Here is a 144,179-nt window from a genome sequence, read left to right on the forward strand (position 1 = left end):
GCCGCTTGCGGCGGGGGCTAGCCTGCCTCTGAATTTTAGAGCGCAGCTCTTTGGCGTCCGTTCCTGGGTTTCGCGTCGGCGTCGGCCTCGTAACCAGCTCCGCCCCCTTTCATCCCCCCAGCGCTAGCAGCGACCGACTGATACCGCTGGATGCCGCTGACGCCGCTAGAGAGTCAAGATAACGTGACTGCATAGAACACCGTCGCCGCCATGCAGAAAGAGGAGGGGAGGGTCCCCCCCCCCCCCACCCCTGTTCCTGTGTGGCGGATAGGGTGCTCTTCAGTTGCCGACGCGCCGGTTATTTCACGTAGGCCCCGGCACGTCGACGAATACGTGACCACATTCCCACGGCTAGACCTGGTTCTTGGCGCTGCGGACGCGAGGGTATCATATTGTTTGCGTCGGCATCGGCGGCGTTGTCCCTGAAACCAACTCCGCAGCTGGGGTTGACTCACTATCGGCGTCAGCAGCATCAGTCAGTCGCTGCTATCTCTTCCCTCCTCCCTTTATCGCGTTGTCCGCTTGCTGCGCGCGCTTCTGCCCCCATCGTTTGCCGCTGGGTGTACACGCCGCCCCCCTTCCCCCTCTTCCTGCGAGTCTCCGGTTGTCAAAGCGCCGGCTCGAACTTAATTCCTTTCTTCGCTCCTCCTCCAATGCAACCCCTGTGCGGTGGCAATCAGAGAGCCAGATCGGTGGCGGCGGATCTGTATATGTGCACCGCCCGAGCCGAAATTGCCGCTGCCGTTCGCCACTGCGAAATTATCTGCCAGTTCTTTCTGAGCCATGAGCGAGACGACCGGTGGAAGTCCTCCGTCTGCTGCTGCTGCTGCTGCTGCTAAACGAGCTGCCAGAGCAGAGGCCCAGCGCCGTCGCCGCCAGAATCCAGAGCAGTAAGCGAGGCTGAAGCAGAAGCTCATCGCCGCCGTCGAGAAGACCCTGCCGTTCGCACCGCCGAAGCGGAGGCTCAGCGCCACCGTCGAGAGCAACCAGGTGTTAGCGAGGCTGAAGCAGAAGCTCATCGCCGCCGCCGAGGAGGGAGTCTTTGTTAAAGGAATACGTGTGAAAAATAAAAAAAAAATTCTGTGATAGCGCATACATATGTTGCTCAATTTCTTTGCCTCAATCTATCGAAAAGGTGAAACAGCTTATTTGCTGCGCTCAAATTTCGCATTAGGAATTAACGTAATCGTCGGTAATTTTTTTTTATCTGTTGTAGGCCGTCATTGCACCCGCAACCGTTTCAGTGGTGGACGACAGCTGTTGTTGCGGCGCGCGTCTTTCTCTCCCTCTTCCTTTTCTTTCTTCGCTATTTGCTATTTTCTCTTCTGTCTGCCCCGCCGGGGTGGTGCAGTGGTAAGACGCCCGACTACTGTGCCGGAGTACCCGGGTTCGAACCCGACCTCGGCGGCTGCGTTTCGATAGAGGCGAAACGAAGAGGCGTCGTGTGCTGTGCGATGTCAGCGCACGTTAAAGATCCACAGGTGGTCGAAATTACTCCGTAGCCCTCCACTACGGCTCCTCTTTCTCTCTTTCCACTTTCACTCCCACCTTCCTCCCTTCCCTTACAGCGCACTTGCGGCGTCCACAGAAAACAAGTGAGACAGTTACTGCGCCTTTCCCTTCCTACAAATAAATCAGTTTTTTTTCTCTTCTGTCTGCGTGGCGCAGCTACAGAGCCAGTAGTAGGTCCGTGCATTTTCTTTTCTTTCTTCCTACAGCCACAACAACAATGTTGTTGTTGTAGCTGTAGAAATAAGGAACAAGAAAAAGAAAATGCACGGGCCTGCTACTGGCTCTGTAGCTGAGCCACCTCCGCTGCCTCGTGCAGACAGAAGAGAAAATAGGGAAGAAAGAAAAGGAAGAGGGAAAGAAAGACGCGCGCCGCAACAACAGCCTTCGTCCTCCACCGAAGCGGTGGCGGGTGCAATGACGGCCTGCAACAGATAAAAAATTCGGTGGCAGGCTAGACCCCGCCGCAAGCGGTGGTGACCTATCTGCCCCAGCCCCATCAGGGGACACAACAAGAACGATATAATAGTTATATTATTCCACCCCTTATCTACGCTGCGAACACGTGTGCTGTGCGCGCGTCATCGCCGCCCCGCTTTCATGTGGTGCTGCAGTGCCGTTGTCTGTATTGATATCTGTGCAATTAGCGCAGCTGTGTGTCATGCAGTTTTCTGTGTAATAAATACTTGTACTTCCAATAACCTGCGCCAAATTCCTTCCGTCGGAATGCGGGCGCAGGCGCGTAAAGTAAACTGGCTACTCTGGCCCGAACCCGCGGTATCCGGGTGTGGTGCCGTCACATTTTAACCGCGCGCTATTCAAAGAACATCTCCACAGAGTTTACTATTACATTGGGTTTTGGGAGGTTGACCAGCTGGTTACACAAGTGACATGCATCTATCTGGAGGTTCGCTTTTGCCAAACACAGTTAAGGCGCTAAGCTTAGTATAGCAAAAATCTAACGGCTTGGCAGAGTCAGTAGTAAATATGCTAGTAAGTGGCCCACAGCTAGCCTTTTTGAGTTACCACAACATGCCCTTTCAAGGAATTCAAGGAAGAGGAGCAAGTCCAGCACAATACTCACTAGCCTGAACAACACCAGCATTCATACTAACAACTGTCTTGCTCCAGCCAAGAGTTGGGTCTTGGGTTTTACGACGTTCAAGTAGATGGAAACAAATTGAAACGAAACGGGATGTGACTGAAGTATATTCCACCAAGAAAATTATTGGCATCCAGCACAGCATAGAACCAACTGTCGAGGTATCCAACAACAAGCAATGACAGGCAACCCTGAAATGTGTTCGCATCTCTCGACAGATAGGCAATCTGGAGACAACTAATTCAGACGTACACTTTCCCAAACTCAGCTCTGGTAAACCCTTGTTATCCAGGAATAAGATTGGGTCAATGTTATCATTGCGGGTCAAAAACGGCCCTCGTCCTCATACCCTGGAAACGCTCCTTGTCCGCAGGCAGGGTAAATATTGTTACCTAGAAACGCGGTACCAAAGTGATGTGCTCACTGACGAAGACGACGACCGAGGAACACGGGCTCGACAAAAGCGTTGAGAAAGAGGACGACGCTGACTGAGTGGACACTGCACGGCTACTGAAGTCTCAGCGTCGAGTTCAGCCCATCGCAGTGCTGTTACACTAAGTACATCCCCGTAACATTTGGTTGGAGGTGCTGGGTACGGCATCCCCATCCTCGCCTTGGAGCATCGACGCCATCTTCAAGCCGGGACCATCACCGAGGGTCCAGGGACATCGCCGAGCAGCTTGGCCCCAGCCCTTCAAGCCCAGACCTGAACAACTACCACCGCCCAGCCCCCAGCCCGGACCTGAAGACAAGGAGAACAGACATACGAATCAGAACCGAGACGAAGGACCCGAAAGACCCGTATGACCCGAATTAACCGATGGACACGAACACGCAACCCCCGCCCAAGCTGCCCGACGTGACCTCGAGCCATCGGTCCCATGGACTCTGGTGACGGATGGTTGACAGCTCCAAGGGAGGCGGATCACCCACGCATCAGACATTGTACCGGCAAGCCGTTCTATTCTTCCTTCTTCTTCTTCAAGCATCCAGACACGCCCATCATCATGCCATAAAATCATTAACATCGCTAAACTCCCTCGTCCACGATCGGGACGATCGCTCGGTGGCCCCGGGTCATGTTACGGACGACAAGGAAGAAGAAGCGGGCAGTGGCGCGGGCAGGAGCGCTCGCGCTAGGCCCGCGAACATTAATTAAACGTCATCTACCATCGCCATCGGTCATGTTCTGTCTCCTGTCTTCATCGGCTTGCCGCTTCGTAACAACATATATATATATATATATATATATATATATATATATATATATATATATATATATATATATATATATATATATATATATATATATATATATATATATATATATATATATATATATATATATATATATATATATATATATATATATATATATATATATATATATATATATATATATATTTCTGCGACCGGTCAAGTCTTCCACCTGACTGCGTGCTGTGTCCCTGGTGCAAATAGGAATAAAATTTAATTGTCCAACAGATAAAGGTGCGTATAGCTCCTACAGCTTCAGCTCTAGGCCTGTGATGTGTTCACGGGTGTAGCTCCGCCTCGGATACTAGCCGGGATGCCTTGTTTCTCGGCGGCCTCCTCAGCCAGTCGCACTATACGTCTCTGCAGTGTCTCGATCGGGGTCCGAGCTGCGCAGCAGTCTCCTAGGTTTTTTCGTTATTGATATTCTTTGAGTTCAGTTGAAGTCCGGCACGGCGGAAAAGTGCCAAGATGGAAGAAAGGCGACGAAGATGGCTTTCGAACGAGGGCGAGAAGACAATCACGTCATCCAAGTAACATAGACAAGTCGTCCATTTGAAGCCGCGGAGTAAGGAGTCCATCATACGTTCAAACGTAGCAGGGCCGTTGCAAAGTCCAAAAGGCATAACCTTAAATTGGTAAAGTCCATCGGGTGTGACAAAAGCTGTCTTCTCGCGGTCTTGTTCGTCAACAGAATATATATATATATATATATGTGCGGCTACTGGCAGATCTCTGTTGACGAACAAGACCGCGAGAAGACAGCTTTTGTCACACCCGATGGACTTTACCAATTTAAGGTTATGCCTTTTGGACTTTGCAACGGCCCTGCTACGTTTGAACGTATGATGGACTCCTTACTCCGCGGCTTCAAATGGACGACTTGTCTATGTTACTTGGATGACGTGATTGTCTTCTCGCCCTCGTTCGAAAGCCATCTTCGTCGCCTTTCTTCCATCTTGGCACTTTTCCGCCGTGCCGGACTTCAACTGAACTCAAAGAATATCAATAACGAAAAAACCTAGGAGACTGCTGCGCAGCTCGGACCCCGTTCGAGACACTGCAGAGACGTATAGTGCGACTGGCTGAGGAGGCCGCCGAGAAACAAGGCATCCCGGCTAGTATCCGAGGCGGAGCTACACCCGTGAACACATCACAGGCCTAGAGCTGAAGCTGTAGGAGCTATACGCACCTTTATCTGTTGGACAATTAAATTTTCGAAGTGTCTAAAGGTACGTCCGACGTATCCATTCGATTCTTGTAAAGATACGGCGGACGTCGATATACAGGCTCATGGCTATATGCACGTCGAACGCGGCCACATTCCGCTTGCTACGCGTGAATGATCTTATCCTCTATGATATCAGCTAGCCGGACTCTCGATGAGGTGCTACGAAGAGTGCATCCGTTCTAACATAGAATACGGTCTTCACTTAGGGTTGTGTACGGCAAGCATCGCTGTCACGCACATAGCTGCAGGCGATGCTACGTACTGCACCAGCTCCACCAGCTGGCATCGAGATACGCACATTCACGAGCAGCTTTCGCTTCGCACTAAACTATCACCTCGATCTGCCCGTAATGCGAGCGAGCTATTCCTAGCATTTACGCTGTCTTAGGTCGTGCATCGACCTCCGAAGATCTAGCGCTGGCACAACACACACGCACCTCGCCGTGCAGAACATTCAGCAGTCCAAAGTATGTATGTGAAATGGCATTATGCTTGTTCCTCACATGCAGACCGAGGAAACAGGATGTTTCTAGCTAAATTCTTCGTTTAAATTCTACCTCAGAGTCGTGGCAGAAGACATGCCGAATCTACTAGAGGCCTGCGCTGCTACTGCGGCGAGCTGCACATCGACTCGTCGAGGCGAAGACCTACTGCACCGCACCGCAAGAGTGCACAACCGGAAAGACGGAAGCGCGAATGACCCGATTTCCATGTGAACAGCAATGTTCTTTGTGCTTAGCCTGCATCTTTTTCTTGTCGTTGAATTTTGCGTACATGTAGTTTAAACCCCCGCATGCTCGAGGTTAGCATGACCCGACTGAACGGCCGCGCAGCTTTGAAACGATCGGGATCGATATGCATGCATCGGCGGACTTGGGTACGCGTTAGAAAATGTGCGCTGCACATTTCGTTGCAGAAGCTGACTCTTGGAATTTTGCAGAGTGCGCCACGCAAGTGATCGTTGCTACAACCACGCATCCATATTCCAACGGCTGGCCTACCCCGAGGCGCATAAATGTTCAACCGTGGACGTATCAATGATCGAAGAGAGGACAGATTTTCACAATATTGGGCGTGAAATCGATAGCTACCAGTGCTAGAGAAATTCTGCCTTGATCATGCGCAATTCAGTGTTTCAGGTGTGGTCAGTAGCTGTAAGTTTGAACAGTTCGCCTGTCAAGTCAGCTGCGCCAGCGATGGACCGGCGGAGCGATTTTCCACGCTACACCGCTGTCTTGCTAGAAAGCCTACCTAGGCGGCGTTTGACATTCAGCTGCTTTTTGTGGGCCCCGTAATTGAAAGCAACGCCTTCAGAAACGCGTTAAATGTTAAAAAATGTATTCTCTTCAACAGTTTCACTCCAGGCTGTCAAAGCAGGCGGACGTTGATAAAACAGTTGAGCACTCCAGTCTTTAGAAATCTGTAGAATCGTCTTCAGTTTGTAGAATTATTGGAATAGGTCACTTTCCGATCGCTGGGACATAGACCCTCATGACAGCGCTGTCACGTGAATAAGGACCACACCAGACCGAAAGCTTGTCTCATATAACATAGCTAATCAAGGTATACCTTACAGCATTGTATTGATTTTTATGGTGCATAAGCAACTAATGCTGCCATGCACCAAGAACAAGGTGTAATGTATTTATTTTGTGTGTAATGACTAAAATGTTCTTTAGGATGTAGCTTGTTTAGGAACATTTTAGGAAACCAAAAATGCAGGAAATTTTCACGTCTCTCCTAGAATCATGCTGGTATGGAAAAGGATCTGTTGCAAAATTGTACAAAATGTTTCCTCTTATTTTCTCGACTCTGGCGCACGTGTAAGATATGGTTTATTGTTAGTTCATCTTCACACTCCTTGCATATTGGTTTGTCCTCTTTCATAAGTATGAAGCTGTGTGTGTGAGTGTGGATATGCGTTTTGTGAAGATGACCTAAAATGGCCTCTATGTTGTGTTTTTGATTACTGCATGATTTCCATTCCTTAATGACAGGTTTGACAAGTATAGTTTGTAGTTTATTTCATTGTTTCAAAAATCCTGCCATTTCACTCTCACTTTTCTTTGTACAAGCTTCTTGGTATCTTCATGCAGCATAGTCACCCTCTGTAATTTAGCATTGCGTCAAGGTAACCTAGTTATTTCTTTTCATCACCTTTCAAGACAACTGTCCCGATTTCATAAAGTGTAGAGTTTCTGACGACAGGAACTCCTTGGAAGTCGTAGAAATAAATGAGATCCACAATCATGAGCTATCTAGGGTGTGCATATACATGTCCATCGCTCAGTGGAATGGTGTCAGTACGCTGCTAGAATAGGTCTTGTGGTAACAACAACCATTGTCTGAGGTGGTCCTTTAATGGGCATTGAAATGCTATGTAACTACAGGTACTGATAGAACTCTTGATCATGTTATGTGATGGTGCGATCCTTGCATGCATATTAGGTATACATTTCAGAATCTGCAGTGCACCACTTGACCATTTGCCACCAGTTTGTGTGAAAATGTATTTGTCATGCATGTTAACCAGTATTTAACAGATGACCCCTGTGCACAAGCCAAAAGTGCCACGAGCCAAATGTCACGAGGCCACACGACATGGCAGGAGCTGTAAAGTCAAGCTTACAAAGTTATATTTGAAATATGTTCTGCGACGTTTCAGCTCCAATTAAGAAAGGTTGAGGCTTACAGAGGTCTATGCCAGGTTGTCTATCACCTAACAGGGCAGCCTACGACCGTATGCTAATGAGTATATCTGAGATAACAGAGACATGAATTAAGGAATTAGTAATTATGTTTGTAGCAAAGGGCATGTAAATTAACGGGAATCCACAGTGGGATCTGCAGACAAGAACCATTAATGCTGGCACACCATACCTTTAAAGGTGGAGATTAGGAGTCTCCCTAATTTTTTTTCTGCTCAACGCTTGTCATTTCCTTCGTTCTTCCAGATGAGGAAGATGTGAAAATGATAGCATCGAAAATTCCAGAGACCATCGTTAACAAGGATGCTGATCCCAACAGCGTAAAAAAGGAATTTCAGAAAAGATGGGTAACTAGTAATGCTGGCAACAGTTGAAGCTAAGTGGAAAGGCATGAAATTGAAATGTAACATATGCAGAGATATGTTGCGAGACGACCAGTCTGTGGTGTGCGACATCTGTCTCCGTTAGTTTCATCAAGTGATTGGCCAAAGCAGATGGGGCTTGTGGTTTTGTGATAAGTGCAGTGTAGTAGCATAGATGCAACCTTGCCCATTAATAATTGGAGTGGAGTAAGTGCATTGTTTTGTTTTTGTAAGATGTTCATGGTTTCCATGCAAACATTATGAGAAATTTTTTCCTAGAGAATGTTTGCTGAAATGTGAATATAATGTGCAATAAAACTAATGTTTTATTGCTATTTACTTTTTCTTGTATACATTAGTTCTGTGAAGAAAACCACAGGCTAGAAGGAAATGTAATGGCATGCATTTTGATACTTGGCCCCCGTTGTGCTGGCTCAGTAGTTAGAGTGCTTGGCTGCTGAACCCAAAGATGCAGATTTGGTTCCAGCCACAGCAGAGGCATTTCAATAGAGGCGAAACAATAGGCTGTCATGCACCGTGCGGTGTCAGTGCATGTAAAAGAACCCCAGGTGGTCGAAATTATACCGGAGCCCTCAACTATTGTGTTCCTCATAGCCGTAGTTATTTTGGGATGCTAAACCAGATATATATCACATCATACTCTGAGTAAGATGCTATTCATGGTCAGTTAATCATACACTAAATGATCAATTTTTTTCTGCATGGTACAGCAGCTGTTGTACAATTTTACTTTAGCCTTCATGAAGAATATCACACTGGCTCCACATGGCTTTCTGTTGACCCTTGATATGCGTCACAATCACACACCCGAGTATGTATTTGTCTAAAGGCACCTATGCATGCAAGGAGGGGACCATTACTTTCCACTTGTCAGAACTGAAATGCATGATCCACATCATTTCTGTAATTCAACTGCTTGCTATTTGAACTGTCCAGCATTGATGCAAGTTTCAAAGAACTGCAATTAGAAAATTAATCTAAGCAGCAAACCATGCCAAGAACTGCTTCAGTTTCATCTTTAGCAACTGTTTGGGAACTAAAATTAGCCAAATGTTGCAAAACATAGATGAGAGGTTACAAAATCTAAAAAACAATGCAGCCTACCTGTGGCATGTAGGGTTTCACATCCTGAAGTGACATATGTAGCTATGAAGAATACCGTAGTGGAGAGCTCCAGACTAATTTGACTGCCCAGGCTTTGTACTTTGCATTGACATCTTGCAGAAAACAGAAGCATTTGCATTTCACCTGCACCAAAGTGCGACTGCCATCACTGGTATTAAACATCACGACCTTGGGGCAAGTAGCCGAACGTGCCACTAAGATGTCGCAGCGTGTACGTACATGCTATACATGTCAACCTTTCTAGCATTAAAGCTGTCACATGCATGGCAGATATTCATGTTCAGCTTTGGACTGACAAGTTTAAAAGTGTACTATTTGTGTTTTTCTAGCATGAAAAACAAAGGAAATTAAGGAAAAGCGAAAAAAAATGAACATAATATGTTGAAAAAACACTAGTCATTAACACATAAAGCATATTCGTTCCTTTATTAATGATAAAGTGGCCTTCAACAATAGTACAAAGCCTGAAAATTTCGAAAGGTGCTGTGCCAGGCAGCTATTTTACAGAAACCTGAACCATTTCACCTGTAGGAATGCGCATTCCGGCGGTGTGGGCTGGGCACTTATTTTTCGGTCCACTCCAACATGCGAAAACTGCATCATGTGCATTCCCATTTTCCGAGTTTTGAGCTCTGTAGTACAGGCTAACAAATTGTCGATGACTTATTTTCGTCTGACTGTTGCAGAGCGCGTGTAAATAAATTACTACTGCACCTAATAAACACTGACATGCATGTGCAACATCGCCGATCATAAACGGACACACTGATGTCCGTCCGGGCATCGGCGCACTCATCACAGCACTCTTCGTAGTCTCACACAGCACTCTAGTAGGACGTAATCCGTAATCACAGCATCTCACGGTAAGCACAAACCACACCTCCAGTTGTACAACAAACACGAATGACGCGATGCTTGGGCTAGAGACACGCCGGCGGTGCCCAGCTTTTTCAGCGCCGCTTGTACTACGTAGAACTTGCAGCACCAAACCTCAATGCGAGCAGAAAGCGATGCGTTACGTGACGCATCTCATCACATATGGAAGTGAGGAAACTTTGAAGAATCAAAACTACATAATTACATAACGACCGTCGTAGACGTTAATACACATGATAACGAGGACCAAATGAGCGGGCGTGCGGGCCGCGGGCTGGCCGTCAACACCGCGATTACATGCGCTTGCGCTCTGGTCGTGCTTGCCACCCTGCCGCGGTCCAACTCACTTAAACCTATCATCATGCCATCACGTAGTATATCACCCATTCTAGGCACTATTCTTGCCACTGTACTATTCTTTGTAATTTCACATTTCACGCATGCAGTATGTATACATACTTCTTGCACCTCGTACGTATGTACACCATGCGTACACCTCATACCAACTTCGATTTGGCTACATATGGCTACCATGTTGTTGCTACAACCACATCTGGGGATCTCGGATCCGTCCGGCTTTCCCGACGGATCCCAAGGCCCATATCGGAGAAAAATGCGTTGGGTCCGTCGGAAGAACCCTACCGATCGGGTCCGTCCGCCGTACCTCTGAAAAATATTTCCCGGATCCGTCCGACGGATCCCGAAGAAAAACGCACCGGGTCCGTCGGACGTACCTTTAAGACCACTGATCGGGTCCGTCGGACGTACCTTTAGCCACAGCCTTAAATTTTATTCCTATTTGCACCAGGGACACAGCACGCAGTCAGGTGGAAGACTTGACCGGTCGCAGAAATATTTGGCCACACTGCATCAAGCTAAAGAAGAGAGTACAGTATGAGAGGCACGTTGCTATCGAGGCCTTTTAAACTTCGTGCCTTATTTGTGCACATTGCATGGACCAGAGTGAGATCGGCATGGACGCGAGGACACTGGAAACATTGTCCACAAAGACTGCTGAAAATATAGCCGTTAGATGTATTCCTGTATTAAAACGCGTCAACAGCCCCGTTAAACTGATTTCGAGTTCTTGAGTTCCCGCTTCGTAGTTTGGATGTCGTTGAGTTGTTTCGGTATCAAGAACGTTTATAAAAGGTTATTTCCGACCCACTGATGGGTCAAACTATCTGATGCACTGTATAATTTTGAGTACCTGCATTAGTGCTGAGCACTGTGGATTGGAGTAATCTTTACAAACCCTAAAAGTTATAGAAATATAGGCCCCTTACCAACGTTTTTAGATTACTTGCTCCTTACACGTGCAACTTGTAAAGCTGGCTTTCCCCCCATGCGTAAGTTGTCCTAACCATGGCGTCGCTGGTAGTTGGCCACCAGTAAAGCAAGCACAAAGTGCTAAATTGAATGTTACTGATACTATAGTGCTTCATAGGTGTGTGTAATTCTGTGAAGGAAAACCTGTGAACATATTTCGCTGCATATAAACACAGCATCCAGCACTAAGGTGAGGTCAACGTACGACAAAAATGGACCACTCTTCAAAAACATAACCAAAAAATACTAAGTCAAAATTGCTTTTGTAACAAAATATAATACCATATTTTACACTTAGTAAAGCACAATTTGAAAGTACTTTGATTTAAAAAGAGTGTTTAATATTTGTTTTCTAACTAGTGGCGCCCTCAAATGAACTGCCATTTTTTTTTTTCTAAAACGGCGTCTGTAATGGGAATGTGGACTTTGCCTTGCAGATGATTGAACACGCCAGAAAAGTTTGTTGGTGTTCGGAGGTTTGCGTCATTGTAAAGAAGTTTCTTCGCTGAAATCTTGTGTGAGAACAAAGGTGCTTTAAACACTTGTGCAGCAGAATGCGTGTGCGTGAGCAGTGGACTGTGCTGTAGAAAAGTGCAGCCATGTCTCGCAGAAAGTTTGGGCTGTTTCAAGCAGCCCTTACTTACCGCTGGTGAAGCAGAAGACCGTCCTATTGAAGTAAGTAAATCCCATTTTTATTAATTTAACATAGTCTATTTGTAGGCACCTCTGGTGAAGAGGGGTTGTGTGCCTCAGATTTTCCTGTCCTTATCTTGTTTTTTGAAGTAGGCGTGTAATATGCGTGGGGTGCAATTTTGCTTTCACGTGCTGCTAACCGGCTGACGCAAATATACATAACCGCTGCGTTGCCCTTCGCATTCGCATATGGAAGTTATGTTTAAAGGTGCACGACAAATGCTAGTTGCGATGCAGCATTTACCTCACTGAGGTTATTTGAAGAGAAATTAAGGTCGTTGACAAAATGGATGCAGTTTCGCTTTGAGAGTTGCGTGTAAACATTGAGCGGTTTCCATGTTTATCGCATCACGGATGCTTGGCTTAGGCAAAAGAGAGCGTTTATTTTTAGGCGCCGCAAGTGTCGGCAGGGGAGGGGAGGGCGTGCTGTGCAGTGCGTGCATCAGTCACAGTCTGCGCACTCATCCGCCCTGTCCAGCCGAAACGAACGAGTGCGATGCGCTCGGGGAATAAAAAAAGCGAAGCGAACCGTAAAGGAAGTTCTCAAATATTAGAACTGGTTTTTGGAGCGACTCGCGCGGGTCATCTGGCCTAGCACGTTAACGCTTTTGTTGCTCTTGTCGTGGTCGCGGATCATCGTGTTTTTCTCGTTTCGCTGGGCCATAACGTGCAGTCGCGAGCATCTCGTGCCCATAACTCACTACCGCGGCGATGTGGCAGGAACTCACTGATAACCCAATGGGAGCTTGCGTTGCTGCTAATCATTCCGAGTACCTCGGCAGCATTTGTGCCACCGGAACACGGGACGACTAGCGACCCACATAGCTAAGTTGTGACGTGATCACACGATCTCGCGAGCAGAAATTCATGCCCTTAATAAAACACGACTTGGTTGCGGCCATTCGGGAACTCCCCCCCTTTCCGTCTCTGTGCGAATGCATTATTTGGTAACGTGACAACGTGACCTGTGCTTGTACTAGTTCTTGCACAGGCTATGCAACCACATTCAGGAGTTCATCGTATCACCTCCCTATTTTGCCTGCACAGTTGCATCTGAACCCGTAGCTTTCAGCCTGTGGTGCATTAATTTAAAACCTCACACTAGCTCTTTTATTTTGTTGCCAGGAGATAAAATGCTTCCGATATGCTACGCTAACTAGCCTAGCATTTGCGCCAGCCATGGTAGTGTATTTCTTTTTTTTTTTTTGAAGTGGTTATTCTCTGTCCAGATATTCAACATTTACATTGTGCCATATTCATTACTTAGTGTACAGAGTAGTTCATTAAGGCGCTGTAATAATGGGTATACCTTGGTATCACTAGATGTAGCCGTTTACTTTAGCATTGCTTTAATCAGACTTCACTTTGTCGGCAGATTTGAAATGCTTTGAAAAAATACTTCTGTTTATAGAGGCTTGTTTGCAATGTCTGTCTGATGTCAGTAGAGTTATTGCGTCGTAATTGACTGATGTATAGCCTAATAGTATGTAAAGCATTACATTACTGACTAAGTCAAATCTCCCGGTTTCATGCAGCGTGAATGGACCATGGGTGAACGACAAGACAGCCTTGAAGGTTGGGTTGCCATCCGAGAGAACCTGTTTGATCCTGTCGATGTGCCTGCGCACAGCACTTCGCGCTTCAATGTTGCCTTCAACCGTGTCGAGTGCCAGTTTGCAATCAGTTACTCGGAGGGTGAGCGCCGTGCCTGTGACAAGGACAACTATGGGGCTCGGGCTGCACTACTTTCTCCTGAGGCCCTGCGTGATGTGCATCGACAGCTCCTGCTCATGTGCCCAGCACTGGAGGACTCTTTTCCACTGAGTGGGTCACAGAACAACAAAGCATCACGAGGCTTCTTTGGGCTGCTTTCGGGAAGGAATTACAAGGCTGAAGAACTGGAACCATCTGTAGAGGAGAAGGTGTGCAGGCAACTAGAGGGCTATTTTAAGCAGGCGCTCGATGCAACGGGGAAGAGACTGCTCTTTTCGGTGCTCTTTGGTGAGGAAGATTACTTGACTGACTATGAAGAGGATGTTCAGGTAAGAGCATGATGTGACCTGATTCTTCTGTTTCAGGCTAGAAAAGACCTGCCTGTGGTTTTGCTGGAATTGTTCAAAATTTTCCACCCTGACTTATGAAAGTGTGTGGTGGTTCTCCAGTATTTTTCCAAGTCGTAAAACAAACAAGCAAACAAAAAAACAAACAAACATTTGCACACTTGCACAGTGAACATACACTAAAATTCAACAGCTTTCAAACACATCGTTTGTGAAGTATTGATGTAAGTTCACCGTGGATGTTCAGTGTTCTTGGCCTTCTCACTTTTCCACTCGAGCTGCATTTCAACATGCGTCTAGTTTGTGACCCTTGGTTCTTGAGTGGTTCTGGGCTGTTCTCTGTGTCAATTTTGACCGCTAGGATGCTTGCTGGAGGGAATATTACGTTTGTGCATTTGTTGCAGAGGTTGTTGTGCATACTTGCGTACATTTCTCTCAATGAGTTTATATAAACTTCTAGAGTGGCGATCCCCTACAGACACCAGTGTGAGAGAGTGTGGCTGGTGCAGGGTCATCTCACTTGTTTCATTTGTGCTTGCATGCGGTTACGTTTGAAAATACCACAATTAAATTATCTTGTGGCCAAAGAGCTTTGATGAGAGCCCATATTTTATGCCTTGTGCGGCATATTTATGATGAACTTTGATGAAATGGTATTATGCGTTTATTAATTTTATGAATGCTTCTTGGGGTAAAAAATATATTTCTGCGGTGTCAAAGGGATCTTGCATAGTGCACATATAATACAGTGGTAAACTGGCCCTGAAGTTACTGAACACACGGATCGGTGCGCGCTATTTTGAGATGCATATAGGCTCACATTGCGTTCTATGATTCACTAACAGCATGCAAGTTTAAGTTGGAAACGAGTGACATTTTTCATCTGCCTTATCGTCGATTATAGGCATACTGCTACTATTTAATTTACAATTTGCACAACAGCGGGGTAAAGAGAATGTAATTGATCGAATTGCATCTTCTGGAAACTTTTTAATGCACTAGTACATTTATACTGTTGTATTTATCATGTATGAATACAGCTTCTCAGAGTACAACTCATATCGAAGTTTTGGTCTCATTGCCTTGTATAATTTAATAAGTCTTCTATATAACCGTGTAGTTATGCATAGCTGATTGCATGCTTAGTTCAGTTTGTGATTGGCTTTAAATTTGTCACGGGATTGAATGGAATGATTCTGGCGACATTTGGGACTAATTTTTGAGATTCTCTGTTCAGCAAAGTGTTTCTTGCTCATATTGTTTCTTTTGGTGGTAAATAATCGTGTGGCTTCCTTTCGATAAATTCCTCTTTCAACTAAAGTAATTTGGCAACTAATAAAGAAAGGCAAGATACGTCATTGTATTCTATTGATAACCGATTTCTCTTTACAATTTCTAGGACGAAATTCAGTTTAATGTGATTCTATTCAAATTTTCAGGGATTTTTGTTTGACCACATAGGATTTCAGTTAAAAATTTGTTAGCATATCAGTGCACTTAATTATAATACACTTGGCCAAAATGATCATGAAATACAGATGAATGTACTGTGAGCAATCGAAATTTTAATAATTAAGATAACATATATGCGTTTTTAGTTTATTACTGTAAGGAACTAGAAAATATTTTTTATTTTGAACAGTAAGGCTTTTATAAAGGCAGATATTTCCATTTTAAAAATCATGAATAAGCAAGAACTTCATAGTTTTTCAATTAAATTTAAGTACGAATACAAAAAGCAAAACACCTGAATTTGAATTATGTATTTTGTTTCCTAAAGCCTTAATTGCTTATTAGCCAGCCACAATCATTAAACAGCGCTAAAGTGACAAAAAATTTCACTTTGAAGAAAATTTTGCGGCAAACTTTTTTTTTTTATGAGACAAGAGCGTGAAAATCTTAGACAAAAACAAAACTTCTTTTTTTTTTTTGCTCCACATATGCGACTTTTGATATAGAGCAAACGTTCGGCACTGCGTTTCTGCCCCTCTCAAGGTGGCGGATGCTGGCTTCACTTTTTGGGCGTCACTTCCACTTCAGAAGTTCTATATATAACCTCCTTGGTTTCACTTAAGGTAGCCATTAACAGTGCCGTCCATTGTATTCACAAGATAGTGTCAGAAAACAGTGTTCTGTGTTGTTGCTGTCTCAAGTCCTCCTCAGTCTGTGGTATATATAGTTCCTCCACCTATATGTGCAATCAAGTGATCCAAGAATCAGCTCTGTTGTACACTGCAGCCAAATAGTATAGAATCTTAATACATAGCTGCTGCTGTGAAAATGTAAAGTTGCATACTTAAGCCTTGCTATGTCAGTTAAAACATGTCAGATGGTGAACAGGGTGGGAAATGACAGTAATGACAGGTGGGTGGGAAATGATACTATGGCTTTACTATGTTCCTGAGAGATGGAGCAATATTTTTCTTGTTGCATTGCACCTTACAGCTTAATTGTTCATTTATCTTTCTTTTGTAGCCTTGCCCAATTTTGCTTCCTTTACTTAGCAAAGTACTATGACATGACTACTTCTTTCAGTTTACTTAAAAATATGTCTATCATTTTGACCTTGCCCCTGTAGAACATAGGCATTGGCAGGACCAGGCTAACTAAAATGAATAAACAAAGCTATTATCTGCACATTTTGAGGTAAGGTTAGACAAAAAAATGACACTTGTGAACATTAGTTGAGTTGAATTGTTGTATGCTACAGGTGGGATTAGCTTTGCTTATTCTACCGGAAATTGCTCCACCATAGCATCACTTATGTGTTAAAAAATAATCCTAATATCTGTGAAATCTACCCCACTATGTGCACAGTAACTTATGAAAGTACATATTCCACTCCAGCAGTCACCATCTATGCACACATTCACTCACAGTATAACATAGTCCACTCCAGAAGTCACCATCTACGCACACATTTGCTCACATTAGAACGTAGTCCATTCCAGCTGTCACCATCTAGAGTCAAGATTAGTGTCCTGCAGAAACTGTAAGAGAATGCGTGAAGCCTCCCTTCTGCATGTCTGGTATCCACTTGGGTAGACAATGTCCTGAAGTGCATCATGAAGGACTCCTGTCTTCTTGAAGGAAGCGAGCATCACATGCCTTTTCGCGTTGTACTCTGGACAGCACATAATATAATGTTCTATATCCCCGCACGCACCACATATAGAACGTAGTGGAGATGATGCCATGCCCGTCTTATGCATCCAGACAGGAGTACGAGCAGAGGCCGTGCGAATTTGATGTAGTAGAGTGGCCTGATGTCTTCTCAGTCTCTTGGTCACACATGGCTTGTGGGGCACACTCCACAGAGTACTAAAACGGTTGAGTACCGTCTCTCTGAAGAGTCTTTTTTTTTTTTTTATCTTGAGGGACTTTTTTTGAGGAAGTACTTGACAGTGCTTTATGGGCGAGACTGTCTGCCACCTCGTTGCCTCCGACACCTATGTGTGAGGGCACCCATAGGAAATTTAAAGTAAAGCCTCTGCTGTGCAGATTCTGCACCAAGTGTAGAGAGGTTATAGACAAGGCATCAGTAGGGAAACTGCGCTCTGACCTTTGAAAGGCAGATTTTGAATCTATTAGGATGACAACAGGTTGAGCCGAACAAGAACTTAGCTTCCGTAAAGCCACCTCAATAGCAACACTTTCAGCCGTTGTGGAGGATACGACTTCAGTAAAGCGTGCAGGCCACGTTATAGTCCATAGAAGGAATGTAAAAAGCCGCTGAGCTAGATTTCTGACTTTGTCTACAGAACCATAAGTGAAAATGTGAGCGAATGCATTGCCGCTGAAGGAGAACTGTCCTTTGCATTCACATGGGGAATCGTGACCTTACAGTCTAGGGTCGGAAATGACCAGAGTGGTTTCAACCGTTTCCTTTGCCTTCGAACATTACTGCCTAGGGAAGTAAGAGTATTAAGTGCCAAGTAGGCTCTCGACTCAGATCTCTTGTGGATCCGCCGAAGAAGGGATTGCCTAGCTACCATCTCTCCGAGGCGGCCAAGTTGCATTAGTAATCTCTGTGAAGCGACAATGCTAAGAGGTTTTGATAGTGACTCATGAAGCACTGCATTGTTGGCTGCCGCCTGAGGAACTCCAGTGGTTCTGCTTAGGCCCTTTCTACGGAAAACTTCGAGACGTTCAAGCTGTGATGCCGAGGGGGAAATTAAGTGTAATTGGTACATTATGCGACTGATGAAGTTTGACCATTGAAGAAGGATGGTTTCCCCATTGCTCACTTGCAAATCTACGGATCACATTGAGACGTGAAGATAGAGATGAGACAACGCGTCGACAGCTTTTCGCCACTGTAGACGAGAGTCAATAATGACACCCAGAAAACGTGTGTGATTGAATTGGTGAAAGTAAGAGGGACCAAGGTCTATCTTTAAATGCACATAACATCTTCCTACACCTGAAACAGAAAAAAGCCGGATTTTTCCGCTGATAGAGACAATCCCACACCTTGAAGGTAAGCTTGTACCGAAGGTAGAGCCTGTTGAGTCATCAGGGCTAACTGCTTGTGTTGGTAGCCAGTAATCCAAATATAAATGTTGTCAGCATATATTGACATATGCACTTGCCTGCAATTTTTTCGCAATGAATTGGGAAGGCTAGTTCTCATGATGTTAAAGAGTGTTGGGGAAAGAACACTTCCTTGAGGCACACCTTGTGATACAGCCCTTTCGGTGCTTATAGTACTCCCTAACCATACTAAAATCATACGACCACTAACAAAGGAGTAAATGAACCTTAGCATATGGCCCTGTATAGCTATGCCTTGCAATCTGTTCAAAATGAAGCTCTGAAACACTCTGTCATAAGCTTTTGCAATGTCAAGAAAAATGGCTTAGGTGGTAAGGCCGAAAGCTCTCTGGTGTTCAGTATAGCTCACCAAATCTAAGACACTATCTTGGCTTGGGCACTTAGTCCCCAGCGGAATCCTGTCATACATGTTGGCAGTGCCTTGGTGTCCTCAAGCCACCCCGATAAGCGTTCATTTGCCAGCTTCTCCATCAGCTTAGCCACATAGGAGGTCAGTGACACAGGGCGATACGAGGCAATGTCGGTCATGTCTTTGCCAGACTTCAGCACTGGAACGACATATGCCACCTTCCATGACAGAACAATGCTGCCAGTCTCCCAAACTCAATTGATGGAGTTTAGGAGCTCCTTCCTGAGTTTCAGGGGCAGGCTCTGCAGCATTTGGTTGGTGATACCATCTGGACTTGGTGCGCACAGGTGCCGCAGGCCATTGAGCGCAGTCTGAAGCTCCCTAAGCGTGAATGGGGCATCCATGATAGACGTAGAGGAAGTAGGTGGTGTGTGTAGGCCATTTCCAGTATTTGCAGATACAATCACATCTGCAAACTCCTCTGCCAAGCATGCAATGGGTTATTCCTTGCGCATTGCAAGAGCTTCAAAAGTCTTCAAAGGGCGAGGTTCTCCAGCAAAACTGCCAATGACTCGCCATATTCTCGTCATCGGTGAGAATACAGTCAAACTAGCACAGAATGAGGCCCATTGCAACCTGTAGAGCTTGTTCGTGTATCGCCGAATGGCAGAATTCAGCCTATTTATTGTAGGCAGTCTTCAAGTATCTGTCGCCCTTCTTCCGCATGAGATGTTGCTCTGTCATTCTCGCTGCGCAAAGGTTCCCGAGTTTTAAATCCAGGGCAGGAAAATGACCGGCTAACTTGATCACCATAGTTGCTGCCATCTTACTAGAAATCATTTTGTTAGTAATATCACCAGAATACGTTCTAGGTGCTCTCTGTGCTTGTCCCAGTTGACAACATGGCAGATTTTAGTACCGCCCATACGAAAGTCGGCAGCAAATACAAAAATCGGAAAATGATCACTTCCCATGTGGTCAGGTGCTGTTGACCACTTCGTGCGGACATCAGGTGAATGCAAAGTTAGGTCTATAGTTGTTGCTGAGGTTGGAGGCAGGAAGAAGGTGGGGCTTCCGTCATTGGCAACACACAGGTCCAAACTGTCAATAACGTCTAAGAGTTTGCACCCACGGGAATCCGGGTTCCTGTCACCCCACATGGAATGATGGGTGTTGAAATCACCGCAGATGATTCGAGAAGCTGGGCAGCAGTCGCAGAGCTGCTGCAGAAACAAATCAATTGCTACTCTCTTCCGTGGGGACACATACACGGATGCAATAGAAAGAGTTCGAAAGCCGAGCTGTATTTTCCTAGCCGCTACCTCAATGTCATCCGTGAAAAGATTGGTAACGTTTAAAGAAACGTGGAACTTCCCTTCATACGTAAAGCGCGGCGCTGCCTGCTGGAAACGACTTTATGCTGCAGTTTTTATGGGCGACATATCCAGTCAAATATCTCCTGCTTGGCAGGCCAGCTTCGAACAGGGCGAATACTGGAACACAAGTCTCTTTCAAGAATAGTTTCAATTCAGCTAACCAGCTTAAAATCCCAGCGCAGTTCCATTGTAATATAAATGGCACTTTTCGGTGGATTTTAGATTCATGAGGATGAACACCAGCCATATTAGGTCGAAAGGAAGTTGGCTGCGAAGGTGGTAATCATGGACTCGAATGAAAGCACCAGCTGTAGCAAGTTCTTCAGGTTGCCAGGCGGCATCGCTGGAACATGTGAACGCAGGGCCCCAAACAAAACATGGAGAAGGTCGGACACACCTTGATTTGAGCTCCTTATTTTGCGCAAGGCACTCACTCACAACGTCACAAAAGATGCCGACAGGGACACACTCTCGGCCACAGTAGCTGGTTTTCTTGTCACTTGTAAGGCATAGGAAAGTCCTCCCTGCCATCGAGCCTGGCTATGATCCGGTCGCTCAGAAACGTGGCAACTTTTTACTGGAGGTCGAATAAACGGCTGGCACGCAGTGGACCTTGGCATCTTGCTGGACTCGGGTCTTTTAGGGACACTGCTGGTTGACACGACAACATCCGCCTCCACCGCTGGGAACTCTTCAATGCCTGGCACAGGCTTCTCAGTCGGTTGGGTTTTGGGACCAGCAATGAAAGATTCGACAATGTAGAGCGCTCACACGGAAGGGGCAGCCACCAAAACTCGCTGGATGATCACCACCGCAGTTGGTGCAAGTGATATCTGCCTTGCAGGCTTTAAAATCATGGTCGCCATCACACCGCTTACTGCGTCAATCCTTTGTGCAAACTTGGGTCACATGCCCAAACCGTTGGCATCTAAAACACCGTGGAGGAGCTTCAGTGAAATCGACGAGTGCGTGTTTTGTGAATCCCAGGTCAATTTTTTTGGGGCGCTTTGAGTTGGGAGCAAAAGTCAACATGACAGAGTTGGTATGTTTCGCAGCCCATTCCTTTTCTTGAGACTCCACACGATGCTCGAGTCGCCTCACGTGCAGAACACCTTGTGGTTTCAAGTAATCAAGTATGTCGCTTTCTGAGTACCACTTTGGTACACCCTTAATAACACAGGTGTTCTTCATGTAGGAATGGGGCAACCGCACTTTAGCTTTGATGTCACCAATCTGAAAGCACTGCAGGAGCTTGTCAACCTGCTCTTCCGTTGAGAAATCCAGTTTAAGAGCCCCTTGCATACTGAACTGGCTACGAATCGGAGCTGATCTGAGCAGTGATTGAATGGCTGCAAAAAGCAAGATGGGGTTCCTCTCTCTTAAATCAATCCCTTTTTCTGTGGGTAAAAGTACTATTGGGATCCCAACCATTCTTTGCTTTTGGTGACTCACCAACTTGAAGCCCTCGTTGTCCACGTCAGCCATATCGGCCACTGACCTGTCACCGTTCACGATCGTTGACTCATCCCCACTCAGCGATGAAGTCTCGCTGGACGGGTGGTTGTCTCCATGTACTGCTTGCTCCATGGTCTGGGAAGCCATGGCCGCCTCTTCCATGCTAGCTTCCTTAGGTTGGTGCGGTCCTTTTAGAAATGCCGGCGCTGGAGAAGCCGTACTCTTCCCATAGGGACAGTACCGCTTTGAAGATTTGGCAGTTTTCGTGACATAATACATACTTTGCAGCTTAGTATCAGCTGCTTAATCTGACGCTGCAAAAGTTGACAGATTGTCGATGCCTTTTGCAGCAGAAACTGGCCTAGCTTGTTTAAGATGAATGCCTTTGATGTTCTTGCTTGCTTATTCTTATCTTTCACTAAAACAAATTAACAAGGAATGTATGTGTATGCATCTAAACATTAAAACCTTGCTTGAAGCACCACCTTGCCTCAGTGACTCGGTAGTTAGGGCACTTGACTACTGAACCAGGCATCACGAGCTTTATCCTAGTGGCAGTGGCTATGTTTCATGAGATAGCAGAAAAATTCAAGGCGTGCATGTACTGTGAAACGTCGGCGCACATTAAAGAGCCTCAGGTGGTTAAAATTATTCCAGGCCTGCTGCTACAGCGTCCCTCATAGCCTCAGCCACTTTGGGGAGTTAACTCATCAGCCAAGTATAAACCAACAATCTTCAATGACTGTATTGTAACGCACTGAGTTATAGCAAGCATCACATTGCTTCAATTAGTTAGCATTGAAGGAGTTACCTATGTACTTGTCATAAAGCAATAAATTAGAACCATTAGAGGTGGAGGAGGAATAAGGGGGACATGTGATTGGCTAAATAAAGTGACGTTTTCATTCCAAAGCGCTCTCAGGGGCGAAGTTCATTAGTCTTGAAAGTTGTTGATTGTGGAGAGGACCGAAATAAGTTTACATTACCTTCCTATATTGTCTTGTTTGGCTGCAGTGTGGTTAGAAATGTTTCAGCCTATAACTATATATTACTTCATCCAAAAAACAGCGCATACAAACAGGGACGAAAGGAAGAAACCACAGGAACAAGCGCCGTGAGTGTCAATCCTGTTTTCCGTCCTTGCCTTTTACTGACATTTTGTACAAACACCCCGACCAGTTGACCAGGGAAATCATCGAGGCGTGTAATATGGCTCAGAAAGAAAGATTGTGTGTCAGCAAACCTTCCCTGCTCCTGCAAGACTTTGAGGTTGCATATCTGGATATCACTTAGTAACACGGGCATTCTGGTTTTGGTGTTTTATTGTTTCTGTTCCTTATATAAACATGTTTCCTGCGATTAAACTTTAGTTGAGAGTCAGCGCTTGTTCCTGTGGTTTCTTCCTTTCGTCCCCGTTTGTTCGCGCTGTTTTTTGGATGATGTATCACCAACTCGCCCGCTTAACTATCCTGTTATATATTGCTGCCGAGTCTGTAGTAGGCAGATACCTTTGTTAGCAATTCATATTATTTTGCGCGCATAAAAATTGGGATGTATATTTGTGGACGCTTGGGCACAGGAACTTCGATTGCGCGGCCTGGAACGCACCCTGGAGCGTGCCTATGCCGACCTGAGCGAGGTGCTGTCTCTTCGCTCGCGGTCTGAAACTATGCTGGAGCTGTCAACAGTATATGCACTGGAGGACCAGGTGGTGGCGAATATATCCATTGCCCTGGCCGAGCTCTACAATTTCCAGGTAGGCAGTCTACCAAAGTGGGCACCACTAAATTAACACTTCAGCTTTTTTGAAATGGATCTGCACCGTGTGGTGTAGCCTTCCCCCTTTACTCGTCAAATATGATGGAATATGATGGCATGGAATATGTTGGTCAGTATTGGCTGGACAGGGATTGTGCATCCTGGACAAGCCAATATTCAGGGGAAGTAGGCTACTCCTTTGTTACACATGCATACAGATCACACAAAAAACTGCACAAATGTGCACAAGGTCAAAAATTGCTGCAAATGAAAGCTGAAGTGGAAGACTGAAAAGAGGAGCAGCAGTGCCACTTTTTTCTGCCTTTGACTTTTAGCTTGCTGGAATCGCACTTGTGCATTTAGGAGTTTAAACATTAAAGTTCAGCATCCTGTACTTGATAATGTCTTAACACTGCACATTAAGTTGTGGCTAAGTGCATGAAGTGCATGTCATTGCAGGTTGGTTATTTTGGCTAGTATGATGAACAAGTGGTTAAAGGGACATTGAAGCCAAATTGAAGCCGATCTGTGTCTGTATATTACCCTGTCCTTATCACAAGGCAACATTTCTTAGCGCTCCTCCTTAGGCTAAGGCAGCATAGTGTATGGTTCAGCTAGACAGTGATATTAAGGTGAAAGCCTTTAATGCCTCATTGTTGTCGACAGAAGGTTCTCAGCAAAAGGTTGTCAGCAGAGGTGTCACGCTTTCTAGAGCGAGAGTTAAAAATAAATTAATAAACCTTGTCTCCACCGAGAATCGAACCTCCATTTCTTGGATCCCCAGCCGAGCGCTTTACCAATTGCATTTTACCAGACGCTCTTCATAATTCCCCTTGTCTACCGTGAGGATGATAGCGGGATTCCATGAGTGACAGATACTGCGCCTTTCCTTTCTTGTAAACGAATTATAGAACGCCGGTGAACTTTGATGCATTCAATGAAATGCTGGTTCTGTTCGACAAGGAGTGTGCAATGTACCGCCACGACTGGTCATGAAGTCACAAGGCGATTCATGCATATACGAAGCTGATCCCGCCGGGCGTCTGATCCAGGCGTCCGTGTGGCGCCTTTCATTTGCCGCTTCCTCGAACGCCGCACCACAAGAAGCATACCCAGGTGTCTAGAAGGCGTTCATACAGTAGGCATCAGCGACGTTTGAAATTGATTTACAGGATGGAAAAGGCACAGTATCTGTCACAATTTTCTGCAGACATAGAAGGGAGGAAGGTGGGACTGAAAGAAGAGGAGATAGAGGTGCCATAGTGGAGGGCTACGATCCACTGCGCTATGACGGCTTTCGCCTCATCACACTTTAGTGGTCTAAAGTGCCTTCTAGAATTTTTTTTTAATGAAATTGAAAACCCAGTAGATAACTCAGGACTATGCCTTCCATGTGGAGATTATACAGAGCATCTCCTCTATCCAGTCTGCTTGTAGGAACAAATGAACTTCACCTTGAAATGAGAATTGCACTTACATGTGCCTGTGTACTTAAAATCAGATCTTTGCCAAAGCACAATTGCTATTCCCCTGTAATAGAGTGCCCTTCTAGAAAAATATTCATCAACAAACCTCATGCTGTGAGACCCCTGCTCCTGAGATTTGTGAGCAAATTTGTCAAGATGTGGACCTACTGGTTTTTTCACCTGGCATTGCCAAAAGACCTTACCCTCTACCTTCATGGGACGTTTTTCCTACATTGTGTGACCTCACTCTCATTCAGTTCCAAAAAACACCAACTCTGCAAGAGCACATCATTCAAAAATTCCTTCACCTAAAAAATAAATGCAATAGCTTCACAGACTTGTACACAGATGGTTCAAATACAGCTGTTTATGTTAGATCAGTGGTTTTAGAAGAATGGGAGAAAAAAAAAAAAAGACTTCTGTAGTATGCTGAATGAAGACCTTTACGGCTGAATGCTATGTTATATTTTTCCGATAGAGAAAATGATATGTCAAACAGTATTATTTACACAGATTCTAAGTATACGGTCATTCCAAGCGAAACGTCCCAAGTCCTAAAAGCGACCATCTCCAATTCTCACGAAAAAATATGTGGCATTTGTTGATTGTGTGAATACTGTTTTGCCAAGTTAGTTTTGTTAAAAAAGTTTTTTTTTCCTCATGTAAGCATCTTTCAAAGTTTTTGGGAAGATGCAGAAGATGCTTGCATTTAAATATTTTTAAATCGAGTGCAAAAACAGACAAAATACCAGATTCTATTTTATATTATCGCAGATGGGATTGTTCTTTTATTTAACTTCATTAGTGTTCCCATGCAAGCCTTTTCTGCGTTTTCTTAGTTCAATAAGGAAACCAAAAGTTCTGTGTTTTCAGTATTTTTAATCATAAACGTCATTCATGGTTTAGTCAAAATAAAATTTTTTACCGTTAATCTTTCGGTAAATTTTGCACCAAAAATAATTTTTCTTTAAAACATACTTTTTGAGGAAATCAGTCCCAAAGTTCGCAAAAAGTGATACTGTTCTTAGATTGAGACCTAAATTAAACATAAAGGCCCTCGAGATAAAAATACACGAGATAGTTCTTTTAACACATACACTTCTTAGCTTGCAATCTACAATTTTTTGTCTGAGTAAATTTCGTCTTACACAAGAAATATATTTTTGAATTTCACAACCAGTGCCACTGGAAAACTGTGCTTTCACTGCATAACACATGTGTGACGCCTACCTTTTCTTTGGATGCATGTTTACTTTGGCTATTTTCCAAACCAACACTTTCTCAATTTGTTGACGCCAACAAAAATTAATCTTGAACGATGCACTTTCTAGAGTTTGGCACTCATTTTTGGCCTTGACTTGGTCAGAAATGCAACGAAAGCATCGATGTGACGCCTGTTGTGTGACAGCTAGTAGTCAACTTTGCAGAGGCAGAAGAATTATGTGGCAATTTCTTTTTTTTCTAACTTACGCCAGAGTGAAATAATGGCTTGAACGAGCTCACGGACATGTATAGAAGGAGGGTAAAACTGCATACAGGCAATTCCTCCACATTCGCCTTCTCTGCCTTTTGTTTTCTCATCCTCTCATCAACATTTGAATTTTTCGTTCTGTGACGACTTGCAAGAAGCAAAAAGTGCTTCAAGCTGGCAAGTGTGTTTAGAATGAGGATATGCGAGGATATGCGTGACAGAGTAATGCTGATGCTGTGCTATGATGGAGCATGACGTGCATATAATTCGCTTAGAAAAGGATGTGCTATGGTTGGCACTTATTGGCGAGAATCAGGCTCTTGCATGACCCGTAACAAGCTCAGCTGTTTTATGCACGAAACAATGAATCCGCGCCAAACAGAATATTTAGTACTTGTAGTACTTTTTTAGACATATGGTTTTCCTATGTAACATTTTTTACTTCGGGGTTTTAGGGGTACTGCCCTCAACACTCCCTCCCCTCATCCCTACGATGCAATTGCTATTTCACCATTTTATTTCACAGCAACACTAAATCCTGTCTGCCTCAAAAGCTGGAATCATGATTTTAGAAACGGCGATTGTATTGTAGTTTTCTTCATGCTTCATGTGACCTATATTGACTTTTGATGTCATAGCCATTTCTCGGTTCCTAAACCCAAAATCAATGCTGGTGAAAGAAGCACTCAATTCTTAATTATTTGGCAGTCAGAGGCGAAGACACTGTCATATTACATATACATATGTATAGTAATGTATTGCTCATCATTACAAAGGAAACATACAGTCGAGATATTATTCTATACTCTTTTAGATCCAGTTTTCGCTGCAATAAATGTATGTGCTTTTTCTGCGAACCAAACATCGCTGTAGCCAGGAAGAGCCATAGAATGTTCTTGCTGAGAAAGATAAAGTGGTCCTCAGCGTTCCTTTATTGCTCTGATTATATTTTCATTTCTTCTGTCTCCCCGCCCTGGTGCTGCAGTGGTTACGGCGCTCAACTACTATGCCCCAAGGATGTGAGATCGAATCCCGGCAGCGGCAGCCACTTTTCGATGGAGGCAAAAAGTCTATGTGCTGTGCGAAGTCAGTGTATGTTAAAGAGCTCCAATCGGTCTAGCTTTCTGAAGCCCTCTACTTTGACGTCTTTCATAGCTTGAATCGCTTTGGGACATTAAACCTTATAAGCCAACCAACCAAGCTTCTGTCTGTGGTTATAGTTAGTTAGCTGCAGCATTACTGTGCAGCCAGATGATATATAAGGCTGTGTATTCTGCAGATTAAGAGGTGTAGTTTGGATTGCGAGAATGAGAACATAGTTTGCGAAAATGGAGATTTCAGTGGAATTGTGTTTATAAATGTGCAGAGCCGCCATGGTCACTCTTGTTGTTCCTGTCCAAAGTATTTTTTATTGTTGTCACATTAAAACTAGAGCAGTCATTAATGTCATCACCATAATCATGGTAATTTCGGTAATCATTGTAAGCATGATTGTTGAAACTTTCTCCTAGACCCTTATAATAATGCGCCTTAATGTTCTCACTGCCTTGGATGAGGGATTAGGGCGGTCGACTGCTCACTCCAAGGACATGAGTTCAAATTCTAGTTGTGGCGGCGGGCTTTCAATGAAGGCGAAAAGCAAGGTGCCTCTGTATTGTGCGATGTTAGGGCACTTTAAAGAACCTCAAGTGGTCGAAGTTTTCAGAACCCTTAACTACGGTGTCCATTGTAGCATGGGTCACTTTACACTGTTAAGCCCTATGAACCAAATCGAACCTATAATCTCCTCCTGGACTGCATGATCACCATCATTGTTGTCGTCCATTATGCAGTTGGGGCCCTTTCTGGAACTGCGTGAACTGGCAGCTGACCGGAGCCGTGCATCCCGCCTTAAGGCAGATGACGCCCGTCTGGGACCTCGTGTTCGAGCTGAGGCAACCAGGGATCTGGAGGAGTGGGAGGCTCGTGCGCAGTCAGCCAGCGAGGCCACTCAGCACCTCTACCAGGAGTACTATCGCCGTACTGTGGAGCTAGTCACAGGTCTGGGTGCTCTTTGAAAGGCCACCGTGCAGGCAGGTTATGCTTGCAGCACGTGTGTGGCATGGATTGCACCTTGTCCCATCTTGCAAGACTCGCAGATTAGCAATTGGATGAAGCTATTTGAATGTGGCTGTTTTTGGTTCAGTTAGGACTAGCTCCACATTGACAGGCTGTCACTTAATCCCCTTCACTGTCTTGCAGTTGCAGAGATGCATGGAGAGCAGATTTATAAACTTCTGGCTCTGTGATCTTGCAGCTTTTTGAGCGACCTTATTAAGGTGTATGCGAAGAAAGCCGACAGTCACTGAAATTGTTTACCTAAATAAAAAAATTATTAGAAAGCAGGAGTGTGCAAATATTGAAATTTTCTAATGCGAATTGAATACGGATACAAGGAAATCTCATTGCTACGAACACCACATTAACAATTTTTCAAATTAATGAATTTTTAAGAATCCCCAGCTGATTTTCCATGTCTCCAATTAAAACTATTTCAGAATTGCGAATATCAAAATAGCGTATATTTCAGAAAATGTACGTATTGTATTTTTTCATCTATAATCTAGGAACATTATTATTACCAATTCGGCAAAAATTAACAGCACCATAGCGCGCAACTCCCACGGGAAACAGAAATCGCCATTTCTATGTGTATGGCCCATGGGCTGTAGCTATCATCATCAGCATACCTAGTGCCAGCTCCTAGCGCCACCACAAAGCTGTGGTTTAATATGCAGTAACTAGCAGGCCTAGCCGCCTGCTTTTTTTCTTCCTGTGTTGTGTGTCGTTAGCACATCGGTCATTCGTGCCGTTCACGCGTTTGGGACGGTATTTCTTTTGTTGCGGATTATCTTAATACAGACTTTTAGATTACCACTACCGCTCACCGCTACCGTCTACTGTTACCGTGTGAGCGTAAGTACGCATGCGCAGATAACCCTGAGGCCGACAGATAGCGCTACCTTCCTGTCAAATTCCTCCGAACTCTGCATGCAGGGACCATCATATGAGTGCGTGCTGTGCTGACTGCACGCGGTAGCAGTAGACGGCCGTGGTAAATGAAATGTCTCTATTGCAAAGTTTGTGCAAGATTTGACAATGACTGCAGCCAGTGAAGAGCCAAGAAGATAGGAGCGCAGCTTTCACTGCCTGAAATTGATGCAGGGAAAATGCGAATCTGTCTCTGCAGACAGCCAGCAATGCCCCATCGACCACAGCGATCATTTTGAAAGACTGAGACAAGACTTTCAAACTTCAGGGAGCACTGAAGATGAGGCTATATCGAACTCTGATGTTTTTTAAACATTGACAAAGTCCGTACTTTCATCACTCGGTGAAATTACGCACCTGATGAGGTGTTGCGCAAAGTGGAAGGTGTATGTGCGGTAGTGGTGTTATGTAGTGCGTGGTTGTGCTTGCTTCATGCAGTAGAATAAAATAACTGATTTCTTCAAATAAATCAGCTTTGAAGTTAGTGCAACATTTTCATTTGAGGTTTTGCTTGTCTACACATATGCCTACTGCCAAGGTACTTCATTTTCATACCTAGGTTTGACCACTGGCTTATAATTGCAGATTTTTCTTTACAACAATATTTCAAAATAACAAACCATTTCTTACTATTCTGCTGAATTCGTTATATTGAGATTTGACTGTATGAGAAAAGCAAAAGTGCCTTCAACTATCAAATTGAATATTGAATATCTAATCAAAGAAAAAAAAAATTTAGTAAATGTTGTTTATCTTGCTTATTTCAGAATTCACATGGTAGTATCTGCAAATAAAAATAAAGTAGAATTGCACATAAGTGTATACCCTACTGAAAGATCCTGTATAAACTTCATACAGGATTCCATATACCAGTTTTTTGTACAAGTAGGGCCTACATGAGATCGGGTGGAGTTCTCATTAATGCGGCCTTCAGGGCACTAGAAAAGAATGCTAGATACTGAAAGTCCATTCAGTCAAGTACTGCAGTGAAGCGTGCAGTGCGGGGAAACTGCGGTGACTTCGAAAATTTTTTTGTGCATTCATATTTTCGAATAACAAACATGTTTGATTCGTAGTATTCGAAATTTCGAATACTCAGAAAGTAGAAAGAAAAATCGCCTGATGCTCCCAGTGGTGTCTAAACCTACAACCACTCCATGCCACGTGTGGTGCTTTACCAATTTAGCTGCAGTGTCAGTTGCTCCAGTCTTTTACTTTTGACATTAGGCATTGTCTCCTGACGATGTAGTTAAAAGGTAAATTGAGGCAGCTTCTTTCTCTTTGTGTGCGTGCTGACTTTAGGTGTGCCAGTTACTGTATGATTTAGCCAAGAATTTCAAGCTTTATGTGATTTTTAGCATAAAATTCATTTGGCCCCAAGAAATGTTATCAAATTCATGTCGTCTAAATTGTAGCCCTGGGTCATATTTTGCTGTTGTGCGTAGTGTTTCCTTTGACCTTTCCTCTGTTGAATGTGCTTTTCTTGTTTGATTGGGCAGGTCAGAGAAACCGGATGCTCGAAGATCAGACTAAATTTGGCCGGTCAACATTTGAGCTCCACGGTATGCCTCGCCTTCAGAAGCTGGAAGTGTTTGTCTGCCAGGAGCGTCTCAAGCTGTTGGGTGCCGTGAAGACCACTCGGGAGCTGCAGCACGGCAAGATCACTCAGATGGTGAGTCAAGTTGAAAGTGGCATGGCTCTAAGGGTGCTCTGTGCAAGAGGACAGAAAGCAACTGTGAGGCACGCACTATTGTGGATCTATGTGCAGCGCTGTTAAAGGGAACATGAGACTGCATGGCTGTAGAGCTTTGCAAGGCTCTTCCGTGAGAGCCTGTGACAAACAATGACACATGGTGCATGTGCAGTAACCACCTCTGGCTGCTGTTCTCCAGCATACACATGATATTGTTCATTCTTTCCAGTTGTCAGTGGCAATGCTTTGCGAAGTGTGTAGGCCATGCAATCTTGCGTTCCCTTTAACAGCGGACCATACTGTACATGGTCTTTTCTGTGTGATCTTTAAGGACTCCGGAGGATTGATTTTGTACCTCTGCTGCCTTTCACTTTGCTGCTGCATATGTTAGGTGTCAAGAGACTGTTGAAGAAGCAGATTTAAAGAAATTGGCTAAAGCTTTCAAATTGTGCGTCAAAAGTGGCCTGTGATCGGTGCGCTATGAACCCCGGGCTGTTACTTGATTGCTAGTATATGCGAAACTAGGATATTAGGAGTAGAATTTTCACCAGTGAGAGCCTGTTACTGATACTTTCTTTGCTGGGTTGGGCTTAGCTTTACAAGGAGGAGGCGGAGGTCGTGAGGAGAGGAGGAGATGTGCTTGTATTCCTGCAGTAGTATATTTTTCGATCATCCATGGATGTAGATTTGTGACGAGAACACACTAGCACATCAACAATAAGTGAGGCATGCAGGATGTCTAAACATATTAGCCCGGCTTTTGCCTGTGTATTTATTTGCTGGCAGGCTGAAAGATCCTTTTTTGTATTTCATCGTACCCTGTGTTTATATTAAATATGAGATTTTTAAGTCAAGAGTGGGCAGTTTAGTCAGGAAAATATTTAGCTGCTGTAACACGAGTATACTAATTCCACCAATACAGTGCTATGTGGCTCTTTGCTGGAATAAAACTGTACTAACTTGAAGTAAAGGAGATAATTGAAAATGCATCATTCCTGTTTTTACATGGCCTTTTTACATGGTTGTACAGATGGTAGCATTTGGGAAATCTTGAGGCATGTTTCTTTTTTTCTTTTTTTTTTTTTCAATGAGGCCACCTTTTTGATCTCTTTGTGGGAGGAAAAGAAGGAATGCCTGTTTTTGTTGCAGAGTTGCAACCATGTAAAAAATTTTGGCATATTCAAATATGGTGCACTTATTATTTGTGACTGCAAGAATTGAAATCTCAATGAAGCACAGTTTGAACTAAGTAAAAAGCCGTATTGAGTACTGTATAAGTAAACATCTTTGTTATATTATTGCATGTAGCACATACTTTGCACGTGCTATATAGTATGTTCTTGCTGCGTCTTCATGAACGTATGAGACAAAAGAACAAGCAAAAATCAGAATATTACAAAGGTTTGACAATGCCTCCAACCACTTCCATTTTCACTTGCAGCCTTTTTCTGAGGCACTGCTTGTAAAAGCTTTCCATGCTTATTAGCAGAGGTATGTCCTTACTATGGTGCCAGGTTATAGCAGAAAGAGTGTCCTACGGTTCACCTTTACTTGGCTCGATGCACGGCGTGACATCAGTCGGTCTTTGCCCTTCAGCTGGAGCAGCAGACGTTGCGAGGCCAGTGCACTCTGCGGGAGATGGAAGAGGAGGTGTACAACTCTCAGCTAGCCATCTACGATGTGAGCCTGGATATGCTCAAGGAGGAGGAAGACATGCTGCGGAGGCAAAAGGACATCCTTGACCGAGCGTGGCAAGGTGCGACTATGCCTCTCACGAGGCTTCTCTCGTTTTAAGGCAAAAGCCTTTAATGGCTCATACTATCATCATTTGGTCACATTATTACTGTCAATCATCCTGACTTAGCCACACCGGGCTCGTGAGAAATGTATTTTAGTTCTGCTTGTCTTCTAGCATCATGCCAGGGCAGTTGCCATGGAGACTGCCGCCGCTAGTTAGTGGTAGATAGTGACCAATAATGATAGTGGCAGTTAGGGATAGTGACAGTGATGATGATAAACAGAGATGACTGACGTCATCACATGGTGACGTCATGACAAGTCATGATGTTATATCACATCTGGCCAAGTTTATAACCGGAACTGACGTCATGATGACGTCACATCCGGTCATGACGTCACGACCGGTCATATTGTCAAGGTGATTCACGCATATATGGAGCTGACCCTGCCGGGCGTTTGGTCCGGGTGTCAGTGTGGCGCTTTTCATTTGGCGCTTCCTCAAACGCCGCACCACGCAGCATATATAAGCAGACTCAATGCAGCAGGCATCAACGGCATTTCAAATTGGTTTAAAAGGCATAGTATCTTTCACAATTCTCCATGGACACCTTAACCGAGCTGTAAGGAAAAGGAGGAAGGTGGGACTGAAAAAGGAGAGAGATAGGTGCCGTAATAGAGGGCTTTTGATCACTGTACAATAGACGCTTTTGCTTCATCACAGTATAATGGTCCAAAGTGCATTCTGGAATTTTTGAGCCTTGATGGCCCTGTTGTTTTGTGTGCTGAGGCAATGTGTACATGGGTGCCAGGAATGCCTGTACTGAAGTTGTACTCTGTCATATGATGCTGCTGTGCTTGTCTAGTTCAGTGTACAAGGGTCAAGATTGAGCAGTAGGGCTGCTGTTTATTGATGGTAATTTTTAAGTATTGCACTGTGCATCAGTTTCGAGAATTGGAATGAATGCACTTGCGAGTTGTGTGGATTTACTTCATTTGGCATAACAATTTCAGTTCATTATGCAAGGGTATCGTATTCATGTGAATATAAGTGAACCGCACCCGTTTTGCTTGGCAGGAAAAAAAATTTGAAGGGCACTTTGGATGACTAAAGTCGAGCGATGAGGTGAAAGCCTTTATAGCGTTGTGGTCGTTGGGTCTATTGCGCGATCTTTACTGAACTGTGGCAGACTGCTTACTGATCCTTTAGCGCCTGTTAAATGACTTGACAAAGTTTGACGTTAGAGGTTTATAACAATTATTCCTGTATGTGGCACTTTCTACGGACGCACACTCATGAGCCTATGAAGGCCTTTACCTTGGCATTCTTTGGCATGCGCTCGTTGCAGTGCTCAATCAAGGCTTTTTCAAGTGGGGGATTGGCGGGTGGCGTTGCTCTTATCACGCGGCGATCTCATATCCATGTGACATTCTAATACAAGCTGGAAGTGCCTGAAGCTGATTTGACTCGCACAAACTTTCTAGGTGTTATTATTATTTTTTTTTCAGCGTGCCACCATTCTCTCTCCACGACTCTTCATTGTTGCTAGGATGCGCCATGACGTCAACGACTGCGGTCTTCGTGGCAACCGCATTAGCATAACTCTAGACAAGGAGAACTAAGATATTTTTCTCACGTGTCTGGCATGGCTTAGCCTGCTTATGCGTCCGGCTGGTGATCGAAGGGTAGGAGTTCGATTCCCACTGGAGCACGATAGTTCGATTCCTACTGGAGCACAATTTTTATTGCGAAAGCAATACTCCGACAGCCAAAGCGAGACCTCGGGTGGCAGCAGCTACGTCGTGAAGAGGCGTAGCTACGGTCTCCTCAGCCTGCCATGACATTTGAATTCGCGTTACCCCTATGCCATGTGCAGGAGCTGTCAACTCGGGTCGCTCTTTTCATATAGGAGGGTGATATCAGAATCAGCCTGCCAGAACCGTTCGCATTCTCGCTACCCCTACGGCACGTAGCCACATCCATACGGCTTGGTTGAAGCGTGACTTTATATGTGGGGCTGGTAGCTTACGCTCTCGCATCATACCCTTAAAGGATGAGCTTAAGTGTCCCCAATGATGTAGCACCTTACACTGGTAGGGCGTGATAGGGGAGTAATGTAGCAGGCAAAAAAGCTTCCGCCATTGCTTTTGCAATTCAGCTAGGGTTAACCAGAGCTAAACCACAACTATTTTTTTTTCTTAAAGTTTAAATGGCACTTGTCTCGCAGCATCCCAAAGAAACTCGCAAAAAAGTGTAACACTTCTCGTGAACGGACACACTGGCGAGTCATGAGCCTATAAAGGCTTTCACCTTAAAAACAGGGAAAGGGCACGCCAATGGGCACATTCTACAAAAAAGTTCATTAGCCTCTGGACCCCATGTCCGCACTTGTGTCATTGTCTTCTCTAGTGCTGCCATCATTACACCCATGCCGAAACCACCCAACTGCATTCAATTGCAGAGCTTGAGAAAGGGCCCATGAAAGACGATGGCTTCCTACTTGTTTGCAGCTGGCTGCTTCTGGCACATACTCATTAGTATGTTAATGTCGAGAGAAACTGGCCCTTTTAATAAACTGTTGTCCAAACCCTGTTGGCTTTAAACTCTGCCCTGAGTATCTTTGCCGCTGAAGAGGTGGATTGTAGTGTGATCATATGGTATGTCTAGGAGGGATCTATCACATATTTCAATGTCCTATGCTGCAAGCTTGGCCACCCGCTCTGGAAAGCATCCAGACTTTCGCCCCTAGAGACCTCTTTGCTGAAAATTTCTCCTCACTTGCAGCGGCCACTTCCATGCCACTTGTGTCGGAAAACTTGTGGCCCGCCATGCAGTTGTTCATTTTTTGCGGCATAAGGAATGACAGTCTTCTTGAATGTTGCCATGGACAAGCACCAAATGCTTATTATTGGTAGACTTTGTACAAGGATAATGGTTGACAAAGGTTGGCAGCAAACAAAACTACCTGCGAGATGCATCAAACAAAATGCAGGTAGTAGTTCCGATTTCCCGTCAGACAGAGTACAGGAATGTATGAGTGGTGTCAGCTCTTCCATCTGCTTTTGATACTCCCTTCAAGAGTCATCGTTCCAGTTAGTGCTGCTGCCATTGGGGCTGTAGCAGCAGCCCTTCATAAACTGTTGACATTCTCGTTGGCACCATATGCGCAATAAGTGTAAAAAATATGAAGAAAAAAAGAAATCTTTCCGGAGGAGTGTGGGGTAGTATTTGTACTATAGTCAGAATCTACAGGGAGAGCCATAGAGCAAACTTAAAATTGTTGCTATTGTGTTGTTGCTGGTGTCTCGGTGGTGCTATGGTTTGGTTTCGATTGTATGTTTACCCCTTCACTTTGAATTGTCAAATTTCAAATTAAAAGGAGGAAGAACTGACAGTTTTAAGTGCCTGTAAATATGGCACAGAGAAAGTCGTTCACAATTGCTTTGCCAGATTAAATTGTCCATTATCTTTTGGCTGGAAAGCAATATGTGAAACAAACTATCTAGCAGAAGAAGTTTTACATGCACACTCTGCAAAACATTTCATAGCATCTGGGGAGTATGGTTCTCGTTCAGAAAGATGAACAACTTGAATGGCAGATGAGGTTGCCGATCTCTTGCGACACAGGATAAGGCCAGTGAGGAACTGTTGGTAGCACAGTGGGGTGTGAATATGGTGAACATTGCCAAGGAAAGTGTTTTAAATCTGCGTGTTGTAAGTATGGCAAAGCGAAGCTTTGGTTGGCTTACTTCTGATGCTTGTGTGTCGGTCTTCTTGTGCAGAAGAGCTGGACGAAGGCATCTTCTACGATGCGGTGGAAGAGAGGGACCAGCTTGAAGACGAGCTGGAGGTGGAAGGCACCGGTCCCATGTCGAGGAGAGACCGGCTCAAGCTGCGACTCAACAGGTTATACAGGAAGAGAGCCATACTCAGAAACAAGCGGGTGGGTTGGTTTTGTTTTTCTACTGTTAAAGGGAGTAAATACTCATCTGTCTTATTATAACTAAGCCATATGCTGAGACATTTGTAAGGATAAGAAAGAAGTTGCAGTCCGTAGCAGTCTGCACTCATTATTAAAATTGCCTAATGCCGTTAAATATGGCTCTATATTCAGTATTCTTAAGTAGCATGATGGACGTCATGCAAGACATCTTTTTACTGTGTGATGTCAGCGCATGTTAAAGAGCCCCATATGTTTCAAAACATATGCGAAGCTCTCTATTATGGCCAGTTGCTCTTTCTTCTTCCACTTCCTTTTTTCTCATGCAGTGGTAGAGCTATCCACCAAGGAGTGAGATAGCTACTGCTCCTTTTCTTTCATCAAAAAATAATTTATTATAATTCCTAAATGAAGCCTCATTGCAAGAAAGCCATGCCATGTGGGTTGACACAAGGGCACAATCACTGAAGAAGTTGGTTTGGTGTTAACAGGGTTTAACATCCTAAAGTGACTCGGTTATGACAGATGTCATAGTGAAGGGCTGCAGACAATTTCGACCATAATGGTCTTTAATGCAATGAAGCTACCTGGTGAGCTGGCCGGGACTTGTGAGTGGGATTAGTACCGGTAGCATAATGACGGTGAATCCTGTATTATATTGTTTTGAATAGAAAAATTGAATGAACGACCTACTCAGCAGCTGCTTGCTCCTTGTGGGCTCAAAGTTCCTGGGGTTGACACTGATAGGGTTGATGGGGTTGACAGTGACAGAGCATCACCATTACCTCTTCTTACTGGCTCTTCTGGGCCTTTTACTCTCTCGTGTCAGTTTAAATGGACCTTGCTTTACTATTGTGGTCGAGCTACGCTTGGGTAAGCATGCCATTGGCACAAGAGGCCAGGCCTTGGTGCAGCTGTTCTGATGGCAACTTGTGCTTGCCAATGGCCGCCAGTATTTGGTGGCACATGAGCTAGCCCATGTGGTTCGTGCATTTGAATCAGAAGTGGCCCATTGTGTCATTGGGTTCAATGTATCCTTCTCTCCTTAAAGAAAGGTTGGTATTTGCGGGCAGTTATTTTAAAGGGCGAGACTGCAATGAGCTAGCCTTGTTCCTTTCAACGATTTACTCCATATTTTCTTTTCAAATGCAGAAAGCATGTGTTGCTGAGCATCAGAAGAAAGTGAAGAGGAAAGAAGAAAAGAAAATCCACATTAAGCACCATCATGCTGTCCAGTTGGTGAGTAATCCACACTCATGATGGTTCAAAAAAGTGGTACTGCTCCATTTTGGCAAAGCACCAACTGTGTATTCTATGGTGCCCATCTGCGCAACATGGTGGGCCTGAGTTGAACCAGTGTTGTGCCACTCTGTGTGGTGCACAGAGTGCTCGGTTAATGTGATAAAAGGTTTTGTGCCTTCTGCTCGGTACAGTAATCAAAAGAAGCTTTGGAGGGCTAAAGAAAGATGACTCGCTCGGCACGCCAGGCCGGTAACACTAGCTTTCTCTTTTCATGATACTGCTTCAGTGAATGCTGTCTTCAGTGGTGTGAAACTGTCGGGGCTGAAATTGAAGGAAATATTGGGCAGGACGGAAATTGACTGTACTTTTTTGCCGGGCATTGTTTCCAGCGCACTACTTTTCTGTCTGTTGCGGACAATGCACCCAACATTGTGAAATTCTCACAAATACTGTTCCTTTGCCCCAAATTTCGGCCAGCTCGCAAAACGTCTGCATCTCCTCATTCTCGGAATGCACTTGATAGCTCAAAAATACGCTCTTGGATTGCACAGGGTGCTCTAGTAACCATGCTTTCTTCATCAGTTATGGTCGACAAGTAGTGTCGTTGGTTGGGCACTTTTTCTTTCTTGTTTTTTTTTTTACATATGAAGGAATATTTATTTTTAATTCAAGGAAAATTTGTACAAAATAATTCAGATGTGTTGCAGGTCATCATTAACATTCACAGCAAGAGTTGTTTTGATTTTAGCTGTGCAGTACAGTGAAAATTCTACTTTGCATCAGCCTCTTCACAGCTGGTTTCTCTGCGCAAATGATTGTATGCTGTCTTGTTATGGCACAACTGTACCAACTTTGTTTAAAAGAATGTGTTGTTGGGAGAGTCGGTCAGACATATCTTCAAAGTATACTCATACACAAAAACAAGGACGTGAAGGTACACACAACAAGCACAGAAATGAAGTATACTTTGAAGATATGTCTACTGACTAGCCCAACAACATACTCTTTTAAACTATTTTTCTTCTGCAGTGGGCCCTTTATTTTGTTCCGCCTTCAAGCTGTTATGTTTGGAATGTGATCAGCACCATAGTTTCTGTGCCTGCGCTTGTTTGCACCTTCACGTCCTTGTTTTTATGCGCGCAGTGTACTTTGAAAGTACGAACTCTGACCACACTCGCACCATTTTTACATGGAAACGGGCATAGCCTCTGAGATAACTGTGGGCGGTCGCTGGCCAGCATTGCATCCCACTGCTCCGCACTAGGGTCTTGTATGACGTTTACCACATCAACCTATTGGCACGCCCATGTTATATGAAGAGAGAGAGAGAAAGTATGTGCTGGCAAGGTCTGGAGTTTCAAATTAAGTAAATGTTGAGTTTGCTAGTGTTCTGTCATGCAATTTCAGTTCAGACTGATTTGTATATATTGAGAGGGTGAATGAGTGGAAATAAACTGTACATTTGTTGCATACAGGCTCTGTACGTTTACTAAGTTAATTAGTAGTTAGTTCAACCCCTATTGATTGATGAAGTGGATAATTCGGGCACCTTATTCTGGGTCCGTATTCTGAGCTTGAGTCGTCATCGAAAGTGTCGCTATCTCCCAGACCTCAAGTCATCTGATCGTTAGGAAACACCGGAATCAGATGTCACTACTACTTCTGGTTCCAATGTGTGTTCTCCAGCACATATGTGTTGTTTCATAGACCAGCATGTGGGCGCAAAGTCATTTGCCGGGACTGCTAACAGTTATGACTCCCGCTCTACTTTCACGCTCAAAACTGTAAATGGTTGCAGATACTTTTCAACTAGCGGAGCTGTGTCCATGTGTGACATTTTTTTGGCTTTTTCAATTCCTCTGGCAGTTTGACATTTGGACAGTTTGTACGTTTTCTCCGGTTCCCTTGAAATCTCAATTAACATAATTTTGCTTTGCTTTACTATTATGTACTGTTACACTGAAGCTTGAACTTGCCTTTGTCGTAGTCGGATCCATGTTTCGTTGTTCTTTATGTGTGCCACGTGGCGGGGTTGTGCGCAGAAACGAGAGGAAGTTCGGCGAGAGCTGGATATGAACCGTGAACGCATTGACAGAGAGCGGAAGAAGACACTGGAGAGGCTTAGGGAGCACAAGAAGGTATGCCAAGAAGCTGTGTCTGTGGCACACAGTCACTCACATTTTTGTTTGCTCTGCTTTTTGTTTTAGCCCTTGGGGCTCTATTTGCAGGCAAGCCTTGGCCAGAGGCTTTACCTCTTAGGAGTCTGACATGCATGCTGAGAGAGGCTACTTATTCTAGTCTTCTTACATAGCTTTGTCATTATTCTTTGACTGGAAGTGCGTTTATTCATTCATAGAAGTGTAGACAGTTGAACCCGGATATATCGAACTCGAAGGGGATCGCAAAATAGTTCGATATATCGATAATTCGATATACAGAAATCGGCTTGAGACGCCACTTGCGATTGTGAAAAATGATACTGTTTTTGTCGCGTAGTCAACTGATTCGCAAATGAACCCACCTCCCACTCTTGCCCCCGCAAATTAAAAAAAAAAACAAAAAAAAAAATCCAAACATTCGGTGCCACGTTCGCCAATTTCGACCATCGCATCTACAGCTCATTTATATACAGCGCGCCAAGATGCTACGCAGCGATACAGTGTTCTACACTGTAGCAGTGATAACGTCACGGCGTGTTTATCTTTTGACGATACTTTTGATAGATCCTGCGGTGGCAGGGAGCGAACTCGGCAGAGTGCCTGTGATGACTTGATTGCACAAGCCTGGTTCGATTTATCACGCCGCGCTTGGGGCGGGCGTAGTCCACTGCCACAAAATCATTGGAAAGCGTGATAGCTGCAAATGCCGTTTGAAGCGAACAAGGCTAAAAGTCTGTGTCGTGATCACAGCTGACCGCATGCTATCGTTGATTCACAGATGTAAGAATAGACGACTCTTGCAAAAAAAAAAAAAGCCTGTCGATAGCTTATGCTGCGCTGCATGTTCAGCACAAGTAAGGACGACTCTCACAAAATAAAAAAAAAATTGGTGCTTCTTAACGTCCGCAGCCGCCATAGCATATGCTACGCCGCACGTTCAGCACGACGGCAAAAATAAATGACTCCCGCAAAAAAACAACAACAACCCACAGCCGCTGTCAGCCGCCGCGCGCAGAGCGTTCATGATACACAGTGGAGAAAGCATCTGCCTCGGGCTGAGCTGGCTCGTCTGAGCATGCATAGTGCATGCTGTTGCGAACGAAGGCAGGGAAATGGAGAGGAAGAGGAGAGATAAAGCTCGGCAGAAGAGTGGGCACATCCTTGCGCTTCGCTCTATCGTGTTTTTCCCCTCTCCCAAACACCATGGCTGCATTGGTTCCCTCTCGTTCTTTCACGCACATTGCTAGCAAACGTCACATGCTGGCGCGCGGTAGTGATCACCGCAGATGCGCGCGCCTTTGGGAAAAGGCCACGGCGCTGCCCTAGACCAGCCGTCAACAAACTGTGCCCTCTCATTCCTTCACGCGTGGCTTGAAAACGTCACATGCCAAACGGCAGAGGGTGATGCGATAGTCTTTAAGGAAGGCGGTGCGCCTTCCAATGCATGATGCGGAGTTCGATATATCGAATGACCGGTGAAATTGAGTTTGATATATGACGCAGCTTTCCTATACTTTTACATGGGATTTTCAAGGGAATATTCCTTGAGTTCGATATAACCAAAATTCGAAATATCTGGGTTCAATATATCCAGGTTCGACTGTACATCACACAACGGATGTGCTTGAGCGCAGTAAGTGTTAGATATTTCAAGATTTTTCTTTTTTGCATCGAAAACTCTCTAGTCGGATGAACCCACGAATATACAGCAGAAAAGGCCCTTTAAAAGGGGGCTCCGACCTGGTAGTGTCAGCTGACTGATATGATTTCACGGTTAATATTTTTGCACCTGATAGTGTTGGATCATATGCAGCTGGCACTGCATTGTTGTAATGTAGGTTGACACCATTGGTTAGGTAGCCTTTTTTGGGGGGGGGGTATGTGCTTCTGCTTTTTATTTTAGTTGTAGTATCAGACTTCTATTGATGTATGAAACCTTGAAAAGCAAGGGCAGGAAAAGTGTCCTGGCTAATTTCTAAGGCAGTAAGGTGCTGTTACAGTTACTGTATTGTCATGAAAGCCATACTGCAAAACTGTGTCCTTGGGCATGCTGCTATTTGTGCAGAAATATCAGAATGACAGAAGGTGCGGTGAAGATTCAACCCTGGAGCCTGCTGAAGATGAGAAGTTTAGGACACCATCCCCAAGGAGCCCAAAACCCATTGCAAGGCATCGAAATGGACCTGGAGTGGAGAAGTCAAAAACTGTCAAACTCTCTCCAGATAGCATTGAGGAGAGGAATGGTGGCTCTGTGTCACCTCCACTCCCCCCTCCTCCTCCACCGCCACCACCACCACCACCTGTGCTACCTCCACCGCCGCCACCGCCTCCGCCACCGCCTCCGCCACCCCCACCCCCACCACCACTGATGCCAGCCATGACGGTAATTACGCATTGAGCGCCTGTGTTCTGAACTGATGTCTGCTTTTTAAATTTTTTTCTGTGATAGCAGGTTGGCAAGCTAGTACTTGGTGTGGCAACATTAAACTGACATTTATCGCCACGTAAAGGTTTAGGGTGGGGTGGCTCAAGACAAACTGTAGACTACTGGGAGGAATCTTTCACCGTGAGTGTGACTCTGCTGATCACGGTGATAGGAGTACTGATGCAGGATTTAGAAGCCATCAAGGCAGCTATGTGCGTTGCTGTATGTGTGTATGTTTGTACAAATAACTACAAAACATCAAAATGAACCTAACCTAAAACAGTCTCCGTATGTTTATTTTAGGGGTTAAATCGCGTGAGTGCCTTAATTTTAACTTGAGCCTTGAAATTGGCATCACTAAGCTGAATCAAGTTATATTGATACACATTGCAGCATGTACGAGTCCCTGTGACGTGCCTGTGACGGGAGCACTGGCTGCGTTGAGTGCTGAGTCTCAGTGAGCAGGATATTGGCAATCAACATCATGGAGGCAGTCTTTTCAGGACTAACGCTGTTCAATAAAATGCTCTACTGCAGTTCATATGTATTTACAAAACGTCCAAGCAGAATACATGAGAATAGCTGTCAGGACAGTATCCTTTGCCTGGTGCATGAACTTGTTTTCTGGCTTGAAGCAGCTTCAGTGTTGCGCGGAATAAAAATCTTTTCGAATTTTCTAAAGGACATAGGTCAGTTACGAACCGCTGAAAGCCCCCTGTGCTTGAGTGAATAGTCTATTTAAGGGAACTGGCATAAAGGCCTATTTACAGGAAGTGGGGAGCAGGGACAGGGAGTCACACTTGGACGTCATTGCTTGCCTCACGTGCAAAGTTACAGAGGGATAGAAGGCTGGACCGGGCCTGAGCGTCGTCGTTGCTCGGTCTAGTCTGAGCACTGAATGTGGTGACATGGCTCGGAAGGTATTTTTCTCTGATGCGATGGTAATCTGGGCACTCCGACAACATTTGCTGCACCGTTGTGGGGGACATCCATGTTGTATTTTGTGCATGTAACTGTGACCACATTTTCCTCGACGTATTCTTGCCAATTGTCTGGCTCAGTTTGGGGAAGGTGTGCTGCCTGGGTTTTTTATTTGACAGCTATTTGGTAACCAAATCTGTGGGGAGTGCATAATCCGTGCGGGCTGTGTGTATGAGAACTGGGGCACTGAGGGGAAGCCCACGTGGTATGGGGCTGGGATTAACAGGAGTCCGTGCTTAGGGTGTCAAGCCGGAAATTTTTGAGTTTGGTTCGGGTTCGGCTCCGGAGACACATTTCGTTCCAGTTCGAACTGGTTCGACCCTGCCCAAACCGGTTCAAACGGGCTCAAACTCATTAAGAAAAAAAGAACACTATTTCTGCTCCGCTTTTTCAATACCGAGTTTTATTTCCTGTTCCAATATATAATAAAAGCTGAAAATTTATATAGTAGTCCGTCAATTGTTTTTGTCGTCAGATTTGATGGACTTCAATTGTTTGTACAGACCTTAGCAAAATGTTTATAATGAGGAACCAACGGTTAAGACAGGATGGAGGAAAAATCACAAATATTTTCATTGGCACATAAACCAACTAAAGCTCACGCGCCAAAAGAAAGTTAAAAGAAAGTAATGTTTCCTGCTGCACTTTTCAGGTACACAAAATTTCACATGAATTTTATTGCAGAACGAAGTCTCTACTACACAAAAACAAGAATGTTTTGTCCGGCTGCCACTAAAGTACTTTGAAATCAGATTAAGGGGAAACTAAGCATACACCCCAAAACTAATGATGTATACACCGTATGTGTGACTATATATACCACACAGCACGCGGACGCCTTTGCATTTCGTGTTTCCATGGAGGTGAAACGCAAAGGCACCCGTGTGTTGCGGCACGAAAGGCACTGACAGAATTCCCCTCCACTACGTATTGGAGTTGGAGTCATTATCGTATTTGCCAGAGACTGGATTAATTAATTATCTCATTTCTGTGACCACGATATGATGTGACTACAGTCTTGTTGCGCATCATGGTTGCTTGCATAGGTGCGTTATATACCTTCTAGAACAACTTCGAGGATAGACTGGAATGTTTAGCTGCATAATTTACAACAAGCATGACGTGACATGATGGTTTCTCACAAATATTTTATTATGGGCTCAGTAAATGCGGCCAATTTTTTTGCCAGCATAGAAAGACTGAAGGAAGAGGACATCGTTGAGGGTCGCTGAAGTCTTCCTGGTTCGATGATAACAGTGGATATACTTTAGTCCCGAAAATTCCTCTCGACGCTGACTTGTGTAGATGGCACAACCAACAGTACCGTAGCTATTGAATACAGTTCTGGGCACCGTAACCTCTCCTCCTGCCAAAATTTCAAGACACTCTAGTCTGCTTATTCTGGGCACCTTTTCAAATGCGTAGAGCAGGCTGTGTACTTCAGTTTTGAGAGAACTACCGCTGTCTCCGAGTCCTTGCAGGCAGTCTTTTTCTCTTTCCATAAGAAATGCTTCAAGCTCATCCTCAGATTATAAGCTCTTGAGGACAGATTCTGCGGCCACCTGTAGCGGTACTTGATCGCCGCCGGCAATCCTACGAAGCTACTTCGATGTGGTGACCAAATGCTGTTTTGCTCAGCACCTTTCCTCTCCGCTCAACCTAATGCGATATTGAGGGTATCACGCTGCAATTCACCGATTGCACAATTACTGCCATTCCCTCCTCTGTTTCTTTTTTTTTTTCCCCTTAAGGGTCTATTTTCAGGTTCCTTCAATCTGCTTGACCTCGTTCCTTGCACTGTTTTCCAAAGTTTTTGTCCCAGTCGTCACAGCACAACTCGCAGACCAGGTTACTCATCAGTTACGGTTTCTCTAAATAGTGCACTTCTAGCTTTCAGTACTACCCTTCTAGATTGTCTTAGGTATTCGCCTCTGTAATGGTGGATAAAGCGTTGAAACGCATGATTTTTTTTCGACACCGTAGTTTATGGGCTGACACAGTAGCACACCAAATAGTGTACTGTATGCTCCTGCCAGTAATTCCACTCAGTTCCTTGCTCCACCCAGTCTTCATATCTGAACATCGGAGCTTCACCAGTTTTAACATGTTTAACTTGCCAAGGAAAATAAAGCAAGCATACAGCGCTAGAGACAAAAGGAGAAATTGACTTTTTGAATTGTCTTTGTGTAAGTTCAGATATAACTCAAGAACAGACCAGTAAATAGCTGCCCATGGCGGCCTTCCCACCATCAGCATCGGCTTATCATTCTGAAGTCTCGGTCAACCAAGTTACACCTACTGGCGTAGCATTATACAGCTGCTATGCACATGCCATTTGACTCATTGTGACGTCATCGAACGATAGCAACATAAAATGATTTGTGTGGCATTTTTTAACAGATTTGTCATTTTGTTTTTGAGTTGTACATGGTTATAAATTTGCCTAAATATGCGAATCAATTTACTAACTGTATTTCGCTCCTGGGAAGGCTCTCGAATGGAACAACTTTTTCCATGAGAGGCGCCATTGCGCAGTGCAGTGGTCACCCGTGTTCAGGATGAAACGATATCCCAACACCAGAGGTGTGTGCTATGCATGTGGCAGTATATTTACCTTTGTTCTTGTCATCTTTTTGTAAGGGACCATTTTTCAGTATGGTTGCGATGTTTGTGGTGTGCAGTGACGCTTTGGAAAAAGCGAGAACAGGGCTTTACAATGTTTAAGGTAAGTAGCCAGCAAAATTGTGTCGGAACCATACTGCGAATCGTTTTGGGTCGGCTCCTCCAATTTGTTCCAGTTCGGGTTCAGTTCGAAGATAGCGGAAATAATTCAGGTTCGGTTCGGTTCCTGTTTTAGGTTTCGTTCTATTTCCGGTTCGACACCCTGTCTGTGCTTAGGCCTGCGGCATTTCTGTGCCAAACAGGAAAAGGAAATGTTTCATATCTGTGCTTCTTATAAAAGATAATCTGAAACTGTTTACCGTTAAAGGTTGACTGATTTTGAAGGATTGATCGCAATTTTCTCACAGTAAAACAAAAAAGGTGTAACTACAGAGCTGCTATTTGGCACATAATTAGTTTTTTTTTTTTTTCTTTTTGTCAGGCCTATCCAGAATCTGTGTGGTTTCTCGGACTTGCATCATACTTAGTGTTATGATAACTTGCAATGGTGCTTCGGCCTTGCTTACTGCATTTACAGGTTTATTGTGTGGCTTTCTATGAAGAATTGCATCACTGAAGCATTCCTTAGGACTTGATATGGGAGCACGTAGCTTACGTTTTTGGTCATAATCTCAAAAAGCAATGTCTGGTGTAAAACCTTGGCTTGTGTGCTGTTTTAAATGCTAAGGATATAAACTTGGAAATGTTGAATGTTTATGACATTGATGGACTGTTCCTTCAAAGCAAGTCTAGATGGTTTAGTGTACGTAAGCTGTAGCCATTCAGTGAAATTCTTTCCATGATTGTGCACACGCTCAATCACTTGTCTGCTGTTTTAAGTGTTGAGAATAAGATATTCTTTCTTTGCACCAAGTCCACGATATGGTTTAGTGAGAGCTGTATGTGTGCAGTGAAATTCTTTCGATGATCTTGCACACGCACTATGGAGAAATCTTTTGCATCAACCACGTTATTCGTTAGCACATGCTTACGGCAAGCAGTAATAATAATAATAAGTGTTCAGTTGTAGTTAGATTGTCCTCTGAAGGTTCTGTGTTCCTGGTGTTTGAAAGACGTTTTCTTTGTAGTTTCCTTTGCATTGATGGCATAACTCTTTGCTCTAAGCGTGTTGTATTTTTTTACTTCTTTGATAATGTATATGTTAGGTGTTGCTTGTAAGCTAGATTTTGGGGAATAATGCTTAGCACACAGGCTGTAGCTTTCAACCATGCTCATGTTGCTCAGTAATTTTTTCTTCTGCGCATTACATTTTTCTTTTTGTCAATTCGTGATGGACTGTATACATTAAGGTGTTCGCAGATTAGAACCTTGTGGGAGGTATGAAACTGAACTGCTGCTAAAGCTTGCATTGCATTCTGTTTTGTTTTCTGTCCCTTGAAAAACTGAATTGAACACATTTTGATGGATGAGCAAAGACAATTAAAACTTGTTTTTTCTTTACAAGCCAGCAAAAGCTGCTGAATTGAATGCCATTATCTTATTTTTATATAATAAGCAGTGGGGGTGGGGGGGAGGGGGTATTTATAGTCTTGATAAATGTACAAGTGGATAGGCAACCATCATTGACATTTACTCAGATATATAGTATATTACGATATGTTTACTCATTCTCAATGAGAGCTCCTATTGAAAACTTTTTTTATTTTTCGTGAATGCTTTGGTGATGGTACAGTTCATTGTGAAATAATAGGGTGGTCATACTGTGTTGAAGAATGACATGGCCTAAAATCATTCATAAATGACTGGAAACAAGAAGATAAAGTCATACAAAGTGAAAGTGATTTCAGGAGTGCATGCTTATCATTTTAACTATCCACTGCAATGTGCATGAATGAAGTACTGGATCTCAAAGAATGCAGGCAGCATTTTAACGACTGCTGTTATTACTGTTTCAAAATCGCAACAAAATGAAGTCTTACACACTGGCTTATTTGCTAGAAACATGTAGGATGTGGTATGAACATGAACACGATGCAGATAGGGGTTAAGAGATGAACATATAAATTATCGATATCAGTGAAATTCCAGGAATACAAAATATTAGCAAAAAAAAAAGCATCACCTGAGTTTTACTTGATCTCTCCTGTTCTAATGAAGAACAATACAGTCGTGCAACAAAATTTGAGTTTTCGTGATAAGAGCACATAAAATGTAGCACATAGTTTGGAATGTGAAAGCCATGTACGCATATCTTGTTTTTTTTTTGCTTAAGAGTCCAATATGTTCAGAAGACTGTTCCGTACATTTGTTGCAGCTGCCTGCTGTCCCAAACCTCATTCCTGTAACGGCACTCAAGAAACCTGGGCCAAAGCCAGATTCGCCAAAGACAAGTCAAGATGGACAGAATAAAACGATCAATCTCTCGGAAATCCTTGCTGCTCGCAACAAGCTAAAAAAGGCACCAGCTTCAGAGGACAAAGAAAAAAATGGCAACTCGGGTAAGTACCTTAACATTCTCTCTTTACGCATTGTGTTCTTACTGTTAACATCTCGTGTTGCGAAGTCTTTTTCATTGTCCAATTATTTATTAATTTGTTAAATATGCTTTACTGCATGTTTGCGGAGAATTATTCTAAATGGGCTGATTTTGTTCTTGAGTGTGACTGCTCAGTTGATTACCATGGAATTAAACTTCCTGTAACATTAAGGAAGGGTGCTCAAACCTTTCTCCATTCTTAATGTAACTAGTAGAATAATTTAATGATTAAAGCTTGGCATCAAATCCCGAATGTTTCTGCCTAGCACCTTTCTATTCTCTTTTTTTTTTTTACTCTGTATGCTTATGTAAAGACTGCATCCTCAACTTGGCAGCTGGTAATTTGAAAAAGAGAATGCCAGGCAAAAAAATTTTTTCATGTTTTCAATTTTGGCAGGACAACCATGTATATATCGTCCTGCATGTTGAACTTGGCCTGAACCCATCAACACATGATGGTGCTCGGCATTCATCACACCAACAAGGATAAAACGTGTTATGATGTGCAAAAGCCCGGAATGGGGTCCACTTATGCGAGCAGCACTTTTTCTTACGGCAACACACCGCTTGCCAGAATTGGGTGCTTGCAAAAGCTGTGCCGTAGTAGTGTGCCATTTGCCCAGTGTTGCTAGGCCTAATGCTCTTCGCGTTGTAACGAAGGAGTTTTGAATATATAGTTGCAGGCAATTGTGAAATACTAACTAATATTGTTGCCAGTTTTGCTATCAGACAATAAACTCTCATTAAAATAAGTGCATAATTGATTTCCATAAGGCCTTCGACAACAGTGCACACAGAAAAGCTGCCCACCTGAAGGCCACCCTACTTCGATGGCCGGCCACTTTTCGCATGCGTGGAGCATCTTAGGAAGGTTCTTAAGATCTTAGATCACACGTGATGTCTTCCACTAAAGTAACTCTGTGTTTGAGCAACTGCTCGCAGCCTTTTGACTCTGCACATAGTTAACTCACGCCAAGTGGCAAGCGTATATTATATCATCCATAATTCAACGCTTCACGTATTTGAAAGATTTTTGGTCCCAATTTGTCGTAAGAGGCGTGTTACCGCTTTAAAGAATGACACGCAGTTCAGGCTGTGCTGTAGTTTGAAACGTTGAACAGGAAAATGCCAGTTCCATGTAAGGTCCGCACCCTGTCAGAGCCATGGTGCAAATGTGCAGCCCTTACATAGGTGCCGACGGCATCAGTCATAGGTGGTGTGCTGATAACACAATCTCTCTCTAAATTTCAGCAAATGGCCTTCAGTCCAAAGACTTCAACAGTGTGCTTCAGGCTGCCCTGAAACGAATCAGCATCGCCTCACATGGTGCTGAAGTTTCGGACCAAGAGAGTGAAAATAGTGACTTTGAATGATTACAATTCCCGGAGAAGGACAAAAAAGACAAAGGCTGGCATTTACATTCTCGAATCATATTTCCGTCCCTGACCAGCTTTGTCGTGCTTGCTGCTAAGCGGAAACATTTATCCGTTATACTCTCAAAGCTTTGACCCTTCAATGCTCATGCAGTGTTGAGGACATGGGAAGTTATCGAAGCACTTTTATTCACTCTGTGGAACAGTGTGTTTTTCTCCTGCTGCTTGCTTCTTATAGTGGAGGCAAAAGAGGCAAAATACTGAAAGCACTGTACTCACTCCTAATGTTTCACAAACCCTTCTCTTGTCCTTGCATGCAGCATTAAGCCTGCTTAAGGATCTCAAGTTTTTAACAGAAATAAAATCAAATGAAATCAATTATATTTGTTGCCGCTATGACAAGTGTTTCATGGCTAGGCAGTGATCTCCAAGAGTTATGATTACTGAAACCTTGAATTTTTCGTTCTTGTTACCACGGGGGCAACAATAAGCACCAAGCAGCCATGTTTTAATCTTACCTGGCATTGTAGATTGCAGTTACGTGAGGCTCCGTGTAAGTTGTTTTGCGCATATAGTCCTGTTTGCAGAGAAACTTAAGTTTCTGACACAGGCATTTTTGTTTTTAGCTAGCAGTTTCCAATGAACAAAGTGATTTGATTTTATCTTGGAAGGGGTCCTGCTTTGCTCAAGAAGAAAGTCTAGGTCTCAGCATTCTTACCTAGTGCTGATATATATATTGAGAGCTAGAAGGTGTGCTGGGAGCATTGGATGTGGTTTTGATTTAGTTAGAGCTTGTTAAGTAATTTAGAATCAAAGTATTTAGGTGAACAACGCAATGAATTATATTTAATCTTACTTGTGTATATGTATATTTTGCAGCCATTGATCCTTGAGGATTAAAAAAATATACATAGTCGATTTAGGTAGCGTCGCATCATTCTTGGTGAACGTCAGCTGTTTGTGTTTTGTGCTGAGTGCAACTTGCAAGCGTTTAGTTTTAGGAATAAGCATGTTTTGCTTTATCTAAATTTAATGTTAAAATGTTTTACTTGTCAGCGTTCTTGAATCCACGTGGGTAGTGTTAAAGCTCCCAAGCTGATTTTTAGCAGGTCATGTAATAATTAAAACTGTGTTGTTTGCCCCCTCCTTTTACTTGTTGCATCTGTAGTCCTGCTCTGTTTAGAATGAAAATTTTGTTTGTGTGGCTTGTGTGGGCTCGCAGTGTTGTATTTGCCCGATTTAGCCAGTATCACCTGTCACTGCCCAAACTATGTTGGTTGGGATGATGTCATTTAAACTAATTAGGGAAAAATGTAAAAACGTAAAAGAACCACTTCTTAGGCATTGGCTGTGGCTCCTGAATTTGCACGATTCTCGACTACTTGTTTTTTTTTCTTAACCTGTTTGATGAGTATTTTATCTTAGTATATTACAAGAGATGAGTGATTGTATTCGCTCACTTATTTGATTCAGGCTAGCAGGTTTCCTGTCTTTCATTGTTCAGGATCTGAGCCATCAGTGGCTGGCTACAGTTGGCAAATCTACGACTGGATGTTATGAACTCTTGACTTCCTCAGAGATCTTGTTGGTTAACTCTAACGAAACCATGTTGTAAAGGTGTGCAATAACTTTGCCATCAGTGGGTCAGCTGTGCACCCACCTTCTGTAGATAATAGACCCTTGATGTTTCTAATTTGTGTTCTTCCTTCCGTTGGCTGTTGCATTGTAAGCTGAGCTCAGTCTTGTTTCATCGTCTTGTCTCTCTTGGCGCTTTCTGGTGCTAATTATCTTCGTCTTACTCTGTGTGGCTATCGGTGCTGAGGTAAAGGCATTTTTTTTTCCTGGCATGCCTTTTTCTGTTCAGCACTCTCTCGCCTGATATCCAACTGCTCTCAGAGGACGCTGTGCCCTGTGCGTTTTCACGTTTGTGCGAACATAGTAGGAGCATTCATTGCCTCAGAAAAACATATAGCTGGTTGTGCATAATGAAGCCCTGTGCAAATCTAAATATAGGTCTCGTTATTTCTCAATATCTACTGCAACTTACGCGCATATGATATAAGTGATTGTGTGTAGATATTTGTGCTCTTACCAATCAGGGCAGACTGCAATGACCTTGGTATAATAATATGACTTACTAGTACTGGAGGTTGTTGTATTTGGACAGGGCACAATCACACACATAGGGATGCCATCCAGCTTAGCAAAATGGAAGGTGAGCTTGTTTGTTGACGGGCTCTCATGGAATGAATGTTTAGATGCAGAATTTGATCCCACGACTCGCGTGCTTGCCTGCTTTGAGACAATGCCCACAGATATAGTATCTAAGGGGATGTATATGCTGATATTCTTGTCAAGTTGGTGCTCCAATAAGGCACCGAATTACAAGGTTACGATGACTGTGATCGCCACTGTGGCAGCGCTGACTCTGTGCTATGTCCTCACACTGGCTGCAGTGCACTGTGTGCACCTTTTAAACTTCAAATGTTTGAAGAGTCTTATATTTTTGCTTTTTTGCATAATAAAGCATGTTTCATTTCTTGCCGAATAAGGTAATACATTGTCTCTTGTGGAGTGTTAAGAGTGGATTTTTGGGGGTGTTGAGGCAGTTGACTACGTTAGTGTAAGACCAGCTCGGAGTGGGTAGAAGTAAGGATTATGGAATTTGCAATGGTTCAATATATTGGTTCCAAGGGAGGGGGAGTTTCGAGGGGCTCTAGAATAATTGTCCTAAGTGTGGCATAGAACCTGGGCTACAGAATGTATTGTCCTGGCTTAGGTGCCCTTTCATCTGAATCAGGTTCTTTAGTCTTAATTTCCGCAACTTTACAGGTATTCCTGTTCTCTTTATGCTGATTTTGCACTCAAGCGACGCATTAGTTGCAAGCCTTGCACATACCATTAAGGCCGCAGTGGCAGGTTTTGGCATGTGCAACGTCATTTCCTGCATCAAAAAACTCCAACATTTTTGATGAGCACTGCTACATAACCAGGTATTTTAAATTTTATGCAGACTTTGTGGAGTAACAAAAGCATAAAAAGTAAAGGTAAGCAAGGTTTATTGGCATCATTTCAGTGTTGGCAATGTGCAGTAAATACTCCTGGTTTTGAGTTGTATTTTCTGTGTTTTATGTTGTCAGTATGGAGAGCTTGCGCTATTAGAAAGTCCTACAGTTGTTCGACTGTCTCAGAGCAACACAAAGGCAATACAGAAACGACGGAAGAGACAGCCATTGCTTTAGTCGCCACGCATGTCACCTGTGCCTGTATAATCGTGGGTTTCATGGCTGCATGCCGCAACTGCACCAAAGGACGAATTGGTCCCATGGCCACCATGACATGGCCACCATGAACCAGAGAAATGCCTCATCTGGACATAGGGATACTAAGGCATGGAAGGGAAGGAGTACGCCCGTACCGCAGCCCGAACTCTCTTCCGTGAAACTCAAACCCTTCATACCCCACCTTACCTTATCCCGGCCCTCTGGCAACAACACTGCAGACTGTCTTGCAAAAAATATCTCCCCTCAGTCAGGGAGCTCTCCAAAGCAGAGGAAATTAGATTGAAATGCGTATAGAAAGGTACATGCAGCTGACCCACCCATTTGAACTTAATACACATCGGGTATTGGAACTCCAAATGCAAACTCTGTAGTTAAAGGCAGGCCTGCCCTCACATGGTATGGACCTGCCCAGACAATCCTCTTGACAAACCAAACTCAGTGCCAGCTGTTTAGGGGTGGGGGGTATTGTATCCACTGCTGAATCCGAGGCCCAAGGGCACTCATGCACGAGCACGGACAGCAACGGCTGCTTCTTAAGTCCTGGACTAGGGACCCCACACACACATCGCCCTTCCTTATTGCCCAATAAACATGTTCAGTCAGTCAGAGAAGCACCTATGTTGGTCACATGAGTTGTGGAGAAATCAAAACAATAAAGGCTGCCTTCAATATGACAAGAGATGCGTGCATTATTTTTGGCGTACCTTGCTTGTCTCGTTGCACCCTGGGTGGCTCTGTCGTATAGGCGTACTAGTGGAACATGCACCCTCTGCCTTCTAGACAGTCTGCGAAAGCGAAGTGCATGGAAATGACTGTCGAATCACTGGCAGTTATAAAGGTGCTCGCTGAGAATTTGGCATGCGGGAGCATCACCAGGATAATGGAATCTTGAAGGGCTGGACATTTTCTTGTAAATCTACGCCATTGAGGTTTCCTTGTTTTACTAGTGTGGTGGGCCTTTGAACATCTGTAGTGCAGCTGTTAAGTGCCTGTTCATGGCCTCAGCGATGTCCAATGGGTTGTGGCATGTGGAATGATGTCTATATATGGTCACATAACATCTCATGATCCTTAACATGTCGCTGTAAAATTATGGTTTGGTTTGTTACTTGGGCTTAGAGAGATGCCGTAAAGCACAAGGCTCCAGAAATTTCGACGACCTGGAGGTCTTAACGTCGACTGACATTCATTCATTCATCCATTCACTTTATTGATTGCTACTTTAAAATAAATCGACTTGGTGCATCCTCCCCGGCTAAGCTCATGCACATCGACTGGACAATATTTCAAAAGCATATGCAAAAGGCGTGCAAAGAAGACTTCACTGGCAGGTTAGAGGACACTGTAGCAAACGCTGTGACTGTAGCTAATAATCACATCTCGTCATCTAAAATGTGCAGTGACTTTGACATCGAATTAGAACACTTATGTGCTCTTTGGCGGCGAACAGAAAGATGATATAGATAAACCAAGTGCTCAACTGATCTGAGAGTGGCTTGACGTATGCAAAAAAATCAAGTGAGGAATGGTTGGACTGGTGGACCAGTGCTGGAAGTCTCTGCCAGCAATTGAATCCGCGAAAGCCCATTTCCCTTATCTGGCAGACTGTCCGGGGCCTTCATATGTTTCCACAGCAAAGACAGCCATTCTGTGCTTTGGCTGTATATATCAAGATCGTAAACAGATCGAGGTAGCAACTGACTTCTGTGAGAAAACTGCGGGTGCAACGACTACCTCGGTTTCCCAGCGTGTTCTTCCTGCCTCACGGGAATTGGCAATGGATGCAATTTTTTCCCGCAAGGAACTCGATTCTGCTCTTGCAAGATGTAGGTGTTTATCTTAACCAGGGCCAGATGGAATCACATATGCTGCGTTGTCCCATCTTTGCAACGATGCGCGAGAAGAGCTGCTCAAACATTATAATCACTCTTGGCTCGATGGTGTTGTTCCTCAGGAATGGAAATCTAGTCGGTTGATACCCCTACTAAAACCAGGGAAATCTCCGCTCGAGCTCACATCCTACAGCCCAATAGCTTTGGCCAGTTGCATGGGAAAGGTCGTGGAAAGAATGGTTTTGATGCGCCTTGAGTGGTATCTCGAGCACTATACAATATACCCCAAAGCAATGGCCGGCTTTTGGTGGGGTCGCTCCTCTGTTGAAAACGTCGTTGACCTCGTGTCCATGGTTCAACAACAGAAACGAATAAAACGCCTGTCCATGGCACTCTTTCTTGATGCCAAAGGTGCCTGCGACAACGTGGCCCATGAAGCCATTTTTGATACGCTGGTGGTCGGATGTTTGCATGGATAGAGAGCTATTTGACTAGATCATTTTTTATTGTGTGAATGTGACTTGACTCCAGCGTATTATCCCCACTGTGGTGTGCCCTAGGGTGGTGGGCTTAGCCCTACTTTGTTTAATCTAACATTCATCGCCCTCCCAGAGAACCTCTCTTCCAACGTCCAGATATCAATGTATGCCAATGACGTCTTCATTTGGGCCTCCTCTGTGATGCGTCTGCAGGTGCGTGTAAGACTTCAACGGCACCAACTCTAACTTTATCTTATCTTCAGAAGCAAGTTCTCAGCGGTTCACCGGAAAAGTGCACGTTAGTGTCATTTACAAGCAAATCTATGAATATGTATCTGGTATGCATCGACGGTCATAACATTTCTTACTACAAAACTCATCGTTTCTTAGGGATTCTGGCAGATCGCAATCATGGAGACCACATTGTACCCCATTGAAAAAAAATCTAACATCCATCGCTCACTTACTCTACTTTCTCGTCGAAAAATCATGGGGCTCGTCAGTACAGTCAATGCTGCAGTTGTACAGAGTACTATATTTAGGATTCCTGCAGTACAGCACCCCCATACTTTTAAACATGTGCAAGGCTAATTTGCGTGCCCTCCAGGCAGTCCAGGGTCAGACTCTTCGCACATGCCTGGACCTGCCTTGGAGTGCATCATTTTTGGGAAGCATTGCATTTGCCGAAGACCATCCGCTTTCGACTTATTGCTCTAGACTCTTTGCGAATGCACATACGACATATTTCGAGGGTTCCACAGCATCACCTTGCGCAGATGCCTCTGCAGAAACCACATTTTGCATTTGCATCTACCAGGGGATACCAGGCCATAGAGGAATTGTTGGCAATAACTTAGCTGACGATGCTGCTCGATCGGCTCACGATACAAGCAACATTATCGAGATACCATTGGCAAGAGCTCTCGTAGCAAGGCACATTCGACTGATAACCCGAAACGGGACTAGACAATCATGGTCTACGCCTGGAGGCTGGACGTCCTGCTCGCACCACTATGACCAGTTACTTCAACTGCAGGTACCATTCGGCCTCCCCCGCTATGGTGCTACTATGTTGTGTCTCCTATGGCTAGGAGTAGTGTTTACAAATGCCTATTTCCATCTCATCGGAATTGCACTCTCCAATGTGGGAGCAGTCGGGGTGTGCTGAAACGATTACGCGCATACTTTGTGACTGCCCTCAATTTGAGTGTGAACGTGCCTTCCTGGCTGCTACACTCTGCTGCTTAGACTCTCGCCCTCTTACACAATTAGGCTGAGATTCTGGGCCCTTGGACGACATATTCATCAGGAAGGAAAGCAGTGAAGGTGCTCCTTACGTTTTTAAAGGACTCGGGGTTGAATTCATGACTTTAAGTGTACGGTTTCTACCCCCTTTTACTATAGATCTCTGGGCATGTGACAGATTCCTTTCCTTGGTGCTCTTTTTTTTTCTTTTTCTCCCTTTGTTGCCCTCCCCATTTGTTGGGTAGCCTACTGGGCATTGCCTAGTTGACCTTCCTGCCTTTTTATTCTATTCTCTCTCTCTCAAATGTACATTGTTTAGCGGATCCACAGCCGACGGCTAGTGCCGGATCCATGTTCATAAATATGGTGAGTCAGGTGGTAGAGTGCACTCACAAATGTTAAAAAAATAATGACGCCACACTTCATGACATTATCACACTTACACAACAATGAATTGCTTTATCTTCATATCATAGAAACATTGCATTCGCTGCATTTTTATGGAAAAGGAGTAGAGAAAGGAATAGAATGAGTTATACAAAATACACTGTTAGCAATATAAAAAAAAAAAACGTACGTGACACGTCTTGATTGACCTGTAAGAAGACGGCACATAACACGTTACTGTGCACCATGCAAATAATACACTCTAATATACGATACCTATATATGTATATGCATGCACATACATACACATTGCTATATATAAATTAGAACTTGCATGAAAGAATGAAAATTAAAAATCCTTTGCCAAAAATATTTTTTTTAATGCTTTTGTGCTTGGGGTATGAAATGTAGGAAGGATATCTTGCGGAAGAGAGTTCCATGTTTTCACACTTATATATATTATGCACCGCTGGCTGTAGTAACTATGAGAAATTGGCACTAAAAATTTTATCTCGGAAGCAGCGCGTGATCTACTGTGTGGAGAAGTGAACATGGTTGAGAGAAAGGGCGTCTTCTGTAAACAAGTAAAGTGGCCCGGTAATCACGCAGAGTGAGTAAAGTCATTGTTTTTGATTTTGTGAACAGAAGTCGTGACGGTGTGCCAGTTGCTGCTAAGTTAATACATTGCAAAGGTCTCATTTATAATATTATGAGAGGTTCAAGATGTGTTCGATATGTGAATCCTCAGGCCTCAATGCACTACGCATTATGGCAAATAAAAAATGCAAAAGTAAATTGTCCTTAAAGTTTTCATATTGAAGCAATTTCTTGCTTTAGACTGTACAAAACATGAATATGATCGGTTTTTACGGTGAATGTTTAAATGTGGTTTCCAATTCATTTTACTGTCCAGAGCAATGCTTAGGTAGGGGATTGTTTGGACTTGTTCTAAAGTTTGAATGCCTCATTTAATATCACAGGGCAGGATATTCCTGCACCCTTAGGCTGATCTAAATATGGTGTGTTTTGTGTTGTTTGTATGTATTTAATGATAGTCTGTTTGACAGAAACCAGTCATTCAGATATGAAGTTCCCTGTTTATAAATAAGTTCAGCTTCAGGTTGACCTTCTGAAGTTATTAGAGTTACAGTGTCGTCGGCATGCATTACCACAATGGCTCGGTTTAAACAGTCTGGCAGGTCATTTATATATAGAGCAAAGAGCAGAGGTCCAAGAACAGAGCCCTACTGGCAAAAGGTCTGAAGCTCACCATTTACAATCCCACACTGTCTACGCTTATATAAATAGCTTTTTAAAAAATCAAGCATAATACTCTTAAATTCATATCTTTCATGTTTTTGACAAAAATATAATGGCCTACAGTATCAGATGCTTCTTTTAATATCTAAGCATACTCCAACTGCCAATAAGTTTAACTTATACTCTACTTTGTATATCCGACTCCCAGGGAGATTATCAGTTTGTACTAATCACTCATTTGCCATTATGCCGTACACACCTAGAATTGACCTGTTTAAGTACTCGTTCCTTCCGAAAACCATTGTTGAATTTAATAACCTGAACTCCCACATTTTTTGTAAGACCAGCTCAGCTGAGGCTTTCAAGAAAAAACTAGAGTTGTATTTCTTGTAGTAATGTGCATGCCTTTCTTCTGTATCTTGTCCTTATTTCCTACCCTGTAACAGCCCGTAAGGGCTTACAGTATTGTAAATAAACTGCAATATTCTTACTATCAGATAAGAGCCTCGTTAATGGTTTCAGATAGGGATAATATAGCCATTGTTGTTGATTTGTTGCTTCAAAACCCATGCTGATTAGGGTAAAGAATGTCAGTCTTTTCCAGAACTTGATTTGACAGACTAATAATTTTTCAAACAGGATATTTGGGCCTTTATATACTGGTATTTCTCTAGCCACCTTTAACGCTTCAAGGTAAGTAGCAAAGTAAAATGCTTTGTTAATCATGGAGGCCAATGTTGGAGCCAGTATGGCGATGTGGCGCTTAATAAGTGATACAGAAATTTCATTGACACCAGGTGCTTTTTCAGACCTCATTAAATGTGACATCTTCGTACACGAAACAAAATTCCTCTCGAGTTGGCAATGTAACATTATTATTTATGGGAATGGAAGATTGTAGTTTTCTTCCTACTGAACTGAAATGAACATTGAAGCGATGAGCTACAGCTGGTAGGCCTGTGTTGTGGGCCTTCCGGTGTGGACAGTACCCGTTTAGTGACGGAGCTCCAATAACAGAGTTTAAAATATTCCTGACCTTAGAATTACTGGGACACTTCTAATTTTACTGCAATGGCATTGTTTTTTGTGCTATCTTATAAGGCTAACAGCTTCATTTCTGTATGTACGATATATTGCATGCTGTAATATTTATTATACCCCTATTCTGTTTCATTTTAGTTAGCCAATGATCATGTTGTTTCATAACGTTTAGTACAATGGGTGTCTTCCAAGGGCACATTGGTTTCAAGAAATATTCTTTTTCCGTCATTGGTCTGTTTCTTTGATCAAAGACTATCTTTTCGATTAGAAGGTCGCACTCGCATACACTGATTCAAACTCGGTAAAATTTATCTCTGAAATTAGCCTTGACAACATACTGTGGTCTATTTTATTCCTATAATAAACAGGCACCTTGCTTTTCGCCTCCATGAAAAGTGGCAGCCACAGCCGATATTCAGCAGTCGCGCGCTCTAACCACTGCCGCCGCGGCGGGGCAAAAAATAAAACATGGGTTTATTCCTGTAGTGCTGCAATAGTGTGACAGCTAGTGTGCGGACATAGTTCGGTAAGAGCTTCTTGTAGACTGACTTGTAGTTCAGGAATTCGACATGTATGTATTGAGGCAAGCAGTCTATTAAATCGGTGTATGTACATCCTGATCGATTAGGGGGATGTTGAGAGAGGTTTTGGATACTAGAGATGATTCGGAGAGTCTCTAGGCCACTGAATGAGGTATCTGTGAGAGGTGGTTGATCCTTGGAATGCAGGAGCTTCGACCCGAGTTCGTGATGCATGTGCATAGCTGCATGACGGTCGAATGGTAGGACGTTGCACGGCGCGGTCTCGAGGGTGATTGATTGAAAAACTTTATTTTCCACCAGAAGAAACCGCGATAACCCCCGCCGCCGGCACGCAGGCCTGGAAGACAGGGGCCGCTGGCAGGCTGGTTGGCAGGCCTTGGCCCATGGCAGCCTTCTCCGCCAGGTAGACGATGTTTCGTTGGAGCTCACTCAGGGTCAGAGCTTTGCAGCAGGGTCTCCCAGTTCTCTCTACTAACTACTTGGATGTATACGTTGATGCGGCCGGAGGCCAAATTGGGGCGGCGGTGGCTTGGGTCGTAAACGGCCGAGGAGTGCCACTTTCCACTGCGGATATCCGGGGGCGCAAATATAGAGGCTGCAGAGGAAGTTGCGATCGCTTTAGCTTGCGCAGGAACAAAAGCAAAATGATAAGCGACAGTAGGACTGCCATTCAAAATTTTGGAAAAGGCAAGATCTCGCCGGAGGCGGCAAAGATAGCCAGCAACCACTGAACAGGAAAATTCCTCTAATCTGGGCACCCGCGCACGCTGCCGTCCCTGGCAATGAGGTGGCCCATGAGCTAACTCGAGCACTCTACTAGCCATGGGACCCTCGACAACTGGGGTAAAGAGGAGCGGTTGCAAAATTATGGGAAATAATCAACCATTATCGATTGCCACATAGGCTGGTACCCCCATCAGACCCAAAAATGAATAACAAAGAAGCTGCTGGAGGCGCTTGCAAACTATAATACGTTCATTAATCCGACCTTAGCGTACCATGTGTACCCCGAGACGAGAGTCCATGATAGATGTAGTGAATGTGGGGCGAAAGTTGTTGTGGCTGTAGGAAGAAGGAAAAGAACCCGACCTCGGCGGCTGCGTTTCGATGGAGGCGAAACGAAGAGGCGTCGTGTGCTGTGCGATGTCAGCGCACGTTAAAGATCCCCAGGTGGTCGAAATTACTCCGTAGCCCTCCACTACGGCTCCTCTTTCTCTCTTTCCACTTTCATTCCCACCTTCCTCCCTTCCCTTACGGCGCGGTTCGGGTGTCCACAGAGCAAGTGCGACAGTTACTGCGCCTTTCCCTTCCTGTGAACCAATTTAACTTTAGCACGGGCCTGCCACTGGCTGTGTAGCTGAGCCGCTGATTTATTTATAGGAAGGGAAAGGCGAGGCACTGTCTCACTTGTTTTCTGTGGACACCGCAACCGCGCCGTAAGGGAAGGGAGGAAGGTGGGAATGAAAGTGGAAAGAGAGAAAGAGGAGCCGTAGTGGAGGGCTACGGAGTAATTTCGACCACCTGGGGATCTTTAACGTGCGCTGACATCGCACAGCACACGGACGCCTCTTCGTTTCGCCTCCATCGAAACGTCCGGGTACTCCGGCACAGTAGTCGGGCGTCTTACCACTGCACCACCCCGGCGGGGCTAGCTGAGCCACCTCCGCTGCCTCGTGCGGACAGAAGAGAGAAAGTAGTGAAGAAAAAAAAAAGAAGAGGGGGAGAAAGGCGCGCCGCAACAGCCGTCGTCCACCACCTAAGCGGTGGCGGGTGCAATGACGGCCTAGAACAGATAAAATTTCGGTGGCTGGCTAGCCCCTGCCGCAAGCGGCGTTGACCTACCGTCCCAGCCCCGTAGGGCCAGGAACAGCCGCACTTCTCCGCCTCTCATACAGGGGCGAGAGGGACCCTCGACCACATAATATGGGAATGTCTCAAGGGAGAGCGCGCTCTCCCTCGAGACCGGCCGTGGACGTTAGTAGCGTGCGCAGAATCTTTTGCCTGATTTCGTATTGGCTGCAACGTTTTGTAGCGATAGATTGCGCCAGGTATTCGAGCCGTCAGCGTGGCTTCGCTGAGGACGCCATCAGTGGCATGCATATGGTGACGTCATCGACCGTGAAGTCATCCGGATAACCGAAGTCACGTCATAATGACGTCACATATGCCCATGAAGTCACGACCATGTGATGACGTCACCAGGAGATTCAGGCCCAGGCCTCCGTCCCATACAGTCCTGCGTGTCGGGGACGGATAGTAAGGGGCCTCCTACATTGGTGGAAAAATAAAGTTCTTAACAGCAACTACGCTTCTAGACCCTATTCGCTATCAGGTTTAGCAGGCGGCCGTTGTACGTGGCAACCCTGTATTGCGGAGATGCCATAACGTTGGGCGCACCGTGGTTGGGCGGTTCGAAACTCCTCCTCCTCCCTGCTCCCTCTCTGCGTCCTCCCTGCTGCGCGCCGCTCGTTTGTCAGACACTTGGCCCCGCCGTGGTGGTGCAGTGGTAAGACGCCCGATTACTGTGCCGGAGTACCCGGGTTCGAACCCGACCTCGGCGGCTGCGTTTCGATGGAGGCGAAACGAAGTGGCGTCCATGTGCTGTGCGATGTCAGCGCACGTTAAAGATCCCCAGGTGGTCGACATTACTCCGTAGCCCTCCACTACGGCTCCTCTTCTCTCTTTCCACCCCGCCGGGGTGGCGCAGTGGTTACAGCGCTCGACTACTGTTCCCAAGGACGCGGGATCGAATCCTGGCCTCGGCGGCAGCTTTTCGATGGAAGCGAAAAGCAAGGCGCCCGTGTGCTGTGCGATGTCAGTGCACGTTAAAGAACCCCAGGTGGTCGAAATTTCCGGAGTTCTCCACTACGGCGTCTCTCATAGCCTGAGTTGCTTTGGGACGTTAAACCCCACAAGCCAATCCAAGCCAAGCCAGTCTTTCTCTCCACTTTCACTCCCACCTTCCTCCCTTCCCTTACGGCGCGGTTGCGGTGTCGACAGAAAACAAGTGAGACAGTTACCGCGCCTTATAAATCAATCAATCAATCAATCAATCAACAGTTGTCAGACACTTCAGACGCCGTGTGCTGTGCGATGACAGCGCACGTTAAAGATCCCCAGGTTGTCGAAATTACTCCGTAGCCCTCCACTATGGCTCCTCTTTCTCTCTATCGACTTTCACTCCACCCTTCCTCCCTTCCCTTACGGCGCGGTTGCGGTGTCCACAGAAAAAAGTGAGACAGTTACCGCGCCTTCCTCTTCCTATAAATAAATCAAATCAAACCGTTAATCAGTTACCGCGCCTTTCCGCCCCGCCGGGGTGGTGCAGTGGTAAGACGCCTGACTACTGTGCTGGAGTACCGGGGTTCGAACCCGACCTCGGCGGCTGCGTTTCGATGGAAGCGAAACGAAGAGGCGTCGTGTGCTGTGCGATGTCAGCGCACGTTAAAGATCCCCAGGTGGTCGAAATTACTCCGTAGCCCTTCACTACGGCTCCTCTTTCTCTCTTTCCACTTTCACTCCCACCTTCCTCCCTTCCCCAGCGGCGCGGTTGCGGTGTCCACAGAAAGCAAGTGAGACAGTTACCGTGTCTTTCCCTTCCTATAAATAAATCAGTCCGCGCCTTTCCCTTCCTATAAAAAAATCAGTTAAAAAAAATCAGTTTTTTAGGCGTCCGTGTGCTGTGCGATGTCAGCGCACGTTAAAGATCCCCAGGTGGTCGAAATTACTCCGTAGCCCTCCTCTACGGCTCCTCTTTCTCCCTTTCTACTTTCACTCCCATCTTCCTGCCTTCCCTTACGGCGCGGTTGCGGTGTCCACAGAAAACAATTAAAACAGTTACCGCGTCTTTCCCTTCCTATAAATAAATCAAATCAAATCAGTTTTTTTTTGTGCATGGCATGCCCCGCCGGGGTGGTGCTGTGGTACGACGCCCGACTACTGTGCCGGAGTACTCGGGTTCGAACCCGACCTCGACGGCTGCGTTTCGATGGAGGCGAAACGAAGAGGCGTCCGTGTGCTGTGCGATGTCAGTGCACGTTAAAGATCCCCAGGTGGTCGAAATTACTCCGTAGCCCTCCACTACGGCTCCTCTTTCTCTCTTTCCACTTTCACTCCCACCTTCCTCCCTTCCCTTACGGCGCGGTTCAGGTGTCCACAAAAAACAAGTGAGACAGTTACTGCGCCTTTCCCTTCCAATAAATAAAAATAAATCAAAATCATGGCATGTTTGCCAGTAAAGCAGCAATGAGGTCACGTGAATAAAGCTCTATAGAAGCAAACGCAGTACAGCTGGCATCAGCGGCGTTTCAAATTAGTTTACAGGAAAGAAAAGGCACAGTATCTGTCACAATTCTCCGTGCACACTTTATCCGAGCTGTAAGGAAAAGGTGAAAGGTGGGAGTGAAAAAAAGAGACAGGTGCCGTAGTGGAGGGCCTGTGACCACCGCTCAACAGATGCTTTCGCCTCATCGCACTTTAGTGGTCCAGTACCCCCGAATATTTTGCATCGAGCTACATTACGGCAGGTTTTCGAACCGTCAGCGTCGCTGCGCGGTGACCTTTAAGCATATCTAGGGTTCACGTCGAGCGAAGCAATTGCGGCTGCCGACGCCGAAGCCCCGGCTACAGTGGCTAGCCACTGTACCGCGGCCGAGACCACCGAGATGGACTCGCTACTTCTGCGGAGCTCAGGTGACATCCAACCACGTCGTCGACCAAGTTGAAACAAAGTCTCATTATTACACGGACCATCGAAGCCTCTTCATTGGCATAAAGCTGAAACCCTATAGAGTATACTACGAGCAAAAGCCACCTGTCTTTACTTTCAAGCTGAATCTAAGCGTATCCATGCAGATGTGGCTCTCGCGGAACTCCAGGTTTGGTTTGTGAGGTTTAACGTCCCAAAGCGACTCGGGCTATGAGAGACGTCGTAGTGGAGGACTCCGGAAATTTCGACCACCTGGGGTTCTTTAACGTGCACTGACATCGCACAGCACATGGACGCCACTCCTTTTCGCCTCCATCGAAACGCAGCCGCCGAGGCCGGGATTCGATTCCGCATCCTAGGGCACAGTAGTCGAGCGCCTTAACCGCTGCGCCACCCCGGCGGGGCAACTCCAGGTTTAACCCCAAGCTAAACCACAGCTATTTTTTGTAATGGGATTATAGCTGGGAGCGGTAAAGAGCTAGGAATAATTACACAGATGTCGGCAGGATTGAGAGCAGCTTGTTGAAGTATCCAGTGCCCCCTTTCTAGGATTTGAATAATAGGCCATTTCGATATCGACGTTGGATGAGGTCTACCAAGAGTTCGAACAGCCCCCCCCCCCCCCCCCTACCTTCCATATGTTGAGTATGAGAACTTAGTGGACGTTTGTACTTTAAGGGCGGTCTTATGCAAATTCGTACAGAGTGCAACCTCAGTCCCATGTCTTTGGAGGCTAGTATGGAACTGCGTAAATCAATTTTGCGATGGTCTAATGCTTTAATTAGGTTGCAAAAGGGTCGACAACTGGGCGAGTTGGTACGGATCCATTTTTTTGTGGCACCACAAAAACGAGGACTGAGGCGAACAAGGACAGAACCAGTGCTCAGTATCAACTGACAAAATTTATCGGGACACGCAAATTATATAGGACGCAGAAAAACGAACACAAAGAACAAAAAAAAAAAAAAGTGATATGCGCAGTCCAGTTCATGTCAGAGCGGTCGAGTCAGAAAGGCACGTGAAACAATTCTCAAACCATATCAAGGGAAATTGCATATTCAAGGTATTTAAAAAAAATACTCTGAGTCAAGTAATAACAACGAAGGCGTGCTCACATTTATCGTCTGACGTTTTTATTCTAAAGGCCTCCATATCTCCCGTGCCCTTCTATCTCCGTTTCTCTACAGAACACGTGTTTCTCCTAACAGTGGAGTGCATTTTCGACTGTTAATGTGCTTGGAAAAATGTGTCCTAGAACCGCCATCAAGTGACTATAGCAGGTTCACAAAGGCGCACGTTTAGGCAGCGCCCCGTTTGTCCCGTATATTATATCAGCCCGCAAGATAAAGGAATGGCGTAAACCACCACGCAAGCACATTCCATTAATGGATGAGAGTAACTCACACCGCACCCATTTCTTCTCTCCCGCGGTGTGTTATGCCTCTCAGTGGCAGCACAGGTTCGGCCGACTTTTTTTTTTCTTTTGCCGAAAACACCAAGTTCACGTCATAATGACTAGCTCTAAGACACTCTACAGCCCCATTCAACTTGAAAGTTGAATGGCTCGTACCTTCACGAAAGACTCTCACGAACAGCTCTCAGTGCGTCACTGCAATACGGGGACATGTGGAAATCATGTTTTCTAAGAATCTATAATTATTGGAATTCTTTACCAGCAGTAAGTAGCATCAATAATCCCATTCAGTTTAAAAAGGTCTTTACAACGCTAAGTAATGTGTTTGTGTTCATTAATGAATTTATTATGCTGATTTGGTGCTCCACATCACATTATTGTTCATCAAATCTCTAATGTAGATTTAAGAAAATTGTTAATCATAATTAATTTTTTCTATTGCTTTGTATTGTATAAATTATGCCTTGTGTTATTTTCATTGTTTTCAAATTATCTTTCCCTCTGTAATGAACTCTGTACCCAGAGGACAAAAGAATCAGAGAGAGAGAGAGAGAGAGAAAAAAAAGAAAGCAATGAAAAAGCTCGCGGAACCCAAATAAAGAACCTCTAAATTAAGGGAAGATTAAAGTAACGAGCGAACTAGGGATCAACGATTGTGCGCTGAGAGGGCGAACAAATTCTGCAGCCAAACTTACGTGCGAACGAAAGAGGCAGATTTAAAGAAGAAATGAGACGAGCGATGGTTAATGGTTTGCTGTCAACGAGCCGCCGCCGCTTACTTATGCAGCAGGTTCAAATTACGCGCGAAAAAGTTTTTGCTTTCTACGCCGTTATTTAAGCTTGCACGACACCACCTATTCACAAGACTTCGCATGATAATTGACCTAGACAAAAACAACGCAGTAAAAATATTTTTCTCTCGTCATCGGCCACAGTTCAGGAGAAACTGGCCCTCAAAAAGCGCGCATTTTCCCAAAGAAATGTGAAACGAACTTTCTCCAACCAACACTTTTTTATTTTTACAAAATTCGACATTTCGGAGCCGGCTCGGCTCCTTCTTCAAGGGTGCATGACGCGAGGTTGTTGTTGTGGCTGTAAGAAGAAGGAAAAGAAAATGCACGGGCCTGCTACTGGCTCTGTAGCTGAGCCACCTCCGCTGCCTCGTTCAGACAGAGGAGAAAATAGAGAAGAAAGGAAAAAGAAGAGGGAGAGAAAGACGCGCGCCGCAACAACAGCCGTCGTCCACCACCGAAGCAGGCTTGAATGATCCTGCACAGGTCACCTTCATGATAAGCAGAATCATGTACGCCTGCCTGTACTATCATCTGCGTCGTAGGGACGAAGATGCACTTAATAGCATAATTAGAACAGCATACAAAGCGGCCCTTAGCTTGCCAGTGTACGCTAACTCAGATCGACTACTGCAGTTGGGAATTTTTAACACGCTACCTGAACTAATTGAAGCCCATAAGAGTGGCCCGCTTGTCACGCAGCATTGCGGGACGCGTAATTCTCGACAAGCTCCACATACACCCCACTGAGGAGGTGTGCGCAACATCCCATTTATCAGCTGACATTACTAGTAGACTAGTTATTAAACCAATAGCCAAAAACATGCTACCAGGCAGACACAAAATTCCGAGACCAATATTCTGGTCCGATTTGTGAAAAGGGACAAGCGACATGCCTTTTTTTACAAAGCCAGGAAACAAAGGATTTCGAACGATAAACTTGGTTTTTCTGGGAAAGAGCCAGTGTTTGTTAATGAGCACCTCACACAAGTCAACAAAAAGTTGCTCGGAGCTGCTATTGCGCGCAAAAGGCAAGTGGGATGGAAATTTGTTTGGACCTCTGGATGTATGGTTCTTGCGCGCCAGAATGAGACGGGGGATGTGCTGAGGATCCGTGATCTGTCTGATTTGGAGAAGATGACTGAATAATCTGTGCATCTGTAGAGATATATCGTTGTTGATATTTTTCCATGGACTTTGAACCCTCATGTCAATATTATAATAATGATGCTTTGAACCTACTGTTTGGCCCAGACAAAACTAGATTTTCTGCAATTCATATCAATGCTCGTAGCATGAAGAATAAAAGCGATTGCCTCACGTTGTTTTTGGAATCTTTAAAAGTAAATTTTTATGCACTTTTGTTTACTGAGACCTGGCTGACTTGTAATGACGATCATGTTTTGTTTCCTGGTTATAATTACAACGGTTTACATAGGTCAAGTGGCAGAGGCGGTGGTGTTGCAATTTATGTAAAAAACTGTTATGCGCACAGCATAATAGAAGATTTTTCAATCATGACGCCAAATGTTGAATGTTTGGTAATAGCATTGCCCTACATTATGGTTGCTACAATATACAGACCACCTGCTGGCAGCAGATCCCACTTTTTCCGGTTCTTGGAAAATCTAATGCAATTCCTGAGTTCCACCAAGCTTCCTTTTGCTCTTATGGGTGATGTTAACATAAATATAAGTTCCGATGATAACATTTCACGGGAACTAAACAGTATCATTCATACATATGCGTGTTCTAACAACATAATCTTACCGACAAGAATAACTCCAACTACTTCTACCTTGCTAGATATCTGCGTTACAAATGTGTTAGTTTCTGAAACCATGTTTGGAGTGTTGACTAATGACATCAGCGACCATCTACCTGTTCTTTGTTTTGTTCCTGTTAGAATGAATAAGCAAAACATTTCTGCGTTTTCTTATAAGGTAAGAGATATAAATGAAAGATCCCTCGATAAATTCAAATTACTCATCGAGAGTGCTTCTTGGGATAATATATATGAGCTGAGCGATGTAAATGAGGCATACGAAGGCTTCATTCACAAATTTCTTGCATATTATGACGAAACATTTCCGCTGAAAGACAAAAAGGTGAAAAGTAAGAAGTTTAGAAAACCATGGATTACTAAAGCGCTATACGAGAAAATTAAGATAAAAAATAAGATGTACCATAGATTTATTGAGACTAAAAATGCTGATATTTTTACTGAATGCAAGAAATACAGGAATAAAATAAATAAGGAGCTAAAAAGTGCCAAATCCAATTACTATGTTGATCGCATTTCACAGCTGCGTAATGATGCAAGGAAATTGTGGCATCAAGTAAATAATTTACTCAATAGAAAAACGCGCTTCGATTGCATAGAAGTAACTACCAGTAATGGGATAATGACTGGCACCGACTTAGCCACAGCTATGAATGAGTTCTTTGTTAACGTTGGCAACGCAGCTTTCAGTAATCCAGTCTCATGTACAACATACTCAAATTTGATTAATCCATTACCAAATTCTGTTAACTTTTATTCTGCAACTACAAAAGAAGTCAATGATTTAATTAAAAACTTGAAAGATAACGCATCAGCAGGGCATGATGATATCAAAGCATCGCCACTAAAACACGTATCAATGCTTGTATGTGATGTCCTGACGTATATCATTAACCTAATGCTTCAAACTGGAACGTTCCCTAATCAGTTAAATATAGCTAGAGTATGCCCGGTACATAAAGGTGGAAATAAGAATGAAATTTCTAATTATCGTCCAATTTCCATATTGCCCGTATTATCCAAAGTGTTCGAGGGAGTAATCAATACCAGGCTCGAAAAGTTCTTTCACAAATACAGCATTATAACCGACTTTCAGTATGGGTTTGTAAATCGAAGGTGCGCAGAACAAGCATTGTTAACCATAAAAGAAAAAAATAATTGATAACATTGAATGTCGGAAATATACCCTTGGTTTATTCCTGGATTTTCGAAAAGCATTTGATTGTGTACAACATGATATTTTATTAAGTAAATTGGCTGATTATGGAGTCCGTGGTGTGCCACTAGATTTATTAAGAAGTTATCTGTGGAACAGGCTACAGTTTGTACGAGTTAATAACTGCTGCTCTACTAACATGGTTATGCGGCAAGGTGCTCCCCAAAGATCAATTTTGGGACCATTGTTATTTATAGTGTATATTAATGATATCACAAATATTCCTAACTCACCTGATTTGATCATGTACGCGGATGATACCAATATTGTTTTTACCGACTGTGCCTTGTCTAGATTAGAAAAAACGGTCAATGAATATTTAAACAATTTAGAGATTTGGTTGACGGCGAATAAACTCGATTTGAATCTTAATAAGACTACCTACATGATATTTAGGCCAATCAACGCCACTCTTCAATGTAGTATAGTAATTAAATATAACAGCAACGTTATAAAGCAAGTTACGAATCACAAGTTTCTAGGCGTTTGGTTCAATGAAAACCTTTCATGGAATACGCACATTTTAAATTTAGTAAAATACTTGAGTAGAATTGTAGGATGTCTTTACAGAATTTCTAATTTGCTACCCGTTCGGTTAAAAATTTCAATTTATTATGCTCTTTTTTATTCCAAACTAACATACTGTATTCTCATATGGGGAATATTAATAAGTTGCTTGTTCTCCAAAAAAAAGCTCTTCGAGCTATTGAAGGTTATTACGGTATACCGCGCGACTTGCCTACAGAACCCTTATTTAAAAAATATGCCATATTAGCCGCCAATCAGATTTACTACTTTCGTCTTCTGCAGTACATTCACCATAATAGGCTGTATACTACTCTACCTGATAGATCTACAGTAATGTACGACCTGCGAACACGAAAAAAACTTGTACCTATTACTCGAACCAACTATGGAAAACAGAAATTAACTTTTCAGGTGCCATCCCTAATCAACAACACACCAAATGTGGAATTTTCATTGGCACCTAGGGTATTTAAAAAGAACGTAAAACAATATTTAAATGAATATCCCCTATAATTTCAATGGTGGTAGTAACTATTTTTCTCATATGTAATCTTTTTTGTGTAAATATTTTTTGCTTTTAGTGTAAATATTTATGTTATTGACAGCGTGATCAGTTGATTTGTATATCCAATGAATACTGCATGTATTCATATCTTTTACATATCCTATGTAAGTGTTGCATAATGTTTTTTTTATATACACTACACTAGAGGTGTGTGCTGTTGTCTGTTGTTACCTGTTTTGGGAGCCAAGGCCCAGTCAGGCTTGCCGCCTTTTGCCTTGGCTTCCCCTTTCTAGTAAAAGAAAGAAATAAACTTCAACTCCAACTACAACATGGTGCCCGCAGGAAGACAAGGGCACAGACCCTTGAGAAACAGTCTGAGGACGATCCACAAGCAGTGTACGTGGATGCAGCTCAACACATCAAAAATGGAGCATACGTGGCAAGTATGGCCACTCCAAAGTTAACCTTCATTAACGCCATAACATTTCATGCTATCTCCATATGCGAGGCAGAGGAAGTAGCTATCGCATTGGCCATCGCGGATCCCCGCACCAAAAATGAATAACAAAGCTGCTGGAGATGCTTGCAAACTATAATACGTTCATATCATTAATCCGACCTTAGCGTACCATATGTGTACCCCGAGACGAGAGTCCATGATAGATGTAGTGAATGTGGGGCGAGAGTAGTTGTTGTGGCTGTAGGAAGAAGGAAAAGAAAATGCACGGGCCTGCTACTGGCTCTGTAGCAGAGCCCCCTCCGCTGCCTCGTGCGGACAGAAGAGAGAAAGTAGTGAAGAAAGAAAAAGAAGAGGGAGAGAAAGACGCGCGCCGCAACAGCCGTCGTCCACCACCTCAGCGGTGGCGGGTGCAATGACGGCCTACAACAGATAAAAATTCGGTGGCTGGCTAGTCACCGCCGCAAGCGGCGTTGACCTACCGTCCCAGCCCCGTAGGGCCAGGAACTGCCACCCTTCACCACCTCCTCTGATGACGCGGGGCTGCGCGTGCAGCTATAAGTAAAGGAATGGTCGAGGGGGAGAAGAAGGGAGGAGGAGAAAGGGGAGGGGGGTGAGATGGGTGTGAAAGAAATGAGAAGGAAGGAGGTGGGGGGGGGGTTAAGACTTATGCAAGTATACAGCAGGAAGGTTAATTGCCTTTTGTCCAGCTGATGTTAGACCCTTTACAGCGTGAGCGCATGGGCGCTGCCATATTTGATCATGTGACCATTCCGCCATCGACGGCCTTCGGACCAGTTTGACGGCTTCCGGCGCGCTGCCATCCGGCTGCACGCTGCACGGTGCTGCGTACCCGCTATCGCTGGGGACAAAGAGCTTGTAGACAACAAAAAAACTTCATGTGATATCCATAGTATATGCAGTTGCTAAAAAATGTTTAGTTTAACCACGTAGTTCATTTATTGCGTCATCCTAACTGTCTGCATTGGCTAGAACGTTTCGACAAACCCGTCAGCCGTCGACTTGTTTTTTTTTATCAATTCCCTCTCTAGCGCTCTTTGGGCAAAACATGATTTTCTATAAAACTGAATAGATTACAAACTGGTTATCCCCTCAAATTTATTTTTTTAATTTTCTTGCGCAAAGGACAAACGCATGTTCAGACCGTGCTGGCTGAGATGCATTATGAATGTTCAATATGCTCAATATGGACGCGCGCTTTATCCCAACAATTGATAAGGTATAATTTTATCTCCTGTAAACGCCCTGGCTTCAAAAGTCTATCATGCTGCTTGAAGGCCGCATCAGGCGCTCAGCGGTGTTCACCTGCGCTCGGGCGAAAGTGACTGGAAATTGCACCGGAATTCAGAACCCACAGTAGGCAGCCCAAGCAAACGGCGATATAAACAATATTATCATGGCAAATTTAATCATTCGCATGTGCATTAGTTTCATAAAAGCAGCAGTTATTACATGTATTGCAGCAGTGAACTGTCTAATTAAAGTTTGGTTTGTTTTGTGGGGTTTAACGTCCCAAAGCGGCGCAGACTATGAATGAAGGACTGCGGAAATTCCCACACCCTGGGGTTCTTTAACGTGCACTGATATCGCACAGCACACGGGCGCCTGGGTTTTCGGCTCTATCGAAAAGGAGCCGCCGAGGCTAGGATTCGATCCAGCTCCCTTGGGAACAGTACCTAATTAAAGTAAGCAGATTCACTGATTTGCCCACACTGACTTTCCTTCTCTACACAATCAATTCTTTTAAATGCCCAGACAATAATAGCCACGTCAAGGTACTTCTTAACGCCCTGCGAAAATAACGCGGCAGTATTGGAAAGACGCAAAATAAAACTCCTCTGAAAACGCCAGGGTCGTTCTCGCATTCCCATGGCTACTGCCGGTGCTAAAATGAGCTGGTGCGTGAGGTATAGCCTTTCTCTACAATTCACAGGCGCTTTCTTGTCCCAGAAAGGAACATGAACTCGAGATACAACTCCGAGAAAAACGGTGGCCTAGGCCATGATGTGCATCTTATGTAGAAATCATCGTCTGTTCTTCCGCCAACAAACAACAAGGTCATTAGCTCTACTTCCTCGCAGAATACTTCGGCAATACAGATGACACCTGCATCAAAGCAGCGGTGCTTAAAAGTCAGCCGGCATTAAGATGCACAGCAGCAGTCCGCACTGTGTGCCGATGCGTTCCGAAGGCCAGCAATGACGGCCGCCCGGCCCGTCTCCTTCATCATACCGGACTCTGTAATCACGCGGCTTAAACATGAGCGGAGGGGTTTGTTGCGGGACCTTGTCCCCCATATTACTCCTTCGATCCCTTCCGGCCTGTCTCGTCCTGCCCAAGTTTTAACTCACAAGGCGCGACTCGGTGCAGCGTACACACCGGACATCCTGAGTCAATGGCGCCGAACCAAGAACAGCTGCCCCAACTGCCCTGCTGACTCCGTTGACCTGCATCACTTGATCTGGACCCGTCCTGGTACGGCTGGCCTCCGTGCCCGCTACACATCTGCTCACCACATTCGGATTTACGAAGACTGGACAGCCCCCAATACCAACTCCAAGCGCAAGCTTGGTGCCCTGCTAGACTCATGTCGGAGTCTGGCGCCCTCGACCTCACCCAACCCACCCCCTTCTCCTCTAGGCTTCAGGTCATCCTCATGAATAAAGGTTTATGAATGAATGAATGAACACTGGCGTGGTGCGCTGTGTCCCAACCTATATATCTAATTACATTGTGCAGAAAATGCACAACGTAGAAAGAAGTGTGGTAAAATAATTTTCAACGTAGACTCAAGAGGCCACTTGTTTACAAAATGATATTTACGTAGGTAATTTGAAGCAGTCTGATATCAACCCTGGATTAGGTCTGAGCCAAAAAACAAAGCCTACAGAATAATTAGCAAAATTCAATAAAAAATTTCAACAGTCATGCAGGCGTTGCGCGAGAAGATTGCCAAGGAAGCATTTGTAAGCCCACTGGAAAACATCTGCAGAAAAATGCAAGCTTGCCGTATAAACTCATTTGCTTTAATGAAGCACCTGTCTTCGTCTTTATTCAACTGCCGATGCGCGCGACTGCAGTGAAGAAGGAAGACGCATTAATTGGCTTCTAGTTTACTAGACACTGCAACGACAGCACTTGCTCTTGTGACCCAGCTTGGCCTTATACTGTTTGCTGTTCATAATGAGTAATAGTCTTACGGAAGAAGGATCTCTCAGCTCCGAAGATGCATCCGAAAAACATTACACGACACCGAAAGGCGCTGGTACCCAACGCGTTGACTCGCCAGCTACCCCGACGCCGAAGCCGGAGTCTTCCAGCAACGTAAGAAAGGCTCCCAAGCAGGTGGCATCGTCCGGAAGTAATGGTTCCTCGGAAGGCGCCGCATCTCGTTCCATGGACAAGCGGGCGACAACGGAACGGCACTTCCTCACCGGTGACGACGCTGGAGCTGCAATGAAGAAAGGGCAAGATTCAGGACTGCGGAAGCAAGATCACCCGGAACACGAGAAGTCCGCGTCTCGGGACAGCGTGAGAAGGAGCGAAGCGCACAGTTCAAAGGCGTCACCAACACCCCAAGGAGCGGACAGAGGTGAGGACCTTCCTTCCTCAAAGAAAAGCACCGAAAGCGCGTCAACCCCATCTGAAGCTGGCGCAAGGCCGAAACTTGAGCGCAGGGACCAGCTATATGCCTCTGACCGCGACGGGAAGATTGAAGCCACAAGGCGCTTAAGTGAGAGCAATCCATCAGAGCTCTCTTCGGAGACCAAAAAGGAAAGCAAGGCTCAAGTGAAAGCGCAGCGTTCTCTAGAGTCGTCTGGGGACAACAGCACGCTTTCGACCAGGCCGCCCCCAGCAAAGAGCGGAGCGCCTTCGATGGCAACGACGCCACAGCAACTGCCTTTTGAGAGCACTCATTCATTATCCCGTACAAAAATGGTCATGGGAGACCTCCCGACAACGACTACGAATGATCTGGATACCCGAGAAAAGAAAAGTAGTGCAACCCTAGCCTCCTCAAAGAAAGCTGCCGTGACGGGTTTCCCCCAAAAGGAGCCATTTGATACTGCGCTTTTCACCGCAGGTAAGGAGCCGTCATTTAGCTTGAAGTCGAGGCCAGTCGAGGACGATATACGACTACCTGCTAAGACATTGGAGACCGCTGCACTTCCCAAGACCGCTGCCCCTAAATCAGAGAAGCCTTTGGAGGCGCATAAAAGCTTGGAGAATCCGGCAACGGCCAGTGCCGATGTCAGCAAAATTGAAAGTACGAGAAAAATGACCTCTTTGCCAGCTCAGAAGTCTCTCCGTTCAACACTTCCAGTGGTTTCAAAGGTGAGAGGAACGAAGGGGCTCAGTAAGGTGGCTGACTCACGCAAAGCAGCGGCAGCGGAGAAAGCGCCAGTCGGTCACCGGAGCAGTGTTGAGCGCAAGGCGCTGGAAGCCGAAGAGTTCAACGAGAAAAGCGGTACGCCTAAAGGCACAGCGACAGAAGCCGTTTCCACGGAAACACCAGTCCGGATGACGGACACCGCTCGCAAGAATGTCGGTTTGTCTGGCACACATCCATTTGTGCCATCGGCACGAGAGGAGGCAGATGTCACGAAATGCGAAAAATACATGGGTGACGTTTTGATGAGCGCCCAAACACAGCCAACTGGCGTCACCGTAAAGGTGTTGGAGTCTGAAAAGAGTTCCCTGGCTCACAGGACCTCACCCGTGTCAACATCTCGGAGTGTCCATAGTTGCAAGAGTGCAACGGTTGCCACACAGACTGACCGGGCTCGGGCTACCCATCTTACGGCCCCAGAGGAGGCTCCCAGAACAGCCTACGTGAACGCGCCCATGCGCAATGAACGCTTCCTGTACGCACTGGCTATATGCCTCACTGCTGTCCTCATGGCATTCTTATTCCTTCTATTTTGGCCGTTACCAAAATCAAGTTCCGGGGCCTTCAAAGAAGCACTGACCGTATCATATATTGTTAACGCCAGCTGCAAATCTGTAAACTGCATTCGAAACGCGATATATCTCAGTAATCTTCTCTCTTGGCGTGACATTAACCCGTGCACCGATTTTTATGCGTTTGTGTGCCGTCGCTGGACTAGCCAGTTCACTACAGTGTTTAAGGATACTTCCATTTCGACCGACGACGACTACGTTGCTTTTCTGGAAGACAGAGTTTACTTCATGCTGCGGAACGATTCGGGAGAGTCGAAGATAATGCGGCCGCTCAAAGATCTCCATGGCAAGTGCATGAACGCCAGGCATATCGAAGATCAGGGCTGGAATGCATTGCTTGAGCTGATGTCCAGCGTGTCCCTCGACGGCTTTCCGCTGACGCCGCCGATACGTCACAGCATATCCGTCTGGTCGACAGCTGCGAATATTCTCCGGAAAAGCGGCGCCGCAGCGCTGCTGAGCGTCGGCGTGGCCTTCCATTCTTCACCCGTGAACGATGACGTAATATCCGTAGGGCCTCCCGAGTTGCTGACGGCTACAGGAAGTGTCAGCCTCAACGAAGCGATACGGCTGTACACTTCCGCCGTTTTCTCTGCAATCAAAGCGCTAAGGAAGGAACATGTGCCCCCAGCAGACGTCCTTTCGATAGTAAAGCTCGCCACTGACATCGAGGAACTGGGCCGGTCGAAGGCTATTGATGACAGCTCAGTGGAATATGTGCTCGACTCGCCGTCTGACTTGCAGAAATTCCTGACCGCATTGCTTGGAACACATTTTGGTTCTGGCTTCGCCGACGGGAGATCGATAATAGTGCGTTCACCCAAACTTGTACATAACATCATGGGCTTGATCGCTAACACGGAACCTCATACCGCCATGAATTACCTTGGATTGCGGCTGATGATCCAAATAGCGCCTTTCATACCGCACACCGCAGCGACCGAAGTTTACATAACTTTGCTCTACGGCAAGCGCCGAAGCACGCTGTCTCGCTGGCAGTTATGTATCCGCGCTGCAGAGAAGGCCCTCCAACCACTTATTCATTACACTATGTTGCACGATTCCGTACTCCAAGCACAGATACCTTACCTCAACAACCTTGTCAGCAGGGTCATCGCAGAGTTCAACTCGGAAATCGTCCGTTCAAACCTCTTCGAAGGCATTTCAAAGGATGACTTGCAGCGCCCGTTGTCTGCAAGCGCGGGAACTATAGTCGGTCCGAAATGGATCACCAATTCATCTTTAGTGGCTAAGTATGTCTACGGTCTTCCCAACTCTAGCGCAGCGCAAGCTCTCGAGACGTACATCGCTTGCCACGAGTACAACTTCTTCGGATCATTGGCTCGAGGATCACAGATGCGCTGGAGTCGTTCTGCCTTTAGTGCCAACTGCTGGTCTGAAACGCACCCGAGACACATGTATGTTCCACTGCTCTCCTTCAACGTGACGCAGGCTTTGGGCGAAGGACGCGAAGACTACGTGCAGCTGTCGCGCATTTCGCCCCGCCTAGGCAGGTGTCTCTTCGACATGCTCCTCCTCAAATCTGCAGGCGATGGAAACTCTTGGCTAACGGAAAAGACCAAGGCGAAGATGGCCGCAGCCGAGTCCTGCTTGGAAGAACGTGAGAGGCACAGGGGCCTAGGCCTGCTCGGCGACGCCCTGGCTGCGCGCGTTGCTTTCAGGCTGTTTCAGAAAAGCGACGCCGCCCAGCAGCAGCACGTGGTGCCCTTGCCCTACGGTCGCACATTGAGCAGCGCGGAGGCATTTTTCGTCTTCACGATGCTTCAGATTTGCGAGAAGACAGGCAGTCCCGACTCAGTGAGATCGGATGCTGTCGATGAATGGATCATTGCGCTCCGCGATAGTGGCGACTTTTCTAGGGCCTACAGATGTTCGACCGGTTCCTTCATGAATACCAGGAAAAGCTGTATCGCCTGAACGCCCTGACGAATCCTGTGGTTACACCTGCCCGGCTAGTATTGTTCATTGTCGCAGGTTTCTTCGGAATGTTGCTGGGCTCTGGACTTGTGCTACAGATGAACTGAAAGGAAATGTACTTACAATAACGTGTGGTGAAGATATAAAACTTCATTTAGTGCTAGTTATGCACTGTGTATGCGTACGTGCCATCTACTCGAAGCTTATCGGGAAGCAAAATATATGCGACATTAAGGCGGATATTTTGTCAGTTTTTGTAAAACAAAGACTAAGAATTCATCTGAAATCCCATTTTAAATTAAAATACAGCCATCAAGCCTTGGGTGATGCACTCTCATTGGTTGAAGCCAACATTACGCACTTGTGAGGGAATTGCGAGTTTGAAATCGTTATCGCATTTTGTGAAAATTTTGTTTTCCAACCTACGCAATTACAAGTAACCGCTGTTATGGTTCCACCTCCCACATGTGCTCATTTTCGAACATGAAATTTTATCAATAATTGGAATGGCAATTTATGTCTAAAGCGAAGCACTATACACAATAGTCATTGACCGGGCATCGATAATAGTTCGTGCAAGCAGGCATGCATTGAAGACGGTAGGGGAGACCCCCATTTCCTCCCCCCCAGTTCTCTTGGCAGTGATCTTAGGAATGTTCCATCGGCATCAGCCTCCCCTCCTTCCTCTGATCACAAAAAATTATACTTGGGCCCCCAGAAAAAAAGTCCTGGTTAGATATGCCATGGTGCCAGTATACCTTCTCAAAACCAAATGGAGGTTTTACCATATTCTGCTAGCCCTAAGATATACAAACGATGTGATGGGTGCAGTTTTATAAATCTGTTTCGAGCGCGTCTTCAAAAGTTAGAAAATCCACTTTTGGGTCCATCGAATGGTGCGAAGTGGCGGCTAGGGCCACCATTCCTCCAGCATGTTTCTGTAGTCAGCTTTATCGGTTAAGCCCTAATTATAAGTCCCTGCAGGTACGCTTCGGGCTAGCCGATCTCGGTGCCTCTGAACTCCTGGGCCGGCTTGCACGATAAAGTCCGAGCTAAGTCCAGACTTAAATGGTGTCTTTAGAAAGACCAAGGTTATTTAAGACGGCTCATGTTCCGGACGTCGAACGCTTCGGGTTCATGTTCACCAGAGTGGCTTCCCAGAACGGCCTCAGCAACCACTTCGGGCCTTTTTCCTCGTAACACAATTTTAAGCCGCAAAAAGCAATGGCACGGATTTTACACAACGCGAAATTGACGGAATGTGTACATCTTACAGCAGGGACAGTGCCAGCGCATCCCTGTATTTCCCTAATTTCTCTACTTAGACACCTGGCGTCCTTGTGTCTTAACCAAGACAGCACTAGAGTCGTAATCATACAAGCGACTTATTCAAGTCAGGACTGAAGCCCAGTCTTGACTCCAGTCTTAAGCGTCCATACTAGTGGCCTATTCTTTAGACTCCAGTTAAGTCTGGACTTAGCTAAGACAGTCTTAAGATTGTTTTGTGCAAGCGGGCCCTGGAGGCCGAGGCTTCGGCTATGAAGAAAGCCTCCAAGGACTGATGGAGATGTGGTGGTGATTGTTGTGACGATGAAGCTGGGGATGAAGGCGCGGAGGTCGATTTGCCGCACTGGGTGGCAGCAACCACTGACACTATACCAGAAGTCCCCTTGTGCTGGTAGTGCATGACATGTACAGAAGCTATCGACATAGATGCACTTAAAGCATTATGAGATTTCCCATGCCCCTTTCGCGCCTGTCCGTCGCGACCTCACTCCATTCACTGGAGATAATTTCTACCTTTAAGTAGGATACATTTTTAGGGACACCCCTTGGCATTCCCTGACTTTGGATGGAGCTTCAATGAAACAAAATGCTGCAAGTGTGAGCGCAAAAAAAAAAAAAAAACTAACACGGAGGTGAAGTAGGAGGTGAAGGTAGATTACAATGTAGATGTAATGTAATGTAGGAGGGTATATTACGCTACCCTCCTTTTATCAAGAAATGAACAACTCCGGCGCCTCACACGTGCACGTATCCCTCCGTGTGCGGTATCCCTTCCCCGCTGTCTCACCCGTGCAGAGGAGGTTGTGCTTAGGAGGATCGGTGTTGCCCTCACACCAGCTGTCACTAGGACGTGGTCTTACTTCCGACACTTATATCCCCGCCCAGGGTGCCCGATATGTAAAAACGAGGATGTTGAGGCCGACATTCACCACTTGCTGTGGGACTGCCCAGCGCTGAAACCAACATGAATCCGGCACCTGAGGATAGCTGGCCTTTCAGCAACCAATCCTGCCTCATATGTCGCTTGGGCGCAGGGACCTCATCATCGCTCACTTCTGGACTTCATAAAGTCAGCCAACCTTTTTCCATTTATTTAATCATTTATTCATCCTTCATCTCATACCCTACTGATGCCCCGAGGCAATAAATGTCGATTAAAAAAAAGATAAAAGAGGGAGAACTGATGATGACAATGTTTTTACCCTACAGTAGCATTACCAGACAAAGATGACTACGCGGATGACGGTTTGCAGCAGAATTCTGACGCAAGGCTCGCCGGTCGCCGAAAATCTATCATCGGAGCACTTCGTGTAAATGGCCCTTGAGTGTGAGCGCGTGCACTGCTAACGTTATGTCGCCATGAAGAACGGACGAAGAGGAGACAAAAAGGCGGACACTGTCGGCCGAAGCCAGCACTGAGAGTAATTTTTTTGTACATCATACTCGGAATAGTCTTCTTGAGTATATATAGTTATATTTCTTATAGTAATCTTAGTTCCTGTATACGCTGAATACACAGAACATAGTAAGAAATAAACTTCATATTTTGCCTTTGTCCAGCGCCGTGCAGGATGTGGATGTCCTTTAAGTGTGCGATGTAGCGACTGTGGGATGATTGTTCCTCGAACAAGCCCGTACTTCAAGAGGAAACAGAAGAGGCCAGTAAATAAAAAGCCCATCCAAGAGTAAAGCGTAATTGAGTGAACCTAGAGAAATTCAAAATCTCCTTGCAGAACGAATATTCCGTTTTAATCGATGACGATAATTTCAGTTTAAAACAATGAACTATGATCTCGCAACTATCATTACATGGTGCGAACTAAGAAGAAAAGCTCTCCGAGAGCACCGCAGAATCTGCATTGGAGAATGCGTAAGCCTGAGCGCTGCTGGATGGATGGATGGATGGAATATAGGAGCGTCCCTTTTGAAACGGGGTGGTAGCAGTAGCTATCATGCTCATTTTTCTCCCTATATCTTAATTATTGATTTAGAATGGTTAACTAAACCATCATTCTATTTATTAAATTTTGTTCCTACATTACTAACATTATGTCACTTCTTTGCTTTTAGGCCACCAATCTTCCAGTCGTTTTTTGCTAGTTTCCACCGCCGGTTTATTCACCCGGCCACTATTATCTCTAAACCCCAGAGCTTCAGGAACAGTGATTGCGCCTGCACCAACTTCCGGATGGATACCATTACATTCGAGTATAATATGGGCAATTGTTTCACTGGAGTTTCCACATACAGCACATGCGTCATCTCCATTGTTAAATTTCTTTTTGTAGCTGCGTGTTCTAAGGCACCCTGATCTAGCTTCAAAAAGTAGGGCACTGTCTCTTGAGTTATCAAAGAAATCTTCCTTCCTGATCTGCATTTTGCACTTTCGGCATAATTCCACACTCTGTTTCTTTTCCATCGAATTTATCCAATTTTTACCTTCTGTGTTTTTCACCTGTTGCTTAATGTTCTTTATTTCTCCGTCCTTGTTACTAGCATACTTACTAGTTAGTTTCCTAGTTCTTTTCCTCCATTGTGAGTCAACGCTTTTTAGGTACAGGCATTTAAATACTTTAGCTGCCCATCTGTTACTGTCCAATTTCCTCAGGTGTTCCTCATATAATATTTTACTCTGAGCTTCCCGCACTTCGAAAGATGCCCAGCCCATATCTCCCTGTACCGCCTCATTTGTAGTTTTGCCGTGGGCACCTAGTGCTAATCGTCCAACGGATCTCTGATTTGTTTCTAATGTCGACTGTACCTCTGATTTTAGGCACAAAACCGCATTTCCGAAAGTAAGTCCGGGCACCATAATTCCTTTCCAAATACCCCTCAAAACCTCATACCTATTGTATCACCACAATGCCTTGTGCTTCATTATCCCGGCATTCCTTCGCCCTTTGGCCTTAAGTGATTGCTCATGCTTTCCAATGTATGCCAATCCTTCGTTTACCCATATCCCCAGATATTTATATTCTGCTACTCTAGGTATTTCAAGGCCTTGTATTTTAAGACCCTGATCAGTTGAGCCGTTGAAAATCATCATTAACTGCGCTGAAACTGAAGCCTAGAGCGTCCCCTTCGTCTCCGTAATACTTAACTAGAGTTTGCAATTCTTCCAGACTCTCAGCTAGCAGCACAATATCGTCTGCATACATCAAACCGGGGAGGCGCTGCTCTACCGCCTTTCCACTATCTATATGACAGGTTAAAACCAAGGTTACTGTCTTGTATCCTCCTTTCCAGGTTTATCATATAAAGCATGAACAGCACCGGTGATAGAGGACAGCCTTGTCTTAATCCTTTGCATACTTTGACATCCTCCGTACTTCTTATCCTTTTCCACGTAATTTCTACTTTGTTATCCCGGTATATTTCCTGTAGGAACTCTATTATCTCATAACCGATACCTTCTTCTTTTAATATGTTCCACAGGAGTTCCCTACTTACGTTGTCGTACGCCCCGTTTATGTCCAGGAAGGCCAAATACAAAGGTCTATTTTCCACTCTAGATATTTCTATGCATTGGGTAAGCACGAACAGGCTATCATCTAAGCGCCTACCATTTCTAAAGCTGTTCTGAAGTTCTCCGAGTATCTTGTTACTTTCAACCCATGCTTGCACCTTTAATTTCACCGCCTGCATGGCTAACCTGTACATAACAGATGTTATGGTAATCGGCCTGTAGGATTTTATGTGCATCCTGTCTCCTTTCCCTTTATAAATCAAATTCATTTTACTCTGCCGCCAGCTGTCCGGAATTTGCTTATTCGTTATGACTGTTTCCAGAGCTTTTAACAACGTTTCCTTACTTTTTGGATCGAGTTCATTAATCAGCTTGATCGGAATTCCATCTATTCCTGTAGATGTGTTTTTAGGAATATTTTTTTCTGCCTTTTTCCAGTTTAGATTGGTCAGTTCTAAGCTGCTTTGTATTCTGCTACCTTGTGTTACTTCGTGTTGCTGTTGCTTGTGTTGCTTCCTGCTGCTGCATGGGCACGAGCGCCATCACAGGAGCGAACAGCGCTCATAAAGCGATCATAAAGGTCAACATTCACTGAAACTGAGCACAGCATGCGGGAACTTTTGTCTATGTGGTGTTAATAATGATTAGTTTGCAGCATAATGATTTTTATAAAATACTGCTAAATTTGGTAGTGGGCCTCAAATGTTACACACTCGCAAATATGTTCGGCCTTTTGAAGTTCTTTTTTTTTTCTTTGAGGTGTAAGTTACGAATATTAGTCGCTGCAATGACATTGAAAATAACTCGCATGGGTGTGGTTTTTGTTCGGGCAAGAAGCTTTGTCAGAAATTAATGATTTATATACCTGTAAATATCGATCAATGATCCAGTCTTACGGAAAAAAAAAAAATTAGGACTATGATCATAACACGGCCGGATATATTGTCACGACTGAAGTCACAGGGAGCCGTGAAGGTACACGTAGCCGAGGACCCAAGAATATGGTCGGCTTGTAGTTCCGATCACAGAGTCCAGCACCAGCGCGTCGCTCGTGCCAACAACCGCTTCATCGTCGTCGGCCCCAAACACGGCTGTCGCGCGGCGCTAGGCACGTGGCAATATAACTCTTATGAAAGAAAGGGATTCTCTACGTATTCTTTCAGCTATCAAATCCCTAATCCCTGAAGTAAAAGTGGCCAAGCAAGCAAAGGAGCGATTTATTTTAATAATAGTAGTAGTAATAATAATAATAATAATAATAATAATAATAATAATAATAATAATAATAATAATAATAATAATAATAATAATAATAATAATAATAATAATAATAATAATAATAATAATAATAATTATTATTATTATTATTATTATTATTATTATTATTATTATTATTGGTTTAGAGGAAGGGAAAGACGCAGTATCTGTCACACTTGCTCTGTGGACACCTGAACCACGCCGTAAGGGAAGGGAGGAAGGTGAGAGTGAAAGTGGAAAGAAAGAAAGAAAGGAAGAAAGAAAGGGGAGCCGTAGTGGAGGGTTACGGAGTAATTTAGACCACCTGGGGATCTTTAGCGTGCGCTGACATCGCACAGCACACGGACGCCATTTCGTTTCGCCTCCATCGAAACGCAGCCACCGCGGTCGGGTTCGAACCGCAATATAGTTTAGTTTGTAGGAATACTTGGTGCTGTTTTACTCCGCATGTCGGAAATAATTACTTTGCCCGGATTATGTTAACGGCAATTATACGAATAGCTATTTTACAAAATCAATTAAAATGGTGAGAAGAAAGTATTCAAACAATTTGATCGTGTGCACAGAGGGCACAGAATGGCCTATCCATCTGCATTCTGCCGGGCAACAGCGTTCCGGTCGGCACATGCTTCAATAGCTGTCAGAATGTGAACAGAAACGAGAGTATACAATGTCTGGCCAGTTGCATTACTTCGGACGTCGGTAACCCGTTTGTTTTGCTTTGACACTGCGCCTAGCAACATCGTCGCTTTTCTTTGAGACGCCGCGCAGCAAAGAATGTCATAAAGAATATCATAAAGAATCGATAAGGACAATTGTTTTATACTAGATGATAGCATGTTAATTAATCATTCGTGAAAAGCAGGCAAGTAAATAAAAACGCACCGGAATCGCGAGACAAACAGCAGGTACCAGGCCGTAAGCGCGCACGTAAACACTACTGGCTCGCAGACGACGAGAGCGCGCATCCACACTGAGTAGGGCTCGCAGCTGCGTGCATTAAATACCAACACTTCTCCCTAGTCAAGAGGAGTGCCACGAGGCTTACTCCTCTTGCCGTTATTGTCTAATATACTAATGCGTGATATTCCTATTCACCCAGCCGTCAAAGTTTATGTGTATGCAGACGATATTGCTTTTCTTGCTTCTGCCAAAAACATTCACAGCCTATATCGTTTGTTGCAAGGCTTTGGAAGTCTGGCTAGGCAGCCTAAGGTTAGCTTTAAATGTCAACAAATGTGCCGTCCTTGTATTCCCACAGACAGCCCCTGTTAACATTTCTTTGTCATATTATTATGTCCTAATCCCACAGGTTAGTTCTGTTAAGTATTTCTGTATAACATACGACCCACAGACTGGAGACCCCAAATTAGGAATCTTGTGCTTAAAGGTGAACGTGCCCTTGGCCGGTTGATGAGAATCAGTTACAAAAAAAAAAAAAATATGGTATTCGTCGGGACACTCTGCTCTTGCTTTATAAGACCTACGTACGAACAATACTTGAATTCGGCTCCATTCTCTTTTCAGGATGTACAAGACACAATCTCGAATCCCTGTTTGTTTTGGAAAGACGAGCTCTGCGCCTTTGCTTAGGTTTGCCCAAATCAGTGGCCAATGCTGTGCTGTACTTCAAAGCTCGGATACCTAATCTAAGTTCGCGGTTTCAGCTATTCACTGTGCGAACATTTTTAAGGTCTTTGGAGCCTGTCCCTGGATTGGCTAGCCCTATTTTTACTTCGACACCATCATACTTCTTTGATAATATTTGCATAGGTATAAGCTCCCTCAGGTTGTGTTTACTGAAGAACTTACTGAAGAAACTTTCCGTATCAATAAGCTCTTTAGTGCAAGTTAACCACCGGCGGCCTGATACTATAATCTCATTTGATGACACCCTCCCAAGGAATGCAAAAAAATTGTCTGCCAATGTACTCAAGGGCCGTATAGAGGAGTATCTAGACAATTTTCCGAGCTATATTGTCATTTTTACAGACGCCTCCCAGCAGAATGAAAAAGCAGCTATTGGCATATACTCCCAGGCTCTTGATTAGAGTTTTTCTTTTCGGGTCCCTGATTATACGCCTATTTTTGCGGCTGAGTTTCTGGCCATTGAGTTGGTCTTGATAAAGATTCCAAGTAATATCTCTAAGGTTATTTTTCTTTCTAACAGCCTATCCGTATTGGAAGCATTCGAAAACTCGAGGGATACTCTGCTTTGCCGTTCCCTTTATTTTTTTAATCCTCCACGCATTACAGAAGTGCGTTTTCACTGGGTTCCTGGCCATTGTGGCATTACATGTAATGAAAGGGCAGATTATTTAGCAAAGCCCGCCCTTAGATGGACCTCTTGTTCCGTACAATACATAATACTGTCTGCTTAACTTTAGCATGATTTTAAAATTTCCTACGTCTTCTTTACGTGAATTACGAGCCTCTCCTTTCTGCACCGGATTACCAACAGCTTAGATGGCCTTGACGTGTACGCATGTGTAGTTCAAGACAATGGGAAGTGTCTGACTCTCTTGCGCTGCAGATTACCGAAACTAAATTTGTATTTATGTCGTTCGGGTCTATCCGTTACTAACCTGTGTGAGTCTTGTAGAGAAATCGAATCTACAGATCATGTTTTCCTCTTCTGCCGGCGGTTCACATCCCTACGTGAAATTTACTTAGCGACTCCCCTTTCAAGATTAGGCCAACCTCTAACAATTCCAGTTCTCCTCTCCTTCGGGGCGAGCGTCACGGGATATGCCTTAAAACCAGTGTGCGATTCTATTCATGATTACATGATTTCATCAGGCAGATTCCTATGCTAGGCGAGATTTCTTTGCTTTCTCTGTTCCTTTTTATTTATATTTTTTTGCTAAATTCTAGTTAAACAGCCATATTTATCTAAATATACCAGTCCCTGTGACAGATTTTCTATTCTTGGGCTCCAAGATTACCTCGGAAGGAGACTGCAGCCATGAAATTAGGAGACGCCTGCTTCTGGGAAAGAGAGCAATGGTTAGCCTTGACCGCCTAGTAAAGAGCAGAGACATTAGTCTGCCAACCAAGATCCGTATAACTCGTGCTATGGTTTTTCCAGTTGTGATGTGTGGATGCGAGAGTTGGACTGTGAAAAAGGCTGACCGCCGAGGAATTGACGCGTTTGAATTGTGGTGCTGTCGAAGACTCTTGAGAGTTCCTTGGACTGCCAGAAGATCAAATCAGTCAATATTGTCGACCATAAACCCTGACTGCTCATTGGAGGGTCAAATTCTAAAGTTAAAGCTCAGCTACTTTGGTCATCTGATGAGAAGAGAGGAGTCGCTGGAGAAAGATTTGATGTTGGGAAAGGTTGAGGGTCGCCGGAGAAGGGGTAGGCAGCGAACGCGATGGTTAGATGGCATCCTCGAGGCACTGCAGATGAAGTTATGTGATGTTAGGAAGATAGTGAGAGACCGGAAAGCATGGCGTTACATGGTCAATAGGGTCACGAAGAGTCGGACACGACTGAACGACTGAACTTAACTGACCAGTCCCTGGCCATATTTATTTCGAATCTACAATGTACCCTGGCCAATCCCTCACCGTGGGTAAGTGCCATTTTGGCTGAGGTCATCATCATCATCATCAGAATTACGCCTCGTGGCCAGTTGCAGATAGGCATACAGGTTTACTGCTATGCATTGCAAAATATCCGTTGTATCAATCTGTCACCTATATGACCTGAATTACTGCCAGTTTGCCGAGAGAACTACCATTTCAATCAGGAATCAGCAGATTTACATACATCGAAAACATTTTGCGCGCAATATGTAGCCGGTGTTTCCTCGCCCACAGAGCCTAACTTTTCAAGTAGTACAGTACAGTGAACATATCTTTTATGACGTAAGACTGCTTAACGCACAAAAAAACTGACCTATGTGAAAATTCCTACCACCTCCGCCACTTAGCAGACCTTAGTACTAACATTGCCTAAAATTCGCTCAGATCCCTTTTTAAAACTCATCACACTGATTCAGCTATACTTTGGAGCTGCTCCGTCACCGATGCTTCGTTTTTTTCCTTTTTCTTTTTACCTATATGCATGGATTTGCTCAACTGGCACTCTGGCAGCCGACTCTTACTAACAAAGTTGCTTATTCATCATCATCGGCCAAAATAGACAGATTGCAGAACACAGCTGTCTCCAATATCCTGCTACAGTTGAATCCCGCTATAACGAAATTCACGGTGCACGAAAAAAAATTCGTTCTCGCGGAACTTCGTTATCGCAAAAATTTGACGTGAAACTCAGAAAGAATTGCCCAAGCAGCAGCAAAGGCGTTTAATGCCAAAAATCTGTAAGATTGGTTTGCTTACGCTTCACGGCGAGCAACGCCGTCACGCGATTTTCGCACTCGGTCAGCAAACCCATTGCAACATCGTCGTCTCGGACAGCAACGAAATTCCTGATGACATCAAAAGCGTCCATCACCTCTACGGCGGTTGCCGCAGCCGGCGCTTCCTGTACGTCGTCGTCTTCTTCATCGGAAGAGTCATTATCATTCCGGGCAGCTTTTATGATCTGCTCATCACTCACATCTTCGTGAACAACAACACAAGCGTCAGCGCCGATGTATTCGTCGAGCTCGAGATTAGGCGGCACGGTTCCTATTTCTCCCAGCGTTTTCCAGGCGGCCGCGATCCCCGGAGCCGGTGACGCCTCTTCGTCGTCGTCTGTAACGCCTGGTGTTAGGCCAGCAGAGTGTACGGGTCGACCGTCGGCAAATCCGGCGTGCCTGAAACAGTTCACAATTACTGAGCGCCCCAGTGTGCTCCAGGCAGCAGACATAATCTGCAGTGCCACGTATACAAGTCCACCTTCGTGTCTCGGCCGGTTTCAGTGTTAAAAAGCAGCCGCTGAATTAACCTCCCGCGGTAAGCGCGCTTCAGGCTAAGAATCACGCCCTGATCGAGAGGCTGTAAGACAGACGTGCAATTGGGAGGGAAAAACCTCAGCTCCGTGTTGGTGAGCTTGACTTCGTCGGAGTGATGCGCTGAACAATTGTCCAAAAGCAAGCAAACTTTACGGCCCTGCCGCTTCATGTCGCGGTCGAATGCCATCATCCACTCGGTGAAAATAGCGCGGGTCATCCATGACTTGTTGTTCGCCTTGTACTGCACAGGTAGGCTACGAGTTCCCTTAAAACAGCGCGGCTTGGCACTTTTGCCTATGACTAACGGCGGACGCTTGTCCGAGCCATCCATGTTTGTGCAAAGCAGCACTGTGATGCGTTTTTTGCTGTGTTTGCCGCCGTGACAGCGCTGCCCCTTGAAGTCGAGCGTCCTAGCCGGCAACATCTCGTAGAATAGCCCGGTCTCGTCGGCGTTGTAAATGTCTGCAGGCGCGAAGTTGCTTAAAATTCCGGCCATGTTACTCGCCTTCCAAGCAGCTGCTCCGTCCACGTCTGCTGACATTGACTCGCCGCACAACACTTTTCCAACGATGTTATGGCGGGCCTTGAAACGGTTTAGCCAGCCAATGCTGGCTTTAAAATCATCAATGCCAAGTAGGCATGCATAGTTCAAGGCTTTCTGCTGGACGATGCTTCCGGACAGGGGGACGTTGCTGGCTCGTGCTTCCACAAACCACGCATGCACTGCTTTGTCCAACTCTTCATGGAGGGGCCGCGTCACCTTTTTGTGCTTCGAGGATGTGCCTGAAGCAAGTGCCATTCTCACGCTGTCCTTATTGCCTAGAATCGTTGACAGCGAACTTGCAGGAATTCCGAAGTCTTCAGCAATTGCCGCTTTCTTCCTTCCGCTTTCTGCTTGGGCGATTATTTGAGCTTTTTGCTCAAGGGAAAGAGTTTTGCGTTTTTTCACTTGCGTTGCCATCGTGTCCTGCGGATGAAAACTCGTCGTTGTCGAAGAGAAAGGCAGCGAGTGATCAACGCGACCACGACACAAAGCCAAAATGGCGGAACTGCAATCACGTGATTTCATGCTTAATGTGGCTTTGGATTTGACTTGGACTTCTCGCCAATAAAACTAGTTTCGGTTTCAATTTTGAACGCGAAAATTTCGTTGAAGCGGAAACGCTCTGCAAAAATGGTTCGTTGTGCAGAGAAATTTAGGCCATTAATTCTTATAGGATACTCGCGGGGAATAAAAAATTATTCGTTGTCGCGGAAATTTTGTTGTGGCGGTATTCGTTGTGGCGGGATTCAACTGTAATTTGTTGTGCGCATACGTTCTTTCTTGCGCAATTATATACTTTTTTATGGTTAAGCCATCGGACGGTTCGTTCTAAAAGAGTAAGGCTTATTCCTTTTTGTTTGTGTCCGACTCGCTTTCGGTGTTGATGGCAGCGTCAGTAAAATCAAGTTGATTTCCATCATATTCGCCGTCTAACTAATGAATGAAATCATGGTTTCGGAGGCAGCGCGGCACAAAAGTGTTCGAAAGATAACGTTATCTTCCTTGCAAGGCTTCTTACCATGTCAAATCAGTCGCACGGATCACTAGACAAGCCATGGTCTAAAAATGGAACGATGTGCAAAATTTCAATGAATTTTTCGTGTTACATTTGTTGAGTTTCAAATACGGTTATTAAGATTTAAGCTATGTTCTGTACAAGCTAATGACCCCTCAGGGCGATCTCTGCTTTTATCCCCGCAGAAATATTTCTCTGTGTGTGCAGCGTCTTGCTACCCCTGTACGATTCTTCTCTGCATGTCTTATAAGGGGCTGTAGGTAATTTCATTAGGAAGGAACGGTCAGTTGGTCATCTAACAGAAGCCTGTTGAATTTAAAACAATCCTGGGATTAGTTCTTGAAAAATAAATAAAAAGTTGTGACATACATTGCTAACCTTTCAAGCGCCGCTTTTGATTTACATTGGACGTTTGTCGCACGAGCCCCTTCCTCTTTCTCTATTAATTTTGAGAGTTTGGTTCTCAATTTGCACTATTTACAGATGAACGAAGTTACACTATAGAGAGGTAGGCAAGGCACGAATTGCAGTCAAAGTAGTTTTAGTATTTCAGTAGATCGCACTCTTTTTTACCGTTGTTTTGAAACAGTGAGCGTATTTCCCCCAAAATGAACGGTGTCTCATCACCATGGCTAATAAGAGCACTAAGAATGAGGTTTCAACCGTACGCAATTATGAACAACCGACGATAATATCGTCTGCACCAAAGCAAATCTGAACGGTTAGGTTATAGTGCTTTAGAATATAGTGAGGTATCGGGAGACCGCCTTCTGGCTCCTAGCTTTATAATGCCGATCGCCCAAAACAGACTACCTCTGCCTTGGTGTGCTTTGTGCGAAAACAATGCACGTTTTTATTCACTTGCTATGCGCGTTTTTACTGTTGCGTAGTTCTGGATAAATAGTGCTGGACGATAAACCCCACTGTTCCATTCGTACGCCGAACAAGAACATATCTTAACTCACTGCAAAGAAAAGAAAGTTCCACCATTTCCAGACCGAGCTATACGGAAAGTGCTTCGCACCGTCGAAATATTAAATAGCAAGATCAATAGGCCAATGGCTGCATTAAAACAAGCATTGTAGACATTTACAATACATTCTGATATCAACGAGCAGATGAAATGGCAGTGAGAACGCCTTTGAAATTCATCAATGACAGCTCTGAGACTATGGAATGACCGCAAATGGTTTCGAGTTTAAATACGCACATTGATCTCATAAGACAAAAATCGAAGAATTAAAATTGCGCTAAAATTCAACATGAACACATATGGCAAAACTTTGTCCAGTCGGAGATGTGTACTGAAGCATTACACGAGATTTAAAACGTTTTAAGAAAAATTATGCAGGTTTCCTGAACGTTTATGATTAGCGGCTACACAGCATCACAATAGACTTTAGTAACCGGGATAGTACTACGTAACTTCTCATTATAAATGTGAAGCTTGATGTGTCAAAGGAATTCTGGTATCGGTTCTACCCACGTGACACACGTGACACACGGCACTTCGTCTCCAGGTTCATTGGTGAACCAAGGGAGTATTCGAACGCTTCAGCAAAGTTTGGATCATTGCTGAGCACGACGTTCAGGTCGTGGGCCGAGCCACGCGACAGTGTGTCAAGGCCGCCCTTTTTCTCGCAATGCTGCAGCATCAGGCGGACGAAAAAAAAGCTAGGTACCCGTCAGAACCCTTCCGTGCACAAGGCGCAGGGAAAGGGAATTGCCATACTGCTTGACGGTGTGGTTGAAGATGCCAAAGGCGAACTGCGTGGACAGGGCGTCACGGAGCAACGCCAAAGAAAAACCCGACCTCTGAGCGTTGAAACAGTTGCTGACATTTCGCAGCCTGTTTCAAGTCTCTTTGTTGAGCCAGCTATCTCCGGCGGCAGCGCCGGTTTCGGCGAAGAGGGCGTCGAAGATGCAACTCGCCACTCTAGGGCGCAACTCGTGATAGTTGCATGAGTTTCTCGCCATGGGGAAAAATGACGTTAAAAACGAATGCTGGAACGTAGATCGTTTTCGGACTGCGCTCGTACCAACAGGTCGTAGTGAAGACGGAGCGAGTCCAGCGCCTGGAGGAGCCGTGTGCCAGACCTTCCAAGAACGTCCTCTCGTGATATTCCACGTACGTCTCGAAGGCCGTTGCCTTGGATGTGGGCAGCTCGTTTAGGTATCTAGCGAACGAACGAGACTCTTTCAATTGCTTCGGTACCAGGACATCGATGTTGGTCTCCGAATTCATAAACCTGATTGCATCTTTGGCCTTTTCATCAAAGAGCGGGGAATTATCGACTCCGGAGAGGAATCCATTGGCGATGTCTCCAAGAAGCGTTGTAAACTGAAATACGGTGAAATCACGTCGTAAACCAGTATGTTAAGTAAAGAGTTGTAAAAAAGCGGCAATAGTGCCTTTTCGGCGGCGAGAAGACATAGCTGCCAGCGTGGAACGTTAGATTTGACTTTGCCGTACGTCAACGTCGCGTAGAAGTCGACCAGTGGCTTGGAGGGAGGAATGAAAGGCGACATCTGAACGATTAGCCGTACGCAAAGGAAATTGATGACAACATACTGCTCGGTGCTGATCACAAGCTTAAGTACCTTCGAAACTAGGCCGGGCGCTTGAAACTAAATTTTTGGATGGTTCATCTCTAGGGTTATCGAGGGAACATCGCTGATAATATCGTCTAGGAACTCCATAATCTCTGTCTGTGGCTCAGAAAACCTTGCCTCAGAGAGCGCATTGGGTGGGCTCGAGGCGGTGAGCAATTCAAGGGCTCTGGCGAACTCCGCTGTCTTCATAGTATGCGCTGGCGGAACGAAGTCCTTATTCACACTGCTCACTGCTGTCAAGACAGCGGCCGTGTATATGGGAACTGCTTCGTCGACTTCAATGCCGCTGGTGGCCAGTGTTTCCGGAGGCATCACTAAAGGAACTTCGCGGGCTGCGATGTGCGGATGGCTGGCAACGCTGACGCGAAGAAGTGCAGCCACGCCGGTTTTACGGAGCAGAGTGGCCGCAGTTTCCCATATGTCCACTTTTGCGGACGGGACGTGTCAGTGGGAACCCTTCGAGAGTCATGTTGAACATGAAACCGAGAAAGATACTCCAGCGTTCGTCCTCGATCTGCTTGACGTTAGCGCACTTGTCCAAGAGTATTCTCAGCGGGCCCGTGTCACTGGATTGCTCGGGGGGCTTCCAATGAAACGCTTGGACTCTGTGCTCCACAGTGGATACGTAGACGTCGTCTGACGAAACTGACAACGCTAGCGACGCGTTCTGAACTTGACCTGACCAACGTCGGCAAACGAACGGTTGGAAGCTGTCGCAGGGGTCCTCGATGTCCCAAGAGCAGTCCATAAAAAAACGCCGCGTCTTGATAACAACTCTCAGAATTGCAAATGGCACCTTTCCGTTCTAAACCAGTAGCACGGGGAACAGGCTTCGGGGCGAAGAGCATGACCAACATCGCCATGAGGACGATTAGAAGTAGAAACGAAAGTGGATAAAGGAGCGTCTCCTGTGCTCTTGGCAGTAGTCTCGCTCCAACAGCAACAACATCACTCGGAGTTGCTGTTTCGTCTTCTCGCGCTGCCCTCTTTTCCGTAGCTTTCGGATCCCCGGCTGCCAGGCGCACTTGAAACCAGCAATCTCGTGACTCGGCCAAGTCCATCAAGGTCACGTTGCCAACAGTTTCACGAACCGAGTTCTCAGGCCGGCATTGCGAGCTAAGGTGCGGTGCGCCCCCCGGGAATTCGCGTCTGCTTAAAATGAGCATGTCTTGTCGTGGTTCGTGATAACATACGGCATTCTGCCTCAGTTGTCTGCGTTTTACATTTGGCATTGCCGTGTTGAACGCAGCGTTTTTCTTGCCTGATTTATATCTCGTTTCTTTGGCTGCTAGTCGCAGCTCATCTTTGTTTGGCTTGGTTTGGTTTGTGGGGTTTAACGTCCCAAAGCAACTCAGGCTATGAGAGACGCCGTAGTGGAGGAATCCGGAAATTTCGACCACCTCGGGTTCTTTAACGTGAACTGACATCGCAGCTCATCTTTGTAGTTGAGACGCAGCGTCTTCTTGGGTTTAGGCGGCGCGCCTGCGTGATCCGGCGTTCGTTCAGCAGCCGCCGTATGAGGAGAATTCGCAGCGTTGTAGATGACAGGCTTTAGCAACCACTGCTTGCGAACACTGCTAGGAAGACCTTTACCTTGATCGTCTGCCTCGTCCTTGCCACTGTCATATGTGACGACTGTACGGGCTGTCGTAGCGATAGACGAGTCTTGATGAGGCTGATCCAGGCTGTCCGTGGAGTCAGATTCGTTGAGCGACCAGGATTGCAGGCGGGCACTGGTGACCAGAGGGTACTCCGGCTGGGAACTCGACGTCGATGCCTGCGATGTTGGTGAAGGCATTCTGAAGGGCATGAAGGCAGGGGCGTTAACAATAAGGCTCTAGAAGGAAACCTTCGAAGCACTGCTCGGCAGGTTAGGCTTCGATTGAAGACGGAAGCGCACGACTGTCTCGCCCTGTTTCGAGGTGTATATGCGTGTCACAGGCGATGATGATGATGACCTCAGACAAAATGGTGATTGCTGCGACCTAACCAAGTAGAAGACGTTCGCATAATTGCATAGTTTCTTACTGTTACCTAGAGGGAAAGCTGTGCTGCCGTCTATGGGAGTTTACATGGAGTTTCCAGACGGCCAGTTCAGCCACCATGGGCGCTCAAAGCATCATGGGCCGGAGAGCTACCGAGTGCAGAACTACAACTTTTAGCCAAAACTAATGCAAAGATAAACGTTGTTCTACCGTAAATAATGTCCTAAGATTGAATATTGTGACTATAAATTGCAAAAAGAGAGAGAAACAGCATGTCAATGTGAGATTTATTCAATATAAGCGATGGCTCTTTCTCCTATTGGCTTAGTTTTGAGCAGCACAAATACCAATATTTCGCACTTAATAGGCAAACTTTGAAATAAAAAAAAACGTTATGAAAATATTTATTGTTGTGCAATCACTTAAGGAAGTTTTTAGTGGCATTTCGGGAAACAGAAACCATTTATTGGCGACGTCTGCTTTTGCGCCTTCGCTACTATGTCTATCGCGGTCTATGTACGCACCTTTAGATGATGATGACATAGAGTTTCTTACTCTATGTAAGGAACTCTATGCATAATTGGCAGCATGCATTTAAGATGAGTGAAGAAAAAGTTGCGTGTGCAGTATATGCCACTACGCCTTGTTCAAAATAATACGGATGAGTCTCCCGCCTTCCAGCTTGTTTCTCGCTTTAAGTGACAGAAACGAGAACGTTCACTGCATTTATGTACAAGTATGTAGACAGCATTTAGTTGCATGCTGTGCTGCCAGCTCAAAAATAGAATACCCGCCGCAGAAAACCTGCTAAAATCTATTGAGCTCAATATTTTCGTCGAAATGCAAATTGTTACATTTTCACTCTTTATCCAGTCTGTAAGCAATGTAGATGATAATAGCAATGTAATAATAATAATAATAATAAATATAACAAAAAGCACCTCCCGCCCCTTTGACACAGAAGTTTACTTATGATCTAATGGGAGTTCAAGTAGCAGGAGTCGACAGAGTTAAATATTTAGGGATTACCATCACAAACACAATCAAATGGGATGCACACATTAACGAAACGTGCATTAAGATGTACAGACAGCTTGCATTCCTTCGGAGGAAACTTGCACGAGCGCCAGCTAAGGTAAAGCTAGCAAGTTATAAGTCCCTCATACGACCAATCCTTGAGTACGGCAGCATAATTTGGAATCCGCATCAAGTAAACCTTGACAATCAGTTAGAAGCGATGCAAAACGAAGCCCTTCGGTTTATTTTTTCGCAGTACTCGCGGCATGTCTCGGCAACCGCGCTGCGCAACAGAGCAGACGTTCAAACTTTGAACAGCCGGCGACGCATTGCTTGTTTAAATTTCTTTTTACCTTCTCTATCATGACTGCATTAATATCAACAAACAAGAGTACTTAAAACCACCATACAAACATTCAGCCAGAACAAACCATGACAGGACGATCAGGCCATTTATCGCCCGCTGTAACACGTTTAAACATTCCTTCTTTCCGTTCATCATAGAAGCCTGGAATAATCTGCCACTCGATGCATTGTCTCCTCCACATCTGCAGATGAATTCATCACCAAGATGGAAATATTGTTTGCCCAGCAAACTGCAACAATGTGAGCAGAGGCATATATGTGGATTGCCCTAGCAAATCACGGAGTGCTTTGAGTGTATTTCATGCGCATACATTGTCGGTACGAAAATGTTCCTTGTCCAATGTTCCTTGTTATTCCTTTGTTGTTTTTTTTTTTCTTCTAGGATGTATTGTAAACTGTCTGTGAAATTGTGACTTTTTTACCCACTCCTGTATGAGCCTGTCAAAAGGCTTACAGTATAAAAAAATAATAATAAAAAATAAGAATACTTTAATTATCAGGAATATCCTTCCCTGCTTTCATAGGTTTTATTTAAAGCTGTAAAACGCTTCTTCTTTTCTTGTTTTTAAAACTGCTGACTGCATTTTATAATCATCCGTCGTCTGCTTGATCGTGGTTTGCCGAGCACTCTGCGGGTGATTGTCGGGTCCAGCCAGCATGCAGTTCTAGATGAAATTGCAGCGCTGTTGTCCACGTAACCTTTGTATCATGCCTATCTTTTGGAACGCATTTGGTAGCAGTTCGCAGCCGGAGCTGCATTTGCACTAGGAGTCGGCCGGAATAGCCGTAATCAAATTTGTCGTCTCTGTTCACATATGAACATTAACATGCCTATATCGCATTGAAACTGGCGATTTTAAATTTAAAGTTCCCGTTTTCCAGAAACGCTGCCGTCAGCCTTGTTGACATCGGCGTGTGAGCAAAAAAACATAGTCGTGGCTCTGGAAGGTAGTTTGTAGGTGATATGGCCTAGCACTGATTCCCCGATGGGTTGTGTGGGTAATGATACTATATACTGTCAAAAAGCTGGAAGAAGCTGCCAGCTCCGGTTGCTGATATCTAAGGTGGGAAGTTGGGATAGCTATTTATGTCAGGCCGTAGCTCACGACCAGTAGTCGGATAGCAGGGCGACCTAAAACTGCTTGCTAATAGGAATGCGAGAAATATAAGAGGCGCAAGTATAGAAATTTTTAACTAAGGGTGCAGAAGACACATGCACGCGGACGAGGAACCACACGGGGAGCAGCAGATGGGAATCGTTGACACTAATACTTAATGCTCTTAAAGTTGAAGATTACGTGCACCTTATATTTTTCTCTGCCACCGCTGAGCTCCGCCTCTCTTTATTCAATGTTGCGTGCGAAGTTAGTGTGGTCTGGTTTTAGCTTGCGAGAACCTTAAGCTCAACGAAAGCAAATCTGGCCGTCTTTCGCTTAAGAGATCTTGTTCTGAGCGCTGACCTTCATACACGACTTGTGAATGCCTACTTGTCAGGTCATATGACCATGTGCGCCTGCTCTGCTATTTGTGCTGCTCATGTAATCTCGAATGCACGAACAAGTTTCTGAGGCATGTCTAATGCTCATGCAGTCGTCTCAAAGCGAGTTTAGCAGATCATGCCGCCTGAGAAGGGCGATCCTCGCTCTCGACGCGAGCTACTCGCTGTGTCGCCGCCGCCATCTACCATCTACGACGAGGCGCTGCAAGCAGATGGTGCACCGTACCATGAGCAGAGACCAGCCACGGCTAACCCTGCCGCAAGAGTAGGAAATGAAGTTTTGTTAGTGACCCGCCAAGAAACGTTTGGGGGTATGCTGAGAGCACAGAACAGGTTTTTTGCCTGAGCTCCTGGAAAAGAAAATGAAGTCTTGAACTTAGCACGTGGCGCTCCACATTTCCCGTCTGCAACTTTTCTTATATTTAGACCTCGACGTCTGGACAGAACCTAGTCTTCTTTCGTCATATGATATTAAAATCTTTACCCATATTGAAAATATCTATTTAAAAGCCTACTAGAAGCTTTCTTTCCTGTGGAGGAAGTTGCCGAATGCGATTAAATTGATTGCATAGCACATGTGCAGCACTCGAAAGCGAGACAACCGGCATCATGAGCGAGGGCCTATGCTAGGAGCTGCTCGAAAGACGCGAAACGGACGGAAAAACACTATTGGAGCGCCCTGCGCGCGCTGTCACTCACCACGGGAAAGGAGAAAGCAAGAAGCAAGCTAGAAAAAAACACTGCGAGAGCACACGGTGGCATGCAGCCAATGGAAGGGCCGAACATTGAGAGAACGCACCGGCGAATAGGCCAGCGTCCATCTTCACAGTTTGGCGTTCCGTTTAGTTTAAAAAAAGGGATGCCATCAAACTGTAATGTGATTGAGGGGCTTTAGACGTATTCGCGTGCACAGTGGCCATGGATATGTGAACAATATTGGAAGTTTCCGGGATTTCATTTTCGCCGGATAATTACTCTACACTAAGCTAGCTTATTGGAAGCACGTGGGTCGGACGATTTGCATAGCGCTCAGCAAATTCTCTATTCAAATTTAAATTTGAACCTATAGTTAAAGAGATAATAATTACTTTCGGCATGAGATTAAAGTGGGTAGAGGAAAGCAAACAGTAGCTGCTGCTTTAAGAAGTCTTAGCAATATACATTTGATTGCAGTTCGAAAAAAAAAAAAAACGGTCATGTATTTGTTTTTTTTTTTATAAATTTCGTCCTTCTTTGATGTAACAACCTGTATATGTCCCTCTTTTCATTAATCAAAAGCGAAGTTAGTTGCTTTGAACAATGCATGGCTATTTAGAGCAAATCTTGTCGCTTGGTGGTGATGACAGTCCAGTAGTCGGGAAGATACGGGAAGGGTCTCAAGTGAAACTCTTTATTAGTTTCAAGGAAGAGCTCAACTTGGCGGCTGCGATAGAAATAGACGTACTTAGTCGTCGTCAAATTATAGAATCAGCGCCATTCTCATCTCACTTTACTTCAACAAAGGTGTTTCGAGGTAGGCACATATAGAGCACCCATGATAGTCTCGAACGCCGTACAGCCATTTGTACAATGTTACAATCATTCCACAAAACTCTCTTTGTATCTCTCGTTACATGCAGTGCCGTGTGCCGATAATTTTTAACACGAACAGACCTCACAAATCTTCGTGGCTATCTATTCCACAAACACTTGGTTTCTATAGGCTTCAGGCGCGTCATTAGTCTTTATTTTGATGGATTATATGACCTCAATGACTTAGGCTGCGATCAGAATAACGTACATTTTAGTTAGTATTGAGACTGCATAAGTGAATACATTTGCGCATGCGAACGTATTATTGGACAAACGTGCTGTTAGAATCTGACACCCCTCAAGCAATAATAAAAGGAGATCGACAGGGATTTCTTACACATTCATGACAGCCTCAAAATTGAGTCAGAATTTGAACTCGTCGTCTCATCCGCTTGGACAACTGTGCCATGCTGTATGTGCAAACGATTTTCCTGACTGCTCCAAGTCGCTGTTTTGACAAGGAGCAGGAGTAGAGAGCAAAGCCTACCGTCCGCGCTTGTGGCCCAATATCCGCAGCTTTCTACAAGTCCAAACATTTCGGAGGCAAATATCAATCAGCTTATGCTGATGGATGCGTGAAGCCACTAACTTGGGGTCTTCGATATATTTTTTATTTCCGTCTGATTATACGTGGCAGATACCTAAAAATTAAACGATTGATGATATGCGAGTAGCTAAATGCATGCGAATAATGGGAATCTTCCGAGAGACGCACACGAGAGCCATTACCACGCCGACAAGATACTGCAGACTGTCTTGTTGTTACAGCAGTATTTTTGCGAGATACGTTAATCTTTTACGACCATATGAATTTTCATAGTAACACAACAAATTTTGGGGGATTACAATAAAAAAATACGTCAGATGTTATGTGTAGAAAAAAAATCACAACCACAAGAAGTACTACAAAGCTATTGAAAAACCTGACATTGCGGCAGAACTACAAAGTATTTTTTTTCGTTTTTTTTTGGCAATAATGAGAACTTTTTTTTTTCTTTCGGCTGGATAGCGCTCTTGTCAAACCTGTAAAGGTATCCGGACCTCCAGTGTCCCACAATATTTCTTGTACTCATGAGAAAACTCCGATCCCCATACCTGCGGATTAGCCAATAACAAGGAAGCAATGAAAATCCATTCAGACAGAGATTGTGTGCGACGAAAAATTAACAAGATCAATGAAAAACAAAACTAGTAGCTTAATACACACGTAGTATAGCAACACTATAAATGGTTCTATTGCATGTCTTACTACGCACGTAGCAGAACAACACTATAAAAGTTTCTGTTGCATGTTGAGCATGCAATGAAAGGAATGAACAGAAAAAAACTAATGCAACCGCCTTGCGCAGGTTTTCGTTTTGCCTTCTTTTGCCCGTGTATTGATTCAAAGAATGTCTCCTAAGCTTCGGTCTTAAATTTTCTGCCCAGTGGCTTATCATAAGTTAACAACCGCTATGCATTACATTGCAGAAACGAGTGTTTTAGTAATACTATAGGGTGCCGAAGCACCCTAAGGTGCACTATTGAATGGTGCACACTGGTAGCAGAAAAGTCGTCTTTAATTTTGCGTTAACGCATTGAAAACTAGCTACGTCTTGTAAAAAAGTACGTAGGTCCTTCCGTATTTCCTAGAAGCGTACGGAGAACTCAAACAGAAAAACTGTCCCTCGGCAGCCGTGTGCTGTGGGACACCATTGCCCATTATAGAAACCTATGTGGAGAAAATGACATGGAGCCCTCCTTCATAGCTTGAGTTGCATTGACACGTTAAAAGCCTAATACAAACCGAATTAAGAAAAAGGAGACTAGAAAGCAGCAGCAGCAGCAAAAGAAGAAGAAGAAGATTAACGTATCTCAATCAATTTTGTGATCTTAAATCTTATGTTTCTGTATGTGTAGTATGTGTAGGACATTTGGCAGTCCACACTGAACACTGGCGAATCCCCCTTCGTGGGTATGTGCGCACAAGGACAATACGAGCCAAATACACCGAGGGCTTGAACACCCTGTGCCCCAGGTGCGGCGCGGCCAACGAGACCATCCAACATGTAGTGATCGAGTGCCCAGAACTGCGACCCGCCCCCACTACAACAGCGACAACACCAATGGAGGCGCTTTTGACAGCACTCGGTCTACAGTCGACGTCACTACCCGAAGAGACTAGGGTAATCATGAAGGCAGTGGAGACGACAAAGCGCCGCCTCGAGGACTGGTGGCGCAACAGAGAAGACTGTTAAATTTCTCTCCTGGCCTGATCCAGAACTTTGTGATCCCCCGATAGAAAGGGGAATGGCCGCATCAGCATCAGCATCAGAAGAAGAAGATGATGAAGACGAAGAAGAAGAAGAAGAGGAAGAAGAAGAAGAGGTTTTTATTTCTGACCGTGAGATTGAAAATATTGATCACTTCCTTCTCGCTTGCCGAAGGTTTTCACATCAGAGGAGAGTGCATTTAGAAACTCCAATTGCACGCTTGGGATTTACGTTGTTGGTCACGCTTCTACTGTCCTTCGGCGCGAGTGCGAAAGGATTTGCGTTGCCTCAAGATTGTCAGTACTTACATGACTACATCACACGTACGGGCAGATTCCCTCGCTAATTGTATTCCAAATTTACAAACTTACAAATTTTTTGCTTCGTATTTATTTTCCCTTTCAATCAATTTTGTGATCTTAAATCTTATGTTTCTGTATGTGTAGTATGTGTAGGACATTTGGCAGTCCACACTGAACCCTGACGAATCCCCCTTCGTGGGTATGTGCCATATATGAAGGCAGAAGAAGAAGAACTGTCGATCTCTGAGGGTAGCCCTATCTCGATCTAGGACATGAGCGTCGGCCCGAAGCAGAAACCGACCTTGGCCGAGGCAGAAAAGAAACTTTCCTCATCGGAGGCAACGTTCGACATGCCCAGAAATCGCCTGGTCTCGAGTAACCGGTCTTCACAACCCCAACGTGCGGGTGGTCCCAACAGCGGCCGGGTTTCTACCACATTCCTGAAATCAGCTGAAGAAGAAATATCTTCAAGAAGTCACAGTCCTGCAAGGCACAAGCCGGTTGCAACACGGAGCGGCTCCACTCCTAGGCGTAAAACGGCAATTCAGCGTCTTGACGGAACGTGCACATACTCTGCAGCAGGTTCGCCTACGTATGGGACCCCTTCGACCAGAAGCAGTTCGAGCGATTCATCCAGCTCGGCCCGCAGCGAGTTGTCGTCGGTGTCAAGTGCGAGTTGCAGTGAGTCGGAGCGCAGTAAGTGTCTTTCGAAGCCAATAACCGGGAAGGCTTCGGTAAGTGGTGGAAGTTCAGCAGCGACCTTCGTCGTAGATAATTCGACACCTCGGGCGAACGCTGAACCTTTACCAGCGTCCACAAAAGCCGGCGAAGATTTAATTAAAACCCGTGAGAGTGCCAAGCTACCGGCTACAACGAGACCATATCATTTGCGTGTACCAGCTGGCACGGCATATAGGAACACAAGCAGGAAAAGCAGCGACGTGCGAGACCTCGAAGCAAGACACACGCCAGGAAGCGTTTCACAGCCGAAGAATGCGGCAACGAAGGCTTCCAAACGGAAACCAGACCTAGATGCCGACCTGTGGTCTCACAAAGGTCAGCTTCTTAATGCAGAGACTTGCTCCACCGATACCGGCCCATGCATTACGGCGGAGACATTCAAAATGAATGCCCACAGAAATAAAACTATTTATGGATCACCTTGCGGACAGAGGTCGCCTCTTGCAGTAATTGCTGACGATCACAAACTACCACCACCTCACCGTTCAAATGAACAAGGCTCTTCATCGCCAACCTTTCGTGCTCAGCACTTCGCGACAGAAGACGGCGTGGGAGACTGTAGTATAGCTTTGTCGCTTTCTCAGGGTGGCGTCGCTAGTCCGACGAAGAACCGTCCACAGGAATCGCAAAGGAGGCTGGATGCAACTTACGATCACGGTTCGGAAGAAATGGTAAGCAAATCGAATCGAACTAGCGCATCTGGAACAGCATGGAGAAACCCTAAGACGGTACTTCGCGCAAGCTACAAGAGAAAGACATGGCAACGTTCGGATGGGGAAGACCGCCCAGAGCATCGCAATTTAGCTCCAGAACGGACCTTACAAGAGCATATTCAAAAGCGTCCTGGCAAAGAGTGCCTTCTTTACCCACTGACGGTTTTCCTCGTCCTTGGCTTTATCCTGGTCGGTGCCTTTCTCCTGTTTCCAATGAACCCTTCTCGCCACCATAAAGCTAGGCGGCTGACTTCAGCAATCTGCGTGTCTCCCAGCTGCCGACAGGATGCGCTGTACCTACGCAGCCTGCTTTCCTGGGACCGCGTGGAACCATGCGATGACTTTCACGCCTTCGTGTGCAGCCGTTGGACAAGCAATTACTACATGTCTATGCCTGGAACCTACTCCGTAAGCTTTGACGATGACTACGCGACATTTCTCGAGAACAAGGTATATTCCTTAATACGAAACAGGTCGACTGAGTCAGGTAGCCTTCGCTTGATCAGAAGTCTCCATGATAAATGCATGGGTGTCATACGCACCGATGACGAAGGTTGGAACCCGCTTCTGGAGTTGATGTTCGACGTGTCTCTCGAAGGATTTCCGCTGACTCCACCTGTGCGGAGCAGCAAATCTGTTTGGCAGGTAGCGGCCAAAGTGCTGCGAAAAACTGGAGCCGCTGCACTTCTTTCCGTTGGAGTTGCTTCGCATCCATCAATAACTGCAGGGTTGGATCTTCTATCAGTGAGTCCTCCAGAAATGTTGACAGTAAGCGACGGGGCCGACACCAACGAGGTAATTCGCCTATACACAGAAGCAGTGTTTTCTGCCATCAAAGCCCTCAAGAAGGAATATCTGCCACCCTTTCACGCACTCAGTATCGTGAAGTTTGCTAGCGATCTTGAGCAACTTGGCCAGCAAAATATGGACGGCCTGATCATCCCTGAAATTGAAGTCCTCAAGTCGCCATCGGACTTCTTGGATTTTTTCACCGAGCTCCTTATTGGCGTTGAGGATATGCCCTTCAGAAAGCTCGAATCGGAGATCCTGGTCGAGTCTCCCACCCTCATCAACAGCATACACAGCCTAGTACACGAGACGGAGGCTCATACAGTTATGAATTTTATCGGCGTTCGGCTCATGATCGAGGTGTCTCCATTCCTCCCTTATACTGATATGACTGACATGAAGAGCACTTTTTTGTACGGTAGACGGCGCAGTGGCGTGTCTCGCTGGCAGTTTTGCCTTCGTGCTGTGGAGAAAGCCCTGGTTCCTCTAGTCCTCGTTTCTGTTCTCGAAGACATCAAGCTGCAGGAATCCCTAGCAGTCTTTTCAGACGTTAGTCGCGAATTGTTCCAAGAATCTATCAGTGAGATTCAAGCTTCAGAGTACTTAGATACCGCTTCCAAAGATGCCATCGGGAGTCTTCTATCAACAACTCTGCTTCACGTCCTTGGCCCGGATTGGATAAATGACGCAGCCGTCGTGGAACGTTACACTTCGAGCTTCCCTTCCACGGGCAACAGAGCCAGCCTTGCGTCCTATATCGCAAACTACGAGCACACGTTTCTGGCGTCCCTCAAACGCCCTTCCTCGCAACGCTGGACGCGCTCTGTGTTTACCGCTGACTGCTGGAGCGCACTCAGTCCACCGACGCTCTATATTCCCTTGCTCGTATTTAACATCACCCGTGCTCCTAGTGGATTCCCTAATGAATATCAGCTAATGCGCGCTGCTCCCCGCATGGCAAGATGCATCGTATCTATGGTGTTTGATTTAGCGGCCGCTTCGAAAAACAGCAGTGATCGGTGGTTGTCTGAGCAGTCAGAGATACGACTGCTTCGTGCCGAATCCTGCATGAACACCAGCACTGGGCAGTCATCGCATCGCTTCAGCCATGTGCGCGACCTTCTGAGCACGCAGATTGCGTACGCGCTTTTCCTGAAAAAGTCCCAAGGCAAAAAGCGGGCTCTGTATCTCGGTGGTGAACGCGTCCTCTCAGATCGACAGCTCTTCTTTGTCTACCTGATGTTGCAGGTGTGTGAACAGACAGCACAACAAAACAGTGCGCGTTCAAAAGCAGGTCGCCATCTGGCAGCGGTGCTGCGATACGCTCAAAAGTTTTCTGACGCGTACGAATGCCGCTTAGGCTCCACTATGAACGCAAAACATAAGTGCACGCTGAGATGAAACCAGGACGGTCGTCCGATTGGTGTTGGCTGTTCGAACTGCTTTTTCTCACCTATATTGGGGTGTTTTAGATTTCACTTGTTTTAGTAGGGCTGCATATACTGAGTCTTACCTAGGTTTAGTAATATCTTTGTAGAGAACTCTGACTGAGTATATACTAGTCATTAGTTATCAATATTTTATACGTACACTGGATTCTAAAGTGCGGAAAGCATTGTTGGCTGTTCACTAACCGTCACTCCTGCGGGGGACTGTATGACGTTTTATTGGTGCAATAATTTGTATTGATGCTTAAAAGAAGCGGTAAAAAAATTTAACACGTTGTTCTTTCTTTGTCTATGATAGGTAGGGGAACTTCATCGTTTCGTGTAGCGATACGTTTTTAAACCCGAAAATGAGCGCATGGTGTCTGGGAAAGTTTTTGAAAGCAGCTTTAAAGTTTCGTTTACTTTTATTTGTGCACTTTTATGCTTGAATTTTCTGAAATTTTTATTTTATATTTTCGCCTTGTTGTTTAACATTTACAAATGAAATCCACTAAGCGCAATGATTGCGTACGTTGTGGAAAGGCTGCTCTGTCACATATGACCCTCCGAGCACTTATTTTCCACCATGGGTGTTGCAGCGAAGAAACTTAAGCGATCTTAAGTAACTGCGAAGTTTGGGGACATTCGCAGCCCAAGTGTCTGGTCTTGTGTCAAATAGGGCACCAGTATAAAAGTTTATTGCTTTCCGTCGTTGTTATTACCAAATTACTATGACGTGTGTGATAACAGACGCTTTGGAATTTACTATGAGGACCACTAAACAAATCAAGTTAATGCTGTCGTTCTTGATAATATTTCCCCATGATATATTTATGCTTTAATTACGCTAATGCAAAAAGCGGACCGCTTTGCGCCTCGAGAGCTAGCCATATCTAACGTCGGGCAACCACAGATAATTAGTGGGAACAAGCGTTCTAAGGAACGTAATTTCTTTCAGGTGCTTGGCAAAGTTCGTGTGCAGCGACAGAGATTAACGGTCATAAAACACGTCAATAGGTCCTTGGAGGAATAATTATTGCGTAGTTTTGTGCGAAAAAGTACATTGACAAAGCTCGACTGCTAGGAGGCATTGGACGACTGTTACGCATTAAAGGAGAGAAAAAGCGTAAACGCTGTTAAGCTGATTTTGAAGTATGACTAGCAGTACGCAGATGCACGAAATAGCATGTTATATGAAGCATCACTTTCTACCACTCCAAACATCTTCCAAGTGGCCAAAGGCTCGCTTTCTTTCTCTCCACGCTTTATCACGGCAGCGATGCTGATGATACTTAAGGTATTGTATAAGATCAGACGAGCACTCGAAGATAAAAGAAATGAAATCTTCTGCACAAATGAAACAGTCTAAACATTTCTTGTCACAAAAATTAAGCTAGAGCTAACACTATTCGATGTGCAGATCAAATATTGATGGATCAAGGGTGCGAAGCAGCTACACATCCTCGCATATGTGCACGCTGCGAACCTTGTTAAAATAGTTAGAGTAATTTTTTGCAAAGGAGACCTCAAAACAAAGGTCGCACAAAAAAGCCTTGAAGCTAGATAACTCTCGCGACACTACAGTAATTCATTCCAGAAAATCATAACGCTAATTCTATAAGATGTATGCATTTTTTGAGCTAACTGCATATGTCAAGAACGCAAATTTGTGTAACAAACAATAATATTGCCACAATGTTAATAAAAAAATTAGCTGGGGTTTAGCTTTAGTAAAACCCGGTAAAACAAAGCCGACGTAGCTTCCTCTTTCTGTTCTTCGGCTTCTGCTGCGCGGCGTGGCTACCGACCGGGTTTACCCGACGGCAAGAGGTGGGGGGGGGGGGGTCATCTGCGGTCACTAAAGGTCAAACGTGGCTATCGGCAGGGTTTGCGCGACGGGCTGAAACCTGGTGTCGTATTGCGTACGCAATAAAACTTACTGGCGCCGCCATGTGGTCGAACTCGGGAGACTGGCACGCGTTCGTCGTCTTCGCTCGGGGAGTTCGCTCACAAGTTGGTTCACCAGCCGTGCGTTCGTCCGCCGGTGCTTGTGTGTTAGTGCTAATGCGATCGGGTTCGGGCATCAACACTTCTTGGTAGCGTGACCACGAGGACGAGACATCGGACGGGGAGCAGCAGGGAGAGTGACGAAGAAAAGACGTTTATGTGCACTTTTTACACGGTAAAGTATGTACAGGTCAAGAAGAGAGAACAGAGCTCACTGATCATAGATACAACTGAGCTTCTTAAATTTGGTTTGTTGCCCGAGCTAGGGAGCTAGGGAAATACAGTTATGTCGGGCAGTCCAATCAGGGGGACACTTGCGAGCAGACGATGGTACTTGAGCCTCCTAGTACACCTTTATGTGGCAAGGGAGAACTTCCTTGGTAGCGACGGCGATCTTGAGTTGACAAACGCAGTCCAGGATTTCAATAAGTCCTCCCCTTGCCAAGGGCCACTTCCACACTGGTCCTAATTCTTGGAATTCGCGAGCACCCCCGTTAGCCGAAAAGCTGCACGTTTTTGTGTTCGCCAACAATAGGGAACATTTCTTTATGGTCTTCCCGGCGAGCGCCAGGCGGGTAATTATACATTAATGGGTGGCCTCCCGGAATGGTTGGCGATCCGGTGAGGTGATTGACCTTCGCAGCATGAGGTGGTGATGTTGCGGCCGACACGGTGCCTTCGGGGGCTGCTGCTCTCCGGCCTGGCTTGGTTCCTGTCATTGGCCGCTGGAGCCTCGGCTGGAACCCTCGATCACAAAGTGCCCAGCTAACTGACTTATTTAGCTCTACTGACTTATCTGACATTTTTCGTGGAGGTGCTGGGTGAATGCCATGTACGAAGAGCGTCTGGGGGCCTCAAACTTTCAGCTACACACCGTAGATACGACAGCTGTACATATGGCGAGTCGCCGCTTGCGAGGCTTAGCTCCCAATTATGATCCTCTTGCCTCCTTGCCGCAAACCATGATGACTACGGCGGCAAGCCAGAACCTTCAGTTTCCCGTGAGTGACCAGCCACTGCTGTTTCATGCTCCGCGCATGCCCACGCCGTTCCATGACGATAAATGTGAGGACGTTGAGGACTAGCTGACCATGTAAGACCGGGTCGCGGCGTTTAATACGAGCGACGAGGAGCGCAAGTTGCGGAATGCTTATTTCACATTTGAAGACGTCGCCAAGTTGTGGTTTGAAAACGACGAGGCTACCATCATCACCTGGCAAAATGTCCAGCGGCAGCTGTTCGGAACGTTTGGCAACGATGCAGGGAAAGAGATAACTGAACTGGCTCTACAGTCCCGAGCGCAGCGGTCTAATGAGAGCGTCGCCATGTTCGTGGAAGAAATGACACAGCTTTTTAACCGCGCGGATCCGTCCAAATCAGATACAGAGAAGGTGCGCCATCTTATGCTAGGCGTCAAGGAGGAGCTGTTTGTCGACCTTGTCGGTTTGTCGGCCCTCCATGTACTGTGGCTGACTTTACGAGGGAAGCGACAAGCATAGAGCGTGCCCTACAGCAGCGATTTGTGCATTTTGATCGCCCTGCAAACATCACTGCTGTAGACTTCCGCTTGCCGATGGCCGAAAACGAGAGTGAAGCCCTTCGTGAACTTATTCGAAGCATCGCGTGCGAAGAGCTGCGAAAGCTACCCTCTCTCTAGCACCACCCGCGTGTTGGGGGTATCTCGGACTTTGTGTGCGAAGAACTCCGCCAAGCAGTGCCATCAGTGCTGTCTCCCAGCCGCCGGCTCAGTATGCAATGTCCTACCACGACGTGTTCGTACCCTGTGCAAGCACCACCAGCACCCTACAGCCCCGCTCCTCCCGCTCGTCCTGCATAACGATATCCAGTTTTAGCTAGTGTGCCTGATGCTCGGCCGCCAGTTCTAAAAGCGCACGTATGGCGGACGCCGAATAATCTACCTCTGTTTCCACTACGGCGAAGCCTGCCGTATCGTCTATGTATGTAGTATGGGCTTGCGCGGATTCTCATCGGATGCCCCTCGAGTGTGCTATAGTGAATGACCTTGGCACATCGAACAGTACCTAAGCGACAACGTCCCAAATACCTCCCTACTGCGGCGTTAGTTCAAGTCACCATTGCCGCGACAGTTTTCCTGCAGCCGCCGTTCTTCCTTCAGGCAATCCTCATGTCCGCGCAGGGAAAACTGAGGACGGCGACTCTCGGGAGTAGGGCCGCCGTCGATGAGCACTACGACCAACATTCTCCCCTCGCCGATTCGATCAAACAGTCCGACCTCCGACCCTCCACTCCGACCATCAGTCCGACCACCTTCCGATGATCGACGCAGCTTTTCTCTGACGCCCCCAATCGACGCACCGAACGACCAACGGGTCTAACGACCTCCCTACGACCACAGAAGCTTAGCTTCGATGCCAAAAGTCGACGCACCGAAAGACCCGCCAGTCCGACGACCCCTGGTATGGCGCATTTTGTAGACAATGAGCACCTTTCCGCTTAGATACCGATCGTCGTTGACAACCGCCACTCGACTGCCCTTGTATATACCGGCGCTGATTTTTGCGTTATGATTAGTGGCCTTGTTACTATCCTACGCAAAGTCCTCACTCCTTGGCCCGGAGCGCCGATAAGGACAGCCGGATGGCATGTGGTGACGCCGCTCGAGTCGAAATTCACCACGTAACTTTCTTGTGTTGCTTCGCTGTGTTTGCAAAGTTCTCCAAGGACCTGATCCTCGATCTTGATTTTATTAGGAAAAACGGGGCAATCATCGACCTCCGTGACCTCATGGTGACTTTTACGCCCCCAAAACCGCATAAAATAACACAGGACTAAATGAAATTTTCCTTCCTTCCTTCCTTCCTTCCTTCCTTCCTTCCTTCCTTCCTTCCTTCCTTCCTTCCTTCCTTCCTTCCTTCCTTCCTTCCTTCCTTCCTTCCTTCCTTCCTTCCTTCCTTCCTTCCTTCCTTCCTTCCTTCCTTCCTTCTCCCTTCCTTCCTTCCTTCCTTCCTTCCTTCCTTTCTTTCTTTCTTTCTTTCTTTCTTTCTTTCTTTCTTTCTTTCTTTCTTTCTTTCTTTCTTTCTTTCTTTCTTTCTTTCTTTCTTTCTTTCTTTCTTTCTTTCTTTCTTTCTTTCTTTCTTTCTTTCTTTCTTTCTTTCTTTCTTTCTTCCTTCTTCCTTCCTTCCTTCCTTCTTCCTTCCTTCCTTCCTTCCTTCCTTCCTTCCTTCCTTCCTTCCTTCCTTCCTTCCTTCCTTCCTTCCTTCCTTCCTTCCTTCCTTCCTTCCTTCCTTCCTTCCTTCCTTCCTTCCTTCCTTCCTTCCTTCCTTCCTTCCTTCCTTCCTTCCTTCCTTCCTTCCTTCCTTCCTTCCTTCCTTCCTTCCTTCCTTCCTTCCTTCCTTCCTTCCTTCCTTCCTTCCTTCCTTCCTTCCTTCCTTCCTTCCTTCCTTCCAGCGCGCAATTTCCGACGACTACACACTAGGCAGGCCAGTTTTCCGAGTGTGCGATGACCATGTCACTCTACCTCCACGCACGAGCTTGTTTGTTATAGTGCAGTGCGACAATCTCCCGCCCTTCAAGGACTCGCGAAAACGAACGCGAATTTATTGTTGAGCCTACAAGTCTGCGTCGCTCGATGAGTCCTTGCCTTGAGTAACCAGCGAACTGAACCACTTTTAATGAACTTTAGCGCCAAACACCGCCATTTGCCGCAACGTACAGCCACCGCTTATTTGGATGAAATCAGTGGGCCCTCCGTCCACGGCGCCCTATCGCTGGTCAACAAGAATCCTCCCGAAGCACTGGACATACTATTCAAACTGACGTGAATCTTGCTATCTCTTGCCCAGAAACGCCGCATTTAAGAAATTCTTGACTCCTACCATGACTGTTTTGCCATCACTTCCAAAGAGAAAAAGACGTCAGTAGCACAGCATCGTATTATGGTTGGTCTTACCGAATGTCCTATCAGCCAACACCCCTAACGAGTGTCGACGAAGGAATGAGAGGCTATTCAGGAGCAGGTTGCTGAAATGCTCCGCGATGATGTGATCCAGCTGTTCACAAGCCCATGGAACTCGCTATTTGTGCAGTTCGCTAAAAAGGACGGAAACTCAGATTCTGCGTCGACTACAGGAGGATGAACAAAATTACGAACAAGAATGTTTACTCATTGCTTCAAATCGATGACTCGTTCGACCGACTCCGCCACGCCTGATACTTTTCATCACTCGTTCTGTGCAGTGGGTATTAACAGACTGACGTGAATGAACGTGATCGCGAGAAGACCGCATTCATTACTCCTGATGGACAGTAGAATCTAAGGTGCTTCCCTTCGGCTTGTGCTCCACTTCCGCAGCATTTCAAATAGCGATGGACACTGTCCTGCCGGCCTCAAATGGCAGACGTGCCTCGTCTACCTTGACGACGTTGTCGCCTTCTCTGCGACCTACGAGGAGCCTCTCAAGCGCTTAACGGCCATGTATATGCCATCTGCAAGCCGGCCTCTCACTAAAATCAGAAAAATGCCACTTTGAATTCTAACAGCTCAGGCTTCCGGACCCCGTCATGAACGCCGAGGGAATTAGCTCTGATCCAGAGAAGACGGCTGCTGTAGCTCCTTTCCCGACCCCCACTGATAAAAGTTCTGTGCGTCTGCTTTTGGGCCTGTGTACATATTACAGACGCTTTGTGCACATCTCCGACAAGGCTCTCCGACCCTTCTACGCGTTTTCTTTATTCGAGGTGTATAGATCTGAATCTGTGCACTCATGATCTGGTGTCTGATAAGGGGCGAGCCACAGACATCGAGATAAGCGGAAGTGGTCACTATTCAATTCTGGCAAGACATCCTAGCTTACAATGTAATTTTGCGCAACGTAAATCCAAACTTTTCAATTGGGAAGCTTTTCGTCACAACTCAACAAGTACGTTTCCCTATACATTAGTATTGGCGACTTAATCGCTGGTGCGAGATAGCCTGAGTCGGCGCACCAGGTTGGTCCCCGTACCTGATGAGTTCACAAGCATCGATGGAGAGTATGAGGGACTAAGGGCACTACGAAGAAAAGCGGTAAAAGCTTACCGGAGACCCGGGTCTTTAGAATCGTATCGTGAGGATCAAGCAACTCATTCATTAATGCGAAAACATCTACAACAATTAGTAAAGAAAAACAATTGGTGGTGGCTTGACTTGGTTAAGCCTGGATATCAGAAGCGAAAAGTTTCGGCGATTCCATGGCTTAGCTTGCGGTTCCGTGGCGTAGTTGTGGCTAGCCTTGTTGTTTACGGTTGCACCTTATAGATATTCCATGGCTTATCATCACGGTGAAACATTGATTACAGCCGTACATCACATAAGATTAAACTTTATTCCGATTCCACATCATCATCACAGTTACACTTCTGTATAGACATAAACACAGCTCGGTGAAAGCGCGCGGCACCGGCTAAAGGTCAACCGGCGGAGTTGCGGCGGCGGCAGCGGCGGCTCCGACCACCTGCGCCTCGCCTGTGACGTCACGTGGTTTGCACATGCGCAGCTGTGGCTTTTATTGCTAAAGCAATACTACGCCAGGTCTAACCGCTCGTCACTGTGTGCCGTGTCCGTGTCCATGACCGTGGTCCCCTGCCAGGAACTGCCGACTTGGGTCTCTCGTTTCACATGGGATGATTATGTCAGACTCAGCCTGCCAGGACCTTTGCATTCACTTTACCCCTATTAGCCCCGAGAGCGAACACTGGCGCCGCTGCGATCGCCGCAGTCTGACGTCACGGCAAGGACTCCGCCAGCCGGGCTGCTGCTCCTCCCGGCCGATGCCGGCTCCTTTCGTTTGTTTTCGCTCGCGAATAATCATGATGGTGACTTATTGCTCAGTGCGCAGTGAAAATCACTGAAGAAAGCCGGTGTAAGCTTCCACTTTACCCAAAGTTGTTCAAAATGAAGGAGGTTAGATTGATAAAGTTAAGAATGGGGAAGCAACCGTCGGCATTGCCACTAATGTGCAGTAAGCACTTCAAAAAGGAAGACTGTGTAGCCGGTGTACAAGATACTAGGTGAGCCGTACGTGTAGCGACGCTTTTACGGGCTGTTTGTCAACTAGTCTTTTTTTTTTTAATTATTAGTGTACAAGAACAAAACTATTGCCAGACGCTGTTCCATCCGTCAACATTCACGTGCGTCCTAGCGATGCAAGGCGATCGCTCCCGGGATCGACGAAGCGGCGGCGTAAGTAAATTAGCCATTGCTTAAACTTTCATTTCCTCGATCTTTGTGTCAGTGAGTGCTCAGACATTTTGCTCAGTAGCGGAATGTCCAAGCTGAATCAACTGTGACCCTGCTTAAGTTTTTGTTTAAAATGTGTCTCGCGGCAGTGGTGTTCTCGTGTTCATTCATGCCGCGAAATTTGACACAGTCCGCACAGCTGTGCTGGTCTTTTTGTTTGAATGCTGATATTTTGCAAATTTTCCAAGACATGGGGCGCAGATTCAATGCAACGCGTCCCTAAAAACAGCACTTCAGTAACGGTTGTGATAAAGAATGTTTTTTTTTTTTTCGGGCTCCGTGAAGCCCTGGCTTAGCTACGTCTCAGACTTGTGTGCTATGCAACAAGCGTAGCTTTAAAGTGCACGTGATGTGCAGCTGCTCTGCGCTTTTCTGAGGTAATGCCCAAACTTCGTTAAGGCCTTGTTTCAGTGTTTTTTGAGGTTGTAGCCTGAATTTCTCTATCTGATTCCAGGTGAAAGAGGCGTTCCCGCAAAGTCGTACCAGTTCAGCGCACACGCAGAGGCTTTGACAACACACAAGAATGGGGACAGTAGTGAAAATTCGAGCGCCGTTCCAATGGACGATGCTGCACAACTAGAAGAGGAGGTGGAAGTTATAGATTGAGACGGTATGTCTACCTATGGATACGCTATGCGGCCACTATTCCTTTGTGATTTCACATTGACGTGAATGATTTTTATCAAGCATTCAGGAAAAAGAAAAACATTTATATATCCCGCATTGTCTTTAGTTCTGACCATGAAACTGAAATACATGAGTAAGCTAGAATCGTGATAAATTATCGGCTTTTGCTTCCTCAGCACTACTGTTGATCAAAACAAACAATTAATACCTTAAACAATCTCTATATTACTGCAGTAAATTCGAGTGTAGAGCTTGTTACAACATAAAAATGAAGTAATAAAACCAAGTCATCCGTAGATACACGAGGAATATTCTTTTATCTAGCCACGTCACCAAATGTACATGAAAATACTGCATTTCAACCTTATCACTCTAAGCATAATGTTACCCTAAGAACAGAGAAGGACTGACCTGTTTAAACAAGACCCATTTTTCATCCTCTTCACATACGGATTCAATGAGCCGTTTGTAGTATTTAACAAAACGAAAAAGTTTTCAATGCGTGACGGAAATTTAGTGATATCTCTGTATCTGTAAAGAGTGGTTTAGATGGCATAATTCTGTCGTTTTTTTTTTCTCAAGGACCAACACACAGCGCTAACCAACGCACAGGAAGTTCTGAAGGTATGTAATACAGTTTTATACACTGTTTGCCTGTTTCACCTGCAGCTGTTTTTTTTTTTTTTTGACAGAGTTTGCGCTTTTCTCTTTTCAGGAGTTACCGTGAAGGTTCAGAAGCTTTTCAAAGACGCTGGGATTCAGCTCAGCGCGAATGACATCTTCAAGCAAAAACAGCTAATAACGGTTGCAAAAATCATTGATGAAAGTGGTTTCTCTGCTTCACTAAGGCAGCGACTTGTTTCGCACGCTTTGTCCACATAGGAATTTATGCTCCTCAGGGAAAGGGAGACTGGAAAGAAATTTGCAAATTAGCAGTGCCCCCAAGACATCCCATACGCGCACGGCTGCGGCGCAATAGGCAGAGGCGAACAGAATGACGGAAATGTTTACGACGACACGGTTAATAACTCATATTTCTGGCCATCAAAATGCACTTTGCTCTTGGCAAATCATGCGTAATTGCTTCTCAAAAATGCTCGACAAGTAAGATGATTCTAATAAAGTTTTAATCAGTAGCCTCTTTTAGATAAATATCCGTGCACAAATTTCACAGCGCGCAGTCCATAATGCGCGCTCTAAGCAACGTCCACAGCAAAACGGTACAAATTTATCGCGTCGCAGGCATATAGACCTATCTTCATGGTTGTATTACATTCGTAATACAATCATGAAGATAGTGACTCCACGCACATCATCAGTTTCAAGGGACGACGCACGAAAGACTCCTGCCGCGGCGATAGCACCAGCGCTCGGGCAGTCGCGAGACTTGCGCTCACCGCGACGAGCCCATGTTTCGTGTTTTGAAAGCAAGAGGAATCATTATTAAATACTTTTTTTTTCCTGACACTCGATCGGTGCTGTCTGCGTTGTTCATAATGTTGTTGTTATGAGAACAACCAAGGCAGCAGACTCGAAGCTACGCGGCAACCCGGAGAAGCCAGAGCGATCGGCGCAGGCAGTCCTTGCCGTGACGTCACGTCGGGCTGACCGCCAGAGGGCGCCACTCAAACTTCTCGGGGCTAATAGGCCACTAAGGCACGTTCATACGACTGGGTTAAAACGGGGCTTTATGTGCTCTGAAGACGGAGCACACGCGAGACTCGGAGTTGACTAGCCTAGTGAAGATTTTCGCTTCAAAATGGCGTGGCTTTTGCAGTACATTCACCCCACACAATCCAGTACAAAGGATGTGGAATATGGTTCGCTTCTTAAGCATGCCCGTTACTCAAAATAACCCTTTCAAAGCTCTTGCAATGACACGAAAAACTGTAGAAACAGTCATACGACCGGGTTAAAACGGGGATTTATGTGCTCTAAAGACGGAGCACACGCGAGACTCGTTGACTAGCCTAGTGAAGATTTTGGCTTCAAAATGGCGTGGCTTTTGGAGTACATTCACCCCACACAATCCAGTACAAAGGATGTGGAATATGGTTCGCTTCTTAAGCATACCCGTTACTCAAAATAACCCTTTCAAAGCTCTTGCAATGACACGAAAAACTGTAGAAACAGTCCTGGTTGATGAGTATTGTCAGCTTATTGCTCGTCCGGCCATTTCATTAGACTGCGTGGAATTTAGAACTCAATTACACATGCGCAGCGAAAAATTAGTGCTTGCTTCAGTGCTGAGCATGCTTACTTGGATTCTGCATTCCCAATCTGTGAACTGAAAAATGCTCCTGCTTCGTGCCGTTCAAAGATTTGTGCTGGGCCTGATACCATATCTCATGGAATGCTTCAAAATCTTGGGTCCAAGGGCATCACAGTACTTTCGGAGATTATTAATAAGGTGTGGGTTAATGAGCCTGTTCCCCAATGATGAAAGATTGCGCATGTAATTCCTGTTTTGAATCCCTGTAAATCCCTTTTGCTTCTTGACTCCTTCCGTAGTGTGAGCTTAACGAGCTGCTTATGAAAAGTGATGGATAAGATGATTGACGCCAGGCTTCAGTGGTGGTGTGAAGGAAAGGGAGCTTTTTCTGAATTCATGACTTGATTTAGTCGACGTAGATGTACTGCGGATGTAATTATGAACTTAGTAACCTGTGCACAGCATGAACGTACCATTGCACAGCATGCAATAGTACCATTGCGGCATGTTTAGACATCAAACGCGCGTTTGATACTGTTTGTCACATTCATGTCCTCCCGTGTTCACTAGACCTCGGTGTGAGTGGAATATTGCTACGTTAGATTTCCAACTTTTTAGATGGCAGAGAAATATTCACGCAGACGAGTGAAGGAAGAAGCACGTAACATAGCCTCACGCAGGGAGTGCCGCAGGGCAGCGTGCAAAGCCCTTTTCTTTTCAACTGTGTGATGGCGGTCTTTCCATGAACGCTTCCTTCTAATTTACAATGTCCACTATATGCCGATGATGTCTGCATTTGAGTTTCTGAAAAAACGGCAGGCTGCATTTAGTCGACCTTGCAAGCAGGGCTATATGCCATTTGCTGCTTTTTAATACAGAGGGATTATGCTCGCTCACGCGAAACACAGCCGTTTTGCCTTTCACTCGAAAGAATCTCAATGATTTCCGACTCTGTCTTAACGGTCAACCTTTAACGCCTGTTAAGCAGCACTGTTTTCTGGGTGTTCATGACAGACAGAATCTCCCTTTGGATCCTCATATAAAATATATCGAAGATCAAGTGAACACTGTTGTGAACGTGCTTTGCAGCCTTGCAGGTACGTCTTGGAAAGGTTCTTCGTCATCTCTGGCCACAGCTAAAAATTCGCTCATACATAAAAAATTGCTCATTCCTCGCAAATTCGACACGGTCTCTCACGAACCTTAGACGAACGCCTGGAAAGATTGCTAGCTAGGGGTCTCCATGTGTGTTTGGGAGTTCCTCAGGCTCTAAAGATTGTCGAAGCAAGGAAGCCTCCATTTGAAGTGCTACTGACAACAGAGATCTGCTGGCATATCTTCCGTCTGATAACCTGACACGAAATGCACACATAAGCTTCGCGCTTCATGAACGAGATGGAGGTTGTATACATAAAGTGTTTCAACAGGACCGTCAGCTTCTTCTAAATTATGAATTTTGGAAGGGAGACACAGAATATATCCAATGAAATTTAGTTACCTCTAGGGCAGTTGTCTGTCGAAGGATAGTGCGAAAGCGTGACATGATATTTGCTGCTCAGCATTAGCACTTTAATAGTACAGAGGCGGTATCCCGGTTATGTTCATGTCCCAGTTTTCCCATGGCCCCAGTCTTCACAGTCTTCAAAATTCATCAACATCTGTATTAGTCATTCCGCACATGAATGAGCGACGGTCATGTAACAAGCTCACGGGACAGTATCAACGACTGTTGGCATTTACGCTATTTATTTGGCGTTCCAGTTCATCTAACTAGTGCACGACCCGTGTATGTGGGTAATCTTTAGCAGTCTGCACTGAAATATCTTGAAAGCGCTAGTTCCATACCGTTGAAGGCTAGACTGGAATACGAAGCTGTTAAAGAATTTTACAAGGCAACCAAAAAGAACTTCATTATAGTTTTCCCAATGGATACCGGGATATTGTCTTATTCCTGTTAACACAGAGGCGGATGCGGCAGCTAATGCCCGCCACTTTTCTAATGCCCTTACTTCACTTCTTACCTTTAGTTCTCGAGAAGCGCATTGCACAGCTTTTCGAAGTCCATGAGTAATAAAATGAATGAAAGGATGTGCCTTGAACCAAACCACAAAAATTCAGCTCTGCATTTCATCGATCCTTTATTGCGGTTAAATATGCTAATTTCTATCAGCAAAATTTCGAAATGCTCCTTCGCCGCTTGCGTTTGGGAACGGCTTACAGGAAGCACTTCCTTCATAGCATTGGCCGCGCAGACAGCTCAAGATGTGTGTGTAGCCATGAAAATGAAGATGAGACTCATCTGTTATTGGAGTGCCGGGCGTATAAACTTCAGGTCGCGATTGAAGATAGACTTCGACACTTTTGACAAAAGACATTTAAGTCTACAAAAGCTATTAGGCCCGTGGCCAATGTGTGCACTGCAGAAGCGACCACTTCTGGCATTTGTAACATTTCTGGAGGTAAGTGGTGTCCGGGAACTACTAATTGGGTACATGTGACCCAGTCAATATTAGAGCTCCTCCCACTATGTGAGCGAGTTTATTAATGACATTGTTGCTTATCCTATGTTACTCCTACGAAATTATTATGACTTTTTATTTTCAGTGTCAGTAGCCTTGTTATTCACATTGTTTATTTATATCGGTCATTTATAATATCGGTCAGTTCAGTCGTTCAGTCGTGTCCGGCTCTTCGTGACACTATGGACCATGTCACGCCCCGCTTTCCGGTCTCTCACTATCTTCCTAACATCACATAACTTCATCTGCAGTGCCTCGAGGATGCCATCTAACCATCGCGTTCGCTGCCTACTCCTCCTCCGGCGACCCTCAACCTTTCCCAACATCAAAACTTTCTCCAGCGACTCCTCTCTTCTCATCAGATGACCAAAGTAGCTGAGCTTTAACTTTAGAATTTGACCCTCCAATGAGCAGTCCGGGTTTATGGTCGACAATATCGACTGATTTGATCTTCTGGCAGTCCAAGGAACTCTCAAGAGTCTTCGCCAGCACCACAATTCAAATGCGTCAATTCTTCGGCGGTCAGCCTTTTTCACAGTCCAACTCTCACATCCATACATCACAACTGGAAAGACCATAGCACGAGTTATACGGATCTTGGTTGGCAGACTAATGTCTCTGCTCTTTACTAGGCGGTCAAGGCTAACCATTGCTCTCTTTCCCAGAAGCAGGCGTCTCCTAATTTCATGGCTGCAGTCTCCTTCCGGGGTAATCTTGGAGCCCAAGAAGAGAAAATCTGTCACAGCTTCCACTTCTTGTCCCTTGATGCTCCAGGACTTGATAGGGCAAGACGCCACGATCTTTGTCTTTTTAATGTTCAGTTTAAGCCCAAACTTCTCACTCTCTTCTTGTACGCGCATCAGAAGTCTCTTGAGTTCCACTTCACTTTCTGCCATTAAAGTGGTATCATCCGCATTTCTAAGGTTCTTGATACGTTTTCCAGCAATCTTCGCTCCAGCTGAAGACTCGTCCCGACCGGCCTTCCTCATGATGCACCCTGCATATATGTTAAATAGGCAGGGCAACAGTATGCAGCCTCGCCTTACTCCTTTCTCAATCGGAAACCAATAAGTAAGACCATGCCCAGTTCTGACTATGGCCTCTTGCCCTTCATACAGGTTCCTGAGGAGACAGATGAGGTGAATTGGAACTCCCATCTCTTGGAGAGCTTGCCACAATCTGCTGTGATCTACGCAGTCAAACGCTTTCGCATAATCAATAAAGCAGAAGTAGATGGGTTTCTGGAACTCTCTTGCGTTTTCCATGATCCAGCGAAGGTTGGCAATTTGGTCTCTAGTTCCTCTGCCCTTGCGAAACCCAGCTTGCACGTCCGGAAGCTCCCGATCCACATACTGCTGCAGCCTACCTTGAAGGATTTTCAACATCACCTGGCTAGCATGCGAAATAAGCGCGATCGTGCGGTAGTTGGAACAATCTTTGACACTGCCTTTCTTTGGAATGGGGATGTAAACTGACCTCCTCCAATCCTGTGGCCACTGCAGGGTTGTCCAAATCTTCTGACATAATGTATGCAGAATGTTAACAGCGTCATGGTTGAGGTTTTGAAGCAACTCAGCTGGAATGCCATCAATTCCGCTAGCTTTGTTCTCAGCAAGGCTGGCTAAGGCCCATTCAACTTCACTCTTCAGGATGCCCGGTTCGAGATCAGTAATCACAACCGTCTTATGTTGGGTTTGCACATTCGGGTCCTTCTTGTACAGTTCTTCTGTGATTCCAGCCACCTCTTCTTTATCTCTGAGGCTTCAGTGAGGTCCTTGCCTCGTTTGTCCTTTATCACGCCCAGCTTAGCACAGAAGCTTCCTTTGATATCTTTGATTGTCTTATACAGATCTCTTGTGTTCCATAATTGGCTGTTGTCCTCAACTGCTTGGCACTGTATGTTCAGGAAGGCATTCTTATCACTCCTTGCTATTTTCTGAAAATCTGCATTGAGAACCTTGTATCTTTCTCTTTCCCCCATAACTTTTGCCATCCTCCTTTCCTCAGCTATTTGCAAAGCCTCTTCAGATAACAAGTTTGCTTTCTTGCATTTATTTTGGTTTGGAACTACCTTAGTAGCAACTTTTTGTATTATATCACGAACATCAGTCCACATCTCTTCGGGCTCTATGTCTTCTAGATCTAATTCTTGAAATCGATTCCTCACTTCCACAGCATATTCTGATGGAATTTGATCCAGATAATACCTTAAATGCCTTCTAGTTTTCTGCGTTTTCCTCAATTGAAGCTTAATTTTGGCAACAAGAAGCTGATGATCGGTTCCACAATCGGTCCCAGGCCTTGTTTTTACTGCTCGTATAGCGCTTCTCCATCTCTGCCGGCAAAGAATATAATCGATCTCATTCCTTTACAGACCGTCCGGTGAAGTCCATGTGTACAGGCGCCTCTTGTGCTGTTGAAAATGAGTATTCGCTATGGTCAGGTTGTTTTCTTGACAAAACTCTACTGGCCTCTGCCCAGCTTCATTTGGCTCACCAAGACCGAACTTGCTTGTAATTCCGGATATTTCTTCACTCCCGACCTTAGCATTCCAGTTTCCTATGAGAAAAACGACGTCTGATGATGGGGTGCGGTCTAAAAGGCATTGTAGGTCCACATAAAAACTCTCAACGTCAGCTTCTTCAGCAGTAGTGGTCGGTGCATAGACTTGGATAACTGTTATGTTGAAAGGGTGACCTTGGATCCGAAGTGAAATCATTCGGTCATTTTTGGGGTTGTACCCTAGCACTGCTTTGCACATTCTTCTGTTTACTATGAGAGCGACCCCATTCCTTCTCTTGGATTCGTGCCCACAATAAAATACATAATGGTCGCCGGAATTAAATGCTCCCATTCCGGTCCACTTGAGCTCGCTGATACCCAAGATATCAATGTTCAATCTGTCCATTTCTCGCTTGACGACATCCAATTTACCTTGCGTCATAGATCTTACATTCCATGTTGCTATGTGATATATCTCCTTGCAACATCGGACTTTCCGGTCGCTTCCCGACACATCCACAACTGAGCGTCCGTTTGGCTTTAGCCCAGCCGCTTCATTCGTCCTGGAGCTACTAGGAATCGCCCTTTGTTAACCCACAGTAACATGTGGGACGCCTTCCAACCTGGGGGGCTCATCTTCCGGCGCCATATTGTCACGTAGCCGTTTAGGCCCGTAACCAGAAGGTTGGGTTTTAATGGGGGGTTGAGCTAGCAGGCGCAGAAGAGCAGGTCGGTGCACCGAGAGACGGCAGCTAACTTCAGCTTCTTCTCGAACGCCACGGGGCACTTCTTCGAGTCCGCGCACGAGACTCTCGATGAGCAGCCGCCTAGCGGCTGCTGTTGCACGCGCTACATTACCCTCCCCCCCCCCCCCCTCTCTCTAAAAAAAATGCCAACTTGATGAATTCGAAAGCAGAGATAAAAAAATAAAACAAGAAACATGCGGTAGGCGGTGCACTAATTTCCTTGCGAAAAGTACGGCTTCATGCGTACGACATGGGCAACCTCGGATTTCTGCTGGCGACGAGTAGAAGAAAAGCCGTCCGGAAGCACTTCGTACGTAACGTCGCTCAGCTGACGGAGCACTTTGTATGGGCCAAAGTACAGCTTCAGAAGTTTTTCGGATAGTCCCCGACGTCGAATCGGAGTCCAAAACCACACTCTATCGCCCGGTTCGAAAGTCACTACACGGTGGCGGTGATCGTGACGCTGGGCGTCTCGACCTTGCTGGTTCCGGATGCGTGCGCTCGCCAGCTGTCGCGCTTCTTCTGCGCGTTGAGGGAACTCCTCGGCGCCAACGTCGAGGTCACGGCCGTCGTGGGGCAACATGGCTTTGAGCATTGTCGAAACTTCGCGGCCATACAATAAGGAGAACGGCGTCATTTGCGTTGTTTTCTGCTGCGCCGTGTTGTACGCAAACGTGACGTACGGCAGGACGTCATCCCAAGACCGATGTTCAACATCCACGTACATGGACATCACGTCGGCGAGAGTTTTGTTCAGACGTTCTGTCAAGCCATTAGTTTGTGGATGGTAGGCGGTCGACCTGCGATGGGTAGTGCCGCTTAGTTGCATGACAGATTCCAGTAGCTTGGCAGTGAAAGCAGTGCCTCGGTCCGTTATTATAACTGTCGGGGCGCCGTGCCTCAGGACGATGCGTTCGATGAAAAATTTCGCTGCCTCGATTGCTGTACCGCGCTGGAGAGCCTTCATTTTAGCGTAACGCGGGAGGTAATCTGTAGCGACAATTATCCACCTATTGCCCGAATCAGAAATTGGAAAAGAACCCAACAGATTCATGCCAACTTGTTCGAATGGGTATCTTGGCACTTGAACAGGATGCACTAAACCGGCCGGTTTCACAGGCGGTGTTTTCCGTCGCTGGCAATCATGGCATGTCCTCACGTAATGTCGTACTGCGGCCGCAAGGTTTGGCCAGTAATAACTCTTCTTAATTCGGGCCAGAGTTCGAGCATACCCCAGGTTACCCGCGGTGGGCTCGTCATGACATGCCTGTAAGATTTCTTCGCGAAGAGACTCTGGTACGACGAGGAGGTAATCTCTTCCCTTCGGAGCGAAGTTGATCTTGTATAAAACATTGTTTCGCATGCAAAACGATGAATGCGTTCTGGCGAAGAGACGGGAAACTTCTGTAGAGCGCGCTTCCAGAAAATTGATAAGTGGTGCGAGAGCCGGGTCGTCACGTTGCTGCTGCGAAACAGTGAGCGCGTCGACGGGTGCGATAAGGGGGAAGTCTGGTTCTTCGTCTTCCCGCGCAGCCTCGACAGGTGAACGGGACAAGCAGTCGGCGTCGTTGTGCTGACGACCAGACTTATACACCATGGTCATGTTGAACTCCTGTAGCCGTAAACTCCATCGTGCAAGGCGTCCGGAGGGGTCTCGCAAGTTCGTTAACCAGCACAAAGAATGATGGTCACTCACAACTCGAAAGTGCCGGCCATAAAGGTAGGGTCGAAATTTCATCATCGCCCATACAACAGCCAGGCATTCTTTTTCGGTGGTGGAATAATTCGATTCGGCACGGGACAAAGTCCGGCTGGCGTATGCGATAACTCGCTCGGCACCGTCTTGCCACTGGACGAGTACAGCGCCTACACCCACGTTGCTGGCATCTGTGTGGACCAGAGTCTCGGCATTCGCATCGAAATGGGCAAGCACAGGTGTTGTCTGCAAGCGGTGCCGTAACTCGTCGAATGCCTTTTGCTCTTCGTCCGTCCAGGTGAAGGTGACGTCATCCCGGGTGAGACGTGTCAACGGAGCGGCAATGCGCGAAAAGTTTTCAACAAACCTGCGGTAATAGGCGCAGAGGCCCAAGAAACGGCGAACTGTCTTCTTGTTACATGAATAGGGAATTTGGTGACGGCTGTTGTTTTAGCGGGATCGGGACGAACTCCTCGATGGCTGACGACGTGGCCTAAGAACAGGAGCTCTTCATAGCCAAAGTGGCACTTTTGTGGTTTTAACGTGAGGCCGGCAGATCTGATAGCCCGTAGTACAGCGGAGAGACGTTGGAGGTGTTCCTCGAACGTTGGTAAAACACAACAACGTCGTCCAGGTAGACTAGACACATCTGCCATTTAAGACCAGATAGAACTGCGTCCATCATTCGCTGGAATGTCGCTGGAGCGGAGCACAATCCGAAAGGTAGGACTTTGAATTCATAAAGTCCGTCGGGCGTGACAAACACTGTCTTCTCGCGATCACGTTCATCGACTTCGATCTGCCAGTAACCGCTCTTAAGATCAAGTGATGAAAAGTAGCGCGCGTGGCGCAACCGGTCTAATCAGTCATCAATGCGTGGCAGCGGGTAGACGTCTTTTTTGTGACCTGATTGAGCTTACGGTAGTCCACACAGAACCTTAAACTTCCGTCTTCTTAACGAGGACAACAGGCGAAACCCAGGGACTCCTCGATGGTTGTATGACACCGTCATTTAACATCTCGTCTACCTGTTGAGCAATGACTTCGCGTTCCCGCGGTGACACTCGGTAGGGGTTCTGTCGGACTGGTCGGGTGCGGTCGTCGGTTATTATGCGGTGCTTGGTCAAGGGCGTCTGTTTAACCGCGGAGGCGGATGAGAAGCAGTCTTGAAACCGGAAGAGTAGCCCGACGAGTCTGTACTTCTCTGCCGGTGATAGAGCGGGATTCACATCAGGGTCGAAGTTGGGCGTTTGGCTGGCAGACGTGTTGGTCTCAAGAACAAAGCAGTCGTGGGCTGCCTATGCAACACCTTCAAAGTAGGCTACCGTGGTGCCTTTAGCGATGAGTTGCCGTTCGTTCCCGAAGTTCGTAATCAGCACGTGAGCTAGACCATTAGTCAGATGAACTATACCGCGTGCAACACAGACTCCATGATGTAACAGAAGCTCTGTGTTCTGTTCGGCAACACCGAAAGCACAGGACTGGTCGTCGCACCTGACGAACGTGGTGGCATGTATACATCCGAGTCAACGATGCGTAAAGGTGCATGGCGTCGTTCGGAGTGAGCGGTCGTCGTTGCAGGCGTCGGAAACGTGACAGTACGGCGAGGAACATTAATAATGGCCCCATGCTCACGTAAAACGTCCATGCCGAGTATGAGGTCCTTGCAGCAGTGCGGCAGGATAACAAAAACGGCTACAAAGGCTGAATCGGCGATGGTTACTCGGGCAGTGCATCATCCGATCGGCGTCATAAGGTTGCCGCCAGGAGTAGGCCAGCAGTACGAATTTGCGGCCCCAGCCATTCAGTTTTAACCTTGGAGAGCCGATCTGCGAAATTCTTGCTTATTATTGAAAAGTCTGCTCCGGTGTCCAACAAAGCGGTTACTGGGTATCCGTCGATGAGAACGGAAAGGTCGGCGCTGACAACGTGATCGGATTGAGGTTAATTTGGAGTTTCGGGTTCATGCGGCGGCGGAGGTATCGTAGTTACAGCATCGGGCTGAGTCGTCAAGGGAGGGTCTTCGGGACATTGATTCCGTTCGTCAGCAACCTGCCCCCTGAGGTCGCCGCCTTCAGTTTCCCCGGTGTGGGCTTGGCGACCGGCGCCTCGGCACATGATTAAACTCACGCGGCCGGGTGACGAGTAGCGCACGGGAGAATGTGTACTGTCGCTCGAAGAGGTTGCACGAGTTGCCAGATATCCTTCGATGTCTGGAGGGCGTTCGCCGACCCGGGGACGCGGGGAATCACGAGCAAAGCCCCGAAGACCGAGTTCACGGTATGGACAACGACGGTACAAGTGGCCGGGTTCTCCGCAGTGGTAGCACAGCGGCCGTTGGCGAGGAGTGCGCCAGACGTCTGCCTTCCGAACCGGTTGCTGCATGACGGGGCTCTGCTGGGATGGCGGCTGGTAGAACAGTGGCTGAGGAGCGGACGGCTGCATGACGAGGCTCTGCTGGGATGGCGGCTGGTAGGACGGTTGGTAGAACGGTGGCTGAAAAGTGGGCGGCTGCTGTGCTTCGAAACGAAGCTGTTGCGCAGGAGGCACTACCGGCCGACGAAGAGTCGCTGCGTAGTTCATAGAACGTGGCTCCGACAGTGACTCAGGCGGTGACAATGTTTGACGTATTTCTTCCCGCACGGCTTCGGCGACAGCCGCGGCAGTCGGGTTAGGCGATCCAAGATTGAACTTGAGGAGCTCCCAGCGAACTACCTCGTGGATCAGCTCACGCAGAGAGTGATCGTCAGTGGACCCGTTCAATGTGACCACACTGCTGAAGGGCTGACCACAGGAAGACTCCGTGCGCCGGTATCTTTGCTGCAGGGCTCGCTCAATGAGGGTAGCTTCATTGGTGAAGTCCGCGACGGTTTGAGGTGGACTGCGAACCAGACCAGCGAAGAGGGGTTCTTTTACGCCCTGCATCAGGTGGCGCAACTTCGCTGATTCCGTCATGTCGGGATCAGCCCGTCGGCAAAGACGCGTCATGTCCTCGGCGAACATGGCCACACTTTCGTTAGGTAGTTGCACACGGGCTTCTACACTCTAAAAAAAGAGTATAAAAGGAGGGTAACTACGGGATTTATGCTATCTGAAACCGCATGGCTTAAATATACCCTGCGCAATCACCCGCACGGAAGACGTTAGTCTCTTTTGCATGACTTTACACCATTTCGTCCCTGCAGCTCAAGTAAAAAAAAGTTTGTCGCTTGCTTCTTCTTTTTTTTTATGATGGTAACCGGTTTCAAGCTGGGTGCGGCTGTGTTTCTACTTCCCGTCCGATGTCCTTTCAAGAGCAACCACAAAAGGACCCCCCCGTTTTTCCCCGGAGGAGGTGGGGAACCGTCGAAAGTTGGGAGCATCTTATCTTCTTACAAAAAACGGTGCCTCCCCCCTTCACCCCCCCCCGGACACCCCTTGGTCGTCCCGTCTTTTGACTCCTACGCGAGCTTGACCGTGGAGGGAGCAAGGCCGAACTCAGAACAAGGGCGAACAGACAAGTGTGTAGGCTGCAAAACAGGGAGAAAGGGGAGGTGAGGGGGGAGTGGTGGTGAGGCGAGAAGCGAAGCAGTTGCCTTTCAGTTTTGTTGCTTTTATTCTCAGCACAGCGTCACGTGTTCGTAGTTGCTTGAGCCTGCCTGCGTTCCCTGCGACTCTGCGAGTCCGAGAAGACGGCGACGGCGATTGCCGCACGAGTCAGCGTTCGTGCTCTTTGTTGTTGGTACTCATCTGTGTTTTTAGAGAAGTTCGGTTGCTCTCAGCGATTATTTCATCGAGTGCGCTCATCGATGCCTCACTATGAAACGACTTCGTGAAAGTGTGAACTTCGGAATGAAACGGCGGATGGCTGGTCGTCGCGGTGGTGGTGTTCCAACGGATCCTTGGCGCCAAATTTCAGCCGCGCATGTAAGTGACGTTTTACATTTCGTTTTACGTGTTTTTCTCTGCTATTTAACTTGGCCTGAACATGTTTTGTTATTGCTTACGTCCGCGACGCTGCTTGTTTGTCTGTGAAACGGCCTCTGAGCACGACGTCTTGGATCCCAACCTGAGCATACCACTCCCTCAGTTCAGACTGGAGGAGCGGCGCATCCCAAATTTTTCAGATGTGTACGTCCTTTTTGCGGGATGTTAATGGTGCATTTTTAGTCGTCTACGACGCTCACAAGCATATCCCGCGGTCGAAAGTATGCGTCGACGAGCGCTAATGCAGTCCCGGTGATACGCATTGACGTGTTTGCATGCCGCATTATTTTTGCTCGCTGCCTACAATCGATTTTGATCGTCTGTTGTTGCTGCTTTACGGGAACGTTGCCATAAATGTGGGAGAGCATGCAGGGTGATGGTTTAAGTTTACGGTTATTTTGCCAGCAACCTGTACGTTCGAAGGCAGCGCGCTTGATATCCTAAAGTCACGCTTTCAGAACGCCGATTTAACCCCGCAGTTTTGAGCTGATGGCGTCGAGACCAGAGGTGGGATCGAGCCGAATCGTGTACATACTGTCGCAGTGACGCAATGTGCAGGAAAGACATTTCTCACGCTTTTTTTTTTTTCGCTGCAGGCTCAAGTCCTTTGTCTCGTCTGCGCAAGAACGTAGACTGTCGTTTCTTCAAAGAATTTGAAACTGGTCTCTATCCATGCTGGTAAGTTCAAAGCATTGTTTCCGTCCAGAAAGGGGCGTTTAAATTGACACGCGCACTTTTGTGGCACATATTGCTGATCACTGACATCTGCCTCAATGTATACTGCTTGGGATTCTCGTCGGAGAATATTTATGTCGCGTGCCATGTGTGTGTCTCCTTGCGTGTTGCCATTTTCGCTCATGCCGTGCAATATGGTGCACGCCCAGACAGTGACCTATCAATTGAGTTTCATTGTGTTTGAGGGCGTGTGCGAGTAAATAGTGTTATTTAACTTGCTGATCACTTATGTTAAGAACTGATAATAAATATTGGACTCGATCAAATCACTTAACAAGTGAAAAATTTGGGTTAGCTGGTGATCAGATGTCTTCAGCATTAAAGCAAACCATGTGTCACCCCTTCTCTGCTTTAAGACTGACTTTCTTTTTGTAATCGGTACATAAAAAGACCAGCGCAAAAAAAAATAATTATGGGGACAAAGGAACAAAAAATGACAGGACGGGCACTGAAATACGTTTTGTGTTCCTTTGTACCTGTTTTCTTCTTCTTTTTTTTTTTGCGCTGGTCTTTTAGGGTGTAAGTATGAACCAACTGGCCCAAACAGCTATTTTGATTAAATGTGCTAATTTTCGTTAGCGAGCTAAGGAAAATTTTTATATCACTAATATTTTTCATTTGGGGATTTGCTATAGTTTCTACTCAGCTATTTCCATTCTGAACTTTTCAGCCTCCTGACCCATAGAAAGGAGGCTATGCCTGACCAATAACAACACATTCTTTTCCTTCTGTAGTTTCTGTTGTCAGACATTGTGTTATACTCATTACTACAATTCACTGGTACTGAGACATTCCCTCATTGAAGTTAATGTGTATTGCCATTGTGCTAGCAGTTTGTCATAAATCTGCTATTCTGGTTTATTTGAGCAGTTATTTCGACTGTAAAGAGGTGGCAGATATTGTTAGATATATCTAGGAACAGAAGTTGTAGCTTTTAAGCTCATTGTCAAAATATTTGAGTCATTGTTTTGGCATGTGTGGTGCCATTATTTTTTGTACTATAGTTATGTATGTACTAGTTACGAGTATCATGCTAATGTTATGAATGATACCTTTGCTGCAGCGTACCTGCCAGTAGGAGGAATACGGTGTAGAAGTGCTGTTACCCCTGCTTCTAAAGATCAGCCTGCTTTCTTCAGCCCTGGACGACTACTTACAGCAAGGTTTGTGTGGTATGTATTTTTCGACATAGCTGTGGCATTGTGGTCTGTTCATTGTTGCTTTATGTCTATCAAAGAGCATATTTTTCTATGCTGAGGAGCAATAGCCATGGCATTACATTGATTTTGGAACCATTCAGTGCTATTGAGCAAGTTAGCAAGGGAGGAATTTTTTCAGTATGTAATCGATCTGAACATGTTGACTTCTTTTTATTGAGTGAGCTGTTAATGTATGCCTCTTTTCCTTTTTTCTTCAAAACCTAATATTTAAATTGTTTGCACTTGGTTCTCAGCAGTAAGGTTATGTTCTCTGATGGGTGTAATTTTCAACAACTCACATGCTCTTATGTTGCTAGGTATGTCCACAATAGAATGAAACTAAAAATGAAGTACTGCAGGTGATATGTAATGGACGGTATTTTAGCACTTTCAGCTTTATTGTTTCTTTTGTGTTCTTTATATTGTTTTGTGCCATTTGTACTCAGCGTATTTTCCTTGTGTTCTACCACTACCATTTAACAAATATATATATATATATATATATATATATATATATATATATATATATATATATATATATATATATATATGCCCCCACCCCTTATGTCATGTCTATGGGCCTATAAAGGGAGAATGAATGAAATGAAATTTGGAGTACAATTAGAACTGGATTGTGCAGCACAGTGGACATCTCTGTGGTAGAAGATAATGGTTGAATGGCTAATCAACCAAAATTAACTTTTGCATTTTAATTTTAGGGGACAGTATTATATACCAGAAATGAGGGTCCCCAATATTATAGGTGAGCCCAGTTCTTAAATTATCTTAAAGAGCAATGTAGTTCAGAATATTGAACAAGGAAAGGCATATTTGAAAACTATTGTCTTGCTTTCCCACATTGCATGTAAAAAATGTTGCTGCACTTGGTATTGTTGCCAGTATCATGTTAGCTTCTCCTGCATCATCAAAAACACAAAATATGTCTATATTATCTGAATAAGAAATGTCAGCAACACCCTTTTTGAGTTATGTAATGTGGAAAAACCAATTTACAAAGCTTTTAAAGGAATATTTTTGATGCTCATTATGTTAGACCACATAGATGATTAGGAGGGTTTTAGGCCTAGGCTCACTCATTAATAGCCTTCAATTTTGCAGTTTTCATATTACCTCTTAAAAACAAAAAGAATAGATAATTAAGTCTAATCCTGAAGCTGTACCAGGTACCCAAAGTCCACATTGCTGCACAACCCACCGGCAGAGACTGCACGGGTGTCTCTTCATAGTTTATGATTTGCAATCTGTAAAGGTAAAGAACATAATCTTCGAGAAATTTGTTGTAAACACTTTTTAATAATCATTCTTGTATAATATTGGTCAGCATTTACAATTTCATTAGTTAGGCATCTAAAGAGATAAGCAGTGGACAGTTCTGGTAAATTGCAGTTTATGAGAAATTTTATTCCTGCTGCATGTGCTGCGAGCATTACATGAAGCAGCAATACATAGATTCTCAACCTTTGTGGTTTGTTCAAGGAATTATAGGGGTATTGAAGTCTACTGTTTTTTGCTTCCTGAGCAAGATAATGTAGTTTTGAAGTGAAACGGCAGTCTTGAGAAGTTTTTGGCATCGGCATAAGCTGATGTGTGGTGTGAAACTAGCAATGAACTTATGTAAAAGTTGCATTTTATTGCCATGCTTTACATAATTCTGCATCTGTGACATCACTGCAGTAATGCACATGTGCAGAAGGTGCTTTGGATGTGCCTTGCTATCATTGCCTTTTTAGCATGAAATGTTCCATCTTTCAGAAGTGGTATCCCGCATTTTATAAGGCATAGCCTCTGTGGTATATTCATGCCTTTTTCCAGGAATGTAAACTGCACTAAAGGCAGAAACAATAGAATGGCCTTAGACATACCCCTGCAGGAGCAAGCTCTGCAGGAACAAGCTTCATTCGTTATATTCATGAGAAATGACAACGAATGCAAGAACAAAAGAACCTCCCCCCGTCCCCCCCTCCCCAGAGAAAAAAAAAAGAAGAGATTTGCAGTTGTCACTTGTGATGGATGATCAGATGACTAAAGACAGTGTAGTCTCAGGAAAACATTAATACTATAGGCAACATAAGATAATGTCATGAAGGACAAGAGACAGTGTTTTCTAGGAGGGTGAGACCATAGTGACTAGAAACAAGACCACTGGTATGGTCAGGTGTGAAAGTAAACTATAATGTTTGGGTGTTGGAGTGGAAACCAGCAAACAACAAAGGTGAAGGTGATAAAACAAAGTTTAACATAAAAAGCTAATAATAAAATAAGGAGAACTGCACATATGAACGAGTAGAGGGAGGGGTTTATTAAATCACATCTTTTGCCTTTATTAGGCTAGCTTCTATTTTATCAATATGTTTTCATTCATATTTCTTTAAATGACCCTCTGGGTAGTGCAACATCAGTGATGCCTATGGCTTGACCCTGCTCCTAACAAGAATATGTCTCATTGTATATTGTGTCTTATTGAGCATATTGTCAATTTTTTTCTGAGATTGCAATGTGCTAGTTGTCTATGTGTGTGTTAGTGGCACAGGTAAAGCTCAGATTTGGAGAATTTTCATTGATCTATATACTGTGTGAGTTCACAATTCTCATTATATAAACACTTGGAAGCCTGTACTGGTGCACTATTTCCATCTGTCTTCCTTTTTACTTGCCCTTTGTGCGGTGTTATTTTTATATGTGAATTAATTACTCCATAAGCATGTTTTGTGAGACTTTCTTCGTGAGTAACCGATTACAAGTCCTCTTTTCTATGTAGGTCGAATACGTGGTACATCCCTGCCCTGACTGTGCGGAGAAGATTATCCAGTCCCTTGCTGCAACTTCGGTGTATAATGAGGTGAAATAAACACCATGGTATGTTATCTTAACCGATTGTTCTGTAAATTCTTTTTTTTCACTCTGCAACATAACTTACGGCTTGAACACAACATGACCCAGCCTACCTCACCTGAAACATTGCTCACTGTCACACTCCAGACGACACAAAGATATTTCAATGTTTCAACATAATCTTTCCTTCCAGAAAATCTTGAAATGTATTGGTTAGCTTTATTCCTGCTTCCAGTGACCAAGTTTACGATGCAGATTGGTAATAGTACTCTTGTGTGGATAGCATATATATACCACAAGATGATGCTTAGATACCCTATGTAATATGGCATTACTTTAAACTGCTTGGAGGGCAACGTTATCCTTCTCCTGGTGGTATAAGCTTGCGCCATAAAGGTGCAAAACTTTGCGCTCTTTGTCGTAATATAAATTTATACTCTAAAATGGTAACTTTGCACCTGTACATACAGGATAAGTTTACGTTGTCAAGGTGCAAATTTGCACCTTTGATGCAAGGGTATGCTTATGCCATCGACAGACTAAAACATAGGCCTTTATGAAAGGTGCAACGTTATGCCTAGGTAGAATACAGTTACACTGCTTGTGAAGGTGCAAGTTTTCTACCAGAAGCGTAATGTTACACTACATGCAATGGTATAAATACTTAGTCTTCAAGACACAGCGTAACCTTACCCCAAAAAGGTGTTAGCTCAGCGGCAAGCAGTTTACCCCCCAAAAAGACTAAGATCACACCTTTTTTTTTTTTTTAGAGTGTAGGAGGCGGCGTGCGCGATCACGGCGGTCGTGGCTGGCAAAGGTTTCCCGCAGCTGCTGGCGAAAGGAATATCAGTTTTGAAGACTGACCTCCCTATTCTCATACCATGTTTTAGCACAGTCCTCAAGCTCGAAATATACATTGTGCAGGTTCTGAGCCGGGTTCCACTGATTAAATTGCGCAACTCGCTCGAACTGGTCGATCCAGTCGTCGACATCTTCCCCAGTACCGCCATGGAAACTGGGGGGCGTACGAGGCTGCTGAAGCAGCAACTGATGCTGACTTGCCTGGGCCATTGCAGAACTCTCTAACTGCTGGTCAGCTGGCGTCGGTTCAGGTAGAGGAGTGAATTCCGGCGACAGACCCCGGAGACGACGGCTGCAGCGATGAACGGGTGTAGATACGAGCGGAAGCCGGTTGGGACTCGATGAGTGGCTGCGAGAGGCCCGAGACATGTAGTTCAAGGCTTCACCTCCACCAGTGTCACGTAGCCGTTTAGGCTCGTAACCAGAAGGTTGGGTTTTAATGGGGGGTTGAGCTAGCAGGCGCAGAAGAGCAGGTTCGGAGCACCGAGTGACGGCAGCTAACTTCAGCTTCTTCTCGAACGCCACGGGGCACTTCTTCGAGTCCGCGCACTAGACTTTCGATGAGCAGCCGCCTAGCGGCTGCGGTTGCACACGCTACAATATCATTAATGGTATTGTGACTGGCCTTAGGGTTTTCTTGGCAGGAAATACTGGAGTGGGTTGCCATTACCTTCTCCAGTGAATCACATTTTGTCAGAACTCTCTGCCGTGACCTGTCTATCTTGGGTGGCCCTACACAGCAGAGCTCACGACTTCATTGAGTTTCGCAAGCCCCTCCGCCACGACAAGGCAGTGATCCATGAAGCGGCATTTATAATATAGTATATGTACTGAGTCACGCATTTATGCACATCCACACACTTTTAAAGAGTTTATATAATCTATAAGTGTTACTTCTCTTGACGCTTGCACTTTGATTCATCTGATGTCTACTGTTTGTGTAAACTTATTTAGTAGCGTATATGTTATGTTAATCTGTATATCGTCAGACCAAATGCTTCTTATAAATTTGGTAAGAAGGAGTAGCCAGAATCGTTACGCGGCACCAAACTTTCCTGCGCTGTTCATGTAAATAAAAAAAAATTAAATCGCGCTTTAGTTTGAAAATAAAAAATCTATGCTAAAAGCGGTCTTACTTTTTCTCCATTAATTACACGATAGCATGTCCATTTTCCAACTCAGATTTGCACCACCATGTCTGGCAAAATTTCTGAACTGTTTGCTCGAGAGCCGCGTGGGTGTTTTCAACGGACATTGTACTCTTTCTTCAAGTCAGTCCTGTCACCAACATCCCCAAGGACGGATCGATATCTATTAAAAAAAGCTGTCTTTCTCCCGCTCAGCTGTATTTCTCCCGCTCACCTTCATTTTAAATGCTTACTACATTAGGGAAATGGAGAACATCTGGCTGAATGGTCCTTTTCACTTGCTGCAGCTTTTCCTGCTATTCTTGTACGCATCCTTCAGATAGTTTGGCAGAAAGCAAGACAAAATAACGCTTGATAAATTTTAAAAAGCAGGCACTGCGATTTCCTTATCTCTATTATTGCGTCTTATATCGCTTGTATCGCACACAAGCTCCTCAAATTCCAAGACCGTCTCGTGCATTTTTGCCTTAAGTTTGCCGCTCTACGTGACTGCGTTTGCTGTGGAGAGCCTTTATTTTGAAATCTGCATTTTCTTCTCATCACCATACGGAAAGAAAGAACGTTGCATAGAAATAGTGGGCAAGCAACTACAATGAAAAAAATAAAAGAAAAACGCTCTCGCTTTTGCGTCCTCGCAAAGTGAGCCCGGAGAGCGTTTGCAAGTATAAGAATTTTTGGAAAAATCGGGCGCTGTTTAGATATAAGGGCGCTGCATAGCCTCAAGTGGAGGGTCGCAATTGTTATAATAAGTTTGACCTTACTGCGAGCGTTGAGATAGCATAACGAAGCTTAAGACGTATCAAGCACAGCGAAGCATACGTGCTCTCTGTGGTAGTTCCCGCACAAGGAAACAAGACGAAAGCCAGCGTGCAGTTCTCATTTGCATAGCAGTTTTTATGCGGACTACTATTTCTGACAACACAGACCTTTTTCGTTAGAGTGATATATTATGCAGTCGGGAGAACAGAAGATAAATGGCGCCACTGTTACTGTTGCTATATTACTAAAACATAAATGAACACATTTGCTCGGGATTGGAGAAAAGGTTGGTAAATTTTAATTTACGGGCAAGACCTTTAATTACATATCAAGAACGAAGGTTTCAGATTTTGTTTCTTTTTAGGCTAATCTACTTTTTTGAACTGCGGACCTCATTTGCTTAGCTTATTAATTTTCCCAGAAATCTCTCCTACTGTGGTGAATACCTTATTGTACTGGGTGACCGTGGGCTTTACTAGAGCCTCTATTTCAAGTATTCTTTGCAATGAATGCTTGTGCAGATCATTTGTGGTGTTGACAGATAATGATGAACAGCCTGAAGAAAGCACCACGAATTACTTAACAGAGCTGACCCAATGCTATTATCGATGCACTAAAGTTTTGCATAAAGTGCGCGAAAAATGATCTCTACACGTAATTCGAGCGAGCTGTATTGTGGGAGCTCTTTGTGAGTCAAGAAGGATACCACTGCGAGAAGCGTGACGAGTGTGGCTGTGCTGTGCTGAAAGAAACCTTTACGTGCCACATACAAATATCTGCTTTATGCCCCTTGTCGTCATGATACTGCCACCTTTTCTTAGGTTCCGCTCTTCTTCCGTATGAGTCGTACTGACCTCACCATGGAACAGTCTATGACGGCGTCACAGCGTTAGGCTATTTTTTATTTCCAGCACTGAAATAAGCACAACGACACCAATAAAAGTTATAACCTTCGAAAGTTATTTCGTAAGTTTACGATTTCTTTCCTTAATAAAAAAAAGGCATAAGAGGTTAAGTCAAATAAAACCGAAAATGGAGTTGATGCATTAAACACTGCTAGTTTTAGAGCTTCTTTTTTGGGGTCCTGTAGAAAATAGCGCTATGCGCTTAAGTTCGGCATGCGTTAAGTTTTCATTATGTAGCTCGGTTCTCAAAAAATGTGTACTATGAAATTTCTCAGATCAAGGCCAATTTACTTGATTTTTTGCAGTCGTTGTTGTTTCTCTTGGTGCGGCAGAAGTTACACTGTGACCTGGCGACACTGAAGACGATCACGTACGGAATTCGCTCCTGATAAACACCGGGCTTCTTAATTCTGTACTGGAAAAAGTTAACACGGAGACAAAAGCAAGAAACGATGGCAGATTGCGATACCTCGCAGCTTCCCATAAACAACTATCCCAATGGTTCCGGAGAACTGCTCACGTCCGCTTTCCGTTCTAGCACCCAAACAACCGGGTTGAGCAATTCTATAGCGATGCTCTTGCATCTGTTTCAGCGGAGTGATGAAAGCAGCTATTGTGCGCGTTCTTTCGCTTCTGGCAGTGAAGCCAATGGAGCCGGCGGCTTTTACTGCCTTCACAAATGCCCCACTCTGCAATACATTCTAAAAGAGCTTCCTGGACGCCTTCAATAACGTCACCGAGGGCCCAAATGATGCCCGAAGAGCAAGCGCGCTAGTACCTCCTTTGTCTCCGAACTCTCATTGCTTTGTTACAAGAAAGGAAGAAACATATACTTGAACAATGAGAAGGGTGGTTTGAGGAGTTAAAATTTTGATCTCTTCGGATGGCTCAATGATACCTGCCACAATGCAAATATAATTCATTTCAAAGATGTTCTCAGTGCTCTGTGTGCGTGCATGCGACTGCACAAGCGAGCTTGTTGTGTCAGTCTGCATGCGCGTGTGTGCAATTGTGTTTGTGCGTGCTTGCGTGCGTGTGTGTGTGTGTGTCTGGTACGATCCACCAATGATGGTCGCAAACAACCGGCAAGTGGTTATTTGCACTCCTGGAGTACGTGTTTTTTGAACGCAATCAGGGAAATTTTCCATACTCAAGAAACCGAAGTTGAGTGCTGCCGTTTACAGAAAAAATGAGTGGACTACGTAAGTAATCGTGTTATGGCACGCTAAGACGTGAATTATGCCGCAGCGTACTTAATTGATGTTTGGTGCAATTAACGCAAGATTTCTTTCCTGCGGGTAACTTTTCGATGTAGAATATAGTTCTACTGTTGACTGTTCGCTCGTAGCTCTTACACTTCTGAGAAATTCCCTTGAAAGAAATGCCTCATGTGAAAAATAGACTGCTCTGTAACTGCAATACATACATACATACATACATACATACATACATACATACATACATACATACATACATACATACATACATACATACATACATACATACATACATACATACATACATACATACATACATACATACATACATACATACATACATACATACATACATACATACATACGTACATACATACATACATACATACATACATACATACATACATACATACATACATACATACATACATACATACATACATACATACATACATACATACGTACGTACGTACGTACGTACGTACATACATACATACATACATACATACATACATACACACATACATACATACATACATACATACATACATACATACATACATACATACATACATACATACATACATACATACATACATACATACATACATACATACATACATACATACATACATACATACATGCATACATACATACATACATACATACATACATACATACATACATACATACATACATACATACATACAAAAACGCTCAACTGACTGCGCTGCACTTTCGCATAAGGGAATATCGAGGTCGTTCTTAGCATCTTTGTCTATTTATTTTCATGATCTCACCCCATTGCTTTCTGTATTCTTCTCGGTTGTTTATTATGAGGGCAGCATACTTCAAAATAAACTTTTCCACGCATCGGAAACTTGGATCCATTTTCTTACGTTTTCATAAAAGTATCTTGAAATATTCTATAGTTGCTTCCAAGGGGCAGACAATTGCTTTCTATGGCAGTTGGATGTACGCAGTAAGAGTACAAAATATTTAAAAGCAAATTTTTGATACTCATCGTCAACTTAATGCGTTAAAATATGCCACATTGTTTGCATAGTTAAATGTAGTCCCAGAAAACTGGACTGGTATCAAAGAAATATTAATTTTCGCAGACCCTGACGTTTAAAACAACTTCTTTCACGGCTTAAACCTCTTCAGGAAAATGGTTTTACTCAATTTCTTCGATGAGCATAGAGACCTATTGGAAGCATTAGAGGTGGGCCAATTGCTTAAAAACTGCATGACACCGTTACAATCAGCACAGTGCCTGAACCCCATAGGCAGCACCGAAACACCAATGGCTTCTGTCATCGTGAGCAGTGAATCGCATATAATAATTCCATATGATAAACGTAGGGCCTTTCGTTCACTCCTAAATACCCGGTGAGTCTTGGTGCTTGTACCCAAGGCAAGTCTCTAAGAAAAAAAAGGCGAATGACTCTCGGGATGACTCTTTCTGTCATTTATATTTCGGGAGTTATTTAAAAGCTGAAGTGTTTATTCTTGGCGTTCCTTCACGAAATGCTAACTTTTTGAAGCGCTATGGCAAGAACAGGGGAGCTGTGGGAGTGTCTTACTGGAACCGCGCTTGAGCACTGCATGCGGTCATGACGTCTTGCTCCATGGCTTTGAAACGATGCGAAATGGCGCAGATTCTCTATAAGGATGTTGCGCGCTTGAAAACCCTTCTTGTATGCTTGACGTGGACTTTTGCAGCGCCAAAGAAAAGGGCAAGCAGGTGAAACAAGAGGTGCAGTTGAGGTGGCTGGCTTTGGCAAAACAGCTGTAACTGAGAGAAACAGGTGAACTGCCTGTTTAGTGCAATATGTTTTTGTAGATGTCGTCGTTCCGAAATGCTAAACACAATTGTCGTTAAACACAGAGTTTTTCCTGCGCCACACAACAGACATCACTTGTGGCAATTCCTCTAATAACGGTTAGGTTTGGGCGTCGATCGGTTGCATAATTAAAGGTATACAGAAAACGTATGGGTGCTATCCATTCGAAAACATACTACAACGCATGTCAGATACTTAAAGTTCAATAATAATATATCATAAACCGCATTATACAGGAAACTTAGGATATTCGCTACTGGCTGTCAGTCTAATGTTTATAACAAAGTAAAAAAGAAAAAAAAAGAAAAGGGATTGCACTGAACTACTTGACACGGGCGCCAACTTTCAACTTTATTCCAGTTGACTTTGTAAAGCAAAGCAGCTCGGTTTTTTACTCTGATGCTGCATGCACGCAATTGGCTTGTTTTTGTTACTTAAGCGAAGCATCTGTTTACCATTGTACAAAACATAAGAACTGTTATCTCTCAGAGTACCTCACTGCTTTGCTACCACAGTTAGCGGCTAGGTGTTAATAGCGGAGATCAGCCATTCAGAAGGCAGCTACAATAGTAGGCAACCCACCACCATAACTTTGGGGCGAAGACTCAAAACATTAATATTGCTACTGCCGTTAGTATTCATAATAAATTTGCAGAAAGAAATAATACGAGATGGCCTGAAAATAACACCATTTGTTGAATAACTTCAATTTTACCGAATCATAAACTAATTCGTCATTCTAATTACAAGGAAAAGGCAGAGATGGACCGAAAGCGAACACCCCTAAATATGCGACAGAAACATTCCTGTAAAGCTGTAAACAAAAGGTGACGGTAGAGCAGACAGGGTACAAAGCAGCAAAACAGCGCCAAGCACAAACACTGCACTTAAAGCTAGTGGTAAGGTTTCATTCTGCTTAGATGCAAAATGTCAGACTAAAGTGCACCGTGCGACGAGTGGACAGTTTTTTCAGGAATAACTTTGTAATCCACGGCGCTATCTCGGTGAAGGACACTATTGTAACGAAGTGTTCGCCAGTTGGACTTTCGTGACGGCACGACGGCTCCGCCGCATTGAAGAAAGGGACCAGGCGATTTCGATTGATGACACAAATTAACTGAATTTAATAAAGATGAACTCAAACAATAATTAAAGCGAATCCCGTAGTACCAAATAAACAACAAACTCAAATTAACAACACCTCAGTTAGGCATACACGACATCTTCTGAGCAGGGGTCCCGAGCAGCAGCTCGGATGGTCGCCGTCCTCCCTTACTTGCCGCCAAAACCCCTCTGTCCAACGTTGTTCAGGATTCTCCAGGCAGTGTTTGTTACCAGGCGGAAATGCGCTTATCGGAGCCAATGAGACGACTTTCTTTACAGCTGAGGAACCAATAGGACGCCGGTGCCCGCGAGGTTGTTTCCTGGCGAGCACCGCGTGAATTTCTAGAAGACGCGGCGCATCTCCGCCTGGCACCCAAACACACAAAAGGTAAACCAAAAATACATGGGCAGCAAGGACGCAGACGGCACGAAACACAAAGCTCCGTCCGTGCTCTCAGCCGTCGCCCCCAAGCCCTCAGGCGTTAACCCGCTGGGACGCGAGCTTTCAACAGCTCGCCTCCTTCACAGCCGTTAACCATTTTCCGAACGGCGTAGATAGCGAATACCCCCCAAGAAGAAGGGGAAAGCACCCATGCCGTGCAGGCAAGAAAAAAAGGACCGCTCCTCGGCGGGGGGGGGGGGGGGGGGGGGGGCGCTGCGGTCGCCGACGGGAGGGGACGTGCTTCTCATCGGCCCCTGCTATTATGCAAATTAACGCAGTGTTAATTTACAGTTACCGCGATATATTTGGTATCAAAGTGTGCGCGAAGGCGTAGATAGCGAATACCCCCCAAGAAGAAGGGGAAAGCACCCATGCCGTGCAGGCAAGAAAAAAAGGACCGCTCCTCGGCGGTGGGGGGGGGGGGGGGGCGCTGCGGTCGCCGACGGGAGGGGACGTGCTTCTCATCGGCCCCTGCTATTATGCAAATTAACGCAGTGTTAATTTACAGTTACCGCGATATATTTGGTATCAAAGTGTGCGCGAAGGTGCGGGGCATCGACCGGTAGGTCGCCGACGGGAGGAGACGTGCTTCTCATCGGCCCCTGCTATTATGCAAATTAACGCAGTGTTAATTTACAGTTACCGCGATATATTTGGTATCAAAGTGTGCGCGAAGGTGCGGGGCATCGACCGGTACCAGTTTTGACCAAGCGGTACGTGATTCTTCCGATTTACGAGGACTTTTCTCTGGTGCGGTGCGGACTTTTCTCTAAGCCTAACGTCGGCCTACCACGAGTACGGCCACCGGTGGCGACGGGCCCGGCCGCTAGGCCTAACCCGGCGACGAGTACGACCAAGATGGCGTCCGAAATGGAAGTGGCCACGTCGATGGGAGACAACATGACGTCAGCACGGAGCATCGGCAGTCTCGGCGGGCGTACGTGCATTGAAGTTCAAGGAGAGGACATTACACCGGAAGAAGTCGAAGGCTGGTCGGCCTCTGGCAAGCGCGTCAAGCAGATCATGGCCAGCAAGGAAAACGGTGAGTCCGCCGCCATTACTCGCCAGTCTAAACCCAAGACTAGGGCCAGCTTTGCTAAGAGAGTTGCAGCCTCGGTAACGAAAGCGGCGAGGATGCCGATGGATATGCCGAAGGAAGACACTAAGATAGTCATGAGACCACGGGGAGGTCTCAACGTAGCGAGAACTGAAGTTTCAATAATTATGTCGGTCGTCATGACGGCGGCTCGAGTAACGAAGGAAGAAGCCAAAGCAGACACCATCTGCACGAACGCGCAGCAAAACATCATCGTGGTCAGCACCCCGGACGAGAGGCGTGCCACGCTGTACTCTAAGGTCAAAACCCTTAACGTAGGAGACAGGACATACGAAGTCAGCGCCTACCGAACGGCGCCGGACGGCACGGTCAAGGGAGTCATCCGAGGCATAGCCGTAGACGACACCCCGGAGGAGATAGCCGAAAACATCGTGAACCCGTGCAACCCCCTAGCGGTGGAGGCGCACAGAATCGGCAATACAACCACAGTGATAGTACTCTTCGCAGGAGAGAAAGTACCGAACTACGTCAAGTATGGCTCGATATTAGTCAGGTGCGGGCTTTACCGCAAGCACTTTGACGTGTGCAGGCAATGCGGCAAGATCGGCCATAGAAGAGACGTATGCCCGAATCCCAACACCAGAGTATGCTTCGGCTGCGGAATCGCGAACCCCAGCGAGGATCACAAACGCGAATGAAAGCCCAAGTGCAGGCTCTGCGGGGGACAGCATCCAACGGGCGAGAGGGAATGCAAGAACAAGTACAAGATGCCATATGTGCTCAAAAAACGGAAATGGAAACGCAAGATGGAAGCCATGCAGCAACAACTGGATCCGAAAAGCCTTCCGCCGCTGCGAGAGCCGTCTGCCGAGAGACCCCGCGGAGATTCGAGGCAGCGCGACAGCAGCCGCAAGAGGGACAACAGCAAGGGAGGCAGGA

General features: G+C 45.3%; 1 protein-coding gene and 1 long non-coding RNA gene across 2 annotated transcripts; both read left to right on the forward strand.

Moving 5' to 3' along the window:
- Window positions 1-11,909: 11,909 nt before the first annotated feature.
- LOC146199538 (WASP homolog-associated protein with actin, membranes and microtubules-like) lies at window positions 11,910-52,989 on the forward strand. The gene is made up of 12 exons (XM_084595048.1): window positions 11,910-12,192; window positions 13,746-14,252; window positions 23,584-23,760; window positions 28,532-28,739; window positions 31,229-31,401; window positions 33,019-33,178; window positions 36,943-37,103; window positions 38,253-38,339; window positions 40,385-40,480; window positions 42,567-42,884; window positions 48,844-49,027; window positions 50,317-52,989. Exons 2-12 carry the CDS (start codon window positions 13,758-13,760, stop codon window positions 50,436-50,438), a joined length of 2,181 nt encoding a protein of 726 aa, XP_084451174.1. The 5' UTR covers window positions 11,910-12,192; window positions 13,746-13,757; the 3' UTR covers window positions 50,439-52,989.
- Window positions 52,990-114,297: 61,308 nt separating this feature from the next.
- On the forward strand, window positions 114,298-116,957 carry LOC146199539 (uncharacterized). Its single transcript, XR_014704755.1, has 5 exons — window positions 114,298-114,616; window positions 114,686-114,788; window positions 115,300-115,455; window positions 116,055-116,096; window positions 116,188-116,957. It is a non-coding gene; the product is annotated as an uncharacterized LOC146199539 (long non-coding RNA).
- Window positions 116,958-144,179: the final 27,222 nt, after the last annotated feature.

The sequence above is a fragment of the Amblyomma maculatum genome, chromosome 2, assembly GCF_055883805.1.
Source record: "Amblyomma maculatum isolate TAMU_Amacu chromosome 2, ASM5588380v1, whole genome shotgun sequence".
NCBI lineage: Eukaryota > Metazoa > Arthropoda > Arachnida > Ixodida > Ixodidae > Amblyomma > Amblyomma maculatum.

Excerpts from the sequence above, each read along its gene's own strand:
- LOC146199538 (XM_084595048.1), top strand. The coding sequence starts at position 13,758 with ATGGGTGAACGACAAGACAGCCTTGAAGGTTGGGTTGCCATCCGAGAG. Across the intron at positions 31,402-33,018 it reads ACGGCAAGATCACTCAGATG|CTGGAGCAGCAGACGTTGCG; the intron begins GTGAGTCAAGTT and ends TTTGCCCTTCAG. Across the intron at positions 33,179-36,942 it reads CCTTGACCGAGCGTGGCAAG|AAGAGCTGGACGAAGGCATC; the intron begins GTGCGACTATGC and ends CTTCTTGTGCAG.